General features: G+C 33.3%; 8 protein-coding genes and 2 long non-coding RNA genes across 19 annotated transcripts; 4 read left to right on the top strand and 6 right to left on the bottom strand.

Moving 5' to 3' along the window:
* Positions 1 to 4528: 4528 nt before the first annotated feature.
* On the top strand, positions 4529 to 11765 carry LOC108336033 (aluminum-activated malate transporter 4). Of its 2 annotated transcripts, none has more exons than XM_017572327.2 (6): positions 4529 to 5033; positions 5986 to 6123; positions 7937 to 8206; positions 8332 to 8468; positions 8563 to 8709; positions 11093 to 11765. In XM_017572327.2, exons 1-6 carry the CDS (start codon positions 4676 to 4678, stop codon positions 11696 to 11698), a joined length of 1656 nt encoding a protein of 551 aa, XP_017427816.1. In that variant the 5' UTR covers positions 4529 to 4675; the 3' UTR covers positions 11699 to 11765. The 2 variants fall into 2 exon arrangements, with proteins under 2 accessions (XP_017427816.1, XP_052725171.1); XM_052869211.1 differs by having other exon boundaries at positions 4901 to 5029.
* A 909-nt stretch (positions 11766 to 12674) lies between these two features.
* LOC108335824 (heat shock protein 90-5, chloroplastic) lies at positions 12675 to 19686 on the bottom strand. The gene is made up of 19 exons (XM_017571996.2): positions 19311 to 19686; positions 18652 to 18725; positions 18330 to 18455; positions 18148 to 18241; positions 17974 to 18057; positions 17729 to 17872; positions 17265 to 17381; positions 16158 to 16205; positions 15958 to 16038; positions 15728 to 15832; positions 15506 to 15646; positions 15133 to 15225; positions 14929 to 15006; positions 14588 to 14842; positions 14288 to 14390; positions 14013 to 14187; positions 13805 to 13910; positions 13500 to 13589; positions 12675 to 13201 (listed from the first exon to the last, which is right to left on the bottom strand). Exons 1-19 carry the CDS (start codon positions 19560 to 19562, stop codon positions 13004 to 13006), a joined length of 2364 nt encoding a protein of 787 aa, XP_017427485.1. The 5' UTR covers positions 19563 to 19686; the 3' UTR covers positions 12675 to 13003.
* Positions 19687 to 26436: 6750 nt separating this feature from the next.
* Positions 26437 to 30651, top strand: LOC108335935 (transcription factor bHLH49). Of its 6 annotated transcripts, XM_052869209.1 has the most exons (11): positions 26437 to 26687; positions 26786 to 26909; positions 27088 to 27211; positions 27524 to 28483; positions 28579 to 28806; positions 28882 to 28947; positions 29050 to 29118; positions 29236 to 29307; positions 29400 to 29600; positions 29910 to 29997; positions 30079 to 30651. In XM_052869209.1, the coding sequence occupies exons 4-11, from the start codon at positions 27590 to 27592 to the stop codon at positions 30114 to 30116; spliced, it is 1656 nt and encodes a 551-aa protein (XP_052725169.1). In that variant the 5' UTR covers positions 26437 to 26687; positions 26786 to 26909; positions 27088 to 27211; positions 27524 to 27589; the 3' UTR covers positions 30117 to 30651. The 6 variants fall into 6 exon arrangements, with proteins under 6 accessions (XP_052725169.1, XP_017427653.1, XP_052725164.1 ...); XM_017572164.2 differs by having other exon boundaries at positions 26438 to 26622; positions 26987 to 28483; XM_052869204.1 differs by having other exon boundaries at positions 26438 to 26687; positions 26987 to 28483.
* A 5127-nt stretch (positions 30652 to 35778) lies between these two features.
* LOC128194219 (uncharacterized) lies at positions 35779 to 38109 on the bottom strand. The gene is made up of 3 exons (XR_008245554.1): positions 37991 to 38109; positions 37791 to 37887; positions 35779 to 36038 (listed from the first exon to the last, which is right to left on the bottom strand). It is a non-coding gene; the product is annotated as an uncharacterized LOC128194219 (long non-coding RNA).
* Positions 38110 to 40440: 2331 nt separating this feature from the next.
* On the bottom strand, positions 40441 to 41480 carry LOC108335347 (basic leucine zipper 43). The gene has a single exon (XM_017571348.2). It carries the CDS (start codon positions 41178 to 41180, stop codon positions 40596 to 40598), a length of 585 nt encoding a protein of 194 aa, XP_017426837.1. The 5' UTR covers positions 41181 to 41480; the 3' UTR covers positions 40441 to 40595.
* A 7306-nt stretch (positions 41481 to 48786) lies between these two features.
* On the bottom strand, positions 48787 to 51356 carry LOC108335094 (probable indole-3-acetic acid-amido synthetase GH3.1). The gene is made up of 3 exons (XM_017571031.2): positions 50923 to 51356; positions 50574 to 50675; positions 48787 to 50374 (listed from the first exon to the last, which is right to left on the bottom strand). Exons 1-3 carry the CDS (start codon positions 51240 to 51242, stop codon positions 49015 to 49017), a joined length of 1782 nt encoding a protein of 593 aa, XP_017426520.1. The 5' UTR covers positions 51243 to 51356; the 3' UTR covers positions 48787 to 49014.
* An 11469-nt stretch (positions 51357 to 62825) lies between these two features.
* Positions 62826 to 67591, top strand: LOC108334704 (uncharacterized). Its single transcript, XR_001832702.2, has 3 exons — positions 62826 to 63158; positions 63332 to 63415; positions 67048 to 67591. It is a non-coding gene; the product is annotated as an uncharacterized LOC108334704 (long non-coding RNA).
* A 6496-nt stretch (positions 67592 to 74087) lies between these two features.
* Positions 74088 to 86240, top strand: LOC108336030 (WPP domain-interacting tail-anchored protein 2). Of its 2 annotated transcripts, none has more exons than XM_017572320.1 (5): positions 74088 to 74574; positions 77663 to 78230; positions 78345 to 79477; positions 79779 to 79976; positions 85921 to 86240. In XM_017572320.1, the coding sequence occupies exons 2-5, from the start codon at positions 77690 to 77692 to the stop codon at positions 86095 to 86097; spliced, it is 2049 nt and encodes a 682-aa protein (XP_017427809.1). In that variant the 5' UTR covers positions 74088 to 74574; positions 77663 to 77689; the 3' UTR covers positions 86098 to 86240. The 2 variants fall into 2 exon arrangements, with proteins under 2 accessions (XP_017427809.1, XP_017427811.1); XM_017572322.2 differs by having other exon boundaries at positions 79779 to 79980.
* A 3677-nt stretch (positions 86241 to 89917) lies between these two features.
* Positions 89918 to 101306, bottom strand: LOC108335883 (inorganic pyrophosphatase TTM2). Of its 2 annotated transcripts, none has more exons than XM_017572075.2 (12): positions 101045 to 101306; positions 99812 to 100165; positions 99390 to 99504; positions 98635 to 98830; positions 98436 to 98549; positions 98179 to 98352; positions 95393 to 95587; positions 94036 to 94158; positions 93844 to 93965; positions 93321 to 93444; positions 92914 to 93186; positions 89918 to 90457 (listed from the first exon to the last, which is right to left on the bottom strand). In XM_017572075.2, the coding sequence occupies exons 1-12, from the start codon at positions 101106 to 101108 to the stop codon at positions 90239 to 90241; spliced, it is 2073 nt and encodes a 690-aa protein (XP_017427564.1). In that variant the 5' UTR covers positions 101109 to 101306; the 3' UTR covers positions 89918 to 90238. The 2 variants fall into 2 exon arrangements, with proteins under 2 accessions (XP_017427564.1, XP_017427565.1); XM_017572076.2 differs by lacking the exon at positions 101045 to 101306 and adding an exon at positions 99605 to 99705 and having other exon boundaries at positions 99812 to 99951.
* Positions 101307 to 109457: 8151 nt separating this feature from the next.
* LOC108335070 (F-box/FBD/LRR-repeat protein At1g13570) lies at positions 109458 to 111528 on the bottom strand. 2 transcript variants are annotated; one of them, XM_017571004.2, is made up of 4 exons: positions 111176 to 111528; positions 110192 to 111020; positions 109926 to 110084; positions 109458 to 109788 (listed from the first exon to the last, which is right to left on the bottom strand). In XM_017571004.2, exons 2-4 carry the CDS (start codon positions 111005 to 111007, stop codon positions 109495 to 109497), a joined length of 1269 nt encoding a protein of 422 aa, XP_017426493.1. In that variant the 5' UTR covers positions 111008 to 111020; positions 111176 to 111528; the 3' UTR covers positions 109458 to 109494. The 2 variants fall into 2 exon arrangements, with proteins under 2 accessions (XP_017426493.1, XP_017426492.1); XM_017571003.2 differs by having other exon boundaries at positions 110192 to 111528.
* Between the last annotated feature and the right edge of the window lie 271 nt (positions 111529 to 111799).

Genomic DNA, 111799 nt, shown 5'->3' with positions numbered 1-111799 from the left:
TTGATTATGCTGTAATTTCTCAATTGGATTATGAGGTTAGATAAAATACATTTGTTTGTTCTTTTGATTATTGTTGTGATTTATGCTTATCTATATATTTGTCCCCGAATCAAGTAAAAGTAATGATTTTTATATTGTAGCTAGTTAGCATGATGTGTAATCTACATGCATATTAATAATATGATTCAAAAAGTTTTTAATTTTAATTGAGACTATACTTTGATTGAAGTTAAAAACTTCAATATGATTGAATAAGAATGTGCCAATAATTGAGACTATACTTCGATTAAAAGTAAAAACTTTATCAAAAATTAATCAAGATTATATTTTTGTTAATTAGTTTTTTACTTGATAAAGAGATAAAAAAATAAACATGATTAGGCATAGTAAAATATAATTGAGATCATACATTGGTTGAACTTACTATGAATAATAAGAAAAGTTCTTACTTTTAATTGAGCTTCTACTTTGGCTACTAGAGAGAATGCTAAAAAACTAATGGAAACTTTATAATGATTAATTTGAAAATCTAAGACAATAATTAATTGAATAATAATATTTAGGTAACTAATAATATCCTATGATGATGAAAAAACAATGAAATCAACATATTTTCACCATTATTTCTTTTATTTCTTTTATCTTTTTCAAATTTAATTTATTTCCTTGATTTATTATTTTATTATTTAATCTTTTATTTTTTTTTACTTTTTTATCTTCTATTATATTTTTTAATTTAATTGACTAACCATTTTTGTATAGTTATTATGAGAACTAATTTGTTAAAAATCAGTTTTGTATCATTGGGAGACGAAGGTTGATTTTACTCTTTCTAATTTGTTAACTATAAGCTTGATAATACTGAAGTTGCTATAAGTTAGTAGTATTAATTTGAACACTTTAACAACAAAGTTATCACTCACCTAATGATTTAATGACCCTCAGTTCTCTGAATTTTAATAAAATGAATTTTGGTCATCGAGTTTTTCACTCGCACAACGACCTAATCCCTATGAACCTTGTTTACAAGGCTCACCAACTAGTTTTGGCCTACTTAGTGAGTAAAGCGACCTAAGCTCTCTAGATTTTTAATTTTTGAATTTTGCTTAGTAACTAGTTGACTTTGCATAATTTTAGAAACTTCATAGATATATCAAATTATCCACTTAGTCCATTTGAACAATCCTACTCCTTTCGCATATCAAAATACTACAAATTAGTTCAAGAAAAATCCTTTAGATAGAATAAATTGAGCAAAATTATATATCAAAATATTTCAATAACTTACTCAATTAAAAACCAATTGATCAACTCTTTTCATTCAACATTTAAAATTCTTCATTCAAAACAATTTCACAAGTTCAACAATCCACAACAACTATTCAACAATTCATTTTCAATAATCTCATCAAGGCTAACTACAGAACACATATCTAAAGTATATTCATCAACTTTAACAAGTTTGGTGACCACTTCACCCTTGAAAAACAAATTATAAAATTTGAAATAAAAATGACTACCTTCCCTTACTTGATGTGAACTTTTAAACCAACTAAGGTCTAAGAGTTAGCTCTCTCAAAATGCTCTATCTGTACGTAGAAAAATCATATCAATGATATGAATATATCCTAACAATCCTAGTCAAACAAAGATTCATTTTGAACCCCTATGAGTAACACGAAAGACTATATAGCACATACATACAAAATTTCTATAAATGGTCTCAAGAAAAAGGTTAAAGATGAACTTACTTAAAAGAAAATTTTGATTGATTAAGATTACTTTGTTTATTAAGTCAAGAACATCAAATAAGACAAAATCGTCTAATAACTCGTGTTTTGAAGTTTAAAAAATAGTGTCTAACAAAATAACATCTATGATAAACATGCTAAATGCTGAAATCATATTAACTTTATTCTAAATGATCAATGTTACTCTAAAACCAAAAACTGTTTAAACATTAAGTACTCGTACCCTGCCTAAACGCTTAACGTATTAAATGCATGTACGAATAATACGTGTTTGTCGGTTGTGTTGTGTTCTCTTTATTTGTGAAGATCACAAAAGTACAAATCTTTTTCAAATATTTTGTATTGGATTAGAAGAACTTTAAGAGATAGGAAGACATTCTGGGAATGTCTCATCAAGTGCTTTACACTATGCTCATTCGCACAAGCTATCTCTAAAAAAACACATAACATTTAACTTCATACCAAAATGCTACCTATCTATGAGAAAGTCAATGCTTCTAAGTAACAAATATTTTTTGAAGAAGGATAAATAAAGAGGATTGTATGAAGAGAAGAATCAAGAATTATCATTGCTATTATGTTGTAACATTTTCTTTCACTTACATCGTCTAATGCATTCTTTGAAAAGAAAATCTTTGTTACAAGTTTTCAAATATTCATTTTATTGAAAATTTATCTTCTTTGTACGAGAGTTATTATTTGTATTTGTTTTTCATAAAAAACACTCTGTTGTTTTTTGTAGAATCAAAAGTTATTTAAAATGCTTGTTTTTGAACTCAATGGAGTTAAACGATATAATCAATTCGACTATTTGTAAACCAAAAATGGTGCAACTCATTTAGTCAGTTAGAGTAGTGTAAAATATGAAGTGGTTAGACTCGTTCTAATAATTTTAAAGATAAATAAAACTCCTTAAGAATGCTTAAGGAAGAACTGGACACAACTTAATTTGGAGTGAACCAATGTAAAACAAGTATTCTTTCCTCTTATCGTTTTTAAAAGCCTTCTAAACCCGTCTTAAAATCTTGAAGTGTTCAATATTATGTGTAGATCGTCTAATTCCTATAAATAACATCTAACACTCTATTGCAGAAAAAATTTTAAACATTGTTCAAACTTTCTCTTTTAGAATTTATTTTGTATTTCATTATTTTATGTCAAGATCTCTCTAAAAAGATCATACATCTTATAAAAAAAGAATGAAAAGGTGATAGTTTCTAAAAAGATGAGATACTTCATAAAACAAAAAAATATTAATTGATTTTTCTATTTATGAATTTTGTATTTTAATAATAAAATATTCAAATTAAATTTATACAATATCACTAATACTTTTACAAATCCTTATATATTTAATAAAATAGAATAAAATAACTGAAATCATCTTTTAAATAATAATAAAAATATTAAAAATTTATTAATTGAGTAACTACATTTAATTTTTATTTAATAGTAATTATTACTCATAAATATATTTAATATTAATTTTTAATAATAATTATAATTTAAAATAAGTATTAATAATTTTTAATAAAACTACTTTAAATCGAAGCATTCAATATCAATGCTCATTAAACTCATTGTTATTAATTATTAAATTTAAATTTGATTTGTTTAATTGTATTAATAGAAGAATTATTAATTACATTAAATAGATTAACTACTAATTATATTAAATACATGAATAATTAACTTATTTGGAAATAGATTAATAATTATTTATATCAAATATATTAATTGTTAATTATATTAAATAGATTAAATATTTATATATTTAAAAATTAAAAATAAATAATTTAAAAAATTCTTCCAAATGTTAACAAAAAAAAGGAAAAATCGTACATAGAAACTGGAGCAGATTTTTAGGAGGTTAAAATTGAAACACCGATGATGCTATTTAGATGGCCGGAAAACAAATATGGTAAAATACGTTTATTTGGGTTAATATTTATTCAATAATTTTATCAGTGAAAATTTTCTTTTATCCGGTTTTACTGTGAAAAACAAAATATATATCCAGACTTATTTTAGTTTTCTAGATATCCCGCTTCTAATAAATGATATTCATTTTTCATTTTATTTAAAACCTTTTTTTATTAAAATTAAAATTTTAAAATATTAAATTAATTCTTCATAAAAAAAAGTTGATTCGTTTAAATATAATAAAGGAATTGAGTCTAACTTTCTTAAAACAATAAAAATTAAGTATTTATTTTAAACTAAAATGATGCAAATGCTTTTTATCTTCCTTAGAAAGATGAAAGTGTAATTTTCTGTAAAATGAATCAGTTCTTAGTATGCTTTAATATTAAATAATTCCATAAAACTGTTAGAAATTGAGACATGAAGATAGCCATTCATCTACCTAAATTTGGTACAAATGAAAGTAAAAAATACTTATATATATATATATATATAATTAATAAAAGAATTCTTATTAATGTATTAAAATTTTCTAATTTTATCATGGTAAAAAGATGTTTTTAAATTAAAATAATTATTTATCTTTTTAATTTTAAAAGTTATTTATTTAAATTTAACTGGTTTTAAAAGCTAACTTATTTATAATATAAAAAAATTCACTCGTACATTTTCATCTGAACTGGTAGATGAAAGACTTTGTTCATGTCTCAACTGTTTTTCTTTTGAATTCAATTATTTTTCTTTTCCTTTCCTTTTTTATGATAATTGAGTTCTTGAATGGTGGGTACCCAACAATTTGAAATTCCTTCAAAAAATAATAATAATACAATATTATTATTATAATGCGTCAGGCTTCCTGCACGGTAAACAAAAGAAAAGTGCCCATTTGCTGCTCTATGTCATTCTCTTCCTCTTATCTTCTTTCTACACTCTGCAGTTACAAAAACGACGCTCTGTTTTCTCAAACGATGTCGTAACGGAGAAAAAGAAGAACTGTGCTGATGGCCGCGAGAAACGTTTCTCTGAGGCAGATATTTGCGGAGAGGAGCAAGGAGAGGCTTCTCTCGCGGAAGGATTTTTCAGAGCTGAGACTGAACGGCAACAGTAGCAGCAGCAACAGCGGCGTTGCTCGTCACGCGCTCTCGGATCGCGTGGTTAGGTTCTGCAATGGGTTTGTGGAGTTCTTTGGGCAGCTTCGGGATATGGCGCGATCGGATCGAAGGAAAGTGGTGTTTGCGGCGAAGGCGGGGCTGTCGTTGGCGGTGGTTTCGCTGTTCATTTACATAAAGGAGGAACAGCTGAGCAAGTATTCCATCTGGGCCATTCTCACCGTCGTTGTCGTTTTCGAATTCAGCGTAGGTAGTCACAATTCGCATTCACCTTCCTCTTTTCTTCACTTTTACTTTCCTTCCACAAGAAGTTTTTTTTTATTAATATTATTTTATTTATTATTATTATTATTGCAACATTCTTTTACACAGAAATACAAGATTTAATATAATTAAAACAAATGGTTATTAGAGTATTAAAAAAAATGGAAAAAAGTTAGACACCAAAAGATAATTATAAAAGTGTACTGTTTTTTTAACTGTTATACACGAAAAAGTTCCACTTTAGTTTCTAATTATCCTTAATCTTTACAAGTTTATTTTTTTTTAGTTTTTAAAGAAATTATAAAAAATAGTAATGTTATGCATAAATAATATAAATTAGTTTTATTTTGTATTTAATTACAAAATTCGTGCTAAATGAATTTTTTATACTAATGTTTCCTATAATTTATTTTAAGAACTGAAATAAAATACGAACATTTTACCGAAAATTATTTTAAGGTAATTTAGTGTAATATTTATTTTTTAAAATTAAATAAATAATTAGACTTTTCAACCTTTGGCCTCTGTTTTAGAAAAAAAAAATCATCATAATTTGTATCTCAATATATTTCTCATGTAATTTAACAAGTTTTTATAAACCGTAAAAGATCAGAGCCAATGCATATTTAAATTACTCTATTATTAATACTATTCGTAGTAGACTATGTTTTTTTTTTTCAATTTAATAGAAATTTACTACAGATCTATACTATAAATTTGTTAATTTTTGTAACAATAAGATTAAAGTTATTGAAAAGGATTGATTAAGAAAAAGGCTTTTTACATTAAATTAAACTTTTGTTACTTCATTAATCTAATTCTCATATAATTTTAGTGTATATGTATAAAAAACTTATGATGGTTTTTCATACAGAAAACACATTTTAATGAATTTTATAACTAATTTTGGTTTTATGTTTTTACGATTTTTGGTTTAGGTGCAACTTTGAACAAAGGGTTCAATCGTTCATTGGGAACGATTTCCGCCGGAGGACTTGCCCTCGGTATCGCTGAGTTGGCTGTACTGTCCGGAAAGTTCGAGGAACTTATTATAGTACTCTCTATATTTATTGCAGGTGAAGTATTTTGTGTTTAAATGTTCTTTCCTCTTAATTTTACCATTTTTGGCACTGAAAGCATTCTGTCATACACTTTTTTTTTTTCACAAATTGGTGGGTCCTAGCAAATAATATGGGTTGTCCTCCCAGTTTAATCAGAATCCTTTAACATTTAAAGTAAATAGTTAGTCACTTTAAGAATCCAGATATTGACATCTTTGGTTGAATACTGTGAAAAATAAAATAGCCTTATTATAAATTTTTTTATTATCTCATTTTTTTAAAATTGCTTTAATAATTGATGTGATGTTTATTTAGTAATTTTCATATATATTTATCAAAAGAAAAATTATTTTCAATATTAATAAAATTATTATAGTTAAAAATTTGTATTAAAATTGTTGATTTTTTTCTTTTTAATTATTATATTAAAAATAAAATATATCAATACTTCTTATACAAAAACCAATCATCTACTTAATATTTGAAAGGATCATTTGGTCCATACTTTTAGGGCTTTGGTTCACTAAAATTTTATATTTCGTTAAAAAATGTTCAATATGTTCCTTTTCGCGCCGTTAAAAACATAACGGTGCAAATGTCAGCGTGACATCTCATAAGCACGTGGCACACGTTAATAGGTGGACTTAAATGATTTTTTAATTTTAAAAAAAAAGTCTCTGCCACGTCATCATCACCATTTCCAAACAAACCCTAATCTCTCTTCAAGAAACCGTAGCTGCCGCACCATCCAGCGCCGTCACCGTCATCCTCGTCGGTAGCCGTCCTCTCCAATGCATCACACGCCACCACCAAAGTTATGCGACGAGAACGCGAAAAACCCTAGGTCTCCACGGTTTGCTTACAGGTCTGATTGTGGTTGCAGGTGGAGGCAAGCAGCGGCGCGATTAGTGATGGAGAAGAGTGGCGATTCGCGATCTGCAGCAGCTGGCGATTTGGCTGGTGGTTAGTGGTGGACGATTCTGTGGTGGAGATTGGACAGCAGTGCTGTTGGCGCGACGACGATTTGGCTGGTGCGAGGATGAAAGTGATGAAGATTGGTGGTTGCGGCATAGCAAGGGATCGCGGTGGGTGGTGGCGCGAGAATGAAGGTGAGATGCGAAGGTGATGGAGGTGCAACAAAAGGGAGAAGACGCTTTGGTGGTGGCACGTGATGTGTTTGAGAGGATGGTTGCCGGCGAGAATGACGGCGACAGCGCTGGATGGTGCGGCGGCTAGGGTTTCTTAGATAGAAATTAGGGTTTGTCTGGAGATGGTGATGATGACGTGGCATTTGCACCGTTATGTTTTTAACGGCGCGAGCGGAAAGGACCTAATTGAACATTTTTTAACGAAATATGGGGTCTTACTGAACGATTTTAAAAGGTAGGATTACTTTGAACCAAACCCCTAAAGTAGGGACCAAATGATGTATTAAACCTATTTGAAACTACAAAAGTGCTGTACATTCCTCTTTGTGGATAACACAGGTATTACATGGGTTTATTTGGTTCCTCCGAGTCTCTCCTTGGACAAATTAGTCTGCTACTGTCTTTAACCTGCTAACAAGTACAATATGACTAGGCACCAAAACATCATCAATAACATCTTTTAAGTGTAAAAAGCTCCTTAAAAACTCTTCCAAATGCCTCTTATTTCATTAACCAATTTATGTGAATTATTAACTAATAATTAAGTCATGATTAGCTAATATAAAAAATAAGCAAATTTTGTGGCCAAATAATATTACTAACTTTTATGCTTATTTACAGTATTTTGCTTAAAAAAGAAAAATAATTTGGATTGATGATTATGCTTTACTGGTTTGCAGGATTTTGTGCAAGTTATGTGAAGTTACTGCCTGCAATGAAGACATACGAATATGGCTTTCGTGTGTTTTTGTTGACGTTTTGTATTGTATTGGTATCTGGGAGAACTAGCAGGGAATTTTTCTCCACAGCCTTTTACAGATTAATTCTTATTGCAATTGGTGCTGGCATATGTTTGTTTGTAAATATTTTCATATTCCCCATCTGGTCTGGAGAGGATCTGCATAAATTGGTGGTGAAAAATTTCAATGGAGTTGCTGCATCTTTAGAAGGTTTGCTTGAATTTTCTCATGTGGTTCGAACCTAGCAAAGATTTCTAGTCGTTGTTTTGCCTAGTTCCTTTGTTGAATTTGATGTTTTTGTCACTCTGAGCTGGTTCCTTTGTAACTATGTTTAGGCTGTGTTAATGGGTACCTACAATGTGTTGCATATGAGAGGGTACCTTCAAAAATTCTTGTTTATCAAGCCTCAGATGATCCACTCTACCGTGGCTATAGAGCAGCAGTTCAATCGTCAAGTCAAGAGGATGCTTTGGTATGCATATTCTTTACTTCTCATCTCTCTGTTCATCAAGTACCTAAATACCAAAACGAGTGCTACATTTTTTTATTTTATCTTATCCTCGCAGGTAGATTTTGCATTATGGGAGCCACCTCATGGTCCATACAAGACATTCAATTATCCTTGGAGAAGCTATGTGAAAGTCAGCGGAGCTTTGAGGCATTGTGCTTTCATGGTTATGGCAATGCATGGATGCATACTTTCAGAAATTCAGGTAAAAGGAACATTTCTTTCCGTGGTCTATGCTAGATATTGGCTTTGTTGTCATTTTCGTTGGTGAACTTTTGGCCAGTAATGGGCTCTGCACGCTGTAAATTTACCTGATTTAATGCTTTTTTTAACTGTATCTTCATAGAGTTATTGAAGGAAAGTTCTAATTAATAATTCTGTTTAACCATGTGCTTTTACCCATAGGGTATGGGTTGCTCTGGTACCAATTGAAAGAAAATCCTAAAAAGTAATAATTGTGCACAACTATATATTAATGGTTAATGAACCCATAATTCATGATGTAAAAGAATGCGAAAGTATATGAGTTTGTTATTAGGAATGATTTGGATGATGAGATTAATCACATATATGTAATCTTCCAAATAGAGCACCTTGTCGCATTTGTTATCTCTTACGATAGGAGGAAAACAAAACCCAAACACATAACATAAGTAATGTTCCATTCTCTATAAATGGAACCATAATCCATTTTATAACGGTTTCAGTCACATTTTAGATTTTAATAATTCTAATTTAGTCTCTCATCAAATTAGAATATTATTTTAGATATCCACCCAACAACCTTTGATGATAATTATGCCCTTAGTCATAAACGTAATGTTAACACACCACTTCATAATTTTAACTAACCAGATAATGACTCTAACACTTTTAAATAATATATATGTGACCCAAAAATTCTAATAATCTTTCACGGGTCACATATATACAAATGTGTTAAACTTTGAGTTCAAATTTGACATTATATTCCTTGAACATAATGAAACAATATTATCTATTAATTATATCAATATATATAACCAAAATAGTTTTTGTTATATTATTTATAACTAAACTCGTCAATGATCACTAATATTGACACAACCAAAAGACACAAACTCATCATGAAATGTGTAGTATAAAAATAACATGAAGTTGACATGTACATGTCAATTTCCAATTGGTCCTACTTTAGCTTAGTTAGATCAATCAACAATGTTATAACACAAAGTGTAATGATTGAATATCAAACTTTATATTTGATTAAAAGAAATTATGCAAATACAAGAGTATGCATGCATAATAACAAACATAGATCATAAATCACATAAATGACTAACTTTCATTGAACTAAAAATTCCTCCCACAGATCAATTATCATGGAGTGTATCCCTGTATGTTATATGGAAATCTGTCCACTTTGTACTCTTTTCTTGACAACTAGGAACCTAATGTCAATGCATTTTGACTTGATCAAACTCTTATTATTGTTGGAATACAAACGATTGATTTGTTGTTACAGTATAACTTAAGTGGTCTTTCAATTCCTTTAACAATTTGCAACCCAGTAGTAAAGTTCCTCAGCCAAATCCCATGATTGCAATCCGGCCAAACATTAATATTCTTTTGGGAAGATCAATACTCGTATAGATACATAAACACAAATATTTAATATTTCTCACGAACAATCTATTCAAGAGAGATCACTTTGGTAACTTCTTGATTCAATTAGCTCATTTAAAATGTTAAACTACCAAAATTTGAACCTTTATGTGCCAAATCCAAAGAAAACAATAATAATAAAATAAAATAAATCATAAAATGAGTTTTATCACGAATTTGGAAACCACCAATTTTAAACCGTGCTTTATGCATATTCATATATGGGACCCAAATTTCAAAATTTTCAATGACCTTGCTGAGCTCACTGTTTTGATTAATTTTGACCATGCATCAACTGCTGACCAATGAAAATATGGGTACTTAATTTATCAGGCTGAAAAGCAGTCAAACACAATAAGTCTGCAGAGAAAGGAAATTGTGTGATGATCAATCGAATCTATATATTAAGGAGTGTGCAAATGTTGCATTATTAATTATTTCCAAGGAACCAATGCATTTACATTAGGGCAATGAAAACATATCTGTATTAGAGGAAGATCTTGGTATTTTTAAGCAAGGCAGATTGGTTTATTCCAAAGTGTTTGAGGTAGAGTTCTGCTGAGCCGTTAGATTTCAGAAGATACTTGAGTTGAGTAATGACTAAAATACAAAACAATATTAATTTCACGATTTATATTTCCTGTTTGATGGCTCAAGTGTCATTCTCTCAACATCTTCTCAAATGCTTGTATTTTCTCTCAAGACTCCAATTAAAGTCCAAGAATAGCATCAATTACTAGTCTCTGGTATCATCCTACTACTACTAAGATACAATAATTCTGTTCTTTTCCTTTCTTTCACCCCATATTTAAGATAAGATAAACGAACCTGTTACATTTTGTTCCTTTTGATCTACATCCCCTCGTTTTATTTATTTATTGTTTTGGTCGTGTGTAGGTTTTACTATTATACATTGTTGGTTTTCAAATTTCATATATATACAGGCACCCCCGGAAAAAAGGCTGGTTTTCAGTAACGAACTTCAGAGGGTTGGCACTGAAGGAGCTAAAGTATTGCGTCAACTTGGAAGCAAAGTGGAAAAGATGGAAAAGCTGAGCCATATTGATATACTCTTGAACGTGCATGATGCAGCTGAGCAATTGCAGATGAAGATTGACCAACAGTCATTCCTCTTAGTCAATTCAGAAAGCTGGCAAGCTTCAAAAAAGCCTAAAGAAGTTGAGAGTCATGACAATTTGATTGATCTTAAAGACCATGAAAACAAACAGTCACTCATCTCTTCCCTCAGTGAAACAGGGGCTGACTCAAGACTTAACATAGGTATAGAGTCTTCCGTTCCTGAATTGCACGTTTCACAAAGCATGATGTGCAAGAAAATATCTTGGCCACGCCTCTCATTTTTAGGAGATAACATGTTACTTGAGCAAGATTCCAAAGTATATGAAAGTGCAAGCTCTTTGTCTTTGGCAACCTTTGCTTCCCTTTTAATAGAGTTTGTTGCGAGGCTTCAGAATCTCGTGGATGAATTCCAAGATCTCAGTGAGAAGGCCAATTTCAAGGACCCGTTTGACCAAACAATATTAAAGTAGGTGACAATGACACCATATGGACCACATTTGCAACATTATTTCAGTATTCGAGGTATCTATAATATTATATCTGTGTATCTAACTATAATGTATAATGATATATCATAGTCCATCCATAATATATATATATATATATATATATATATATATATATATATATATATATATATTTCTATAATGATATAACAGTTATTCCGCATTTTTCTTAAATTTTCATTTTTATTTCTTGCAAATTGTAGTTCTAATCTATTTTACTTTTCTTTATTTCATTTTTCTACCTCATGTTTTTCATTCCTGTTTTTTTTTGTGTTATCTAAATATAACTTAATTTTTCTGTAGTTATTTTTCAATTTTCTTAAGCAAATAAATACGAAAGAACATGAACTTTTGTTACTTGTTTTGGTTTTTAAGTATTATTTATTTATTTGTTCATACATTTAATTATCTTATAATGTTACTCTTGGAACTTATTATAAAAAGTATTTGAATGATATATATTTAATTTGAATTTTATGTTTTATTAATCATACATTTTAATTTTATTTATTCTAATAGTATTAGTATAGAATGTTAAAATAAAAGAGAAAGAGGCATAGAATGAATTTCTAATGTTTGTTGTGCACACAGGATTATGCTTTTATAAATAGAAAAATACAAATAAATGAGACTAAGTTTGTTACATTCAAAACTAAAACATAATATAGTAACTAATATACATTTGGCACTATCTTCCAATTAAACTCCATGCATAAAGTGTTGTCAATTGAATTATTTAACTTACTCTCAATTTAATTATTCAGAAGCCCAAATTTTACTTGCCATCTGGGTGTTGCATTGGAAAATCATACTTAATGCGTATGGATCTATAGTTTAAACTTAATCGAACTTAAACACAGCCGTCTAAAGTATTTATAAAATGTTTCAATTAAGCATCGAACTAGTGTTGTCCGGTTAAACTACGCATCCATGACAGAAATGAGGGAACAAGAATCAACGATAATTTCATTTCAGCTTCCAGACTTGCTCCCAACCCCGTGAAAGATCTTCACACTGAAAAAGAATAATACAGTGACACGAGACCATGAAGCATCAAAATTGGCCCACCAACAAAACTAGTTCTTAAATTCCAAAAGGTCCAAAATGATTTGACCCTTGAGACATTCTTCACAGTTCTACATTTCAATGCTCCTTCAACACCATGAAAATCATAGGGGAAAAAAAAAACTAGTCTCTCTAATTCCTTTCCAACCTTTAAATTCATTATTTCCTATAATGCCAAAATTTTAAAATTCTGAGACAGTATGCCTAATCTGTTGTCCATGGATCAGTCTCTGCAATGACCTCAGAGGGCTCATAAACATTTGGCTCTGAACTTTCCTCATTCGAGCTTGACTCAGCTTCACCAGATGCTTCTCCCTCCTCATCTGATCTACCCCATCTTCCTCCTACGGCCATGGCCATCATTTCATAAATCTTATTACCCAACTCAGCTGGACTATCAGGCTGCATTATTGAGAAACTATGTTAATCAAAACTGCAGTTAACCCATATTTGTCACAACAGAATAAGCATTATCCCACTATATATCGTATTACCCAACTCAGCCGGGCTATCAGGCTGCTCTACTGAGAAACTATGTTTAGTCAAAACTGCTGATAACCTATATTCGTTACGGGAAAATAAGTCTTATCCTACTAGATGAGCTTAGCAATATCAATTACGTAACATCATTTCAGGGAGTTATAGACCAAATGTAGTCTATACATGTTATATATAAAATCAAATTTTATATTGCACTTACAGAAAATCCACTAGAAATTAGAGCTGTGTCGTATAAGAGATCGACTGCTCTCTTAGCTTCACTACTGTCAGGTGCATTCTTGCAGGCAGCCTGAAAGAAAGATAAAACGAATTAAAACAATAAGTCAGACAAGTTCAGTTCAGAGTATGGCTATGTATCAGTTTCTACATTCAATAATTGTGTGCTTTTAATCTCAAAAGTGTGTTTATGCTAAGTGTGTATGTTGTGTGCAAACTATAAGAAAACTTATTAATATTGTAACAACGTTTATAAATCAATAAACTCCAAAGTCAATGTCAACTCACACTCAAGTCTTTGATAATGGGGTGATCTGTATTAATCTCCAATATTCTCCTCCCCCTCATGAACTCCAAACTTGAAGTGTCCCCAAGAGCCTGTGCCTTCATTAGTCTGAAGAAATGAGAATTGAAATTTGTTTAAGCCTTATGTCATGAGAATGATCAACTGCTTGTAAGAGAATGGCTTGAAACGCTAAATGAGTTACTGACTAACCTCTCCATGTTTGCAGACCAACCAAACTTCCCTGATACAAGCACACAAGGAGATGAACTCAAGCGCTTAGAGATCTGAACTTTGGCAACCTTATCACCAAGCTGTTGTTTTATCCAATCACAGAGTAGGTTGTATTCTTGTTTGTTTTCCCTCTCTGTGACCTCGTCCTCATCACCTGATTCAATAATTTTTTTGAGAACAGTATTCAAAGCCAAATTTCCCGGAAACAAATTAGTATTTGAGCAATTGAAAGCAAGGTAGGAAATAATACAAACCTAATTCCAAATCCTCCTTACTGATATCAACAAATTTTTTTTCTTTATATGTCTGTAAGTTCTGAATGGCAACTTCATCAATGGGTTCAACCAAATAAAGAACCTATAACAATAGACACAATTAACTTCAGTTATATCAAGCATTTCAATCATACACAAAACCAGAAAGCCTAACCCTTCCACGAGATAGCAGGTTGGTACTGCAGAGGGAAGCTGGACACAACCCCCTCTTGACAACCTTGGCTACCATCTCCCCGACCAATTCCCTGTCTACAAGCACAAATTAACATGTAGAGATACCTCAATATCTTTCTGAATCAATCTCTCCACAAATGGAGCAGTCTTTGCACTCTTCAAGCTGTCAGTTGCTAGGTAAAAGATAGCCTTTTGGTTTTCTCCCATGTTTTCAACATAATCATCCAAGCTTTTAAGTTCCTCTTCACTTTTGGAAGTGTAAAACCTTAATAACGGTGTTATGCGCTTATGATTTCCAGTGTCTTCAATACAACCTAATTTTATAAACCTACCAAAGTTCTCCCAGAATTTCCTGTAGTCCTGGAATCACACAAAACTATTCATTAAATCAATAGACTCTAAATTCATATTCAAAATATAAAGAAGCTAGGTTTGCCGCTACGAACCTCTTTATTTTCACTTTCAGAAAGATCTTGAATCATATCAAATGCCTTCCGGACAAGTCTCTTTCTCATTATTCTTACCTGATTACAATATTATCAGAATAAAGTAACATCATTAGAAAAACAAAAATAATTATCAAACATCATTCATGTTTATCATATGAAATGAGTTATTTATATAAGCACGAAAAGTGGTAGTCCTCTTACAATTCTGCTTTCTTGAAGGATCTCTCGAGAAACATTGAGAGGAAGGTCATCTGAGTCAACCACACCCTTCACAAAGCTCAGGTAACGTGGAAACTGAAAAATAAAACGACAAGTAAAACATCAATTGTGCTCTTTAATGCTCCAAGCTCTTCCCTTTTAGGTAGCTGAGAACAGTCGATAAAATAAAGAGTAAGAAACAACAAAAGCACAGATATGACACATAAGAGCTTGAAGTTATACACCAGAGTAGGAACCAAACATTTTCCTTCTTTCATTATTCGTAATAACAATATAATGAAAGAGGGGCATTGACACAAATTTCAAATATACAAGACAAATCTCAGTTAAAAGCTTATGGTAAATTAGTACTCACCAGCTCCCCATCAAAATCATCTGAAATGAATACACGCTTGACATACAAGCGTATGTTCTTTGTTTTAGGATTCACTACTTCTTCGTTGTTAAGAGGTCCCATTCCTGGAACATATAGAATGCTTCTGAACTCGACCTCACCCTGCAGAGTTTAAAGCCTAGCCAAATTGATAACTACGTAAAGGAAATGACCTTCTGCTGATACAATAAATTTTCAAAATACCTCAGTGGTGAAGTGAGTATGTGCAAGTGGCTCTAAGAATTCATTAAAAGTCTTCTTGTAAAATTCACTGTACTCCTCCTTTTCCACTTCTTTTGGGTTCCGCATCTACCAAAAATTAAAAAAGAACTGCAAAGTTAGACCAGTAAGAGAGGCACTACAACAGAATGAATAAAAATACTGCACGGAAATAATGTCCTCGCACCATAAAAGTAGATATATCTCAAACTCACCCATATTGGCTTTGTTTCATTGGCTAATTCCCAATCCCAATACTTCTCGGTTTTAGTCTTTTTCACCATCTTTTTCTCACCCTTATAACACAAGCAGATACAGAGTCACTTCGTATTGGTAACAAATTAGAACACTTGGTACTGGTAACAAATTAGAAAAACAGTACAACACCAACATTAAGAAAGACTTAAGTCATTACCTCTACTTTTGGTTCTTCCCCTTCTTTGGGTTCTTCCTCCTCTTCCACCTGCCAATATTAAAATTAATTAATTAATTGATAATTAAATTAATGGCCAAAAAACCTAGAGCTAATTCATTTGCCACTCCATGAAAATCATTTCCATAAGCTTCAAAAGTATTTAAGAAAATAGAGAATGAGAATTAAAAGTAAATAAATTTAACATAGATAAAATGAGTCATTCGACAAGTATTATTATGCTTTTTTAATAAATAAACTAAAATTATTTTTTATACTTCAATTGTTTGACATTATTCATCCACAATATTTTCTATTCAATTGAAAAGAAAATGGTTGCTCCCTTTCCAGATGGAATCAATTTTCTAAAAGAACCCACGTTTTCAAGCATCACTTTAACACTTGTTTATAACCATCTCCTATTCACCACTAATCCCTCATTACAACCAACATCAATCCTCTCTGGCCTGAATATGCTAGCAAATATAGCCAAGTATCAACCCATTCACAGAAACCCAACGGTTATGTAAAACTTAAAATAAGCCAGTCATCCTAATGGTAGAATAAATTCACCTCAAACACAAACACCAAATAACAAGGAACCATTTCAAGTTTCCTTTCTACCTAACAGTTGTCTCACACTAACAATAACCCAGTCGTCCAAAAGGTGACAGAAACCATAGCTAATGTAGAACAAATTTTCCAACACAAACACAAAACAACAAGGAACCATTTCACGTTCCCTTTCTACCCTGGTTGATAAGTAAATATTTATAATTTACCATCAAGTGAAGACAAAATCCCATTATTCACTGACAGAAATCAATACCAAAAATCTTGACATCAACCTTGAACAATAGTAGAATCCAATGAGTGGGGTCTTAAATTACATAAGTAACTGTCATGTTTCCCCAACAAAAGAAATTAAAATAAAGCATTACATAGACAACAGAAAAGGCATGAGAAAATTATTGATAATAGATCAGTATAAAAACTACTGAACATATGTGCAAAGTAGAAAACTGCCACGTGTACACATATAATTGGTTTGGCACACTTCTGCCACCCAACATCAACACAGGAATCTGTAACAGGAGAAGGCCTGCTTACCTCCACAGTTTTCGACTTTTCTTGCCATGTGTAGATGGGGAAGGAAACAAACTGTGAGTAATTCTTCACCAAACCCTGAATCCTGGTTGGCTCAGAGAATTCATATTTGTCATCCTCCTGGCCAGTAGAGAAGAATTTGAGTGTTTTAACCACATAAAACATGTCGGCACTAAATTAATGTTCCAAATATTATACTATATTTAACCTTTTATTGAAAGAGGACAAATAAATTTCAAAAGCAGATTTCCAACTGAAATTTAAAATATTATACTATTTAATTAATATCAATTATCTGGCTAGACAAGAAACAAGAATTATTTGGGAGCATCAACCACATGTCTGTAATAAATTAGTTTTACAGTTTCCAAACAATATTATCCTGAGTTCAACCCTTCATCAATACATACTTCTTAGTTCTTACATTCGATGTAACCTTTCTAAAATTCGAAAGTAACATCACTCACTCTTAGATACAGTGTAATTTGTGTACCACGCCGCAAAAGGTTTTCCGGATCAGTTTCTTCCTTTATCACATAAGAGCTACTGTCAGCTTCTGCTTCCCACACATACTGCTTATCTGATCTTGGGCTCTTCGTAGAAACAACAACCTGATTGCCATGCAGAAATAGCCAATTAATGGCAAAATTCAGAAACAGTTAAAATCAGAAAAATCAACCAGCAGGATATGCTTAAGAAAGCCACTGTGTACCTTCTCAGCAACAAGAAAAGCAGAGTAGAATCCAACACCAAATTGTCCGATCAAACCATTATCTGCTCCTAGATCCTTGTTTTCCTATAACACAAGGGGGATATGAAAACATGATTGAAGAATTAAAGCATCAATTATCAATGAAAGCCACATTTCAGCTCAATGGAAAATCACCTTAAGTGCCTTCAAAAATTTTGAAGTACCACTCTGAGCTATAGTTCCAAGACAATCAATGAGCTCTTCTTTAGTCATTCCAATACCAGTATCTCTACAGGGTCAAGAGTTAACAGTTTAATACTCCTATTCAAAGGTACCCATGAAAAGTGAAATAAAACCAAAACAATACAGATACACACGTTATAGTAATAGTTCCCTTTTCTGGATCAGACTTTATACGTATCTCAAGATCTCCAGCATCTCCGAGCAAAGAAGGCTCAGTCACACTTAAGAATCTCAATTTGTCCAAAGCGTCACTAGCATTACTGGAAGAATAGAACAATCAACAAAATACATCACAGTCTAGAGATAGCATACTCATATCATATAACCCGTCTAGATATAGGTGCAAAAATCCAAAAGTGAAAAAAACCATGGCATCTACTAAAGCAACCTCTATTAGTATGCACTACTCAACAATAATAGCACAATCATGCAACATGGAAACATTAGTCAGATTACCTCACAAGTTCACGAAGGAAAACTTCCTTGTGGCTGTACAGACTGTGAACAATCAAATCCAACAATCGACTCACCTGCACAAAAGAAAAATGGAATAGACGTACTTCAGCAAAACTAATACACTTCATAACAGGAAATCTCCCTTCATTCCAAGCGAAATGCAAAAAGAAATTAATATATCCCTTCTTTCAGTAAAAATCATGCGCACTGACACTCCTTTATGCATTAAGTCTATCACTTACATATCAAAATTCCAAATTAAATGCAACAGATCTGTACGTGTTAGTAAAAGGATTTGCTAATATACACTTACTTGTTTTTCCTTAATCCTCCAAAATGAGAAACTAGATGATCGTAACTAGATGATGGTAGTATCACACACACACACACATAAAAATACCTGTCGAAATTCCAAACCAAGTACAACACACACACATAAAAATACCTGTCGAAATTCCAAACCAAGTACAAGAGTAAATTGACATTGAATTCATTTCCTAAGTAAATCTTTCTCTCGCACACACGCACACACTTCACGATGTCAGCTTATTTACTTGCAATTACAAGCCACACGTAATAGCAAAAAGGTTGAACCCTATCTAAAGACGACCAAAAACTACAAAAAGGTTAACAAACCTACAAACTCACTAAAAACACACCTCAGCCTGGTATTCAAACTTCTCCCCGGTGGTCTCCTCCTTCTCGGCCACGGCGGCCTCACATCGAACAGCGAGCTTCCTCTCGCGCCTCTGCGCCCATCTAAGCCCCGCGGCGGAGAAGAAACTCCTCCGGCGAGCGAGCTGCGGCGGCAGAAAAGCGCTTCTGAGAGGGGAAGCCCTTGAAAAGGAGGAAGAAGGAAGAAAAGAGGTAAGAGAGGCCGTGGCCATGGTTCTGCTCAGTACGGGAGCCATACTTTGAACTCTCCACACACAAGAGAGTGAGTAAGAGAGTGTTCCTTGTGATGTATTATCCCTAACTGTGACTTGGTGTGAGCTAGAATAACGAAAACCCCTTACAGAGAAATGAAGAAAGGGTTTAGTGAAGATATAATGCCAGAGATTGTTCTAGAATCATAGGAAGGGTTTTGGCCGTTTTACCGTCGGAATTGTAAGGCCTAGATTCTGCCACGACATGCCATATCCAGTCTTACATTGTATTTATTTTGTATTTTTTTTAATTAAAGTTTGTTGCAATAAAGGATAAATTGTCCGTGCAATTTGGTGCTAAGAGAAATGTTGTTACCTTTTACCACGGAAGTAAAAGGTTTAATTATATGGTTAATTTTTATTTCTCGTTATTTTTCTTAAATAGATTTTTTAGTTATTTTTTATTTTAATTGGATAAATTTTATTTTATTTGTAGAAGAAAAGTTGACATTTTAAGAATTACAAGAAACAAACATTTTTATTGAAAAAGGGTATTCGTGCCAAAGGGACTTTGCTGCAAGGCCCAAATTAAGAAAAACAGTGGATTTTTTTATATATTTTGTTATTTTTAATGATAATAAAAAGGGTGCCCAACTGTTCATTTGATCCATAAGATTGGGCCATGCCAATGAATCCAACATGAAGAAAATGGTTCACTAAGTGCGAGATAAAACAGTGACAGGCCCATCAGCTGCAAGATGAAACAAGTATGCACTGTAAACCATAAAAGTAAAAAACGTAATGGAGTCAAAATGAAGCTATCAGGAACTGGGCTATTCGAGTATGCCTAAATCAGACACTACTGTCTTACCAAACATGCGAAGACAAACCTAACCAGACAAACATGCAAAATATGAAACAAACAGTACTAGGCCCCAAATAAAACGCTAAGGCAGATGATATAACTTCATGCACAAATAAACACACCAAACATAATTATCCAGACAGATTCGATGCTTCCTCTCTTGCAATAATACTGGGCTAACATGTAACCACACAGCTTTAATATACACGCACCAATCAGGAAAACGAAACCCAGAATCACGCCGGCTCAAACACGCATACTTGCACACAGAAAATAAACCAGAAGACTCACGCCGTCGTTATATATTTGTTCTTCTTTATATTGTCCATTGCTTGCAAACTCCCTTTACTGTTATTTTATCCTTTAAACAATTTTTTAGATTTTGATAAGTTTCGATTTAAGTAAAATTCTTATTGAATTCATTGGGAGATAACTTGGGATGGCTAATCCTCTATGTGCTCATATCTTGAATAGAATAAAAGTTATATCTAATCAATATTTAATTAATTCAATTAGTTATCGAGATGTTGTTTGAAGAAGAAAACTACATTTAATGCATGCATGCAATGTCAAAGCTATCCAGACACAAGGAAGTCATTTAAGTGAGTATGAAGTTTGACAAAATGACTATAAAAGGATTTGTATTGGCATTTTTCTTCCCCTCTTATATAAATCCATTTTCTAGTTGTTGTGAATAAAATTAAATTGTAACGGCTTTAACTTTCAGATGACAGTCTATTCATCCTATTATATGTTATATGTTGTACATATATACGTTGTTGTTAATGAGAAAATATAACACTCGTTTTTTCTCTTTATCTGCATTACACTCCCTGTTGTATTATCTCTCAAACACCTACCTAGCGCTAACACCAGTAAGGAAAAAGTAAGAAGAAGAAGAGTTAGATTTGCAAAAAGTGTTGAAAAACTGCCAAAATGTTTTGTGTGTCCAAATTAAGCTTTATAAAGAACATTCTTTATGTTTAATCTTTAACAAACTAATAATGTGCTTAACCTTATAAATGTCCAAAGATGTAAATTCTCTCCAGTGAGGGAAACCTGTGATACGTTGATCACATAAATATATTTTCTTTATCATGAGTCATGATTGGTTTGCTATTTAAAGAATACTCATGTTAAGTTAGGAGTGACTTGTTGTTTAAATAGTACTCAAATGGGATTAGTAAGGACTGACTATGATTTGAAGAATACCCAGGGTTTTAAACTAAAATTGGCTAAGTGTCAAAGATTACTTGTGGAGTAAGCCAAGACTTGCTACTATTTGAAAAATACTCATTTGTACTACGCTACAATAGTTTTTATAGTGAAACTTAGTTGGCTAAGAACTGGACGTAGTTTGCACTATCATTCAAACTAGAATAAAAATACTAAGTAATAATATCTTCTTCCTAAATTTTTCCATTGTTTGTTATTTTGTGTGTTAACTAAAGAAAGAGAGCCTACAAGAAAAAAGGATTTAAAAAATTCACTAACATATTATTTGTTATGTAAATCATTGTTTGACTACTCAGTATATATGATACTTCGCTAAAAACATTTTTAAAAAATTAGAAAGAAATTCAACTTTCTTTCTTTTTGTATTTTATAACTTAGCAATGTAAACATGTTGGTCGCTTCATTCTATTAAAATTGTACTATAATAAATATATGAAACAAGTAAGGAAACAAAACATGCTTAAGTGAGTTAACTTACATAACCCAGTAATGCAATATATCAAGTCATTTTATAAAATCTTTGACCTATTGAAAGTGATTCGAGTTGAGTTAAACTTTTTTAACTCAATCTATAAGGAATTAACCTATTTAAACAAGATTGAATGAGCTTGACACACTAATTAAACTTTGTTATTTCTTAACTTCATGTTCTTTAACACATTTTGTTCATTTTAAAGCGTACAAAAAGTATCTAAACAAAAAGAAGAAAGGATAAGTTGTTTTTGAAATTTGTTATGACACCTCGTTTGAAAAGAATAAATAAAAAATAAATGAGCATGATCTTTATAGAAAAAAAAAGATGAGTCTACCATGTTTCACGAGAATGAGAGGAAAAAAATATTTTTCATCGTGTTTCTAATATTACAATGAATGAAAGCTAGATTTTTAAAAATGAGTTAAAACTTGTGGTCAACTCGATCCATCATGCGTTTGAGCTAAGTTAGGTTAAAAAAGATTTGCAAATTTCAATACAAGCCAAAAATGAACCTGACCCATCTATGAACACTGAATTGAACTCGTGGTGAACCAACCTAGACCTAAAAGAAAAACTCACCTCATTCTTAACTTAATAGTCTAGCCCAAAGCACAAGCAATTTTTTAAAAAAAAAAATTTGGGAGAGAGAGGCCCACACCCATGACACTTCATTCACTCATTACCTTTGTCTTTTATTAATCATTTTCTTTTCATAAGGCAATAAGGTATGCTATAAGGTTTTTGAGTTTCTATTCCAACTTTGTGCAACTTGTAATTATCGCGTCACGCACCATAGCCATGCATAACGTACGATGGGCCACTGCTACACAAACCACCTCCCATCGCAATGCCACATTGTGACTTCATTCACACCTTCAAACTCTCTACTATCACTTCTTTTGATTTCTACCATTAAACACTAACTTCCTTTAATTATTTATTACTCAGTCTTTTAATATTATTAGTTAACATATTTTTTATTGTAGATAAGGATAAAGAAGATGCTTCAAGAGATGAAAATGTTTTAGATTTATCCATGCTTTAATTTTATAGTCTTGATAAATAACAACAAAGATTTTATGTTAGGAATAATTTGTATTTTTGTAATTTTGAATTTTATTTAAAGTTTAATATGATTTTAAGTTCTATTGAAGTTTAAGCTTTAAAATGAATATGTTGCTTTGACTTTTGAGATTATTTAGATTTTATTTAAAATTATAATTTAATTTTTAAGATAAATGATCTATTTATCTCATAAAATAAGAAAAAAAATTTAAAATAGGTTAGGACTTTTTGAATTTTGTTACATATTTAAAAAATGTTAAATTTAAAAAGTTGTATATTTTTTAATTAAGTGAATTAATTCATTTAATCTATTAATTCGTAGTGAAACTCAAATTTTTTAACTAATATGTAAGTCTAATTAAGTTGTTTCATTAAGTGATAACATAACAAAGACACCAATTTTTTACAACTTTAACAAAATCCATATTCCCTGTTTTTCAAGAATAAAGCAGTAATATATCCATTATTAAAATCGTTACTAAAATCTTATGGCATATTCTTTTTACCTTTTTCTTATCTAAAGTCTATTCCTTTTGTTAACTTCATGTTGTTTAGTGTTCGGCTTGAAATGAGAAATGCGTGAATAAAAATAGAAATGAAAAAAGTTTTTGGAATATGTTATGACAACTCATTTGAAATGAAGGAACAAAACTGAAATGAACGTCAATTTCATACAAAGAAAAGAGTCTCACTATACAAAATTTCTTCACCAGAATGGTCAAAAATAGAGGAAAAAAAATACATCAATTATTATCAACATCCCTTTTTTTCTAATAACTATTTCACAAATTGTTTTAATAATAAAAATAATATATAAACAAGTTTTTTGAAATAAAATCATATACATATATTTACTAATTTAAGTAATATCTTAAAGTATATCAAAATTTAATTGATAAAAATACTCTCGTATATTATAAATTCTAAGAGTTAAGATTAAAGTTATTTGAATAATTTTTTATTTTAAATTGAAAATAAAAATTATTAAAATATTTTTATGCTCAAAGTAAGTTTTCTTTTGTGAATAGGATATTTTTATCAATTAAAATTTGGTAAATTTTAAGTGGTTATATAAATTAACATGTCTATATATATATATATATATATATATATATATATATATATTATAGGTTTAATACTTATTTTGGTCCCTCTTTTCGTAGGGTCTGTTCAAAGTGGTCCTCATTTTTTTCAAAAGTTCACTAACATTCTACTTCTCGCAAAAACGATGCACGTTAGTCCTTTTTGGTTACGGCGTTAAAAAGACTAACGGCACAGTTGTCCAACTGGCACAAAACTGATGAGTTGTACAGTTTTGGTTGAGGTGGCACTGTGACTTCATTATGTGTTAAAATAAAATAATTTAAAATGATTTAATATAATTTAAAATGATTTAAATTAATTTAAAAGATAGTGTTAAAAATAATTTTAGGATTAACTAAAGCGATTGGGGTAAAATCAACTCGCGATTTCGGGACGATTTAGGGTTCAACAATCAGCTTTCCAAGAGTGCAGATTTTGATTATTGGTGAAATCAAATTCGTGGTTCGTCGAAGAGCGGGGATTGTTCTCAAATCAGACCACACATCTACCTTTCTGTCATCAAAAATTTCAGAACCTGACAAAACAAGGGTCTTCAACCATGCTTGGTGACTCGATTCAAGAAAGATTGATTCTATGTCAGGAAAGTGGATATGTGTATACTGAAGTACAAAAGCAACACCTACTGGCTTTATTCCCTGATACAATGTGGAACAAACCTCATCTGCTAGACGCTGAGGCTCCTGCAGTCGTTTGGCAAATACATCAGCCACACGAGAGAGCTTGCTTAAACCCACAACTCTTTGGCCAGAAGGGACATATCCCACATGACACTTGATTTGGAATGGCAGCAAGCAAGAATCACAATAGGAATAAAGGTCAAGGTTTCAGACAATCACGAGTCCACCTTCATAAATCCTTCAGAACAACAGTAGCACGAATCTCCAACAACCCTAACCTTTGCTTTTAGATTTGAGAACAAATGTAGCACGACTCACCAACAACCCTAACTTTGCTTTTTAATTTGGGAAAAACAACCATGAATCCCTTTACTTTCAGGATGAATCAGCAATTCACAGTGCCACCTCAACTAAAACTGTACAACTCATCAGTTTTGTGCCAGCTGGGCATGTGTGCCGTTAGTCTTTTTAACGTCGTAACCAAAAAGGACTAACGTGCATCGTTTTTGCGAGAAGTAGGATGTTAGTGAACTTTTGAAAAAAAGAAGAACCACTTTGAACATATCCTACAAAAAGAGAGACCAAAATAAGTATTAAACCATATATTATATTATATTATATTATATTATATTGTGTAAACTTTAAAAACTATCAACCATGATCATTTCCTGTACTCCTTTTCTTGTCACTTGTTTTGTAACTATAATTAAACCATAACCACAATTATGTTTGATAAAGAACTGATTATGATATTCAATGGTGCTATATTGCAAACATATTCTACATACCATAAAAAAAATTGTTTATATTTTTGGACATGAAAAATCTTTCATTGTCTAAGTGAAAAGATAATTAATACAATAAATAGATAAAAGACGACAGTATAAATTACTTAGAAGGCCATTCAATTAAATGACTACGTACAAATTTATTCATTTATACAGTAAATGTCTCAGAACAAATATAAATAATACTTTCAATTGGTTATCCCTATATAAGTGTTAAATAGTTCTGGAATGATATAAAATAATTTATTTTGGTAATGCTATTTATTTGAAGTTACTCTGCGTGACCGTTAAATTGATGAAATAGTATGGTTGCAATTATTTATGTTGGGCATTAATTCTTGAAAGCAATGCTTTTCTCTTTTGTTTTGATTATTTGATAGGCACTACAAACAAACAATAGAGTATGATGCATAAGACGTTGCAAAGGTGCATTGGCACAGACAATGTATCTTCTTTTAATGTTCCCTTCTCTCTCTCTAAGAACCCTAAGAACCTAGACAATGCATCTAACAATAATAATAATAATAATCCTTAGTGCAAGATCCATATGGCTTGTTTTTGGTTTATAAGAGATTATTTATATTGCAGGCAAAAAAAGAAATGAATGGATGACCCCAGCTAGATTTGGGGGCCTTGACCAAAACTAGAGGAAAAGGGTTATTAAAGATCCTCCATGCACTTCTTTCAAGGCGTAATAAAGGACAATTCAATAAGATAAGAGAAAAACAGCCCAGGTAAGAGTTGGCAATGTCAGTTGCTAGCTCAAACTGATATGATTATCACATAGAAGTTCCCCAAAAATATGAAAAAGTAGGATAAACAATCATTATTAATTTCTCAAAATTGAGGAAGAGGACCTTAAGGGGCAGGTCTTTTTATTAGTGTTATTTATTATTTTACAGTACCTGTGGCGGTGGTTAATCATCAAAAGCTCTCTTTTTGATGCGAGCGTGAGGTATATAAATGGAGCTTCTATGCCATTACCTTTTTCTTTCTACACTCTCCTTCATGAACACATTGGTCTGTTAGCTGTATTTTCCCCTCTTTCTACTACCGTTATTGTTTTTTTCTCCTCTTCTCTCTCTAAATATGATTTTTTCTCTCTCCATGTGCCACAGTAAAAGGCACGTTTGTCATCAAGGAGCAAGTTTGAAGAAATCCCAAATTGAATAAAGTGGTTTTGATTTGAGGAAAAAGCTTGAATGGAAGGCAGAGTTCCGAAAGTTGGAGGATCAGAAATGGGTATCTTTGTCTTCCCACTTTTAAAGTTGGGTCCTTTTGTAATTTTATAATCTTCTTTTCTCTCTCTGTCTTTGCAGGTTGGGTTCTGTAACACTGACTAGGGCTTGAATGGGGGTATTTATTATGCTGAAATCAATGTTGTTTGCATAATTGACTGTTTCCATGGACTTCTTTTCAGCCCTTTCTTTGAACAGTCAGTTTTAGCTTCTCTCTCTCCTGGGGGGGCCTTCTTTATGATTTTTGGTACTTCAAGTTCAGTGTTGGCTTTGGAAATGGTAGCTGCCATGCTCGTGTGAACTTTGGTACATCTTTTGGGTACTTGGATTTTGTTTGAACCTCTTGCAAATTTTGCCATCATTTACTCAAGCTGCGTTTTCTCTTCCCGCATCTAGCCTTTTTTTGTGCTTCAAGCACTTAGCCAAGTTTCTAGTTCCTTCAGTTCTAAAGGTTTTCCTGGATTCTGGTTGATGCTTGTGATGGAATCATGTTTGTTGAATTTGTATTGAGGCTTAGGAGGCTCCATCTGTTATTTTGTTTATTTGAAATTTGACCATTTTTTATATTTGGCCACTGTTGAAGGTACTTACTGTTAATTTCCTCTGATTACCAATTAGTTAGGAAAAAAGATCATAGAAAAGAATCTGCTAGTGGAGTGGTTTGGTATATGTTGTTGAGGAGGGATGGATATGAGTGACAAAGAGAAGTTCGAGGTGGATAGAAACGAGGATCCTATGGGTTATTCTAGTGGTATGCACTCGGATTGGAGATTCGGGGGTGCAAATCTTGCAAATTCTTCTGCAGGTTTGGTTGCCATGGGAAATTCTGTGAATGCCAGCAGAGGGGATTTGATTGGTTCGTCTTCATGTTCCTCTGCTTCAATGGTGGACTCTTTTGGTGCAAGCTACTGGGACAACACCACCGGCTCCCGAAACCTGGGATTTTGTGACTTTAATGTCCACAACAATGGGGGTTCTTCAAATACTGCTGGAATTAGAAAAGATGGCTTTGGCTTTGGAAGAGTAGCTCAGGTTCATCATGGAACACTTGAAATGGCTTGGAGCCCTGCTAATTCTATGTTACAGAATGGCCCGGGGTTGTTTCCGCACAGTTTATCTCAGTTTCCAACTGATTCTGGATTCATTGAGAGAGCTGCAAGATTCTCATGCTTCAGTGGGGGGAATTTTACTGATATGGTGAACTCTTATGGTATTGCTCAATCAACAGGGGTTTATGGGGCAAGAGATGCAATTGCAGGCCATGGGTTGAAATCTGTAACTGAAGGGCAATCTCAAGGAGGTGATATGAATGTAATTGAAGCTACGAAAGATTTGTCTCCATCTGTTGAGCATCTGGCTTCTAAAGGAAGCCCTCTCAAGAGTGATAAAAGAAGTGAAGGTCATATTACGTCTCAAGATGATGGGAAGCTATCTCTTGTTAGGCCTGCTAATGAGTCTGATAGAGCTGAATCTAGTGATGATGGTGCTGGCCAGGATGATTCTCCATTGATGGAAGGTGCTAGTGGAGAGCCTTCAATCAAAGGGCTAAACTCAAAGAAAAGGAAAAGAAGTGGGCTGGTATGGTTGTGGCTAATGATTCAGATGTATCTACTGTATGTGTGACGCTGTGATGCTATATCCTCTTACCCATTTGATTATTTTCATTGTGGTAGGACGCTGATAATGGGAAAGGCAATGGAGCTCCAGAAATTCCTAATGATGCTGCTCAGGACAACTCTGACAATCAACAGATGGTAGGCCATCAACCAATTCCAGCAACCAAGTCATCTGGGAAGAATGCCAAACTAGGGTCTCAAGCTTCTGATCCACCTAAGGAGGAATACATACATGTTAGGGCTCGCCGGGGTCAAGCAACAAATAGCCATAGCCTTGCTGAGAGAGTAAGATTTTGTGAGAACTCTGTCATGAAAATGAAGCTTTTGGATGAAGAATTTTAAATTAGATTTTCACTGCAGGTTAGGAGGGAAAAGATAAGTGAAAGGATGAAGTTTCTTCAAGACCTTGTACCGGGATGCAGCAAGGTGGCTTCTGAGTTTGAAATTTGAAGAATTCACTGTCATAGTATTATCTGTTCTGGTATCACATTCTTTTAACACTTTTCTTATTACTTTCTATGCTTTTAGGTCACTGGCAAGGCAGTAATGCTAGATGAAATAATCAACTATGTACAATCACTTCAGAGACAGGTTGAGGTATGGGTGGGAAACTTCTCTCTCTATTGCCACTTGTTGCAATGTATATTCTGGTTCTGCTTAAGCATACATTTTTTTTTTCAAGTTAAATTGACACCCATCTTTTTCATTTGGCAGTTTTTGTCTATGAAACTTGCAACAGTAAATCCGCGGCTGGATTTTAATATTGAAGGACTTCTTTCAAAAGATGTAAGTTATCAGTTTATTTACATACCAGTGGGTAAAGATTTATATTCTGTTCAAGTGTCTGATCGTGTTACATCGTGAACATTATATGTCAGATTCTTCAACATCGGCCTGGTCCTTCTTCTGGTCTAGGGTTTCCTCTAGATATATCCATGGCTTTTCCTCCATTACATCCATCTCAACCAGGGCTGATTCATCCAATTATTCCCAACATGGCAAACTCGGCTGACATTCTTCAAAGAAACATCCATCAACAGTTAGCTCCCTTGAATGGTGAATTGAAGGAGCCAAATCAGGTATTCATCCATTGGAATGTCAAGCATTTCTCATTCACCATGCACATAATTTCTCTGCTTATGTGAGTAAACACTTCAAGTTTGGGTGCTACATTAATGATAGATTTGTGAATGGATAATATTTGGTATGGATTGTGGCACATAAGCAATGTTGAAAATCCTCCATCAACCAAACTTACATTTAGTTTCCGTGGCCATCCTTTGCTGTTATACAACAAATTACCTATGCTTATGTTAAATTGTTGTTTATCCAATATTTGGCTGACTACATTCTTCAATCATTTTATTTTCATACACAATTTGTAATAGCTATCTGATGTATGGGATGATGAGCTTCACAACGTCGTACAGATGAGTTTTGCAACAACTGCTCCCCTGAGTAATGAAAATGTTGATGGTATGCATTCCCCAACAAACAACCCCTTTAAGTTAAGTTACATTTTTTCAACCAAATTACCTTTGCCACATGCTGTTGTAGGTACTGTGTCAGCAAGTCAGATGAAAGTTGAACTTTGATGTATACTCTACGTACATTCATCTTCACTACAGCACGTATTTGGCTTTCATTCTTGTCAGGTCCAAATAACTAAAGCTCAGAGTTCTACACAAGGCTCACCAAACATGGAGGCCATAATCACAATTCCCTGCAATATATTTTAGATGAGATACTACTGAGTAATGTTCTGGTGTCTAGGCCTTTTGAGGGCAGTGACATACTCTACTAGGTTAGAGGATGTAGAGCAGCATTTAAGGATGTTTCCGTTTTCAAGCGTGAATATATGTATCATATGCTTAGAAGTGGAATTCTATTTTATCAAAATAGGTTTGCTCACTGGATATATTAAAGAATGTAAAGACAGGATCTCACTGAGTCTGATGAACCTGGAGAAATGCTAAAGCAAATTTTTTTGGGCTGAGCATAGCTTACAAAGTGCTATGAGAACCTGTTAATGCTTTTTCATTTTGATTCTTGCTAGTTGCTTGCTTGCACATAATGTAATGATGCTTTTTCTGCCCAACAATTAACTATGTTACATTCTTTCATGGACCACTTTCAGATGTAGATGACACTTTAGTGAGCTTTTTGTTTAGACTCTTTCCTTGCAATGGAACTGATAACGTGTTCCTGAGTATCACAGTCAGCATTATATCGTGCCTATTGAGCTTAAATTCATGGACATTGGTCAATACTCTGCATTGTGTAAACAGAGGAAGGAATAAATTTTAGAGGATCCGCCGTTGGTATACAAAAAGTTCTTAAAGTAGTTAAGGTACTGGTAAGCAAAATATAATGGTTAAATAATACAAAAAGTTCTTAAAGTAGTTAAGGTACTGGTAAACAAAAAGTTCTTAATATAGTCTTTTGAGTTCTAGCTTTACTTTTGTTGTTCGAATTATTCTACACCGTCTCTCAATTTATTTTTTAGCAATTATTTAATAAAGGTTTCTAATTTTTCTTTGCACTAGAAATATTCAATTGGGTATTATTTTTCCAGTTTCAATGTATTTTTCACTTCTGTTCTATTAAAAGAGTTAATATAGTTTCTTCGTGTTAGAATTGGTTAAGGATTATTCGTTAAGGATAATGATATTTTGAAAATATTTTTTTAATAACATTTTAACACTTTCTCTTATTTTGTGATTGATCTATATTAGTGTTTATGATTATTATTATTGATTGTGGAGTAATTTTAGTCTAATAGTAGAATGACAAGTAATGTTAGAATAGTAAAAAAATGTTATCATGTTAAATATTAATTGAGAACGTGGTACTATAAATGATACTTGTTAAATGACGTAATTGCATTAAATATTTATTATTGTTTACTCTTTAGACGGTGTCGGTATTAATTTAGTGAAAAGAATCACATTAAAAAAATTTCATAAAAAGTAAGGACTATATTAAGAAGATAAAAGTTGAAAGATTGCATTGAATAATTTCGACAGAAATTGGGATAAAAAAGCTTTTAAACAAAAAAGATAATATTTTTGAAGGAACTAGAATAATACTTTGTTTCATGTATTGGTAAATCCAATACTCATTATTTCTATCACATATCTAGTTAAACATTAACCAAACATTCTTCAGTAGAACATCTAACTAGCAGAAATAAAGTGTATTATCTAACTAGGCCATCACCTACTGTTCCACAATCAAAGAAGATTTTTCGTGCACATAAATGTTTCTATTCCTCATTAATAACCAGGTGTCCAAAATAAATTTACAAATATTACAAAAAGATGTTATCTAAAGGAATATAAACTTCAATATATATATATAAATATCTGTATGACTAGGATAACTTCACCTCTCACATTTATTATACAACGCATGATCATAGGCCAAATATCACAACACTAAAATAAAGGGTAATCTAACTTTAAAAAAGAAACATACATATACCACAGAAATATATATAAAAGATATTATTAAATGATATTTGTTACCATATTATTTTTCAATTCTTCAATTGGTTGAAAAATGAGTTTACTTTATGCCAATATAACATTTAGTTTTAAAATTTCTCTTTAAAAAGTTGATTTCTTACTTTTGACTCAAGTTGCAATTTTGCCATTTGCTTTTTCAATTGTTCCATTTTTGGATAAATGAGTTTACTTTTTGTTAATATAGCATCTACGTTCTTAGTTCCAACATTGTTGATTTCTTTCATATTGTGCTTGATGATCACTAGTTGTTAGTGATTCAATGATTGTGGTAGTCTCCTCAACACTCTTCATCATCATAGTTCCTTCTTGCTAAAACATCCAACAACATTCTTGTTTGCAGTCTAAGTCCACCATATAACATGTTGAGTTATACTATTTCCTTAAATTCATGGTTAGAACACTTTTTAAGTTAGAATTTGTACCTCTTTCATGCTTCGTTGAAGTGTTCATCTACTCCTTGGGAGAAGGTTGCAATAACAACGTTAACACTAATGTATTTATATTGTGGCCAAGTGATTAACAGGATCTTCTTGGTCAAAATTGATTTGTTGTTATTAGATAAAGTAACATTGGCTTCATCTCAACTCCTTTTGTAGGTCTAACAATGCTTGAAAAATGATGTGACCCCTGTTGTTGAGTGTAATCTACTAATAATCTCCTCTGATTGTTCTATGTAGCCATTTGATTAAGATAGTTTACTTCCAACTCAAGTATGTTTCTACGACTTTAATTTGCAACTACAGTAGTGAAGTCAAAATTTGTCTCTATTTTTTGTTCTTACTATTGTGTTTTGTGATTGTGAGTTCAACCTCTAGATCAAACAATAAAAATTGTTTTTTTCCTCTCATTTGCATACACAACAACTCAAACAATGGCGAGTAACGTTGAAGCACAAAAACTTATGCAGAAAAGAGTACACAATCATTGTAATAGTAACTTAAAAAACAATAACACAAAAATAAATGTATTGGTTGGCTTATCAACACTTAAATACAACTTTGTACAATGATCAATCTAGTTTAAACAAAGATTTTCTTGACGTAAATCTCTAACAATAATACCAAAAACTTGTTTATTTCGTAGTGTACAACTCGAAATATATCAACAAGTATATTGGGTTGTTGTAGCATAACAAGTGCTGTATCCACAAGGATTTGGTAGAAAATAAAATGTTTTAACTATCTTAATCTTTATAAAACAGAAACTGTGTTTATAGTGTGTTGAAAACATATTTTTTTTTGTATGAAAATGTTGTAAAATATGTTGAGAAACAGTTTGGATTATTAGATGAGTGACTTTTGGATTACTAGATGAGTGACTTTTGGATGATTGAACTGTGTTGGAGTTCGAATTCACAACTTTTTCGTCTCTTGCATCAAATCTATTAACATAATTAAAGTTATAAATGATCAAGTCCTAGGAGTTCGCTTTAAGTTTAACTTTAGGTCCATTCCTGACACCTAGAGCATAGGATCACCACCCTTTAGTATGATTCCTCAATGGCTACTTGAACGGATCACCTGCATTAAGAATAAGACTCTATCTCCAACTACAATCCTAGATCCATTTCTAACATCTAGAAGCCCACATGATAATTGATTGGATCACAACTTAATACTAGTTCTCACTGAATCTTAAGCTAGTGAAGTAAACTAGTGAAGTAAGACGAGTGATCAGTTCATCCAACATAAGATAAAATTAATTAAAAAACTTCATATCAAAAGCAAACATCAATGAATGAAAGATAATATCGAATACAAAAGAGTTCAAAGTTGTTACATCTCACTCCAACATATGGGATATTTAGCTCTTCATGAATGATAAAAATAAGTAATATAAGGGAGGAAACTTCATCTCCTAATCCTCTAAAGATATTCTAATAAATACAACAAAAGTGATAAAGGACTATCTTCTGAAATATATATGAGAAGAACTTGAAGAAGAACATTTGCAATTCAAAAGATTTATGACAAGGTCAAAGATCAAAACAAGTCTCCTTAAATCTTGAATCTTATAATCTTCCATGAAGAGAGAAATTTATAGAACATGAATATCATAAACATAATTGAAGAATAATTACGAAAATTAAATAAGTTATATTTTTTATTTTAATTGCAAACAATTTGTTTCTGACCCAATGTCTTTGGGCTTTCTTTTAGGGTTTCTTAGGTGCCTTAAACATTTGTACCTATATATAGGAGCACCAAATACATATATAGACACTTTTGAGTTATAATATATGCATTTGCATTTTTGAGAGATGATTCTTTTGGTTCTTGATTTTAGAACTGTGATTCTTATTAAAGATTAACATTTTTGTGACGAATCTTCCTTGACTTATCAATCTTTCTGAGCTGGAGCCTTCTTGAGATTACTTTATGATGAAGGATTTTCCATGGCTTGAGCCTCAGCTTGGGGCTTGAGGAAACCTTCCATGTTGAGTTTTTTCTTTGTGGCTCAAGCCCTTGTTTAGCGCTACAATTGTGTTGTATAAGATAGCTTGAAAAATTCTTTAATTTTTTTTTCTTCAAATTTCAACTTTGACTCTTTAATTTCTTTTGTTCTTGAAAAAAAAATAATTATAGTGATTAACAGATTTTATATAAAATTATAAAATATATAAGTGTAAATCAACATTGAAATGAACTAATACTATACACTTATGTTGAAATAAACATTTTAAATGAAAGGATTTCACTTGTTTCTCATTTTAATGGAATAGAAAAGCTTATTTATTCCAATGTCACTATTATCTCATGGAAGTCATCATTTAAATAGATATTATTGAATCTGATAAAGGTAACAAACATATTTAAATATTTGTTAAAGTTCAAAATTACTTTTATGACTATTGCATAATAAAATAATGTTTAAGATGCTTAATGATCAAATATCCATTGTCTAAAGAAGACATCCTACAAATAAGAACAACCTTTCTTTTCCAACACAAATAGTAATTAGTTTAATTTTATTGAATAACTATATTTTAGGTTAAAGTAGATCATTTTTAGTTAATTTGCTTCCAAATTGATTTCCTTATATAGTAAGTAAATTAAAATTGGTGTTTCTTTTTTTTTTTAATTTTAAGTTTTGGTTATAAGGCAAAACCAACTCAACTGAATTCCTGAATTTATCTAAAAAAGTATTTAAAATTTATGTTGGACCATAACTTATGTAAATTTACGTCAAAATTTATTGACAAATTTTAGCTTATATTTTCTCCTTACATTAAATTTATGATAAATTCTAAATTACATAGATAACTTCACAGCAAAACACATAATTTCACGCTTTGTTTGAATATTTATAAAGTTGTGTTTTTAATTTAATTGCTTATTTGCATCTATCATCTGGTAGAGTATTTAAAGTGCAGTGAGTATTTAATATCATAACATAAGGTTTAAATTTAAGGAAGTTTGATGATAAAAGTGAAAATAAAATAATATTGGGTAAAATCTGAACTGAGACATAACTGAATGATAAAATATACATTTAAGGTTCACACAAAGAACCCAAATTTCCTAGCACCATCATATTCCGGTGGATCATATATTTGCTTGTATTGATTTCCATCGAACTCTATAGTTTTAGTGCTCATCAGTGCTGTAGAAAGAAAATTTATCTTCTAAGCCTATTGTAACATCCCAAAATTATACAGTCATCAACCATATACTTAGAATAATTACACATATCAATAACCCAAAACAGTTTTAATATTAAAGGGAACAGATTAAACAAATGGCCGAACGGCCTTTCATATATTAGAATTAACGAGCGTTTACAAAAAGGTAAGGACGAACGGTTTACAAAAATAGTGACCGAACGTCCAACTATCTACAGTCAAAAGAGCGCTCGCTCACAGCCGCTCGCTACTCTAAATACACTAACTAGAACCGAACGTTCACTGTTCGGCCTTCACTTCAGCTTCGACGAGGTTGGCGTCCTCCAAATTTTCTTCTTCCAGCGTTTCTTCAAGTAACGCCTCACCATCTGCTCACATCCACACGGATGATCATTGCATTCGACAAGACGGGTATACATAGACGAGACAACACAATGGAAAACGCAAGGGTAAGCTTATTGAATTTAATTCAAGTCAAACATACAGTTCATACATAACAAACATATCAATTTATTCGTAACACATGCATTCAAATCATACATTAACTCAACCAAAATCCTGATACTAGACCGACCGTCCAGACTGTATGAAACCTGTGTAGCTAAGGCGTCCGTGCACCCAGGTGAGTGACTGGAATACTCATCAGTAGCCACCTGAGGTTAGTCTTTTATGTCCAAGTTACAGTTATGGACTAGACCTCCTGCCATTCCCACGCATGACATACTCCTCTCTACTTGAGAACGAGCACTCACGGAATATCAGGATGAACCACCATCTAAGCTTACCACGTTCATACTTACAAATCTCAATTTCCATCCAAGAGTCGTTCCTCCCTGGAACGCTCGTTCAAAACCAACAATCACAATTCCATTTCTCATGGTGTTCGCACATCTTAATATTTCATCTTATTAACACTTTCCTTATTAGTTTCACTTCCATAAAAGAACGAACGTCCAGCCCTCTTTGTAATAGAGGACGAACGTTAATGCAATACCAAGAAGGCCTGTTCACGAACTTGAATCAGTTAGATGAACTGAATCTAGAATGATCTGAAATTTACTTAGAATAATTTAAATTCAATAACTCTGGAACGAATCAAATGGATAGATATATCACAACTTATTTAGATAAAGAATACGAACATGATTTAATTCAAGAGACAGCCGCCAGTCAATGACCGAGCACTAAATGAAACTTTTGGACGAACGTCACTGAAATATTGGACGAACGTTACTAGGATTATTGGACGAACGCTATTTAGATTTTAAGGACGAACGTTATTTCAAATTTGGAACGAACGCTATTACCATTCGTTGATAATTTAGGAAGGAATGAACGTTCGGTATAGGACCGAGCGTTCTTTATCGCATACGCATTTTGGACGAGCGTTCGGTATCAGACCGAGCGCTACTTATCATTCACTCTTTTTAGGACGAGCGTTCGGTCTAAGACCGAACGCCACTTCAGGACGTACGTTTTTAGGTAGGGAACTTTCACTGATTCAAGATCAAAAGAAGTTTGGGATTTCTATAAGATAAGATACTTCAAATTTTTGTCTTACAAATTGACTAAGAGTTCAAAAGGATGTTATCAAGTTTCTCAATTCTCACGCAACACTCATGAAGTGTACGTCTGGCCAAATGCTCAAACGTAAAGCTATTTAAGAGGGCGTTCGTCCTCAAAGGGAGTCCTTTCCAAATGAAAGGGTCCGACTACTACAAGAATTTACTGATAATACCGAACGGTCAATGACCGTATCGATACGAACGTTCATTTTCATAGGATTTTCATATTTACATTCCACATACAGTAACCATATTTTCCAGTATACACTTTCATGCATTAAATCAATCATACCATAGTATTTTTCCATGCTTCTCATGCTTTTAATCAACATCATATACTAACATTCAAATATCAAAATCATCCACATACAACGTTACAGAACATTCATACACTCAGCATAAAATTTCCAGTACATACATGCATCGTTTTCTCATATCATCTCAGAATCATATTCATAAACTCCAAAGTCCAATATCATAAATCATATTTCAAGCATCACATAACGCACATGCAGTACAAAAATTTCATGAATTAAACCAATAAGCTTCCCTTACCCGGATTAAGCAACGTGCGTTCGTTCTTCAGAGAGAGAGAAACAGATTCCAGTATACTCCTCTACCCTTAACGTTTAAAACCCCAAAACTCCTCAAACTAAAATTACAGAAAAACCAATACTGGTTCAGAGAAGGTGCATGCAGATTAAAACGAAGCTTGCATGTTGAAAATGAAGAGTAGTTGAGGACGTGAAACTTACCCGTTTCAGAATCCAAAACCAATCGGTTTGATGGAAAGCTCACGGTGCAGGGACGCTTCTCACGGTGCTGAAACGTGAACGGAGCAAAGGAGGGTGAGTTGCAGAAGAGAGAAGAAAAAAAAAGTCTCTAGAGAGATGAAGGAGAAAAATGGAGGTTTGGTTTTCTGAGGAAGATGAAGGAGCACGCAGAGAAGGGAAGAGTGTTTCAGAAAATTAATTTTTTCTTCCCAAGTCAAACGGACACTCTCTCCTGCGCTGCCACTTGGCTTCCACTATCAAACTCAGAACCTTCCAATTTGACACCTGGCGGTGGCATGCAGAGTGAGGGTGTGTGCTTCTTTAATGGCACGGAACACGTGTCACACGTATTAATGGAAGCAGGGAGGTGACTAAGCAGAATAATTAATGGGGCGTGACACCTATAATAGAGAAGAGAGCGTAAGCGAAAATAATCAAAACAACCTTTGATTGATATACAGATGAAATTAGAAAAGAAAAATGTTTTTTTAACAAAATTTTTACAATAGTTTATGTGGTAGGTTGTAATTAGGGATGGCAAAAAAATTTACGTCCCCTGATAAAATCTGTAACGGATAGTTTGTACCCGCGGATATTTACTATACGTGGGTTACAAGTAGTGAGTTTTCTAATACCCGCTTATAAACGGGTCGGGTGCGGGTATTATACTATCCGTACCCGTGGATGTCCGCTACCCGCAAAAAATAAAAATAAAAATTTAATTTATATTTTATTAAGTTAAATTTAATTAAAATTAACATTAATTTATATTTTTTTATAAGGTTAAATATAATTAAAATTAAATTTTAATTTATATTTAATTTAATATATATTATATTTTATATATTTTTTGTAATTTTATTTAAGTTATTATAATATTTTATAAAAATATATTTTTTTAAATATTTGCGGGTATTCGCGGGTATACACAGACATTCGCGGGTTTTAAAATATATGCAGATATTTTTTAAGCAGATATTCATGCGGGTAGCGGGTGAATTTCTTTTTGTCGGGTCAGATTGCGTATAGACACTATCCGTACCCGACCCGTTGTCATCCCTAGTTGTGATAGGTCTATTTCAAATATAGCGATCAATAAAATAATGACACATAATTTGTTGTCAAATTTTTTAAAATAAAATTGTTAATATATCATATAATTCTATGATACATCTAATTTTTTTTATATTCATTTGACATTACTTTTATTTATTTTTTATTCTCTTTTTTTTAAAAAAAATATAAAATTGATATTTTTATAATTATTTTATCCTTATATTCTATATCAAGATAAAAGTGTGTATGATATGATTATTAACGAAATTAACAATTTTTAGATCAAATTAAGCATAGTATATAATATAACCATGAATAACTGAGTTCATAAAACCATCACAACTTTCATTATAAGGTTTTGGCCTTTGACCTTTCTCCAAAATTTGGCAAGCATTTTAACAACAACGTGACCTGATTTGACGATTGTCAAAAGCTGCACGATCTGCACATAATGCTATCAAGATTCTCTTGTCAATAATACAATCATGAAGCTGCCACACGCCTCCCTCAATCCATCAAAGTTTATCCCATGTCTGCTTTAATTTTCCAAAATTTCTAAGATACGAGCAAATCCCCAACCTTAAGCAGAACCTGTCTTCATGTGCTGTTCAGTGTTTAGATCACACTCCTGCAAAAGGAAAGACAAAATTTCACAATTTTGTAGATAGACATGCTGCTGAACCTTGATGATGTATGAACTTCCTTGTCGCTTTGTTACGAGTACTGTTCGAAGCAACACCTGAAACCCTCTTGGTTATAAAATCCACGTTCGTGACACAAGAATTAAAGATGCAATAAAACCCTCAGAATAGTTGTTTTCTTTGTTTTTAGTGGATACCCTTTTTGATTACATGTTTTGCTTCTTGTGGTAGCATTGTTTGTGATGATCCACTACCACCAGCACCTCCACCACCGTTTGTCGTATTGACCCTGTTACACTCTGTACAACAACTGACACCCTTTTCGGTGTTCTTTCAGATTTATGATACCTTGTTTTACTTTTGCACGTGCGTACCTTCTTACCCCCCGTTGCCTCTACAAAACATAAAACTCTATATAGCTACCTGTTGCAGCTAGTTCTAAACGCAAAAGATCAATTCTTTTTTATTCCCAGTAGCTTTTTCTGTGATAACTGTTCCTTTTTTCGTTACGGGGTTTTAGTTTAGTGTGAAAATGATGTTGGAACCATTTTGTTTTGTTAGTTTATATGATGGGTACAGAGAATTGACAATATGATATTCTGGCTAGGTACACTGCTTCATCGACATGAAGATAAGGACGCGGCGATATGATAGATGATAAACTGTAATTTGTTTTGTACTATGGACGTAAATATAATTCGCATGGTATTGTAATGATTCAAAGATAAGAACATGTAAAGCTGTTAATTATTTGATAACTGATACATATGATATGCTGCTAAACTCATAGATCTCCGATGGAGAGCCAAAGATCATAGAAATCTAAAGTAAAAAGAAGGCAGATATATAGAGTGAGCAATAGGCTTGTGTGTAAACAGTGGAGAATAGCCTCATTCGTGAATCATATCTGCAGGAGTGATCGATTGGTTTGAGGGATCAGGTTTGTTGCATGGAAGGTCCTCCAATTCTTCCATGGCGCAAGCAAAGGAGGTTCCAATTTGCATGTCTGCTAGCATTTGGCGGAGATCAGAAGCTTCTTCTTTGAGGCGTGTGTTCTCTTGGAGGACTCTGTCATGGGACTCGGACATATGGTTGAGTTTGTCAATCAAGTTGTGGTTCTCAGTTCTGAGCCGAACAACCTGCGACCAGAGTTCATCCAAGTGCTTTTGCTTCCTCATCCTTGATCTGCGGGCGGATTCTCGGTTGGATATCATTCTCCTGTGTTTCCTTTCGTCGATGATGTTGAAGTGGATTTCATCAGCTTCATCAGAGGTTGAGTTGCTGCTGAGGTATGAGGAGGGAGGAGCAAGAAAGTCAAGGCCTGAATGAGGGAAGTGGCAGTTTGGAAAGTTGCTTAAGAGGGTGTTCATATGAAGGTTTGGAATGTCACTTTGCACAAGGCCAAAGTTGGGTGGAACTAGGAATGGATTTTCAGGTGCTAGATAGTGGACTCCTCTTACCTCACTAGGAACCATGGTTGGAAGTTTGGAACTAATTTTCAAGATTATTCCTTATGGGTGTGGTTGTGAGGTGTATTGAGAGACTGAGATGATATTAGAACTGGGGAAGGTTGTGTTGGAATTGGGGTGAATTTATAGAAGATGATGGCCAGAAAAGTGGGGTCAGTTTTGGAAGAGGGCTTACATGAGCAGAAATTCAACAATAATTGGGAAGTGCTCCTAATGTATGCATGTGGTATGAGATATACATTCAGGGTAAGACCACTTTTTATCATATAAGTGGCTGTCCAGAGTCCATGTCATAAAGTTTTTGGGTTATATGTATGTGGCTATGTGTAATAATGTTACTTCTATCTAATCTATATGTTATCTATGGCTCTTTATATGTTCACTTTACTCATTTTTAATGGAAATTTAAGAATTGAAACATTGGGCAAATATAATCTGCATTCAAGTTATTAAATTGCATTTCTGGCCATGGTTGCAGTCTCGATTCCTTGTGAAGTGATGAAATTGCAATTAGGATCATAACGTCAATAATTTATTACGGTCCATTGAACTCTTTCATAAAACCCTGTTTATAATTACTGTTTGATGTGTTTGTAGTGGTCATCATCATAATGCAAATGTTGCAGCCGCATCATGTAATGTGATTGCCCATTTAAAAATCCTTTTAGCACATTACAACAATGCATAAATCAATTCCAAGAGAGCTTTTCTTGAGGTCTCTATCCAATTTTGAAGCAATATTATTGAAACCCGTAAACTCTTACACCCAATAATTTCTTTTCACGCATGACGCAGTATAGGTTAGTTTGAAAGATATTTGATGGTCATTATTTATTATAATTATGATGACTCACGAGCTACTAAAATATATAGATTAAATGATAAAGTCTTATAATGTTCTGCTAATGTGATTTTAAATTAAGTTCCTTTAGTGTTTGTTTACCTTGGTGCAGTTCTAATCAAAATGATAAACTATAAATAATTAGGGTCATAGCTTTTGGAATCCATTACTGAAATAATCAAATGACTTGTGTTCAGTATGCTTTTTCTTTTCTATCTCACTTTTGAATTTTGATCCTTTACGTTATGTTTTCTCCAAATTGATTGGATGGGAACTGAATAGCACTATGTGCATGAGATTATAGAAGCAGTTTATGAGATTACAGATGTCTCAAAAACACTGTAGAAACCATCACATTTGAAGAAGGTCTTCATCGCTTCATGTTCACTCAACACCTTGTTTGTGATCACAACGTATCAGAGGCTGCCATATCTATTTTCTTCTCTAAAATAGTACTTCATAACTTTTTATGCTTCTCTGTAGTTGCCTAAAATACCTTATTAATCCTATCTCGTTCAAGGCAACAAAAAGTGGAAGCCACTTTTTAACATTTGCAAAATGAATATAATAAACATTGTTCGTGATAACAGTTTTAGTTATTTTGCTAATCTGTCTCTGTATTATGGCCCACATGCATGATATACGATAAAGAGAAGAAAAATGGTATCATGATACGATAAAGAGAACAGAAATGGTATCGATAAAGAGAACTGGTATTATGATACACTTTTATCTTCATTTGACACAAGATTCAAGGATAAAATGATTTAAAAAATGTAAAATTTTATATTTTCAAAAAAGAAGAAAGTAAAAAGTAAGTAACATAATATTAAATGAATATAAAAAGTTTAGATGTGTCAAATAACCATCTTTCCAAAAGAAAATAAAATATGCCCAAAAGATTAGATCGAAAAAGTTTAGGCAAATATAAGAGGCTTGGCTGCAACTTGCAGAGGCAAATGTCATTGTTTTATGCTTTAAATGTTGTTAATTTTCTTGGATAGAAATGGTTATATTACTGCATTTTACATATATAAACATATTAGGCGATTCCGCACTATTGAACGTTTCCCTTCATTCTATACTAATCTGATAAGGGTGAAGTACAAGATGGTTGGTATGAGGAAAAGAAAAACAAAAAGTCAGATAGTGGTGAAGTACAATTAAAGAACATTCGAAATAAACCATCTGTGAAAGGGTAGTAGTAGTAGTATGTGTTGGAATTTATGTGGAAGATCCTTGTAAGTCCGTTGTACTTTATAAATTCCTTGTAAAGGGCATGTCATAGTGCTTTGCCATTATATATGTAAATTAAGGGGCAGTTTTCTATCTGGGTGGCACCACTTTTAAGAATTCAAAACCAAAAACCGAATCTGATCATACACTGTTTCTTCTAGTTAGGGTTGGATTTCATGGTTAGTTAAGAAATTTTGTTCCTTCTATTTGGAGAAGAAAAAAATAATATCGAAGAATCTAGTTAGGTGCACCACAAAAAACACTGTTTGTTGGATGTAAATTAACAGTTAAGATACGTCAAATATTCTATTAACTATAATTTGATATTATTATAATTTGTATAAGTGTCATTTTTTTAATAAATAAAGAATCATATGACATATATATATATATATATATATATATTTAAACTTTTTAATATGTTATCAGAACAAATTAGAATCTATCCTAACAAGATATGTGTGGACATGTGGTTTCAGTTGCTATTAAGCTATTGTTGGATCACCCATTAGTGTCTAGCTTCACGCTCTTCGACGGGGTGTGTTGAAAATTTCACGTCAATTAAAGATAAAGTCAATTTATAGTATATGAGATATAAACTTTATCTTATAAGCTGATTTTGTGAGTTTGAATTAAACTTAAAATTTACTTTTTAACTCTAATAAAATTATGGACATATCTAACAATAATTGAGAGAAATTATCAAGAAAAAGAATCATGAGTAAAAAAGCATTAATTTAGTACTTGCAAGCTCTGGTCCATTATGATGCAGGATATGGATTAAAATATATAGAGAGAGAATAAATTAGAATAATCCGAAGAGTTAGGTAAGAATTTTGATTATTCCTTCCACTCTATTGCGAAAGCTTCAAAGAGCTATAACCAAACGACAAGTAACTAGATTTATTTCAAGGTGGCACTCTAATAGTTATGAGGATAAATGAATCCTATTGAAAAGTGAACTCATCATAAACAATTGTTATATATATACAAATGAAGTTTGATTTAAGAATATGAAGAGAAGCTAAAAAAAAGATATAGAATTGCGTAAAACGTTGAATCTAAATGGTCATCATTTTGCGTAGTTGAAAAAGAATAACCCAAAAGCTTGGAGAGCAATAGCTATAGCATGAAATAAAAGATTGAGTACATTATTGACCTCTTTTATATGGGTTATGTCCTTGTGAGGCACGGGGGGTGTTAAGGTTTAGCTAAACACAGTGCACACCATTTCCATGAAAATTAGTGGCCTACAAATGCTCATCTCATCGGCAAAAAAAAGATAAATAAAAAATCAGGAAAGAAAAAGTTGAAGCAAAACATGATGGCACTATTAAGATGTGTACACATTTGTCCAATTTCTGTGGTGCTTCTTATTCTAGCAGGGAGTACGGAATTGTCTTGTCTCCCTTTATAATACCAATTCTATAATATATTTTTTAACAATAAATAACATATAAATAAAAGAACGAGGAATTAGATGTTCCATCGCATGTACAAAAGTATCCATAATAAATAAGAGATGTAAATATGTAAACTTTCACTAATGAAAATAAATCACATTTTACTACGTATAATATGCTATGATTTTAAGAAAAAATATAGCTTATGAAAACGTGTAACATTTTCACATCAAAATATAAGTTATTGTTCAAATAAAATCGTAGCTTATGCTTTGGAAACTAGAATACAAGCTATAGTTCTTCAAAGAATCGAAACCTATACTTTGACTATCGCAATATAGGCTAAGGTTTTACAAAAAATTGTATCTTATATTTCCCTTAATAGGATAAATTTTGTGAAATTTTTACTTGCTTATGAGTGTCCTATTGCATCCCGTATCGTTGTGGTTTTTCTCCTCCAACACTGTGAACACATTATTCTCCATTCTTCCTTCAATTTGAACACCTCTAACGCTTGTTAAGATTTGTGTTAAGTGACCAATTAAACACATTTTTAGTGTTTTAGAGAACTTCTTTTGAGAGTTTTATCTTCTTTATTTTCCCTTTTTAGAGTTTTTTTGGTATTTTCTTCTAAAACTCTTAGTTTTAGTAAAAATGTTTTAAAAAATGACGTTTTAAGAATGAAATTTTGTTTGGTGTGCTTTGAGTTCTTAAGGACTAAACTAATATAGAGTTTTCTTAACTTTATCTTTGAACTAACCTCACTTAAACTTTCCTAACTTGAGCTTTATTATGTCTTTCCAACATGTTTAGAATTAAAAGAAGAAGATATGATGGATCCTAGAAGTGGATAAGTCAAAAGAATAAAAAGAACAAAGTCAAAGTTCATCCTAAGTGGCATATTGTGTAGAAAAAGCATCTTGAAGCCAATTGGACATATTGGAAGATTCATTGAATAAATAAGGTTACAGTTGGAAGTTAGAAGTCAAGGAAGTTAGAAGTCAAGGAAGTTAGAAGATTAGCCTAAGTAGTTAAGGAAATTCATCCTATCTAGAAAATAAAAAGCCTCGTTCATATACTTTCTTTTCTTCTAAACATTCATCCCTTCCCACATAACACTTTCTTTTAGTTTTTGTTTGATGTTTTTCCTAGAAATTGAGAGTTGTTGATTGTTGGAAAATGATTGGATAATCAAGTCTACAATGTGGGCAAGAGTTCCTTCATTCTTAGTCTAGTGATTGTAATTCTTGAACTCTTTCTTGTACTTACTTTCAATTCAATGAAGAATTTCAAATTTCATATATTTCCTTTTATTTAGTCTTTGATTTCAATTTCATGCAATTTTTAGTTTTAATACTTGTTTTAGATTTCTATTTTACATTTTTCTACACTTCTATATCCTTTTTTTTTGGCTTTTATCTAGACACACTTTCTTGGATGATGATTATTGTCTTTTATATAGGATCAGGTTTAGACTCAATTCTGATTTCTAAGAGTACAATGTGACCAATTCATTCAATATTTCTGACTAGAAATATTGGAACTAAGATGAGACCACTACAATAATTAATAAAATTATAGACAGATACTGGATTGGGGAGCACATCTGAAACTCTTTGTTGGCACATTGAAATTCACCATATTATCATAATAAATGTGTTATTGTCAAGAGGAATAGAGTTTCAGAAAAAGGTGGGACTCTGTGTACAAGTGGATCAATCACCATTCATGAGCATGTCATTCATATGATAAACCTTCATTCCTTTTGTATCCATTACATATAACATGTATTTCAACTTTAGTGTACATATATAACTCCATATTCTGTTACAGGCACAAGTCGGGATTGGTTGTCCACATTGATGAGGTTTTTCAACAAACTCATCTTTAAAAGGGATCTGACCAGTTTGTTGGTGAAAGGTCTCGGAGGACCCATTTAAGCAAACACTTTTAATATTATTTGCTTACTTTAAACTTATTCACCTATATCCTTTACTTACACTATGCATAATGCTGAACAATAAAAAATTTCAAGTAGACTTTCACATGTCATATTTGAGCATGAGTTATGTTTTAATGCATCAAAAGAGCATAATAATGACGATGACATGTTTAGGACACAATGTTGGGTCAATGTCACTGGTGGGAAGAAAAAGGATGAGTCTACGAGACATGACAACTTGCTAAAAATTACACTTTGGGAAAAGGTAGTATTAAGCACCAACCATCTTCTTCCACTAGTGTTGACGACACCATTGTCCAACTCACATAGCGAATATAAAGACGTCACCGGGAATACAATGATTTGGCACAAGAGTTTGTCAGTTTCAAAGAACTGATCATGAGATTGCTACCTGAGTCTTCACAACCTTTTTCCACCATCCTTCTTGCCTAATTACGACCCTTTCCACCACACTCCATTCAAGACCACCCCATATCAATCTAGTCCACACTAGTCCAGTCACCTTCAGAGTAGTATAGCGATGAATAAGAACAGGATCATGAAAATGATTATTTGTCCCTATGATGTTTATGTACATAGTATTTATGTTTTAAAAACATATACTTTGTTTATGTATATCAACATCTTTTGTTGCATATTGTTCATTGAACTTAGATTTTGTGGTATATTGTTTATTGATCATTATCTGATTTTGGGGTATAAACACAATATCACATTGCATTTGAATCTACTACGCCCTTATGGACATACTTACTCAAGGATATATTTGCTAGTAATTATTAACAGAAAAAGTTGTTGATAATTACCGAAAGATTTTGTTCATTGATAATTACCGGTAGATATATCATTCGGTAATTACCGACGAATTTGTCCATCGGTAATTACCTATTCCTAATATCCGTCGATAATGATTACTGATAGTGAAATTATATATATATGTTGAAAAATATATCTTTTTGTTGAAATACATTGAAAAATATATCAACGAATTCTTGGTTCTCGTTAATCCATTGAAATATATATATTTCTGTTGAAAAATATATCTTACTGACAAAATTTAATTGTTTTGGATGGATTGCCTTTATCAATAATTCCTGTTTTTTTTTGTAGTGAACCCATTCAAACAACATTCAAGTTCTTAGTTTTTGGGTTTAAACCCATTTTCCAGATTTTTCTGCCTATGTTTTTATGTTTATGTTTTTCCATTTTTTTATGCATTATTCATTATATTTTCATGGCATGATGTCCGTTTTTTTATGAGCAATTTTATTTTATATATTTATACTATTTATCTTTTGTTGTCAAAATTTAATTCATGGTTCATAAATTTAGATTTTTTCTTTTGCTTGATTTAGGATCATATCAAAGGAATGTAATATCTTTACTTCCTCGTGAACTAAAGTGGTGAAGTACCTGAAAACACTAAAAGATGGGTTGAATAATGTTAATGAAATTTTTTTATAACCAGATATAACACTTTTTTCGAGTATAAAGATTTGCGTGTAAGTTGTCAAATATTTGACTTTGAGATTAGTTTAAACGATAAATTCTTTTCACGTGTTATTCAAAATATTTGCCACACTTTTTTAATGAAACTTTCTTTTTAATGAATAATTGTTTAATATAAAAAGCTCTTGTATTTGGAACGAAAATACAGTTGCATGATTTTATATAAGAAAAGTGTTGAGTTTTACTATTGGATGTCATTCCAATAAAAAGTTAGGTATCATAAACTCAAAAACAAATATAGAATAAATAATCCGATTAAAAGATTAATTAATTACAAGACAAAAAAAATCCAAGTATGGCACTATTGGATGTGTTTTTCTATTTATAAACAAAGTGGTTACTACTATCTGGTTACAAATCACAAATCTCCCCAAAGATTGAGATATAAACTATACAAGATAATATAAATTGCTTAAGGATTCCCTAGAATCATTCCTAAATATGAGCTATAAGTATAAAACAAGAAATTACAAACCCTACTACCAGCTCGGTATTGGGCCGCTAGCTTATAACCCAATGACTCAATCCAACTTATGACCCAATGACTCAATCCAATAATATTAATCATAATCAACTTACACTATTCACATATTTTATTTTAATTTACGCGATCAATTTTTAAGAATTTAACAATGACATAAATAAGTTGAACAATTTTACTTGCCAAAAAGAAAAATATGTTGTTTATTACATTCGTTCACTCTTACATGAAAACACCAATACATTCATTATACACTTTTCATACTAATTGAAAAAGACAGACATTCTAGTTCAACTATCCTTAAGTCCTATACATTAATCCAAAAAGAAAAAACCTAGCAAAGAAAAGAACAAAATCTACCTCCCCATGTTTGACTCAAACTCAATAAGGCCACACTACCAAGAACCTCACCTTCTTTCAGGGGTCCAATGTGGCAATTCTTGGCTAAAATGCACGGACACAACCCTAGAATCCAATAACTCCATTATGGGTGTGAAATTCACACACCTTGGTACCTTATATTGATTTATTGAAGCACCTCTTGAGATTGCATAATCCATAAGCTCCTCAAAGGTTCCATTTTTCACAACTCGTATTTCCAATGGCCCAATCGAATGATCCGCAACACGACACTGCCTGTACACCGAGTTCAACGACTCCTCCATCTCCAAACAACACCGATTCAACACCTCCTCACTCGGTGCGTTTGCCGAGTCCTTGCTCAACAACTCCCAGTAAATAACATAGTGACCAGGAATCGTTGTCGTGTCTGCATAACTCGTGTATTCCACCACACTCGTCTTGAAATCAGCCAATAGCTTCGAGGCATTCTCAATCCCATTCTGCAACTCCGACTCGTCCGTTTTGTCGGAGTCAATGCTCAGCAACACGTTCTTCCGCCGCACGAAGTGGAACTGCGGCGCCGAGTTGTGGAATCCGGTGACTCGGAGTATGTCCCCCACACGATACCGGTAGAGTCCCGCATATGTGGTGATTACCAACTCGTATTCCTTTCCGACCTCCACATCGACCAAATCCACCAGTTTTGAACTGACAGACCCAGAATTAGGATCGTGGAGAAGGAATTCAAAATATGCCATGTTTGGCATGATTGTGTACGACACCTCAGAGGGCTTGCACATTGGATTAAGGTTTAATCCGAAGTAGCACTCCGACGAAGCGTACATGGTGCACGCAAGGGGTAATCCTCCGCTGTAGTAGTTAAGCGTCGGAATGTATTGGGCCATGGCCCCCGTTACGATCACGTCCAAGTATTTTGTGTTGGGCCAAATTCTTGTGATCATTCCTTCCCAATTATACTTCGAACATTCTTCTGTCATAAACTGGGCCAATTCCGGGTCGGGTTTTAGCACCTTGTCCATGTATTCTCTTATTGCAGGATCCGTGATTTGGGAAGTTAGCGTTCCAGATCGGATATCACGGACGAGTTCGGGCCAATGGAGTTGGAGGAATCGGATGGCGCGAAGGAGGCCGGAGGCAAAGACGGCACCAAGGCGGAGGACGTGGTTGCGCTCTATGAGGCCACAGAGCATTTGAGTGTACATGCTTTGGAATGAGTCGGGGCAGAGAATTGCTTCATTTGGACTCGTGTACACATTATACGGGTCGAAAGGTCGGGTCTTGAAATGATCACTTTTGTAGTAGCTTGTGAGAACCGGGCGGGCCATTAACCCACCCGGTGTCCTTGTTTCGGCCTTCACGAATAAAAAGTATAGGCCCTTTCCCTTGTCCAAACCCGGCACACAACTGTTACATTAAAAAAAATAAATAAATAATACGATCAGGAAATAGAAATACTAATTTCTGAAATCGTTTTTTTTTATATTTTAAGTATAAATTCATTTTCGAGCAATTGATATATATATAAAGTTATTAAAAGAATATTAATAGAATTATACGATAGCACGCCTACATTTCAGGTAAATTATTTGGTGATGAAACTTACAGGTTCATGACTGGCATTAGGAGGCTGTATAGAAGTTGGCGACGATCCAGTTCTTCCTTAATTGTTGGCATCAATTTTCTTTCCCCAGCTGAAGTACCAGAACTGCATATTCAGATTCCAGAACACAAATATTCAGATATGAAAGTTTTATTTATTTCCTTAATTCTCTAACCTTTTTTTAAATTTTATTATAAAAAAATTAGATAAATTAGGAAAAAAAATATTGGTTAGTTAAAATTTATTTATGTATAAAAAGTGTATTTTTCTTAAAGTGATATATGAAATGAATTATATTTAAAATAATTGGAATTGTAAAAAAAAAAAGCTTGAAAGGATAAATGTTTATGACCTGGTGAGAAATTCAGAGATAGGATGAGCGGACAAGATAGGGGAGCAATCACCGTTCGCAATACGTTGAATTTCAGGCTTCACATCCTCGTAAGAGATAACGGGAACCTTAGACTTGAAGGTTTGACGATCGGAGGCGCCTCCAAGTTCGAAGCGTTGAAGGTACTCTGTGTGACCGTTGCGTGTGAGAATCTCCGACAGCACCCTCTCTTGGACGGCGGCGGCGTTTCGGGTCATTTCCTCAATGAACCGCAGCGCCTTCGCGTCCTTGTCGCACGCCGGTGGACCCAATGGGGACGAAATCGGGGAATCCACAGCCATAGATAGAATTATAAAATTGAGGATTTAACTAGAGAAGAAGCGAAAATGTTCTGATCGAAATGAGAATTTGAGTTACTCTGTATTAAAAGAAGAGATAGAAAAGTGGTGGTGCAGTGAGAGAGACAAGTGCACGTTGCAGAGTTTATATAGAGAACTGAGACGGACCTGTGCGTATGTGTCTACACGCTGAATCAGGCCATGTCATCTAGGTGGGACCCACGTGGTGAGATTTAGATAAAGATTATTTATCCTTTTAATTTAAAAATAAAGTTAAAAGATTGTATTATGTACATGCTGCCGTGTGCCGTCCATTTCATATAACATATTGTTTTTACTAGATAGTAGTTTTTAATTGAGGAAATACACGTTTTATTTTTTTATTTATTATGAGTATTATTATTATGTGGTAATTCAAAAGGTTGCATTAAAATATTAATTAATCAGTGTCATTAGAATATTAATTTTCTATGGTCGGTAGTGTAATTTTCGTACATGAGAAGTACGGTTATTATGATTCGTGTAATTTGTTCTTTTTTTTTTCTTTTTCTTGAGGCAGATAATAATAACTTCCTGCAAGCTTGGTATGTTATAATATAAAAAGATACTTTTGTCCTTTTTCTCTGGTCATTGTTAAATTAAATGTACGTATAGAAAAAGACATGAGAAAGAAACATCATATTCAGATTAAGATCTTTTGAAAAGTTCTTACACGAAAATTTCTCTTCTAGCATTATTCTCTTTATATAGAAAATATTCTTTTATTATATGGTTGTCTGATCGGTAAATAATTGGTCAGTCTAGCGGATAATCAGACAGCCAGATGACAGTTGATTGAAGGAAACAACCGTTAAAATAATTAAGAGATAATTAATAATAATAAATGGTTATTGATAGATAATTAATAATTAATTTATTTGATTTAACTTTGTTACGAGGTTTATAAATACAGATTTTACGTTGAGATAAAAGAGACTATTTTATGATCTAACTTTTATTAAATCTTTTGGAAAATATATCTAACTTGAACTTTTTATGCAAGTGAATCCACCAATAAACTCTGAAACAATAATTGACCGGTTGGAATACCGAGAAATAAAGTACCATAGCAGAATAAGGAAGACCATTCCTCGACGACCTAGAAACAATTCTCTATTTGAATTGTGAATTATACTAAATAAAATTTTAAATGTTAATTTAAAGCAGAATATATATATTAACAGTAAGCAATTCACTTTTGCATAGGAAACCAGTAGGAAATGTGAATGGTTGAATTCGACGACAACTTGGTGACAACACACGATAGTTTAGGTTGCCTTTCAAACATGTTGACTGAAACGAGTAACTTTAGAATTGACGAGTCGTGTTGCACAGTGGCACACGCAAGCTAAAGCAAACACTTATTCAAAAGTTACTTTCCCTTATGCATACTCCTTTTAAAACAATTTACATAAATTAAACGTGTAACGAACTGAATTAGATTCTTTGACAATCCGTGATCATATATATATATATATATAAACATTAACTTTTTAATTATAATTTATGATTTTATTTATTTTATAAATCTTAATAAAAAAATATTTGTGTTAGTGTATGGCACTAAAGTAATTTGATTCGTTAATATGGCACTAAAGTCTCACTTACTAAACAATTCTTTTTGGGAAGATTCTTCGATGCTTAGGGACTAGTGAAGTCAATAATTTATATAATTACAATCAAATAACGTTGTTAGAATTTTATATATGTGAAGTAAGATTATTTCCGTTGACAATCTTTACATTAAGTGTGTCTTTGTTACGATATTTGAAGTTTTAAATTCACATTTTAAATGTAAAAAACGAAAATTAGTAAAATTAACTTGACATGCATAATATATGTTTGATAATATTGAAAGGTTTTTATTCCGTTTTACGATGAGAAAGAAAAGCATTGTTAATTAAGAAAAGTGAGAAGAAAAAGGTTGAGCAGGTGGTGTAGGGTTAAGAGGGGACAAAGTGGGGTCCAGGTCACGTATACATAGGCAGAAAAAGGGGCAAGGAAACGTGGGTGAGGGACCACGCATGTTAACCAAGGAAGCACAGTGGTAGTTTTCGTTTTGGAACATTATACGCGTCGACCAACCGCGGAACCCATTTCTGGTACCGTTGTTGGGCCTCGACAACGATGCCTAAGCCATTTCTATCCTTCGCCGAAAACTGTTTTTTCCACGTGAGGCAGATGCTCATGCCATTTTTCTATATCCTTTCCTTGCACAGAGGAAAAAAATTGGAGACATCTTCTCAAGGCAATTTAAACATGCCTTTTTAGTTAAAGGAAATAAGTATGCAACTTAAATGACAATATTTATACCTACCCGGCCTAACTCGGTCCTATATCATCTATAAAATCAGTCCAATATCATTTATAGGTCCCAAAATAACGATAGGTATAGTATTCTTCAGTTCAAGTGCATGAGATTGTTTTCGAAATATTGGAAGATAATGCTTTTTTTATTAATAACAAGATACATGTATACATTCAATTTTATTTATTATTCTTATAGTGCTCATATCTTTCACAAATTCTTAGTAATGACATATCTCTAATCATGACTAACTACGTTCATGAAGAGTTAGAATTATTTATGAAGAGTGGATTCAAATTTTTGTTATCATGAACCATTAACAAGTTCTTAGTAAATTATGTTTATTTTGGGCCTTCTATAATAGGCCGAATAGTCTAAGTTTTAATTGAGCCTTATATAATTGACCATGTAGTGTAGGATTTTGAGAAAGAAAAATGATACAAGTGACACATAAAAGAAGGTTTGCTCCCCAAGATTGAGGGCTTTTTAGTCTTTCATCCTTGATAAAGTAGTGGCCACGTGCATACTCCTAATGAAAATGATTAGTGATTATGTGTCATGCTTCTAGAGGAGATTATTTATCAGTGGTCATGTCTCCTTCTCCCAATGAAGAAGATTTTGCCTTGATCTCCAATATAGTAGAATAAGGGATTTTGCTCTCCATTTTGTGAGACACCATTAGGGTTAGCTTGGTTATAAATAGAGGTGTTTCCCTAATGTAAAAAACACCTTTGAATTTGACTAAAGTTATGCTACCAATTTTGTGCCACACTACTCAACTTAGGTCACTAAAGACTGGATCACCCCTTCTAGGTTTCCTCTTACCATCCTTCCTCTTGTGTTGACCCAACCTTTCTTGAAAGCACCCAAACAACACTATAGTCTCTCCCTCTTGCTTCAGTCATATAGCTTGTGATTACTTGCTCCTAAATGCTTGGATAGCCATTCTCCACGGTACAATGAAACAAAAACTGGAACTCACAAACAATGATGCAAAGGTGCAGCGAAAATGAAGATTCTATGGTGAAATGGAAGAGTAATGGTGTGTGTCATGCGACTAGTCTAGGCAACCATTCCCAATGGAGGAAGGGGCCTAGAGGAGTGGGAGAAGAACTCAAAGGAGGTGAGTCTCAGTGCAAGCGAAGGCTGAAGTGATCTCAACAACATAACATTACTTGACATTCAAAAGTGTGAATTACAAAAGGGGGAGGTGCTAAATTTATAGGTGTTCATCGCCCTTGCATGGTGTAAGTATTGGTTGATCATCAGCCAAATAATATGGATCAAGAGCCATGTGTCCTACACGTTTTACAGGTGCATAACCACATGTACAAAACAAGAAAAACGTGCATCTTCGAGAATCCTCTACTGGTGTTGAGCACATGCCCCCCTTCGCTGGGCGCTAGCTGATCCGCAAGACAAATATGAAGGCTTCATGTCCCTTGTGTTGAGTAGGTTTCTCCTTGCATTGAGAAGTCCCAGAACTGCCACTTTAGCTTGATGTACAATGCTTCTTTGTCCTTTAATGCTTCTTCTTCTAGTTCTTCTTGCATCCTCTTGAGCATTCCTCTAGTAAGAGGTCCCTTAGCTGGCCCTATTCCATCAGCTTGGAAGAGAAACCATCATCTCATCACATTAAAACTATTATGTGGGCACCATATTTCCACCACCAACAAGCTTTCGCAAACCATTGTTAGTTAACCTTAAGACAAGACAGTTGTCACACAGGCAGCACTACATCTGTTACTTTGTTTCTTATAAAACCACACCTGTACAGATACAATATTCAGTTTTTTAATAAGAAGTTCTATTCAGATATACCTATTCTCTTTCTGTACTTTTCTCTGTTGTTTTTGTTCCAACAGAGTGGTATCCAGAGCCAGGTTGATCAGTGGTTGGAGCAAAGGAGAAAGTTGGTATCAAGACTTGGATTCTTGATAAGAAGTTTGCGAGTCTGCGAAATGGTGGGAAGTGATATGTCAACGACCAATCTTCCAATAATCACAGAGAAGAATTGGACTAGGTGGAGCACACACATGAGAGTGCTGTTCAAATTTCAAGATGTGAGTGATGTTGTTGAAGGCAGCAGACTGGAGCTTGATCTTGGCGCCTCAGAAGACCAGAAAGCTGCAGTCAGGAAGAGAGACAACAAGGCGTTGTTTATCATTCATCAATGTGTTTATGACAGTCATTTCGAAAAAATCCAGAATGCGGTTACTGTAAGGGATGCCTGGAATATCCTGGTTCGATGTCATGCGGGAGGGGAGAAGATCAAGAAGGTTAAACTCCAAACTCTTAGGAGGCAATACGAGTTACTGCAGATGGAAGAAAATGATAAGGTTGGTGAGTAATTTAACAGAATCTTGACCATCACAAATCAGATGAAAGGATGCGGAGAAATTATCAATGACCTTATGATTATTGAGAAAATCATGAGGTCGTTACCACAAAAGTTTGATTATATTATGGTCGCGATAGAAGAATCGAGAGATCTTTCAAAGATGAAGATTGAAGAGTTGCAGAACTCGTTAGAAGCGCATGAAATGAGGTTATTGGATAGAAATCATTTCAAGAATGAGGAACAGGCATTGAAAGCACATTATTCCAAGAATGATGAGAAAAAGAAGCACAAGAAGTGGAAAGGAAAGCGTGCAAAAGGAGGTTGGAAGGCTGATAAAGGCAAGGATGATCAAGACGACAAACCTGTGTCAGTCGAGAGGAGTGGAAGGTCAGAGAAGGGATATCAAAAGAAGGACAAAAGAAGTATTGAATGCTTTAATTGTCACAAATACGGTCATTTCGCTTATGAATGTTATGCTGATAAAAGTACACAGAAGAAATATCAAGGGAAAGAGGTGTACATTGCACAAGAAGATTCGAATTTAGAACTACTAACTTTGATGGTAACCACTTCTACAGAACACTCTTCATGTCAGACTGACTTGTGGTACCTAGATTCCTGTTGTTCAAACCACATGATGTGCCGTAGAGAGTGGTTGGTCAACTTTGATACAACGAAGAAAAGCAAGGTCAAATTTGCTGATGATAGCACATTGAAGGTGGAAGGAATGAGAGATGTAGTTATTCGGAGAAAGAATGGCTCACATGCAACTATCACCAATGTGTTATTTGTGCCTGCCATGAAATGTAATTTGTTGAGCATTAGCCAGTTGATACAAAGGGGCTTTACAGCAGTAATGGGAGATTACAGTAAAGTTGAGTTGTATGATATAAACAAGAAACTGATTCTTAGATGCAAGATCTCTAAGAACATGACGTTCCAGATCAATATGGAAGCAGTAGAAAATTCTTAATGTTTATCATCAATGAAAGTAAATGATGAAAGCTGGTTGTGACATTTGAGGTATGGACACTTGAATTTTAAAAGTCTACAACAACTTGACACGAAGGGAAGGGTTCTTGGATTACCCAACATCACACTACCAGAAAGAGTATGCAAAAATTGCTTGGCTGGAAAGCAAACAAGAAAATTGTTTAAGACACATCTGAACATGAGAGCGAAGGAGCGTTTGGAGGTAGTACATTCAGACATATGCAGGCCAATTGAAGTTCCTTCATCAGGTGGAAACAAGTATTTCATTACCTTTGTTGATGAATTTAGCAAAATGATCTAGTTGTATGTGATCAGGATGAAGAGCGATGCACTTGAAATCTTTGTAAGATTCAAGGCTCAGGCTGAAAGGGAGAGTGGAAGACAGCTAAAGACCCTGAGAACAGACGGGGAAGGAGAATATACATCTACCGCCTTTGGAAGCCACTGCCAAGCGTGTGGAATCACTCATGAAATCACAACACCGTATACCCCTCAACACAACGGGCTTGTAGAAAGAAGAAACATAGTTATCCTTGATATGGCTAGGAGCATGTTGAACGAGAAAGAAGTGCCACGAAAACTGTGGGGCGAGGCGGTGTCCACATCTGTCTACCTCCTTAACAGGTGTCCAACAAAGAGGTTAGATGGGAAAGTGCCCTTTGAAGCGTGGACATGCAGGAAGCCGACAGTTGGCCACTTGAAGGTATTTGGATCACTGTCCTTTGTGCATGTGCCTAACCAGAGAAGATCAAAGATGCAAGATAAGAGCGAGTCAATGATATTCATTGGCTATCATCCTACTAGAGCTTATAAGCTCTTCAATCCAATCAATGAGAAAGTTGTCCTGAGTAGAGATGTGATGATTCTGGAGAATGAAAGTTGGGACTGAAAGCAGAAGAAACCTGATTTGGTAGAGGCCAGAATAGGTGGAAATGCTGAGATCATTTCAGTCAAACCTGAGGTGAATTCTGATTGTAGTGGAATTATGCAGAATGGTGAAATTGGTAGATCAAGAAGACAACGTGTGTTGCCAGAGAGGTTTAGTGAATGCGAAGTATATCCTGATACACAGATTGATGATGAAGGAGACTTGGTTCATATGCATTGTATGCTGGAGCGGAACCAATAGATGATGTTGAAGAATTAAAGGAACCTGTGTGGAGAAATGCAATGAGGGAGGAGATTAATGCAATCGAAAGGAACAAAACTTGGCAGCTTGTTGATCTGCCAGAAGGGAAGAAAAGTATTGGAGTAAAGTGGTGTTTAAGCAAAAGTTGAAGCCTCATGGATCAATCTCCAAGTATAAAGCTAGGTTGGTTGCGAAGGGGTTCCTTCAACGACAAGGCTTTGATTTTTCTGAGGTGTTTGCACCAGTAGCACGTATGGAGACTATTCGGCTGGTGATTGCTGTTGCATGTTCAAGAAGTTGGCCGTGTTACCAGCTTGATGTGAAGTCAGCGTTCCTCCATGGACCATTGGAAGAGGAGGTATATGTACAACAGCCTCCTGGATTTGTTGAAGAAGGCAAAGAGCACCAAGTTTACAAGCTGCGGAAGGCTTTATACGGGCTGAGATAAGCTCCTAGGCTTAAAATAAGCGTATTGATTCCTTCCTGCTTGAACTAAACTTCACCAGATGCATTGCTGAACATGGAGTCTATGTGAGGAGAAGCGCAGAAGAAAAGTGCAGAAGAGGATTTGTTGGTCATCTATTTATACGTGGATGATTTGCTCATCACAGGATCCAACCCAGCTAACATAGAAGAATTCAAGAAAGTGATGCAGACAGAATTCGAGATGACAGACTTGGGTAAGATAAGCTACTTCCTAGGAATGGAATTTGCTTATACTGATGCAGGATTGGTAATGCATCAAAAGAAGTATACTAGAGATTTGTTGAAAAGATTTAATATGTCATTGTGCAATGCCACAATAAGCCCGATGGAAGTCAACCAGAAGTTGGTGAAAGATGAATCAGAGGAAGGGGTAGACGAGACAATATTCAAACAAATAATTGGATCATTGAGGTTTCTTTGTAACAGCAGACCATATCTCTCATTTTGTGTTGGTCTGATGAGCGGGTTCATGGGTGAACCGAAGAAAACTCACATGAATGCTGTCAAACGAGTGTTGAGGTATGTTCAAGGCACTTCCGATCATGGGTTACTATTTTCTATTGGGAGACAAAACTCTGGATTAGAATTGGTTGGCTACACCGATTCTGATCATGGTGGTGATCCTGTGGAGAGAAAGAGCACGTCTGGATATATTTTTCTGCTGAACAAAGCCCCTATTTCGTGGTGTTCTAAAAAGCAACCTGTAGTTGCTTTATCTAGTTGTGAAACCGAATACATTGTTGGGTGCTTTGCTTCCTGCCAAGGAGTGTGGTTAGAAGAATTGATGAAGGAGATGATGATGCCTGTGAAGACCCCGTTGCAGTTAAGGATAAACAACGTCTCTGCCATAAATCTATCTAAGAATCCGGTGAGCCATGGTAGAAGTAAACACATTGAAGTGAAATTCCACTTCCTGAGAGATTTGGTAAGCAAAGGAAGAATAGGTCTACTGCAGAACTGAGGAGTAATTGGCAGACATCTTTACCAAGGCTTTGAAGGCTGATCGTTTTGATTTTCTAAAGAAGAAGATTGGTGTTATATCACTCGATGCTTGTCTTAGGGGGAAATGTTAGTTAACCTTAAGACAAGACAGCTATCACACATGCAACACTACATATATTACTTTGTTTCTTATAAAACCACACCTGTACAGATACAATATTCAATTTTTTTAATAAGATATACCTATTCTCTTTCTGTATTTTTCTCTGTTGTTTTCGTTCCAACAACCATCACCCATTTAGGAGTCTCCCTTGGCTTGAGTCATATAGTTTGGAGGATCTTATTTCAACATTTTCTAATCAGAGCAAATTGTCGATGAACTTTTATCAACGGAATAAGATTTGTTGCTAAATGGTAATTATTGAAGGAATTATGAACAAATATTTTTGTTTGATTTATCGACAGAAATATCCATAGCTATAATAGTGCTTGGTGTAGGTTTAGGTCGACCTCGACATGGTGTATGTTCAATTTTTTGTCATGCATTTCACTAAACAGTTTGTGTTTTACCGTCTATGTTTGGTGTAATGGAATCTTGATCAGTAAAACAATAATAAAAGTAGTTTTAGTCAAACCTGAGTGGATGTAAGTAGAGTGGCTATCGTGTTTAGAACTGCATATGCAATGTTGGGCTTAAGTTTTGCATAAAGCCTGTAAACCTGAGCTCGGTAGCATAACAGACCGAGCTTGCTAGCATACCAGGCCGACCTTGACAGCTCGATAGGATAAGCTCGATAGCTTTAGAGAATGAGCTCAATAGCTATAGAGAATGAGCTCAACACTATAGAGGATGAGCTCGGCAACTCAACAGGATGAGCTCGACAACATTACAGGATGAACTCGAGCAGTGGAATAAATGAACTCGACACCTCTAGCTCTACGGTCGGGTTGTTAATAGTAAAAATTCATTAGATGCACATACCTTAACTTCAAAAGTCAATGTTGGGGTGAACTATGCATCTTTAGTAATTTTGAGTACTGATTCAAATATGATAACTTGTTGCATTTTTTCCTTGATCAACCTATAATGTTGGGATTTTAAAAAAATTTGGAGGTGTAGGAAGAAATGGATGGAGGTGTAGGGAGAAGCTTCCTGTGTTTGTTTGATTAATGGGTATTTATATGTTCTTGCATTCAAATGCTTGGATTGTTAAAGTGTACCTGTTGTAAAATAACTATTTATGGATATTGTGCGGCTATACCATTATGTGAATGTGCATTTATGTGTATTTCTGAAATAACTATGACCTCTTATTTGTTAGATATACTACTTTATTAATTCTCTACTAGGAAAAAAGAATGCAAATTTCATCTTGTATGTGTAAATGAATTCATAAGAGACTAGTTGTATATGTAAGCACCTATCTAAACGTAAGGGGAGCTGACTTGTGTGTGGATGAATATATGTGGCTGTAGTGATTCTAAATTTATCTATGGTTCTTAATGGTATTTTTGCTGTTTTGTGGTTGCTGTTAGGTCAGACCAGAAGTGGTTTGACGGGAAATTCTTTGAGTGTGTTAGTATTGGTGCTTATATTTTTCCATCATTGTGACATTGACTGCAGGACCGCAAGTGCAGACAGGTAATTTGCTCTTCTAGAATACGAATTTGATTATGTTGTCAGACAATGTATTTTATAAGATTCGGGGATTTAATTGTAAGACTTGTTGGTCTGCTGTTTGGTGTTCCTTTTTAAATGAAATGTGTTGGTCGAAGGGCTGTCTAATTGGGATTTTACTGCAGCAGTTATAGGTGAATTTTGTAGCATATACTTTGTTCAGGGTGGAAGTAAAAAGGTCCAATGTAGGAAGCAGTTCAGTGGCTGGTCTGCATTATTAAATCACCCATTTTAGAGATTTTTAGTGGCCAAATGATTTGAGCTTTATAATCCGGTGGTGTCAGTATTAGGGATGGCCAGAGAAGCATTTTATGGACCAATTAGATTAGCTTCCAGTGGCTGTTTCCAGTGTTTATTGCCTAGTTTAAGATCCCAAAAGTAGCCAAGATTGGTCCAGCAGGATAGCATTTTTAAGATATGAACTATGCAGTAGTGATTGTCCATTTAACACCAATCAAAGGTTCAAAATGGACAGGTTCTAGCTAACTGTTTGGATGAAATGTGAGTGTTGTTGTGGCATATAATTGGCTGTCAATTATACTGGGAACCACTCGGTCCTGTTATGCATGTGTTAGACGCTGGTTTCTTTTTTTTTTTCTTTTTTTTCTTTCAGCTAGATTGCTGCACCTAATGCCTGTGTTACGTGCTTCTTCTTGGCCACTAGCGTTGGGTGACTTCCAAGCAGTTGGGAGGAAGTACGTTGTGCTGTTTTAGTGGGTTATGCAGTCAAATTGTTGCGGCTGGACGAGATTTGGAGGCATGTGTTTGACAGACAGTTTCTAATGTTTTTTAATAGACCATGATATTTTAGCAATTTTTTTTAACAATTTTTTGACAACTAGTATTACTATTTTATTGGTTTGTATTTTAATACGGATTAATCACAGACTATTGGGTAGGTTGCTGTAAAAATGTTCTCAAAAAAATTTTACTTTTCTACTTTGTTAGACTTATATAAGTGTTGTTTTGAGGTGTCCTTAAGTGCAACAGCGGCAGTAGTTGCCTTGTAAATTGTGCAAAATTTTTTTGGGGGTATGTTATTTAGAGTTTTGTTCATTATTCTTTTCAATAGGTTTCGATTTCACAAATTGAGATTAGAGTTTTGATTTAAGTTTTTTTAGTTGGGGTTTCTATTCTTCATTTTGATTTTGGGTGATTTGGGATTAAGATTTTGATATGAGATTCTAAACTTTTTTTTTGGTTTGGAGAATGATAGTTATGATTTGTGATTTTTTTAGTGATGATTTGGTTTGTTTGGAGTTTCTAATGGTGGTTTAAGTGTAAGTAATGACTTACAATGTGTTTAGCAATAAGAAATGATAATCTATTAAAAATAAAATAAAATAAAAAATTATAAAAAGTGAAAGAAAAGTTTTAACATTTAATGTGTGGAATATATTACGTCGTCATCATAAAATAATAATAAATTAAACTATTTTTATAAAAGATAAAACTAATTTCAACAACTCAAAAAATATGAAAATTTAAACAAAACTAATAAACAAATGACAAAAAAAAAATAACTATGTAAAAACATGTGAAAAAGAGTTACTACTGTCAAATAACTAAAAGAACTAACCTTTAAAACATTTATCAACAAAATAAATATTCAGATAAAAGATAAATATTTATTTATTTATTTATTTTATAATAGATTTTCACAGGTGAATTCCATTCTTCAGATGAGGTTAGACCAAAAGAACGCAATTGATGAACTGCGATGTCTGTTTTTTGCGTTTCAATTCTGTCACCGTTTAGACACATCCATCCACGTTCTCTCCTCTCTTTTCTAATCCCTCTCATGGTTATGTGGATCTTATTCTGATCTCAACGGCAACATGGCTATTCTGATGATGGTGGGATTGAGCCTATTGGACTTCTTCGTTGCGGGCCTTTCCTTGTTCATCGGCTTGGCCTTCATCGCCTTCATCGCCTCCATTCTCTGCGCCGCAGCTTTGTTCAACAACGCCAAAGACATTTCCTCCTGAATCCTACATTCAACGGTTCTATCTTCACTTTCAGTCTTTCAATTTCTTGTATTTCTTTTTACAATGGTTAGAAATCAGGAACTTGTGTAAACTATTCAAATCTATGGAGTTTAATTTCGTGTATTAATCTATACTTTTTTCATGATTTGCTACGGGTACTTAAAAATTGTCCGTAATTTTGGATGCAGCGTCAATGTGGCTGCAGTGTCCGCAATTCCTTACAGTAGCAAGGTTACAACGAAATTGGAACTTGTCTGGGATTTAAATTCATGGTTTGTTCTTATTCACTTCCTGGTGTTTGTTTAGAGTATATTGTGATTGTGGCCTGATTTTTATTTAGGACAACATTTTTATTTTGCAGTTAGAATTAACGTTTTATCTAGATAATTTGTCTATTAAATGTTTAAATTCAAGGTTAGTGTAGGTTTGAGGAATATGATGGATTTGCGTAGGCTGTTGTAGTTACATGTTGTAGCAATGATCTATTTGAAGTAATTTCGTTGGAATTTTGCATCCTTCAGATTACCATAAGCACAATTAGTTTTTGACTTAGTTGTGGTGGACTGAGATACATATTTTAGAGGACAGAAAAAAAAGTATAGGTTTAAAGGCAAACTATAATTACGATTGAAGAATGAAATGTTGTTATCAGTTTTTGTATCCTAGATGTTGATAATGGAGATGTAAGCTTTAGCTATTACATTGCTACCGATTTGTTGCTAATCAGGATTTTGTTTTTGTTTTCCAGCACCGATAAGTCGCTTGTTTGTCATTTAGTTGGTTGTGGTGGCTTAGGGGTTCTAATGAGTTTGTGTTGGTGGCTAGGGTTTTCTGTTTATGAGTGAAGCTAATTGTAACACCTCAAAACCAGTGTCACATAACCCCGGTTAACACATCCAAAAGGTAATCTGATGAGGCCTGAACAATACAATCGTCTATTGGTGCCAAGGCCATCAGACGAATCGAATGGAGCGAAACTGGGTGCATCATCTCACCAATTATATTTTACGCACGGCATAAGAAATTTAGCATACATTTAAACCATTTCATTCATAGTTCATCAATTCTAAAGAGTTTTACAAAACGTTGTTCTTATCAAATACATTTAACTGTCTTGAGGAATAAAACACGTATACAAAATTCTCCTATATTATACAGCTTCCTCATGCCTTTACTATTGGGAAGTATCCACCGCACTTGCTACACCATCTGCACCTTTGTAATAATCAGTTTGGATCTTTGGGCCCATCTTCAAACACCCGCCCAATTTTTGGGCCACTATCTTTGGTATTCCTTTCTTCTTCTTTTGTTCTCTCTTGGCTTCCCCTCTCTTTTCTTCTCATGCATGCCCTCTGTTTCGCTTGTAGGGGCTGAGTCGTCCAATGCCTCCACGTCCTCCTCTTTTCGTCTCTCGGCCATCCGATTCTCGCTCCTTACTCCTCGATTTCCTTCTCTGCGTGCGGGTAGGAGACCTGCGAAAGATTCTCCGATGCCAAAGTCAGTTTGAGAGCAATGACTTTTTCGATAGAACAGTAATAAATGTGCAGTAAATGCAACCTATCTACCACTCACCCTGGATCTGTATTTATAGTTTTTGCTATGGGCTTGGGATTAGTGAAAAGTTAATCACGGCCCAAATTCAGTCCAATAGCTTTTAACAACTACTTACCTTAAACCTGGTTAATTAGCGATGTGGCCGGCCAGTCTCTCGAAGTTTGGTCTTACGACCGGCCGGCCCATATAGGCAATCTGGTTAGTTGGCGGTATGACCGGCCGGCCTCATATGAGTTGTTGTTCATCCGGATGGCAAGCGGCAAGGTTGCGTAATCATGGACATACGAACGTCCGGCCTATCACGCCCGACCCCTCCCGATGATGAGCGGCAAGGTAGCGTGATTGGACCATTATGGTTATGCGGACGTCCGGTCTGTTTGATGCCCGGTCCCTACTGGTACACCCTCTGTTCACACCAATCTTTAATTAGAGATTTTCTTCCACTTTCAACACTATATTGCCTTTGGCTCCACCACTCACATGCATGTCCTACAAACCTAGAAGTGCACAAACTAACTATATTGTCTTTTTTGTTCCTTAAAGTCACCACAAGAGTATAGCTTCAACAATTCTCACTTCAACACCTAAAATACTAACTTAGAAGAGAGGTGGGTTGCAAGAAACAAGTGAAGCATTAATCAATATCTTTTCCGCTTTGAGTAAGAAGAAAAAGTCAAGAAAAGCTAGTTTGAAACTGATAAGACTTTTAAAGTGTATGTTAGGAAAAAAGTTAAAATTAGAAGTTATAGAACGGTTGTCAGGGGTTGGACGGTTTATGGGTGGTTAGAGGGAGTGATTTCGTTTAGTATGGTTGTCTTTTAAAGGGGAAACGGTTCCTCCTACAGGTGTGTGGTTTTATTGTTGTTTCAGAACAGGTGCTAACCTGTGGGAAGGGAAACTCTTCCCTTTGACGCTGTTGAATGTTTTTAGACTTATAATCCAGTAAAACTGTCTATGTAATTGTTGGATGTTTAATTTGAGTGTTACCGCATATTAATCTTATAATTTGAATTCTTGATCTCAAGAATTCCTAACAGAAACTGGACAACTTTAAAATGAAAGAATATAGATGTCAAAACTCAAAGGAACTCACAAGAAAAGACATGCAAAAAAAAAGGTAAATTTTGAGTGAAGGCATTCAAAAGGAACCTAATGAATATCTATATTATGAGTACTAAAACAAAACCAAAAAAATGCAAGTTGAATCAAGAACACATACAGCTGCTGTTTTCAAGTAGAATTAGAAACAAAATTACATTCAAAGATGCTTCACAATATAATTCAAGTCATAAGACAACTAGAAAAGTAAGCATATGCATCTAGGAGTGTAACATGTAGCGTGAATTGTCCTCTTGTTTTTCTTTTGTAATTGTTCGACCTCTTCATTTTTCTTTTTCATTCCAGATTTTCTTTTCTGTTTTGAATTCATAAGGTCATGCATTTAATATTTCTTCACTCAATTTTTGCAAACAACTCACAACTTAGGTTCAATTCTACTCTGAATTCTACTCCAAATCACTAGTAAGTACATGTACCTGTTCAAGCAAATGATTCAACTTAAAAATATGGAAGAAATGACTTGGCGAATGGATGCAGTTGAGTTGGTACTTCAAACGTCATTAAACTCATTTAACAGTTCTTTTACTTCCTCTGCTACTGCTGGTTGAGTGGCGTGTGTGGTTAGCGACAGTAGTAAACCTCCGTCATCCCCACGAAGCTAAAGCATGGATACATGAACACCTTCCACCAAAGCTTTATCAAGTTGTTGCTTCATAACTGTTTTCACCCCTAGTAGAAGAAGAGCCTTTCAACACATGTTTTTTACCATGAATCTTGAAATCTATTGTCAATTTGTTAAAATTTCAAGTAATGTCTCCCAAAGTAACTAACTACTCAATTCCTAGGACGACATCACAACTGCTGTTTTGAATGTGAGCGGAATTACAATTCTTCAAATCGGTAAGTTAATATCAATTAAAATATATCTATAGAAAACTAGTTCAGATTAATCTTGATGATTGTTCGTCACATGATGACTACATTATAGAAGATGAACATGCGTAGAATTAAGGATTGGGTTTGGGTGTACGCAATTTGGATTTCGATGAAAACATGGTTTCAATTCAAGGTTAGGATAGGAGGATGAAACTACATCTCGTGATGATTTAGACATTACAATCAAGACTAAGCTTTGTACTCTTTTGTAACTAGAACGCGGGTGTTTATTATATTATTACTTCTATTGGCTTCCTGTTCTGTGTGTTTTTCTATCATTTTGAATTGAAGTTAATTGTGCGTTTCAAGTGTGATATAATAATTCTCTATGATCTTGATTTTGACGACCTTGTAGCTAAGTATACGTGTTGCTCCGGAGTTATAAATTGCCCAAGATATTAACTCCCCAAGCTACGGTGGTCAATGGTGAAGAATTACCAAGCACATATTGCCGCTGTCTTTTAACAACCGAAGTGATAGCGTGGAGCTCACGAAATGTAAGTGGACAAGTGAAGCAATTAGAAAGCAATCGGATGATTTGATTGCATCATTACATTGCCCAAACCCATGCCGAAAGCGTCGGTCTCGACAATCACAATCAATGGTAAGGTGAAATTCTGCAAATCAAAGACTTGAACTTTGGGTCCCCTTTCAAGAGCATCTTTATACAACAACGCAGTAAGGGGAGAAGCAATCTTTGCATAATCGCGGATGAAGCGACAGCAGAATGTACCAGTTCAGTCGGCTAAGTTTTTGGTATATTAATTTTTTTAATACATGTTAAAACATCAGTGTCTATTGATATATTTTGAAGACTTACGAAGGACAACATCTAAAACTCAACAAAAATCTAAATTCAGAATTTACTAAGGCCAAAAAATAAAATCAACATTTTGAGGGAACCTATCGTAACATCTTTTTTTCTTTCTTTTTTTACATCATTTAAAAACTAATATTAGTTATTACTTATTATGTTTGACTTGAAAATTTAGTATACATATGTCAATAGTGATTTTAAGTGTTTTATGTTAATTTCAAAAATATTTTTCATTATTGTATATAATTGTCTAATATTTCTTAAAATTATAAATTAATGCATAAATAGTTCTCAATGAATTATGTTGATTTGGTAAATCCAACAATCGTTGATCAGAACCTGAATCTTAAAAGTTTGAAATAAGTAATTATTCTGTCTCAATGGAATTATAAATTATGTCTAGGTTGACCTATGCTAATCTAAGAAAAAGATTCACATCGATTCTAGAAAAAATATTCTACGAGATTTAGCATCAGGAGTTTGTTTTCTAGTACTCCAAGTTTTTAGTTTCAAGAGTTTGTTTTCTAATACTATAAATTTTTAGGCTCATGAGTTTGTTTTGTAGTACTCCAAATCTTTAGTATCAAGTGTTTTTAAGGAGAATGACCCTGTAAGTAGAAGATAGCTCAAATCTAGAAGAGGGACTAAAACTTGAATACTCTGGTATGAGGCCACTTAAACCATGAACTAGAACACTATCGCACACCCATCCTTTGATTGGAAAAACTTGTAATTGTTACAGTGCATGGGAATCGCCACCGATGTTATTCTATCATATCATCCCATGCATGTTTCCCCTTACTGCAACCCTCACAACACAAAAAGCTTCACCTCAAAATAGATTTTGACTAATCCGTTAATATTATATTGATGTAGAGTAAAAGATGGGATTTTTCTTCTAAAAGGAAAACCTTTTTAGTTTTATAGAAATTTGAAATTGAAATATGATTTTCAATATTTTGTTTATTTTTAAAATAGTAATATTTTCAAGCAATGATGTTTATAGGTAGAAGTGTTTTAAAATAATTAATTTTAACTGAAGTGTGTCTCATATTTAAATTATAATATTTTCCTAGTATTATTATTCAAATCTTCACTTTGTAATAAAATTTTTGTTTGGTTTAGAAATAATATCACGCGTTTCAAAAAAAAATCAAAAATTTCAAATTGAGATATAATATTTTTTTTAAAAAAGATTTCTTTAAAAATAATATCGTATATTTAACAAAAAAGTTAATTTTTCAGAAATTTAAAAGGTAGAATATAAAATGTGTAAAAATATTTTGTTTGTTTTATATAATATTAACAAGTAATTATCTTTAACGAAAGACTACTTTAGCATAAGTTTTAAATTAATATTTGTTATTTTTAAATAATGATTTAGAAAAGCTAATGTAATATGAAGCTATTTATAAATCAATATTTTAAAAATAGGATATTTTATGTGTAAACTCCAAAAGAATAGTATTTTAGTAGTGGTGGTAGTCTAAAAATAGTGAGACTAAGTTATTTTAATATTAAATGGTTTTATTAGAAATAGTTTTGTTATAAACGAGTTTCATTATTTTAAAACGTATTATGTCTCTACAAACTACTTTTCTAGAGTTCTCTACCTTCTCTTTAAAAGTTCTTATTCTTGAGTAATATATTTGACGATCAGGTGTATAATCGATCACGGTATCAAGGTTTACAATTTTAGCTGATCAATTTCTATCATAGAGCAAGTAACTTTTTACTCCTTTTCCTCCTTCATTCTTAATTAGATTTTAAAAGAATCTAGTGTCTTTGCATGTGTAATCATGTTTGTCCTAATCATTCTTGGTTTATCTAGAGTTCTAAGGACTCTATCCATTTTTAATTTGGTATTTCATAGGTTCGTCTATAGATTCCTTACGTTTCAAGTATCAATGGAACGTTCTTTGAGATGAGAGTTTTCTTGTGAGGTAAGAGAAACTAGAAATTGCTTAGATTATGTTTGTTGTGCTAAAATAGTATCTATGAGTGTAATATGATGAATCGATCTAGGTTAAAGGATACATGTTAAAGGATACATGTTATAGAATACATGTTATAGGATACATGTTACAGGATACATGTTACACAATACATGTTACAATGCAGGTTGCAGGCTACAAGCTACAGGTTGCAGGCTATAAGCTACAGGTTGCAGGCTACAAGCTACAGGTTGCAGGTTACAGGTTCAAGTTACAGGTTACAGGTTGCAGGTTACAGGTTGCAGGTTGCAGGTTGCAGGTTGCAGGCTACATGTTGCATGTTGCATCAAGTTACAAGTTGCAATTTTCAGGTTCCAAGTTTCAGGTTCCAGGTTCCAAGTTCCAGGTTGCAGGTTGCAACTTGCAGGTTTTAGGTTCTAAGTTGCAAGTTGAGGGTTGCAGGTTCTAGGTTCCTGTTTCAGGTTTCAGGTTATAGGTTACTAGTTACAGGTTATAAGTTACATGTTACAAGTTACAGGTTATAAGTTACATGTTACAAGTTATAGGTTACAGATTACAGGGTACAGGGTACAGGATACAGGGTACAAGGTACAGGCTACAAGGTACAGGCTACAAGCAACAAGCTATAGGCTATAGGCTACAAGCTATAGGCTATCGGCTACAGGTTATAGGTTACAGGTTACCAGTTACAGGTTACCGGTTACCGGTTACATGATACCGGTTACAAGTTATCGGTTACAGGTTATAGGTTACTAGTTACAGGTTATAAGTTATAGGTTACAAGTTATATATTACAGGTTACACGTTACACGTCATAGGGTACATGTTATAAGTTACAAGTTACAAAGTTAAGGTTAAATATTATAGGTTACAGGTTACAGGTTACAGGTTACAGATTACAGGTTACAGATTACAGGTTACAGGTTACAGATTACAAGTTACAGGTTACAGGTTAGAGTTTATAGGTTACAAGTTACAGGCTACAAGCTACATGCTACAGGTTATAGGTTACAGGTTAGAGGGTACAAGGTACAAACGACAGACTATAGGGTATAGGGTACAAGATACATGGTACATGCTACAAGCTACATGCTACAGGCTACAGGCTACAGGCTACAGGCTACAGGCTACAGGCTACAGGCTACAGGCTACAGGCTACAGGCTACAGGCTACAGGCTATAGGCTATAGGCTACAGGCTACAGGCTACAGGCTACAGGTTACAAGTTACAAGTTACAGGTTAGAGGTTAGAGGTTATAGGTTAAAGGTTACAGGTTACCGATTACAGGTTACCTGTTATAGGTTACAAGTTATATGTTACAGGTTACACATTACACGTCATAGGGTACAGGTTATAATTTACACGTTACAAAGTTAAGGTTAAATGTTATAGGTTACATGTTACACGTTATAGGTTACATGATACAAGTTACAGGTTGAAGGTAGCAAGTTATAGGTTACAGGTTACAGGTTACATGTTAGACTTTACTGGTTACAAGTTACACGATACATGATACAGGTTACAGGTTACAGGTTAGAATTTACAAGTAACAGGTTACATGTTACATGTTACATCTTACAGGTTACAGGTTACAGGTTACAGGTTACAGGTTACAGGTTACAGGTTACAGGTTACCGATTACAGGTTACCAGTTATAGGTTACAAGTTATATGTTACAGGTCGCATGTTACCAGTTACAATTTACAGTTTACAAGTTACATGTTACATGTTATATGTTACAGGTCATAGGTTCAGGTTAGAGGTTATAGGTTACAGTACATGTTACAGGTTACATGTTATAGGTTACAGGTTAACGATTATAGGTTACAGGTTATAGGTTACAGGTTATAGGTTACAGGTTATAGGTTACAGGTTACCAGTTGTAGGTTACAAGTTAGAAGTTGCAAGTTACATGTTATAGGTTAAAAGTTATAGGGTACAGGTTATAAGTTACAAGTTACAAAGTTAAAGGTTAAATGTTACAAGTTATAGGTTACAGGATACAGGTTACAGATAACAGATTACAGGGTATAGGTTAGAGGTAGGTTACAGGTTAGGGTAGGTTAGAGGTTAAAGGTTACAAGTTACTGATTACATGTTACTGGTTACAGGTTACAAATTATAGGTTACATGTTACATGTTACAGGTTACAGGTTACAAGTTACAGGTTACAGGTTACAGGTTACAGGTTACAGGTTACAGGTTACAGGTTACAGGTTACAGGTTACAGGTTACAGGTTACAGGTTACAGGTTATAGGATATAGGTTAGAGGTTAGAGGTTATAAGTTAGAGGTTATAGATTACAGGTTCTGGTTGTAGGTTCGAGTTGTAGGTTACAGGTTACCGGTTGTAGGTTATAGGTTACATGTTACCAATTATAGGTTACATGTTACAGGTTTCGGGTTATAGGTTACAAGTTACAGTGTATAGGTTACATGTTCCAAGTTATAGGTTACATGTTACAGGTTACAGGTTATAATTTAGAAATTATAAATTATAGGTTACATGTTATAGGTTACAGGTTGTATGTTACAGGTTACAAGTCGCAGGTCACAGGTCATAACTTAGAGGTTATATGTTACAAGTTACAAGTGACAAGTCATAGGTTATAGGTTACAGGTTATGGGTTGTAGTTTACAGGTTACAGGTTAAAGATTACAGGTTAAAGGTTACAAGTTACATGTTACCGGTTACAAGTTACAAGTTACAGGTTATATGTTACAGGGTACATGTTAAAGGTTACAGGTTACATGTTATATGTTACATATTACAAGTTACAAGTTAAATGTTACAGGTTAAATTTAAAGGTTACAGGTTAAATGTTACAGGTTACAGGTTACAGGTTAAACGTTACATGTTATAGGTTACAGGTTATAGGTTATAGGTTACAAATACATGATACAACATATATGTTATAGGTTATAGGTTACATGTTATAGATTACATTTATTGGATACATGTTATAGCATACAGGTTACAAGATACATGTTACATGCTACATGCTACATGATACAGGATACAGGATACATGTTACATGATACAAGTTACTTGTTATAGGCCACAGGTTATAGGTCACATGTTACAAGTCAAAGGTCACAGGTCACATGTTACATGTTACAGGTTACAAGTTATAGGTTACTGGTCACAAGTCACATGTTAGAAGTTAGAAATTAGAAGTTAGAAGTTACAAGTTACAAGTTATATGTTACAAGTTATAAGTTACAAGTTACATGTGAGATTACGAGTTACAAGGTTACATTATTGTAGCTTATTTTCCACATATGAAGGAATCTCAATAACCCAACCTCATCTCCACTAAAAGATATTGACTAACGTAGAGTTATATATATTCTAAAGATGAGACTAGAGAATTGGTTACCAAAAACTATACATTAATAAATACTTTAGTAGAGATTTGATTACTGATAATAAAATAAATTTAAAAATAATAAATTTCAATAAACTTTATTAAAACAAGTTTAAATGATTTTAAATTTAATTTAATTTAAAAAATAATAAGATCAAATATATACTTAATTATATTATAAATTTATTTTATTTGTAAAATTATGAGTTATTTTCTAATAATTATGAGTTATTCAATAATCTATCAAATTTGGAAAAAACTACATGAAAAGAAACAAAAGTGTATGAAGTAACATTTTCGAATATGATTTCAATTCATCCTCCTTTGGAAAATGTCAGAACAAACAAATGGAATACTAAAGTTACAATAACTCATTAAATATGTTATGTTGGAGCATGCATTTGTACATCATGGTGTCTTTGAAACAATAGAAAACCTGGTATTTGATCCTAACATCTCTCAAATTAAGCGATGAAATTAAGTGATTTGAAAGAAGAGTTTCTTTCTTTTATTTTAACTTTACAAAATTTTTTAATAAGTACAATTTGCTAGTTTTTAACTTAGAAGCATACTAAGACTTAAATTTATCTCATAAGCTTCTCCCATGTGTCTCAATAACAATAAAATTATAAACATTATCATCAACAAATTGTTCATGTTCCAAAGAATAAAAGATGTAAATTGGATAAAATCATAACCTTATAATTATAAAATTATCAATAAATAAAAAAATTTAATAGGAACTCTTCTTTTTTCTATAAACTTTATAATTTTATAACTTTAAAATTTTATAATCTTATAATTTTATAGATTATATTTTTATAATTTTAATTTTATAATTTAATAATTTTGTGATTTTAAATTTTGTAATTTTATAAGTTTAGTTAAATTTAAAAGTAATTTTCTTTAAATATAACAAATTCTCAAACAATAATTGTAATGTTCATATTTTCTTATAACAAAATACTATATGACCATATTTAGAGAAAATAACTGTGCAAGAAACTATTATATCACATATTTAAGAAAAATTTAAGAGATTTAATTAAAATATTTTAAAATTTTGAGGATCTGAAAAATTTAATAGAAACTAAATAGAGAATTTCAAAAATGATCATGTACTCAAAACTTAATTAAGTTTTTATTTATTTAATTAATCACACATTACACTTTTTACAAATATACCCAATATGAAATTGAAACATCTTATATATAGCATTAAAAACAACAATGATGAAAACAAACCAAAGTTGTCTGAATCCAGCCTGAACCCTGATAGACCCACAAAGACAAAAACACTTAACCTTTGGTCTTAGCCATTGGTTTGTGTCTTATCTATCTAGTTGTGAGTACAGCTTTGTTTTGTGTTGTTTCTCAAACCCAATTATTCGAAGTCAATATTAATGTACACCCCAATTCAGGTCTTTGATTTGTCAGATCGCAACAAACAGCGCTCCCCCGCACTAGGTTGACCACTTTGCTTTTTGCACTTTTGGTTCTTCCTCTTACACCTCATCGATCAACACAGGTTGGAACAGAAGAAATACCTTCATTTATTTAGTTTTGCTTTGAGGAATGGGAAAAGTGACCCTTATATAACAGTAATTTCAAAATGAGTGGTAGTTAGGAGGCTCAGAAACACTATCTAGCAGAATTTTCATGTGGGCTTTTGTTAAGTCAAGTTTCTTCAATATTATCATCAGAGCGAACTAATACGAAGACCCCGAAGCATTTTGACAAAGGTATGACTCAATTTCTTAGTTCCCACTTTATAATTTAGTGCGACTTTTGGGCCTTATGTGCTCCATTGTTGGAAATGGAGCGGTTCATTCTTTTCTTAGCATTTCATGTTTTGGAATGATCAAGTTAGGAGCTTTGTTGAGGATAGTCACTGGGGTGGGGGTTTGTTTCTTTAAATTTTACATTCTTATTGATGTAAACTGAATGTGCAATTTTATTGTGGCGATTTTGGGGTTATCATGAAGGATTTGTGTTGTGTGTTGATTTTGTTAGGAAACTCAGGTTATCCTATGGTTTATGTTCTTAAGATAGGAAGGAATTCGGAATAGGTGTTTCAGTTGTGAAATTGGCTCTGTTTGAAACGAAATGAAATGTATTTTTAGTTGAACTACTGTTGTGTTTCAACTTTTCTTGTCTTGTGCTATGGATGTTTAAAGAGCTTGAAGAGGTGAAGAGGAAATATTGCATACGACTCAATTTTTATAATTTTGGTTGTGAAGAGGAAATATTGCATAAGCTCAATTTTTATAATTTTGGTTGTGGTGTTTCTGTTGGTAATTATTTTTTAATTAATTAGAAGAGGGGAAGAAGATGACAACTAGTAGTGAGTTGTAGAAAAAGAAACCAGGCAACCAAATTCCTTAGATGTTTCTACTTTTATCTTTTTACCATATATCTCGAGTCCCGTGATACCAGGAAAAGGAAAAAGGCGAGGTTAGTATAGGATGAAATGCTACATGTTTTGGGTTCTTGAAATTCATATGAAACCTAGAGGTGAATAAAAGCAACTTGTAAAGAAACAAACAAGTTTAATTGATTCTTAAAATTACTACCATTCTAATTAAAAGAAATTCTTCTGCTACCAAGCATCTTGCACTTCACTTTTTCTCTTTTTGTGCATTTCTTTGATATCTTACAGGCTTGTTAACAACATCAATTTATATGTTTTTCTCATTGGGAAATAGAAGGGAATCATGATGATACCGATACTTTCTCTTTATGTTTTCAGTGAATAAGAGCATACAAATTCCTCATGATATCAAATTCTTCTTACCAAGACTTTCTTTATATGTTTTCAGTGAATACTGAAAATAAATGAGAGCATACAAATTCCTCACTGCACCTTCATCAAATTCTTCTTTCTGAGCCTTTTATAAATGATCAAATTAGTTTAGATTTATGAGGAATAATGTGAACTTTAGAATGAAGAAGTGGAAGAGGCTACATGTAAAAAGGAGAAATGTGTGATTGTAAAAGTGGATTAAGAAAAAGTTTACAACTCTATGAGTTGAGATTTCCTTTAGTACATGTTAGAAAGAAAGACTAGACTTTTGTAGTAAATTGTTTACATGGATGGAGGGATGTACGGAATCATCCACCATATCGATTCTAGTGAACAGAAAATCATCTAAAGAGTCTAAACCAAGTAGAGGATTAACACAAGGGGACCCGTTAGCACCTCTTTTGTTCTTAATTGTTATGGAAAGGTTGGCTGGGTTGGATAGACAGGCTACTGAGAAAATTATGCTAGAAGGTTTGAAGGTGGGGAAAAATGAATTAGAAGTGAATATGTTGCAATTTGCAGATGACATGTTTTGAATTTGCATTAGGCCTATGGTTAACTTCCGTAAGAGTAAGGTTGGGGAGTTGGGTATAGACAAAGGGGAACTAGATAGGTACTCCAAAATATTAAACTGCAGGATAATAAATGTACCCTTCACATACCTGGGAATTATTGTTGGGAAAAATCCTACGAAGCAAATCTTTTGGTGCCGGTTGAGAATAAAATCAAGAAAAGATTGTCTTGGTGGAAAGGAAGATTTGTCTTTTGCGGACCGGTGTGCCTAATAAAAATGTTAGTACAACAATTTCCTTGTACTATCTGTCCTTTTTAAAGGCTCCAGTGGAACTTTCTTTGAGGCTGGGGATCACAAGGTAGGAATACAACGTGAATTGAAAGGGAGAACACATATAAACCAAAGGAGGAAAGAGGACCAGGAATTATAAACAAATTTAAAAGTGCCCTGCTCGCAGAGTGGAAGTGAAGACTAGGAGTGAAAAACCAAGGTTAGTGGAAGGAAATACTAGGCTGCAAGTATGGATAATGGACATGGTTGAATGAGAGACCTAGATCAAATAATGAATTTTGTGATGTGTGTGGAAAGGTGAGGAACCACTTCAGTTGAGATTCCCTTGATTATATGCAAACTTGAATAACAAAATGAAAAGTTGGGGAGGTTGGAAGATGGAATGAGAGTACATGGGAGTGGTGTATGAAGTGGAGATGGGAATGGTTTGAGTGGGAAAAAGATCAAGTTGATGTGTTCATGCAAGAGATTCAAAGAATTTTATTACATAAAGAAAGGAAGGACTTATGGATGTGGAACAATGAAGACTTAATCATAGGTTGTATATAAGTTGTATATGGTTTGGAGCACTTTAGGTACTTCTATATCAAATATATCCTTTTTGTTGATAGAAAATATCTGAACTATTGCATGCTAATTACCAAATGCTAACTATTGTTGCTTTACTTTATTAGTGTTAGTACTTTTGAGACATTGGCTTACACTTCGTTTGTATTGGATGATCGAGCATTAAGTAAAATAACATAAAGAAAAAGTAATATTATTTAGAATAAAAAAATATAACTACTTATTTTTAAATATTTTACTTTTACTGATTATTCTAATAATATTATTTTATGATAACAAAAAAACATAAATATTATTAATTCTTTAATATATATAATTGATTATATTAAAAACTTACCTTTTAATATACATTAATAATAATAAAATATTTACTATATAATTAATTACGTTGAAGGGATAATATATGCTTTAAATATTTTACTTGTTATTCAACACGTAATTATGTATTTGAAAATGATGAAAATTGGTTTTTTTATTAATTTATCTTATTCCTCATTTCTCGTGCTTTGCCTTTGTTCTTTTACTTTATGGTCTTGAAAGAAACAAGTCGTGAATTAACTAGACAATTGTGCTATCTCTTTTGTGTGTTAAATTAGTACATAGGTATGGTGGCTTTGTTCTTCTACCAAAGGTCTCATTTCTACCTTATTTTCAGGAGAGGCTGAAAAACTACAGACCACCAATGGATGAATTTGGTAAAAAAGATGAAGGTCACTTTTACGCTGTAGATTCAGCTTTTGGAAAACCCTACGAACTTCAGGGTTTCTCAACAAAAGAAAACGATGAGCAAGAAGAGTTATCCCTGCAAGCTTTAACGGAAATAGATTATCGACTAGCCTATTTTACTGAGAAGCTGATGAATTTGCATGTGCTTTATATTTATTTATTAAGCGAGGAAAGTGATCTTGAAGCAATGGATTCAAAGAATAACAGCATCTTGGCACAATTATTTGAGAAGGCAATGTCATTTGATTTATTGGCTGGTATTTTGGATTCTGAGGTAAGAGAGCTTGACAGTTTCATGGACGCTCTCCAGGAAGAAATTGTTATTGCTCGTCAAAAAATATTTTCGTGCAGACATTTGACCGAGGTTTTCCTTATGATGGACAAAAAATTGCATGACTCCGAAGAGTCTGTGAAACAGTTTCAACAGCAGTTAATGGAGTTGAAAATGCAATCATCCCAGTTACAGAAAACCATGGATGCTTATAGAAATGAGAATTGTAAGTTGGAATTCTTACTAAAATATTTTTTTTTTCTGACATTTATACTGAGCGTGCAGTTCTTTTCCAAGTTTGGGATGACTGTTTACCTTTCTTAGTCATCCATGTAAACAGGCGAAACGGGGAAGGCCTTGAATTTATCAGGAAATGGTCAACTTTCAGATGTGAAAGCAAAATCCAATTATCAGATGGTTGAACAACGAAGATATATTCTGCAAATGCTTGAGAAATCTTTTGCGAGGGAGGTAGCTCTTGAAAGGAAGTTAGCAGAGTCAAAAGACAATGAGGACCTAAAGTTGAAACTCCGTTACACAGAACAAGTGGCATTTTATATGGAAGAAGCAGCAGAAGTAGTTTGGGGAAGATTTCTTGAGGCAGACAATGCTGCAGAGGTGTTAATGGGGATTTCTAAAGGTATAATGGGACGTCTTCAAGTAACTGAGTTCAATCTCAGTAGTTCTATGCAACGAGAAAATGAGTTGAGATCAACAGTTCAAAATTTGATGGAGCAAATCAAGGCTAAAGATGCTGCTTTAGATAAGCTTGAGACATGTAATGTCGAGAGTACTAAGGAAAAATCTGATGTGTTGGCTTTGAGGGAAAAAGTGAAATTTCTTGAGAAGGAGAGAAAGGATTTTGAGCTTCAGATTAATAATGCGATTGCAGAGAATGAAGCATACCATGAACATCAAATTGAAATGGAAAATTTTGTTGAGTCTCTAAGAGAAAACATTGACATTGCATTAAATAGGGCTGAGAGTGCAGAAGCCAAGGTTACACAGCTAACTGAGACCAACGTGGAACTTACTGAAGAGATGAATTTTCTTAAAGGGAGTGCTAGCACTGCAGAAAAAAAGGTTGGTTCACTTGAGAAGCAACTAAGGGAATTAGATATCCAACTACAGACTGCAAAGGCATCTTCTGAAGCAAGTCAAGAACAGCAGAACATGTTATACACAGCTATATGGGATATGGAAATATTAATTGAAGAGCTGAAGTCAAAGGTTTCAAAAGCCGAAAGTAATAATGAAAGTGCTGCTGAGAAATGTTTTGTGCTATCTCAAACAAACTTAGAACTTAATAAAGAATTGGATCTCCTTAGGTCCAGAACAATATGCTTGAAAACATCTTTGGATCAAGCTAGCCATACAAGTTTTTCAAGGGCAAAAGAAATTGATACTAAAACCAAACTTATCATGGATATGGTAATGCAATTAGCTGCTGAAAGGGAGCACATCAATAACCAGGTAATGACTCAAGAAATTTGTGGGTTTTGAACTCTAGTTTCAATGGTTTCTTTAAGAGAAAACTAATATTTAGGTCCTTTAAAGATATGTGTACTCAATTGGATTTGTTTGGCTAATAAATCAGTATTTTTCCTTGGAACAGAATAAGAAATCGAAAAAATGTAACATGATAATTTTGAAGTTATGATTATGTTTGTCGATTTATTATTTCTTTTCAAATAACTCTGGAGTTATTATTCAACTTTTTATGAATTATACACTAACAGGGACATTGGATTTCCTATCATTGTTCTTCTTGCAGTTACTTGCTTTAAAACAGGAAAATAAACATTTGGTACAAAAGTTAAAGAATACTAAAATTGATGGATCTTTACATACGTGCAACTATGGACTGAACAACAGAAACGAAGATCAAGCTTCCAACATTGACTCAAGCAATGATAGCTGTGCTAAGTCCTCGGATGAGGAAGTAATAGATCACTTTAATGCCGCCTTTCAGGCAGGTACTTATTTGTCAGCCTTTTCTTTTTAATTTGTAGGTATGCTTATTACGTAAAATGTAGGTGTTACATTCAGGGTCTACTTAGGAAATTTTCTCCAAAACCACTTGTAGAGAAAGAAAATAAGAAGAAAAATAAAATAAGCTTCTCTATATGCTCTATTGTGCACTAAGTGTTAAATTTTGCCCCAGAACAATGAAAGAGCAACAAATTTAGTAAAGCAATCTGTTTTTAGTTAGATTAAATGCAATATTGAGAGTTGTAGGTAGTATATTAAATGTATTACTAGAAGTTGTTAGAAGATTCTAGAGGTTGTTTCAAATAAATTAACAAAAATAAGAATCTTGAACTAAGATGTCTCCAAATCATCCATAGGTGCAACAACACCACCTCTACTAGCATATTCATTCTCTCCAACTTGAACTTAGATGTCTTCATATGAAGCATCTAGAACTTGCTTCATTTTCCTCCACAGTCCATTCATCGCCAGAAGCAAAGATCATCAATGTTGCAGTCCTTTATCTTCCTAACACCCTTCTTCGTCAATCTTGAATTAGCCATTACAAATCATTCATGTTCTTTTGTTGTAGACGATTTCTTTTCTTGGTGTGGACCAAAATAATTACTAAATTAATTAACACCTTATACTAGCCTCTAAAAGATAATTATAAAATCAATTTCATAGATAGGAATTCTTACCCTTTCAAAAGCACTTCAGTGACGTTCACATCTGGATGAACTACAAGTCAAACTCAATACTCTAATTGCAAATCTTTGTAATTTTGGATGTTCATCACCATATGATTCCCACCATAGTGATGGAGTTTTGGTTTTGAATTCACATTGAGCTATTGGAATACCATAAAATCTAGATTTTCTCTTGAAACTTTCAATTTGAGAGTCAATCTTAGTGATCTGATCAATGTCTCCCACCAACCTATCCAAACAATCATACATTCCACGTTTCACCTCATAATCAGCTTTGAACTTAGCATCATAGTGCAACATGGGTTAGATAATAGCCTGCAACATGTAATGGCCTATGCAATTGGTTGTCCCATCTATGATCGATGATTTCCCAAAGAGGAGTATAGCTATGCAAGATAAAAATAAGTAAATTAATCTCCAAAACCAAAGTCTATTATTAGAAAATGAAATATTAGTGTATGGAATTAGTTATTATTACTTCTTGCTAACTATTGGAAAGATTTTGTATCTTCTCTTTGGCAATATACATTTCCAGACTTAAGATTGAAACTGTAAAATAATTCTAGAGGGCTTGATTGATCCCTCTCACAATCTTCTATTTATATGAATAAATTGATACACAAGTACATGATAAATAGGGTAACCCTAGACACAATATAATCATGATAAATAGGGTAATCTTAAACACAATATAATCATGATAAATAGGGTAACCCTTGACACACTATAATGATGATAAAATAGGATAAATATCCTAACACTCTCCCTCAAGCTGGAGCATACAAATTGTATGTACCAAGCTTGGAACAAATAAACTCAATCCGAGGACCCCTTAATGACTTGGTCAATACATTTGCGAGTTGATCGTTTGACCCAATAAACTCAGTACATATTTCTTTGGTCAACAACTTTTCACGAACAAAATGACAATCAATTTCTATATGTTTAGTCCTCTCGTGAAACACTGGATTTGATGCAATGTGGAGAGCAGCTTGATTGTCGCAATACATCTTCATAGCATGGATGTCACAAAATTTAACCTCTTGAAGGAATTGTTTCACCCATATAAGTTCACATGTTAGTGATGCCATTGCCCTATACTCGGCTTCCGCGGTTGATCGAGCTACTACATTCTGTTTCTTACTTTTCCATGAAATAATGTTTCCTCCCAGAAAAACACAATATCCTGTAGTAGACCGTCTATCAATAGGTGAACCTGCCCAATCTGCATCACAATACCCAGAGACCTGAATGCTTCCTTTATCTTCATATAACAATCCTTGCCCGGGAGCCTTCTTTACATACCTTAGAATGCGAATGAGAGCATTCCAATGGTCAACACATGGAGCCTGCATGAACTGACTAACCACTCCAACTGCAAAGGATAGATCTGGCCTTGTAATAGTGAGATAAATCAGTTTTCCAACCAGCCTCCTATACCTCTCTGGATCGGAGAATAATTCACCTTCTTCTGTCCTTAATTTCTGGTTTGGGTCCATGGGACTGTCTACCGGTCTACAATCAATCATGCCTGTTTCTTGTAATATATCAAGAGCATACTTCCTTTGGGAGATTACAACTCCATCTTTTGATTGCGCTACTTCAATGCCTAAGAAGTATTTGAGACTTCCAAGATCCTTGGTTTGAAAATGTCTACACAAGTACTCTTTTAGTTGAGATATTCCAACAACATCATTTCCTGTAATGACAATATCATCAACATATACTATTAAGTAAACACATTTCCCGAGAGAAGAATGACAATAAAAAACTGAATGATCTGCTTCACTGCGTTTTAGCCCAAATTTTTGAACAATGGAGCTAAACTTTCCAAACCAAGCACGTGGGGATTGCTTGAGGCCATATAGAGATCGATGCAATTTGCATACCATACCAGACTCCCCCTGAGCAACAAACCCAGGAGGTTGCTCCATATAAACTTCTTCCTCAAGATCACCATGTAGGAAGGCATTTTTGATATCCAATTGATGAAGTGGCCAGTGACGAATGGCTGCCATGGCAAAGAAGAGACGAATAGTAGTCATCTTGGCTACAGGAGAGAAAGTGTCACAATAATCAAGACCATAAACCTGAGTGTAACCTTTTGCAACAAGCCGAGCTTTGAGCCGATCAATTTCACCATCAGGGCCAACTTTAACTGCATACACCCATCGACAACCAACCGCCTTTTTTCCTGGGGGAAGAGGCACCAGCTCCCAAGTATTACTGTGATCAAGAGCCTGCATTTCTGCAATCATAGCTTGTCGTCATCCAGGATGATCAAGTGCTTCTTTCACATTCTTTGGTATAACAACAGAGGACACTGAGGATAAAAGAGAAAAATAGGAGGGCGACAATCGATGATAGCTTAGAAAATTATAAATGGGATGAGGGTTTCGAGTGGAACGAGTACCTTTTCTGAGGGCAATAGGCCATGCTGAATCATTTGCACCAGGAGGCATGGGAGGAGGTGACGAGGGAGAAGAATCTGAAGTAGGAGATTCACCATTGTTTTGGGGAGGTGGACTATCCATTGGGGCCCTGTGTAGGATGATCTCAGTATGTGGAGAAACAGGTGTAGAAGGATTGTGATCAAGACTTGGAATGACAGAGACAGTGGAGCTATTTGACTCAGCCATTGGAATAGGAAGGACCTGCTGGAGGATAGAAACATCCTGAACAGATGGAGAGAAGTAAGGAGTCTGTTCAAAGAATGTGACATTGGCAGACATGTAATACTTCTTAGTTTCAGGAGAGTAACACCGATATCCTTTTTGAAGTCGAGAATAGCCTAAGAAGACACATTTGAGAGCGCGAGCGGAGAGTTTGTCTAGTCCTGGAGACATGTCATGAACAAAACATACACAGCCAAACACTCGGGGAGATGTATGAAAGAGAGGATCATTAGGAAACAAAATGGAGAAAGGGACTTTATTATTAAGAGAGGAGGAGGGCATCCTATTAATAAGATAACATGCAGTTAAGATGGCATCCCCCCAATGATGGACAGGAATATGGGCACCAAGCAAAAGGGTACGAGCAGTTTCAACCAAGTGTCTATTTTTTCGTTCTGCTATACCATTTTGCTGTGGTGTATGAGGACAAGTAGACTGATGTAAGATACCATGGGAACTCAAGATGGTAGAAAAGGAGGATGAGAAATACTCTTTTGCATTATCACTTCTTAATATTTTGATTACTTGACCAAATTGATTCTTGATTTCATTCAAAAAGGATGTAAAGATAGCTAACAATTCAAAACGATTTTTCATAAGATAAACCCAAGTACATCTTGAATATTCATCAATAAAGGTAACAAAATATCTAAAACCAAAGGAGGAGATACGACTAGGTCCCCATATATCAGAATGGATGATGGAAAAACTAGAATTACATATTGATTGAGACCTTTTAGGAAAGGAAGATCTAACATGTTTTCCTAATTGACATGACTCACATTCTAAGGTTTGGAGACCACTAAGTTCAGGACACATCTTTTTTAATTTGGACAAATGAGGATGGCCAAGTCGATCATGTAGCACTTTAGGATTAGGAGCAGCAACACAGGACACCCTTGGACGAGATCCAAAATGGTATAATCCGCCAGCTTCATATCCTTCTCCAATCTGTCTCCCCGAACCACGCTCCTGTATAACAAAAGATTCATGATCAAAGGTTATTGAACAATTTAACATTTTAGTCAACTGACTTAAGGAAATTAAATTAAAAGGACAATTAGGGACAAAAAGGACTGAGTTGAGATTGAGGGATGGAGATAAAGAAACATGACCGACTCCTTTGGAAGAAGTTTTAGATCCATTTGCAAGGGTTATGAAATGAGGTTTTTCTCGAAAGGAAATAGATGAGAACAAAGAGGTATCACCAGAAATGTGATCAGAAGCACCTGAGTCAATTACCCATGAATTTTGACCTTCCATAGATTGAGAAATGCAGGCGGTTGATGTATTGGGAGATTGAGATGGTTGTGCCAAGCTGTTAGACTTTAACCTTAAATACTCTTGATATTCATCCTCAGAAAACATAGAAGTGGAAGTGGAGGTAATTGATGAACTTCCAGAGAAGGAAAGAGTACTGCCAGACGCCATTTCTGAAGAAGACGAATAGTACCAGCGAGGAACAAGAAAACCCTAAGGGTTTAGACGAAGGAAACTGTGACAGTGATGGACGACGGTGGCCGGCAACGGCGGGCGGCGGCGGTGGCCGGAAGGTGGCTGGCGGCGACGGTGGCCGGAAGGTGGTCGGCGGCGGGCAACGGCGGACGGTGGCGGGCGACGAAGAACTGTGGCGCCGGACAAATATATATTACGAGACAGAAACCAGAGCGGGATCGACCCGCTCTGATAGCAACTTAAGATTGAAACTGTAAAATAATTCTAGACACAATATAATCATGATAAATAGGGTAACCCTTGACACACTATAATGATGATAAAATAGGATAAATATCCTAACATCCAAAAAGAGAGGTTAGGTCAGGAAAAGGGGACAGAGAGAAATGTAAGAGAAAAAGATTGCAGAGAAAAGAGTCATACCACACATGTCCTCACTGAATAAATCCCCGCAATTTTATGCTCTTTCTCCTCATACGTGAACTTTTGTGCAATTCATTATTCTTTGCATTGCTTGCCACGTGGCTATCACCTTTAACCAATTCTCCCACGTGTGTTACGTAAACATAACACTCTGATCTTCCCGCTCATATCTGTAGATTTTATCTCATTTACTGTTTCATTAGTGTATGTAATAACAATGTACCTTGTCTATATCTTGTAATTCATCTTCCCTTTCCCTCCATAACATGATTACGTTCTTCCTGAATACTACCATGAAAAGAGTCTACAGAACTCTGCTTTCCCTTCTCAAGCCTTTTTATGTTTGCCATGCTATAATCAGAATATAAACATAAGACAACTTATTTTAGAATTTGAAATTACATGTCTAGAATGTAAAAACTCTTATCTAACCAAGGATGCTTACAATGGTAACTGACAAAGTTGACCAAAATGCCCAACATGTATCCAGAACCAATTGGTTTCTTTCAATGTTATACTTTCTACCATCATTTTACTGGATGGATTTTTACATACTGCTTTGGAAACATTACAATGTGAAGAAGTTCACCTTGCATTGATAGAGTAAAAAGCTAATTTACAGGTACAAACTTAATTTTCCTCAGATCCTAAAGTCTTTTCCTTTTTTTGTTTCAACTATTAGGTGGGTGAAGAAATTGCAAGCTCAAAATCTCAAGCCGCATCATCTATTTCGGCAGATAAGCTTGCAAGTTGCAGAAAATTGACATTTCTTTCAGTAGCATTTTTTGTCCCTCTGGTTTCTGTGTTAGCCATCTGGTTGTTGGACAAAGGAAACATTTTCATTTCCGAAAGCTTATGATTGCCAAGTTATGAACGCTATAGAAAATTTGTGCTTGTGTAGTTGGGCTTCCCTCAAGTCCTAGAGCGTCTTTATGTTATCTTAGTTGCTGTAACAGATTTCGGGTAATTTATCAATTAATTAATTACTATAATTATAATTTACTACTGAGTTGTGTTTTGTTGTGTCTTGATTTTAAGAAACTAGCAAATGCCCTCCCTTTGTGGTTATGTTTCTCATTGTTGTGTTGCAAAAGATGGGATGCAGTGGCCACTAGCGAGGATTGGAGATGGAGTGAAATGATCATGGAGACGGGAGAGGGGGAAAGAAGAAAGAGAAGATTTATATGGACACAAAACACGTGTCAACACTCCACAACACTATTTGCAACATTAAAAAATTAACGTTATTAAGTGATGATGACTCTAACGGTAGTTTATTTTTAAAATATACATGGAGATTTTAAAATTTATACTTACAACTAAAAACTAGTAATTTTATTATTATGTTTTGAAATTCGTGTTTATGTAATATTAGTTATTTTAAAGTATCAATTGCAATGATAAAATTCAATATTTAAAAGTTTTAGAGAGAATATTAGCGATTCAATGATAACAAAAAAGTTCTTTTTTTTCTCTTGTGTGAGTCCTTTTTATATAATTTTCTTCGAAAGATGATAGTTATTAAGAAAGAATTGATCTTCTTGAGGGTAAGTGATTTCTTGTACGAAGATTTGTACTTTTCTACATCTTAGGAAAAACAACATTGTTTTAGTAGTGAGAGCTTGTACAACATAGGAAGAACATAAATCTTTAAAGAAACATTCAAGAAATGTCTTCCTATTTTACGAGGTCTTTCTTATCCATGTGTAATACTTTTGAGTAAAATTTGGTGTTGTCATTGTCTACACAGATAAAGAGATTAAAAACAAAGCAGATAAAGATATAGTATGTTCATGCACTTAATGGTCTTACATTAAGAGATTGTTTAAACATGATTTGTAATATGAGCGTTTAGCGTGAGTTTGTGTTTCTCAAAATAGTGTCTCAATTGATAAAATGTTCAACGTTTACTACTTTCTTTAAAAATGTTTTTGTCAAGTATTGTTTATCTTTTATTATTCCATGTGATTGTTTATTTTCCTATTGTTTAATAAGAATGTTCTAATATGCGTTTAGCTTAGACGCTATATTTCACTAAAGGATATTTCGTAAGTGTTGTATGTTAAACTTCAAAACTCGAGATATTAAACAATCTAATCTCTCTAAACATCTTAATATGAGCACTTAGTCCATATGTTTAACCAATCAATTCAAGACACATGCAACTTGAGCTAAACCACTTGATTGGCATATTTAAGCATTGGAATTAACAAAAAAAAAACTACAACTGGAAAACATGTGACATATGACTTAAGTAAAAACATAAACTCAACATGTAGCTATCATGTAATTTTCTTTAAGATAACATTGTCCTATATGACTAAGCATGAAAAAAAAATATGTCAAGACAAAGCATTTAAGCAAAACCAAAGATACAAAACATAACCAACCAAAGTTGTTTGACAGAACTTATACGTGCATGATACACATTATTCAGCACCTTCAAATTTGCATTTGCACTAACTCAACCAAGGGCGTTAACTTTTGGACCATTCCAAAATAGTTATAATAAGACAAGGTTATGAAAACACAAATAACACCTTAACAATTAAGCTCTTAATGTCAAATGATAAGAAATCATCTTATTGATTTTAGAAGCAAGGTGTTAGTTCAAGTTTCTTAAAAAAGTTTAATGAAGATCTCCACTAGACATTAAGATAACTAAGTTATCTTTATGTGAAGGTTTACTTCATTGTCAAAAGAAGAAGATGATGGAGATCATTCTTCAAAGAGCAAATTTTGATGATGATAAAAGCAAGTTCAAGAACTTAGAGTGATGATAAAAGATATTAGAAAACTTGTATTTTATTTATGTATATAATTAAGTCTATGTAATAAGTCATATATTAGTGAATAAATTATGTATAAAACTTTGCTTAAAGAGTCCTAAAGAAGCATGCAGAAAAATCATGGAAGAAAATGTTTTATTTATCCAAAAAGTTTTGTGACAATTGATTATTATTAATAATAATCGATTATCTAATTAAAATCAAATTTTTCATAATAATCTTTATGTCAATCAATTATCACTACTCGTAATAGGTTATCACAGTGAAAATACAATATTTTTAGAGAAGTTTTGTGATGATTAATTGTCACTACTTGCAATAGGTTATCGTAGTGGAAATAAAATGTTTTCAAGTAAGTTGTTAGGATAATTGATTATCTATTTTCCTACACTCTTTATTTATCCGTTATTATTTTAAAGAAATCATTTTTATTGCTAAGTCAAATTTTAAAAGCAGAAATTTAAAAAAACTTAATTTTACTAACAAACCAATTCACCCCTCTTGATTTTGTCAAAAATAATTATTTCATTGTATGATTCTAACAAAAAAGACTCAAGGATAAAGAGAAGATGGATTCAAGTTAATGAAAAAAAAATCAACACAAAAAGGAAGCAAGATATGATATAGTAAAGAACATAAATTAAAAATTGAAACGTGATTCGAGTTAATGAAAAAAACAATCAACACAAAAAGGAAGCAATACATCATATAGTAAAGAACTTAAGTTAAAAAAAATTGAAACAAAGAATTACAGAAAGGTAAGGAGATAAAAAGGTAGTCACACCACTTAGGGTATTAAATCATCCAAGATAAGTGATCTGCCACTTGAACCTTAATTAGACTAAAGATAACTCAAGAACACCTAAGAGAGACTCTCTCAACTCCGTCGAACATAATAACATTATTTTTCAAAATATTTAACCATTTACAAGTAATGAAGAGGTCCTCTTAACAAATATTTTAAAACACAAATAACAAAGATTTTAAATACTCGTTGACATACATGCCTCGTTGTTCAAGCATTTTGAACTTCAAAAGGATATTCATCCAATGGTAGAAAGGAACAAATCTAGCATGCATCGAAATTTTAATGTACATCCAATAATTCGTGTGTCCTATAATAATTATTCATACAAACCTTATGCCACCATGGGATATCCCTTGTGGGTTTACATTGAACAAATTTCAACTTTAGCCTCCCACTCTCGATACACATTTGGATCATTATCGCCATAAAACTTAAGGATTCTAATGTCTGGATTTTGCTTTCTTGGTGGGGTAATGCGCCAGAGCCCCTCTTTCATTGGTACGTCCTCTCTTTCTCATTTTGGAAGCTTTGTAGTGAAAGTGACCTTCTTCTCCTTTCTCTCGACTTTCTTCATATTTAATCTTTAAATGATCTCCCTTGGAATATGATCTAAATTTTTAAAATAATTTTTTTAAAAGAAAAGTTAAATTACTTTATCCAAACCAGCAATTAAAATGCAAAATACTTTAATTAAAACAAAATATTTAAAAAGTGAAAAGAATAAATATTGAAAAAAAATTATAGACAATTCAAATATTACATATTTCAATTTATTTAAGTTGTAGATATTTCATGTAAGCCAATCGGGACACCAAGACACAACTTATCCTTGATATTTGCTGTAACATTAATTGACATAAATAAAACGAACCTAATTGTAATGGAATCAACATTGCCAACACACACTCGCACATACACACGTGTATATGAATATATAAATATATAATACACTATGTAAAGACACACTGGCGAAAGGAAATTAATAAACCCTAGAAATTAACAGGATAACTAGCACCGCGGCATTCAATTGCTAACAGCATGCTTTGCTTTTGTTACAATTGTAATAAAAACATCTCCGTAAATTGACCTCCTCACTATTACCAACTTATTTAAATTTTGAAATGAGGAAAGAAATATACATGGTATACCACCTGAAAATTCCAAAACATAGATATCCTTTGTTGTGTTTAAAATGGCATAAAAATGTAATGAAAAAGTAAGCCCACGAAGTCACAAAATTTCAAGTGGGCATGCATCATTCTCTCTCCGACCCTCAAATAATCTTAAAAGACTGCCTCCTGAATTCTTCAACTGTTAATTGCCTCAACACCTTTCTTATCAGAAGGGTTGTCATAGTGAAGAAAAATTTCTTGAATCTAAATCAGTGACTATATCTAGAGAAATCAATTACGGTTCAACAAACCCTTCATCAAGAAGATCCCCAAACAACCAACTGCCACCACTGCCATAACAGAGGTTCCCATGGAATCTGCTGTCGTATCCATGCTTCTCCGGTTAGTTCTTGTTTGTTGAGACTTCTCCCCTGAGCTACCCCTGAGAAGATTATTGAGATTGTCCAATTGATGCATGATCTGACGCTGACTGCGTGCAATGCTTGATATCTGATGACAAGTAGTCAAGAATATTAACAAGAGCCTATACAACATAAGTCATACACACCTTGGTGAATCAGATAGTTTATTTTTTATATTTTTACATAATTTCTAAATGTTGTTTCACTTTTGCACACCAGAAATATTTAATGCTTGTTACCGTATTTTTCACATCTGCCTTTTTAGTCACACAAAAGAACTCTATGCCAAGAAATAGGAAATTTTGATAATCATATGTTTTAAAGCTAGACACCACTAGCAACTTGAATCCATTAAAAGAACATTGGGCACACGGTGTTGAAGATCCATTATATATGTACACACAGATTTTCCGCCACTAGGTACACCAAAATTTACACCATAGCAAGAAACATGCAGAACAGTTATTTTGTAAATCATGAAGTTCAATACCATCCACCATGAAACATTCAACGGATCCAAATAAAAGTAAATTACATTTCCATTTTGACACACCTATCTTTAATCTATCATAAGTTTCCAACATCAGAATAAGATCAGGATAAAATAATAAGTTAACAACATGAAAGAGAAGCTTCTTCCGTCATTGTTAAAATACATCATGCAGTTTTTATTACATATATTGCTGGAACTGTTTCGATTGCTTGTAAACATGGAAAGATTCTGCTATTACCATGGATTTCATTGATTCCTCGTCTGACTATAAATAAACGGCATAGTGTAGGAATTAGACAATGTTAGGATTCGACCTCCTATTACAAAGGTCTATGAAAGAAGAAATAAAGGAGAGAGAAAATACAGCTAATTGTTTTAATGCAAATAGCTGAGGAATCTATTAGTAGTAGTTATGTTGTTGGGAAGCTTGTATATATAGGTATGTTTTGGCGTATTGCGGGTGATTGAAAAATTAGTGAATAGTAGCAGGATTTCGGACTGTCAAAGTGCTAGTGTGTATATGTTAGGAACCAAGAACTGAAACGAGAAAAAATAGAATGATTTTTTATTGAATAGTCTAAAAAGATCAAAAAATAGGATAGCACTCTCTCCTTCAACCAGATCAGTAGCAGCGAAAAATTCTATTTCCCAATCCAGTACCAGCAAGGGCAATAATAAGATAAAGACTAACAATGAAGGACGTGGCAGAAGCAATTTTAAGGGGGCTTTTGCAAGATGAAGGAGAAGGGTATATTTTGGAAAGATACCAAAGTGGTAGAGTGGTTGCAAAGTTGATGAATATTCATGGGTTTTTTGAGCTACGGGTATTCTTCCTCCTTCGAGGAGGCACAGTCATGCAATTGTTCTAAAAGTTGATTCTCAAATACCGAATGGCCATACAACCCCACTACCAAAAAACAGAGATTGAAAAGTTGGTGGTTGAGACGTTGGGGGCAGGCATCATTTGCCCAAGCGTAAGTTCTTATGCTAGCTCTATTATTTTAGTCAAGAAAAAAGACAGGAGATGGGATTTTGTGTTGATTATAGAGGAATGAATAAACATACAATACCCAATAATTTCCCCTTCCAATTAGAGTTATTAGATGATATTGGGGGAGCCAAAAAATTTGTCAACTTTAACGAAAAATTTGGAATCTAGAGACATCACAACAAAATTTGTCAACTTTAACAAAAAATTGGTCAACATATGCCCCATGTCTCTAAAATAACAAAGGATTGACCATATTTGAAGCGAGCTAAGCAAAAATGACTTATAGACGCCAACTTGAGGGTGTGAAATAAGACAAAAACCTTTTATAATCAATAGAATCTAGATTATATATGTATTATGAGAGGATATCAAATCTCTATTTTATTTATTTATTTATTGAATTTTGTCAATATAATTAAAGTACCCTTGTTGGCTCAATGTCTCTCCATTTCTCATAGTTTAGCAAGATAGTTACTCTCATTTATGATAGAAACTTCCTTATATGTTAATCTTGCTTACGATAGTTTCTCCACTACAATAGTGAGCCCCCTAATCATATCCTCCAGGCATTTGAACCTCCCATACCCTGTTTTCTTTCCTCACAGAATCAAGATTGGGCTCTGAATACCAATTGATAGGCACAATTAGTGTTACAAAAAATCACAAAGTCAACTTCTTGGTAAACTCAACATTGTTTCTACCAATGTGGTAGAAACATGGTAGAAATAGGAAGAACAACACACTTGAGGGACTTTAGAGAGGTCCTCTCTCTCCACCATTATGTTTCCCCCATTGAATATGTTTAGTGAATCCCATATTATATTTGTCTAATTCTTAAAAGCATTCATATAAATCAAACTTAAAAAACATAGTAAAATTTATCTAGAGGGTTAGTAAAATATGTCTCTTATTCTTCTCTCACTCCGAGCCACCCTCCTCTATTCAAAAGTTATATCCAAAGCATCGTCGGACATTACTTCCCAAAGAAGCACCTCTTAAGAATCAACTTAAAGTGTTAAAACAATAAAATACTCTGAAAGTGACATAAGACTCATAATACCTCTTCCATTAAAGGAGAATCCTTATTTAACTGTGATGATGAAGAGGAATTTGCCATTTTAGATCCAGTTAGGGAACCATTGCCCAAACTAGTGATGAAGTATGAGGTGGGAGCTGATCCATTGCATGTCTCAGTTTGAAGTGACATATTCTGTTGGCTTGGAGAATTTCTCTTGGTGTTTAATTTGGAATTCAGCTCTTCAATGCGATTTGTAAACTCATCCATTCTATCATTGAGGGCAGAAATTTGGTCCGAAAGTTGATTGATTGCTCCCTAAGATATATTAGGTAAATAAAACAAAAATTAGATAGTTAATGGGTAAATGGACGAATACCAAAGGGATTAAATGAACTCTATCTTTACATGAAATTAAAAAAAAAAAGAAACTGCTACAAGACTTAATGTACCTGATTCACTGACATTGTGCTGGACTCTGAATTTCTTTCACCAAACCTTCTATTGTTGGAATCATATCCAGTAACCTTAGCAAGGTTTTTGTCTCTTTGATTGGTATATGACTGTGATATTCCACTGTTGAAGATAATCATTAGTCATATTATTAGGTAATTGTAAAGCAGTTTTCCTAGAGGTATAGAATGTTTCCTTTAGTAAACATTGTCAAATAATGTTCCTGAAAAACAGACCCATAACTAATTGAGTAATATAATACCTCAACAGCATTCATGTTGTCAAATAAGTACATTGATTTTCTCTCAATATAGCACTGGATAATTTAACCTATTTCAATTTCATTAATGGGTGATTATGATATGTGACCAACAATCTTCGATTCAATTAGGCCTTGTCTCAACAGGTAGGGTTGGCTAAGGATTAATCAACACTATTAAAGGTTTTCAAAAAAAAAAATCAAAACCATCCAGACAAGGTTTTAGTGGTTTCTTCTAATGCAGTTAGATGGAAAATTTTCACCTCCTCAGATGTTTATTTCTCATGGCAACTCTGTCAGCAGAGGCTCTAGAAAGTGCTTCTTTGGGGCTTGACACCAAATCCTCATCTAGGCTGAGTTTTGTCTTCAAATCCTCTGGTAGGGCCTGGAGAAGTAGAACAATTAGACAGAAAATGCTGAAACAGAAAACATTAGCATATGGTAAGCTCTCATACCATAACCTCGTCCACAAGCTTTTCAATTTGAATTTGCTCAATGTAGGTACGAGGAATGTAGGAACCATCTAGACCTAGCTGCTGTCCTATGTATTGTAAAACCAAGCGATCTCTTCCTTGTACCTGTTTATCAATTAGTTCCAAATTGCAAATAAATCAGCAAAAGAAAAAATAGTAAGTAAACAACGGTTGAAAGGATCAATGACAACAAGTCATATGGAGGATGGTACCACTCTAGTGTCATGTTGAGATGAGAGAAACTGAAAAGGAATATAATGAATTTGTGTGTTGTATACACACATGAGCATTTTTATTTATAATAAAGAGGAGATATAACAATAAGAAAGAAAAAAAATATCTAATAATGGGATTATAATAAAGAAGAGAAAGTTTGCTATATGGTCACACTAACCATACTAAATGACCTCCAGGAAAAGGTTTGCTATATGGTCACAATAACCATACTAAAATTGTCTACTACTCAATTGTTACTCAATTGTTGATTGGCAGGATCTCCTTTTGATAGAAAATCTACTTTTGTATACTATGCTTTCATAGGAGGTAACTTGATTTCTTGGAAGACCAAGAAACAAAGTATTGTGACAAGATCTAGTGCTTAAGCATAATATAGAGCTATGACCTCATCTACTTGTGAACTTGTTTGGCTTTAACAATTACTTAAAGAGTTACAATTTGGAGATGTCACTCAAATGACAATTATACGTGACAATTAGGTTGCTCTTCATATTAGCTCTACTACTGTCTTTCATGAAAGGACCAAGCACATTGAGATTGATTATTATTTTATTCGAGAAAAGATTGTATCTAGAAACATTAAGACAGATTTTGTTAACTTAAGTGATCAATTAGCATATTTTTTTCACTGCTTTTCACAAGAATTTAAAATTGATTATATCTGTAACAAGCTTGATACATATGATTTATTGCATCAACTTCAAGAGGAATGTTAGATATTGTTAAGATATTATGAGTTAGAATATCTTATGTTAGTTACAATATTATGTGTGTTTGGGTTTAGCTCATTGTTTCCATTATTATTCATTATAAATATATATTCTTCATTGTAAATATATTACCCTATGTTTATTCTCTACACAAGGGGAATTAACTTTATACCTAGTTCTCACTATTTTCATAAATATAATAAAGTCGTATCTCTAACAACAATAATATAAACAGCAATATAAAAAATATGCACAAAAATTAAACAAAATATAAAAAATTATTGATTATTCTAAAAATGAGGTTAGTAATGACTACAATTGAAATTTATGATGGATTTCAATAAATATATTCCACCATAACATGTAATAGTAGCATGATAGTCTAATATTACCTGAACATAATGTCTATTGAGTTGCTCAAGCCAATCCAGTTTCACACAAACCCTATCATCAGAGAAAACATGGCTGTTTCTCTTAAGGATAGTGGCTATTGTGTACCCCAAGGCCATTAGTCCACCGAGAAGGCGCACACTAACCTCAAAAGTAATTCTTGGTGATATGACAAATGGATTATCAGTCACCCATTCCTGAACATTAATAAGACATCAACTAATTAACACAGTTGAAAGTTCATTCTCCATAAATCAAGGAGTTGTAAAAACACCAAATATATGAGATCTTAATAGCATACCAAGGCAACAAAAATGTGTTGTTGTGGTCCAAAAGAATCAAAAGAAGTCACAAACCAACAAACTATGAACCTTTAAAATTCTAAATAATAAAGTATTTCGGCTACAAAGTTGGAGACAATGTTAACAACAAACCTAGCAGTTTAGGAGAGAGAATAAATTATATAATGGCAATCAATTTTGTACACAATAATCTAGTGCATCATTCCCAAGTGTAATGGGTAAATTTCAAAGCATAATTTGAAGCATATGTGCACTCATTTTCTATAAAATATACTTTTTTGGCTTCTTCTAGAGATCAAATATACAGCTCATCCTCCACTCCAGCAATCTTAGACTTTCTAGTTTCAACATTTTTTAAAAAAGTATTAGCATCATATGCTATAAAAAATAAAAATGAGATATTTCAGAAAGGGCTGACTTCAAACTTAAAAAATGTTTGGGTTCATATAGTTCCTTATGCTATTAGTTCCAACACCTAAAACATGAAGAAGAAAATTTATCCTAGCATCCAAAAGTCATTGGTGTCATTGCTAGATATATTGTGTTTCATGTTAGTTAGGCAAACATAGTCCCTATGTTAATTATGTTATTTTTTCCTTATTCCTTTGTATATCGGTTTAGCCCACATTTTCCTTGTCATAAATATAATATCCTACGTGTATTTTCTACACAAGAGAGATTAATCATATATTTAGTTTTATTATATTCAACATGGTATTTAGAGCCTAAAGCTTTTTTCACATTTTCGTCACTCCTCTCTCTGCAACCGCCACCACTACCACTCAATATTTTGAATTTTGAAGTCACATAAAAAGAATTCTCTTGGTTCTTGTCATAGAACACACGATCTTATCAAAAATTGAAATCTTTGTGGCGAATCTTCATTAACTTCTCAATCTGCTAGATTGTGGTGCTCCATTCCTGTCTTTCTTTCTGCGTTCTTCTTCGATTATCTTTGTTTATGCTACAAAGGAATCAAATTCAGAAACGATTGTACTCTTTTCAGGATAGAATCATATAATCTAAATTGGATTTTTAGGGTTTTTCTCTATCCATGGCTTCTTCTGCTACCTCTTTTGATAACGCGGTCAATCTACTCCTTTCAATGAATTTCTCAAATGGTATGAGGATTGTCAAAACTCTAGTTCCACATCTTCTGCTGCATGTAGAGGTATATCTTTTGTTGGCCTAACTCAACCTTCTTCTCTTGGACCTTGGGTTCTTGACTCAACATAAGGGAGATTAATCCCTTCTATTATTTCTTATTTGTATTTTGGGCTTAGCCCATATTTCTTCTATTATAAATAGAGGACTGTGTATACTTAACACAAGGGAGATTAATCCCATATATAATTTTTCACTATATTCAACACAAATCAAAAACACCTTGTGGTAAGAGTGTGGTGTGGGAGGAAATTTGGATGGTGAGCCAAAATTTAGGGAGAAATTTGCAATGGGAGTGAGTAAGGTGGAAAACCTAATTGATGATAGAGGAGAAACAACCTAATGTAAACCTAATAAAAACTCTCGTAAAATTTGTAATTTTAACTTTTAGCAACGGGTCGACCCCCACAAATACGAATAGTATGACACCCCGTCCCCGATATGTTAATGAGCAAGTACTAATTTATCCTTTACCACTACCCTCGAATACCAGTTTAATGTATCCACTTACTACCTGGGGCGGATTTTACACATGAATATCCACGGATATAGATAATTTTGTCATCCTTAGCAGTGATGGGTAGCAACAGTGACAATAGTGGTGACGTAGCAACAACGACGATAGTAGTGGCATAGCAGTGAAAGCTCCGACAAAAGCTCCAATGATAGCTTTGACAACGATCCTATAGAAGTGTGAATCTGGCAATAGCAATGAATGGGGATAGTAGCAATGACAGAACCACAGGTTAGCGCACTTCAGGCAACCCAAATAATAAAAGGAAGTGGTTGCACTTCAAGTGACCTAATAAGAATCATAACTAAGATGGCAAAGAAGAAACGCGGAAGCAGAAATCCCAAGATGAAGAGCTCTGATACGAACTTAAAAGGATTGAAGATTGTTATTCAATTGATTAATTTGAAACAATACTAGACTCTATATTTAGAGAACTTTAACCCTAAAGTAATAATTACAAAGAGATGTCTAAAATCTTCTAACAACTTCTAATAACTTCTAGTAATACATTTACTATCCTACCAAAAACTATCAATAATGTAAATTGATACTTTATAGAGATGGAAAACTTGAGTTATGAGTTAGTATTTTAAAGTAAAAAAAAAAATAACCACAGGTAGAGGAATCTAGTAACTTTTCAATTCATGGAACATCGGGAGAAATTTAATTTTTAATTGAATTTCCAAACAACACCCTATTCGTACCTGTGAAAAATCTTTGAATTTATAGCGCAAGCTCACATTAGGCATCATGTGATACATAATATACTATTACAGTACAGAATATGAAATATAGTAAGGAACCAAACCTCAAACATGAGGCTGTATTTCCCATCCTTATTTCGCATTCGCAAATATGATTGGCAAGTCTCTGGATCTTCACCAGGTGGTAGAAGATATATGTCATAAGTTTGCTCTGTTGTTTCCTTAAAATCCTCAGACAGAACAGCTTTAATTTGATCCACTGCGAGATTCTTTGCTGACTAGAACAATTATACAATGGAGTTTCTATTTAGGCATAATCTCATCAAGTGGAATTAAAAAAATGACTTATTATTGCACTAACCTTTAATATGTAAGTTGGGCTCTGGAATCCAGTAAATGGATTGAATTTGTTGATGATTTTTATATGTGCTGTTTGGAGATCTGGCTCAATAAAGGCCTTGTACATTGGATACACCTGAAAATTTTTAAACATTGGCACTCCTAGAAAATGTTACTTTCTAAATCTGTATAAAAAGAAGAAAGAGATTAAAAGTATGAACCGTCTCAGATATTTGATGAATAATTTCTTCAGGTTCTTGACCAGCGCGTTGAATATCACGTATAACTCGTTTTACAAGGTCAAGGTGAACTCCTCCTGTAACAGAGACTCGAAGGTCCAGTAGAGGTCGTAACTTTTCACTCAAGGCATAGATGCCCTCTATAAACACGATATGAGAAGTTGGAGCTTCTACTGTCCTGTAACCAGGGTACACATTTAATATGAAAATGAAGGCAAACATAAAATTGGAGTACTCCAAACCAATTGAAACCATCTTTGAATTACATTAAGTATAAATTTCAGATATGCATTGTAATTACTGCAGATCACAGAATATCAAACTGAAATTAAATGCCAATAAGATACAACTGCAGGAAACTACATCCCTGAACCTTATAGGGGTGTTCTACAGTTTTGCAAAATTTTATATGAATCAAATTTGAGAGATTTTTCCATCATTCCATCAACTAAGCATATTAGCAGTTGTAGAGTTAGAACTAATCCAACTCCCTAACTGAGAGTACCATAGAGGAAATACACATTAAACAACTGAATGTTAATACAGAAGCTGATACAAAATATTCTCATATACATAGTCATTGCTTGAAAATTATTACCCAAATATACAAATTTTCTATTTTTCATCTTTATTTTCCTAAAAACAGTGTTCTCTAATCAATGTCTCAAGAGAGTAATTTTTCAACAAGAAAAAATATGCCAAATTGTACAGTTAATCAACATGGTCCAAAATTCAACCTGTATCCTGTTCGTGAACTGGACTTGAAATCATATATGGGAACTTGAACAGGCTTTCCTTCCTTTAAATCATGTAAATTCTGAAGTAACGTGTCGTAGTCTGTTAAGCGTGGATCTGGACAAAGGAATAACAGAGTTCAACAAGATTGGTGTCAAACTTTTAGCCAGTGTTTTAAATGTCACAATAATCAAAGCATGACTATGATACCACATACATTTTATTTCTGTGGATCTATGTATCAGATGCACACTAATAGACATACATACTACCTCATCACTCAACAAAAATATTTTATTCCCAAATGAGCTGTCATTCCTACAATCACGAAAGTTGTGTTTCATTATGCTATACAGCCAGTATTCCAAAAATGCAGCATGGTAAGAATAATAAAAGCATTGCATAACGTCAGATCATGATTTACCATCAAAGTTGCCGTCAACAATTCGACTGGAATCATTGTAATTATCCATTGAAATGACAGCAATGCTGGGCATGAAGTTCAGTATCTTTTCAGTAAATACAGTCTTGCCTGCTCCGGAAGGACCTGCCACCCCTACCAATACTATTCCATCATTCTTTTGTGCTAACAATTGGCATGCACGAATTACAATGAAAAAACCCTTCTCAAAGGATAGTTGGTCTTGGATTGGAGCAATTTCATGGCGATCACAGTCTTTCCTTTTAACCAAGTGAACTTGATCTTTTAAAAGACCAAGACGTTTGTGATGGGAATCAGAATCAGAAATCTCTTTTCCCATTGAACAATTCCCAGTTTCTCTAAGACGAAAAAAATCAGTGTTAAATAATGCTTAAAAAAATATGTAACATTCATGTTAAACTCATATATCCTTGCATCACATCACACACATACAATGATGGATTATGGCTTGCTTACTACACTTTTAATTTTTCTAACATAAATCCAGAAAGAAGCCTTGGCATTCATACTATCATTTTATCCGTGGACATGTAATCTTGCACCCAACTGTATTTTACATTTAGCTAATCCTAATGCACATATGTAACAATCCATACAGTTATTTAAATTCTTTATTGGAAATGAACAAGTCCAAAAGCTCTGTCTCTCTAAAGTGCAAATCTCACTTTAAAGATGCAAAATTCAGCGAGAATACAAGTTGGAACATCCTACAGGCCCAAAGAGTAAAATTCAAAATCTAGCTTAGAAACACTGATACAACAGGACTAAGACGACAGATACACGGTTTTTTTCTGACTGCGAGCAGATAGTTTTCTGGTATTACCATCAGATTATCACAATTCCAACATCACACGCAACGCCGTCTCTATATCCAACCCAAAAATTTAAAATTGCACATCAAAAACAAAAAATAAAACACAAAACCCTGAACTAACAACTTTTTAAGAGCGGGGATCAACCATATAACAAATTATTAGAGTGACAAATATTAAGAAGAAAAGAAATAACCCAACCAGGAAACAGAAACCAACAGAAGCTGTTTGGAAACATAGCAAAACCAAAAAAGGGCCTGGAAAAATTCAGTTCTTGAAAGCACTTTGGATCCAAAATCAAAAAGAAAATTCCCAAGCTTTGGTACAAAAACAATAATACCCATAAGAGAATGCACATCAAAATTGATCCAATGTACACCCTTGTGATTATCAGAGGACTCACCGAGCCTCCTCCCTGAACGAGCAGTTACAGTGAGTTCAGCAACAACACAAACAACCGCAACCATAACCCAGAAGAGAACCCATCATTTCACGGTCGGTTCTGATATATGCCCATATATCAATATTAATATTAGTTCTAATATTAATATTATTTCTTTCTTGATGTTACCCTTCTCCCCGAAATGAAAGGAATGGGAATTTTCTCCATTCCAGGATATTTTCTGATGAAGGGTTAATTTCTAGAGGATCCCCCAACGGTCTAAAGAGAGAACATAATAATATTCTATAACTACATATAAACAGATACACGGTTTTGATTCTGTTTTTATTTTTTCAGTTTTAGCTTTTTAATAATTTTCTAAAATTTAAATCATTATTTACCATAAAAATATATTTTAAATTTTATTATTTAGTAATAAATTTTCTAAATTCAAATAATTATTCATTTTTAAAATTATTGTTTACTATTTTATTATTTTAATAACTATTTTTTAAAATTTAAATAATTAATCATAATAAAAAATCATTTATTCAAATATTCCTTACAACTAAAATTTCTTTTATATCTTTATATAACTATATCTATAATTATATATATATTTTTAAAATTGTTATCTTTTTAATTACTACTTTTAAATTTTTTAAAATTTATAAATATTTAAAAATACTTATGAGCATGTATTTACGCTATAATAATAAAAATTCATATTTTACCTATATGTAAATATATCTGTAATTATACATATTTTTTGTTTTTCTAATTTTAAAAATTCATATTTAATTCTTATTTTTAAAATTTATAAACCATGCATATATTTACACTATTATAAATATAAAAAAAGAGAGAAACTTTCTTTTATATATATATATATAAAGAAATGGTGAAGCAAATAAAATAATTAAATATTACATTTTCTTATAAATATTACGTTTTATTAAATATCATATTATACTATAATATAAAACAGTGCATTGTATTATATTATTTATAACTTGTATAACTATTAGTAATTTTAGTAATATGTTTTAATTTCAATAAATATTACAAAATTTAACTTTTAATTTATTTTCTTATTTTTTATTTTACACAAAAGTTTAAATATTGTCTCCATTAGTATTATACTAATCCATTAGTATATTTAATTTTATATATATATATATATATATATATATATATATATATATATATATATAAATAAGGATAATTTTTGTAATGTTTCATTTTTATTGTGTTCTTATTTATTAGAGAAAGTAACGACCTAAAAAAAAAAATTCACAAAACAAAAGTTATAACTATATAATAGATGTTTATGCACTTATGTAAATGATACTTTAAATTTCCATCAATTCACTGATACAATTTTGTCAATGTTATTATAAAATGGATATAAATGTTTTCTAGCATTATAAAATTTATTTAAGTTCTTTTTATCTGTTTTTACGTATTCAAATAAAATATTTAATTAATTATTTTTAAAGCATATCTGATAAACATTATTTAATTTAAATCTAACTTTTGATTCTTTACTTTAGTTAATTAAATTATAAAATATTATTTAAAATAGTTATATGAAATATATTTTATTAAAAAACATATAAACCCTAAAATATAATTTATTATTAAAATAATTAAATATTATGATTTTGTTTTTATAAAAGGAAATATTTATATTAAATTATAATTATTTTTTAAAAATTTAAATTAATATAATAAATATATTACAATTTTCTAAAACTACTTAAAAAATATATTAATTATTGGTTTGAATATTGGAGTTCCTTTTTAACTGATATATCTAAACTGATTTAGAGTAAAGTTTGAAGAAGTGTTTTGTTAGATATTTAATCATATCCCCGAAAGAACTCGAAAAAGATCTATCTTTATCAAGTCACCTCCAAACAAACCTTAAAGGTGACGAATATTGTAATGTAAAATATTACTTTTTAACGTAAAAAGATAATAATATTTAACAATTAATTTTAGATCAATCACATACTAACATATAAATGATGTTAAAATATTTTACAGTCATTCTTGTAGCTCACAATGTGAACATTTCCTTTGCTGTCTGCCAGATACCATTCTGGTTCAACTTCTGAAGCATATGCAATCGCAAAACGCCATGCCAGATACCATTCTGGTTCAACTTCTGAAGCATATGCAATCGCAAAACGCCATGCCAGATACCATTCTGGTTCAACTTCTGAAGCATATGCAATCGCAAAACGCCATGCCAGATACCATTCTGGTTCAACTTCTGAAGCATATGCAATCGCAAAACGCCATGCCAGATACCATTCTGGTTCAACTTCTGAAGCATATGCAATCGCAAAACGCCATGCCAGATACCATTCTGGTTCAACTTCTGAAGCATATGCAATCGCAAAACGCCATTCCACGTGCCCAAAAGCCTGCTTGTTAAAAAAAATTGAAACTTTCATTTGGTAGAAAAATAGAAACTTTCACTTGTTTTAAAAATTGAAACTTTCCTTTAAAACAACAATGATCAAATTCCTTCAAACCCAAATTAATATAAAAATGGAAAGTTTAACTACGCACAAATAATATTCATCCACAAAACCAATTTCAGAAAAGAAGTGCAAAAGAAAGAGGGGATATGGTGTTTGTTGGTGAACACTAAAAACCAAGAAATACTATTACATAGCTGGTATTCATTGAAGATGCATGTGGTTGTTCTCCCTTCCCTACAATGATTTTTGGATTCTCCATTGATGCAATACTTTCAAGAAATTGACCTCTAAGTAACTCGGCCTCTTTGAGAGGATTTGAAAATAAATTTTGTTGTTGTTTATTTAAGTGGATTTGGAGGTAGGTGAGAGTGGATTTGGAAGTAAATTTTTTTAATCCGTCAAATGAATCAAATCCTACACTAATTCTTACAAACCTTGCTTCGAAATTCACTCTCACTTACCTTCAAATTCACTCAAATAAACGACAAAAAAATTTATCTTCAAATTCACTCAATCACTCTCACCCAAATCCATTCAAGTGAACAAAGAGTTAATATTGACTCACAACAACATAATGAAAAAGTCATCACTAACCTTTTTGCATATTTTGAATTAAAAAATTAATTAATTAAATATATTCGAACATCTAATATTTTCATAAAAAACTTTTCACTTTTCAATAAAATGTTAACCCAAAATAGTAACTAATTTATATAATAATAGAAATATTAATTATAATTTAGTAGAAAGTAATAACAAAGTAATAATAATAATATATAAAATAACTATAGATAATATGATTAAGTAATACAAGAAATTAATAGTTAATTAATTCATAAGTCATAACATTAATAATTAATAATATTAATAGAAACCAAATAAAGAATTAGATGAATATTACTAAAGTTTAGAAAATTTAACACTAAATGCCAAATTATATAATTATATAATAATACACGGTTTCAAAAATATTTTTCTTCCTATTAATTCAAATATTAAAAATAAAACTATAGTATTAATAGAAACAAAATAAGAAATTAAATAAATGTATTGTACGCGTTCAGTAATATATGGGCAATTTGAGTACAAGTACCTTTTATATCTAATTATGTTTCAGTCACCTGAGTCAATGTGTATTCAGAGCAAACATATTCGGTGAGGGTGAGGAAAGAAATATGTTGGCCACTTTACTAGATAATGTTGAATTTTACAACAAAATTACCAATGAAACCAGTAACAATTAGTAATTTTAGTTTAAATTCCCACTGAAAATTAAATAAGAAACAAGGATTATTACAAATTTAATAGTTGTATATTGAATGAATAATTTTCATTGAAATTTTAAAGTATTTGCAAAAATCAACCTAATTAGTTAATCAGGTGACTTAATTGCAAATATAAAAAATTGGAGAGAGGCTAAATACAATTATTAAAAATACTCAAGATCTAAGTTTCAAATACTAAAAAAATAATTAAGGACCAATTTGCAACCATTAGAAAATATATAGAGGATAATTTGTAATTTAAGAAAGTTCAGGGGCTTATATGTAATTATGAAAAATATTTTTGGAGTTAATAAAAAACACTCAATTTTGTCCTTGAAGGATGTAAACTACGAACATGACTTTAATCATGCCACGCAAATGTAGTATGATTAGTGTTGTCATACAAAGAGAACTTTGATCTTGTTAAGTAAATGTAGTACAACTAATAATGTCATATGAAAGAAACTTTTTGATCATTCCAAGTAAATGTAGTATGATCGACGTTGTCATATGAAGAGGACTTTGTTCTTGCCAAGTATATTCAGTATGACCAATGTCCTACGAAGATGATTTTGATCTTATCAAGTAAATGTAGTATTCCTAGTAATGTCATATGAAGAGGACTTTGATCCTCCAAAGTAAATGTAGTATGACGAGAAATCTCATATGAAGAAGACTTTGTTCCTTTTATAGAGGTTGTATATAATAGATGTAGTGCATTAACCGACCAAAGATCAAGCGTTGCCTACGAAGGCTGAATGCAAAACAGTGAGTTTTATTTGTTATCTACTAGAACATGGTGTTGTCTATCAATACCTTGTTATCGTGAAGATATTGATGAACCATGTACAACATAACTATATTTGACTAACCATTGCTTAGGTAAATGGGTCATTGGACTTTGTTTTAAATACAACAATAATCACGTTTTTATTTTTACTTTTTGTATTAAATGTTATTTTGACTATTCTCTTATTCTAAAAGCGGACTTGTATATCGAAGAATATTTCGAAAACACAACACCCATTCATCTAGTGTAGGACAAGTACTGAGAAGAAGAGGAAGAACAGTTGGCAAATGAAAGGTTGAAAGAGATTGTGGAGTTGAAATATGTTTACAAGATACTTCTTCGACTTTGTAAGTACATAAAAGTTGCTACAAATCGAGGTTAGAAAGGAAGAAAATTGATTTGCTAGTAGATATGGACCTGCAAAACATTTGAGATTATATTAACCTTGTTGAAATCTTCCAAGTACGTATTTTATGTGTACTCAAAGTTTCCAGCCAGAACCAAGATGTCGGAACTAGTTCAAATACTTAAAGGAAATAAAATTGGCAGTGAACAAGGTGGACTCGGGCAAAGGTGATGAACTCTACCTCAATATAATATTATGTCATCTTACTCAAGTAACAGAATTTCCACAGTACCCAACAAAGAACTATTTTGGTGAGAGCAAGGATCGATTTACTAAAACATTATACTATAAAAAAGGTAAATAATGTTACCAAGGAGGTACACTTAATACGCCAAAGGCAAATAGCACATACAAATTATGGCACATTGAATGGCTGAATTTGTGTCGGTATACCATTCTTATATTTTGGGCCAAGATAGTGACTGCAAATACTGCCAGCAAGTAATTGAGTGGTAATTAATTTCTACAAAATATGCTATAATACAATCCAGTGTTGTATAAAAGATGACAAAATCACGAGCAGTATTTCTTGAGGCGTGTAGATTCACTGTCCTTAAGGACTTATCCACGTTGTATTGCGCAAGTCCTCCAAGATACAACAGGAACTTCCCAGAATATCTCTGAGGATCTCAGAACTAGCGAGGATCTCTAAAAATAGTATAAAATAAACCCAGAATAATTTTAGGAGAGGAAAAGAAGACAGGAGAATCAGAAAAGACTGACTTGGGATGTGTTTTGGAATGGAGAAAGAGCTCTCTATTTATAGAGTTAGGGAAGAATAAAAGTAATAAAAGACAATAAAAACCATTAAATATTTACCGTTGGAACATTTAAGAAAATGAATTTGAACGTTGTTGGCAATTAAAGTTTTGACCGTTGCAATCCAACGTTTTCTTTTGCAATAATCTAACATTATTACAACAATACCCCACTTATTGCAAAAGAAAAAAGATAAGAAACTTTTATTCTGGGTCTCAAAGGATGTAATGTATCAGAGTTGGTATAGCAAGCTATATGAACCAGTCTTAGATTGAGATACTAAACACACAGTGTAGTTGGTATAACAAGCTATATCAACCAAAGACACTTGACGTGTGTTAGAGGTTTCTCAATCACAATACACCCCCACAATCCTTATTGTTATCGTTGTGTTGCGCTTACTAGGCCATGCGCGTGCCCGATATTCATGAGTGCTCTAGAGATCATGCCAAGATCTCATGCAAGTGGCCCCACTCGACACTCATATAGGTGATTTCATCAAGTGTTTGTTGCAAATCATACACCACCCATAAGGGATATGAAAATCATTAAAAACTTTGTTTAAGCTAAAATTCTTTCACCACGTAGAATTTTAATAACAATGTTTAGCCTCTCAATAATGCAGTCTCTAGCACTTTCACACACACACCATAGGAATGGACATAATTGATTAAAATCAATTTAGTGCTATCAGAACTAACAAGTGACTTGTTTTTACCCATATGAACCTTATTCATGGGATCTCCAATCACAAAGGTTGGGTTACCATCACTTGTTTGTTTGCAAGTGGCTTAAGTCTCATTTTCCTCGATGTTTCTAATATTATTTGTCTTCTCAGGGGGTTTTGTCAGAGGATTTGCTAGATTATGTTCTGACTTCACATAATCAATGGAAATAGTTCCACTCTTTAGCAGCTGCTTCACAAAATTGTGTCTCAATTGAATATGTCTATTCTTTCCATTGTAATTTTTGTTTTTAGCTATAGCTATTGCTGATTGGCAATCACAGTGTATTCATACTGAAGGGTTGGTTTCATTCCTAGTGGAATGTTCGCTAAGAAGTTTTTCAACTACTCAGCCTCATTATCAGCCATCTCAAGGGCAACAAACTCAGATTCCATTGTTGATCTTGCAATAATTGTTTGCCTGGCTTATCTCCATGTAATCGCACCACCTCCAAGTGTGAATACATAACCACTAGTAGATTTTGTCTCATCTAAATCAGAGATCCAGTTAGCATCATTGTACCCTTCTAGTACAGTGGGAAATCCACTATATTCAATGACATAATCCATTGAACCTCTTAAGTATCTCATAAGCTTAGAAAATGCATCCCAATGTTCTTGATTTGGACATTGAGTGTACCTACTTAGTCTACCTACTGCATAAGCAATATCAAGTCTAGAAAAAACTCATCAAGTGCAGTAAGCTCCCAATTATCTGGGCATAGTGAGGCTGAGATAATGATTCTCCTTTATTTTTCATTAATTTAGAATTAATACCATAAGGGGTACTCACTGGTTTGAGGTCATAAAACCTAAACTTCTTAAGAAGTTTCTCAATATATTGTTCTTGGGATAGTAATATATTATCTCCCTTCCTTATGATTCTAATACCTAAAAACACATTGGCTTCACCCATGTCTTTCATGTCAAAGTTTAATCCTAGAAACAATTTAGTTCTAGCGACAATCTCATTGCGTGTACCAAAATTTAGCATGTCATCCACATACAAACATATAATTACACAATCACCATTTTCAAATTTAGAATACTATCAATATAATTAAGTGAAAAGCCAAAATTTATTTTTTCGAGTCATACCTGGTTGTGTTTTTTCCTTTGTAGGTAAAGTATACGAAAATTTACTCAAGTACCTCATCTTCTTCGTCCTCATCCACAGTCCTTACAAATGCGATTAGAAGTCATCGTTGTTACGAGCACCTTGGCAGCCTCCGAAAGTTATGGGTTTCACAAACATTGTCTGAGTTCTGAAAACAAAGTTTTGATCCTTCGGGATTGAGTTGTTGATGTCAATCATAAGTCCTTAAGATTGTTGTATTAAAGCTGACAAAATCACAAGCAGTATTTCTTGAGGCATGTAGATTCACTGTCCTTAAAGACTTATTTGCGGTGTATTGCGCAAGTCCCCCGGAATACAATAGGAACTTCCCAGAATATCTCTGAAGATCTCAGAACTGACAAGAATCTCTAAAACGAGTATAAAATAAACCCAGAATAATTTTAGGAGAAGAAAAGAAGAAAGGAGAATCAGAAAAGACTGACTTGAGATGTGTTTTGGAATGGAGAAAGAGCTCTCTATTTATAGAGCTAGGAAAGAATAAAAGTAATAAAAGACAATAAAAACCATTAAATATTTACCGTTTGAACATTTACGAAAATGAATTTGAACATTGTTGACAATTAAAGTTTTGACCGTTACAATTCAACGTTTTCTTTTGCAATAATCTAACATTATTACAACATCCAGCATATCAAAGTTCAGATGAGTAAATACGTAGGAAAAATATCCATGTTTTTACTTTCCAGATGCTTAGTTGAGTTTTTAGTCAGTAAAAACGGCTCTAACTTGTATGCCACACGTCTTCAATCAATCTATATAAAATTCCTACTTTAGCTTGAGAATTTACAGGTTTTCGCAATGGTAATATTTGTATTTTAAAAGAAAGTTATGCATGAACACAGTGGAAGTAGCAATCGAAATGGTATAGAACAATGCATTTTATAACACTCCACCATTTCACTCGTGGATGAAAATAACTTCTCCTCTAGAAGAAGCTCTTCGACATTTCACCAATTCGATCAACATTTTCAAATTATTCCCCATGTCAAATACACAGGGAATGATACTCAATGTCTCAAGCACAGGAGAACGGCAAAGCAAATATTTGATAAATTCTATCTCATGTGGCCAACCACCCATTTCTGACAACTTCACGGTTTTAAGCTTGTTAAGTGCAGAATCTGAAAGACATCCTTTTTCCCAAAAATCCAAGTCCGGGGCATCTGCAGCAATGGGTATGTTCGATGAACCCTGCCAAAGTCAAATGCATAAAATAATGCAGCAGTTAATCTTACATACACAGGTCTGATTTGTAGAAGTTAATAAAATCACTCATTATTAGTTGTAAAAGCCACCACTTCTGCAAGGAGTAAAGACCGAGGACTTACTGAAATATGTAGCTCTTTTAGATTGGGAGAACTTGTAATCATGCGAAGGATGACAAGTATCTCTTTTGTATCCTCAAAATTTACTTGATATAATTCAATAGTCTCTAAATTGTGGTACATTATTGGAAGATGCACCGAATCAATACCTATGCTCAAATACTTCAAGAAAGAGCAGAAATGAATAAAATAAAATTGGTCATACATAATTTCATAAACAACTTTTGGGGATGATCTAACACAATAAACACATGAGAACACGATGTTACCTTTGTGAAGTAGATAAGCCCGACAAGCTTCTCAAGATTAGGCACACCACCAAGAAACTTGAGAAAATTGCAGTTTGAGCTTTGCTCAAAGTGCTCAGCAATATCATCAGTCATATACATAGCAATAGATATTTCCACCAAAAGTGGAGTATCTTCAAGACATATATCCTTGAATTCACCTTCAAGATACAAGTATTTAAGATTTGGGGCAGAGATAGTAAGAGCCAAATTATCAAAATATGACAGTGATAAACTCTCCAAGAGAGGGCATCTGGAAATTAGGCTCTCAACTGCATCAGGGGATATCAAAACTTGGTGAAGGTTGAGGCTCCTCAAGCACACAAACCCCTTAAAACTATGCGGCGGGTCCAACTCGCACCGCGACAGCTCCAACCTAGTCAACTTCCTACAATTGAAAAGGCTTGAAGGTATTCTAAAAAATTCCCCTTCTCCTAACTCCATAACCAACACCTTGATATCATTCCTCGATAGGAAAAGAATCCACTGATCAATTTCAGGACAGCTTTGCAACATCGAATTCGAAATTTGAAACTTATGAATTGGCCCTTGGTGAAGAAACAACGCCCTGGTGATGAACTTGACAACACTCCTCTCAACAACCTCCCTATCATTACTAAAGGGCGGCACACATTTGTCATCAAACACAAGTTGAGTAATTGAAGCCCATTTGTATCTCCATTTACTAGATAAAATGCTAGTTCTCACAGCATCTCTAATTGGAAGCTGCACCAGAATACTCTCTATAATGCTTTGAGGAAGGTCACTAATCAAGTCAGGACCCATCACATCAACCATTCTTATCACCCGCCTAATTCACAACACAACAACAACTCAAGGAGCCAGAATAAAAAACAATAGAAAAGCTCAATTTGCCCGCAATTCTTCTGAAATCAAATCACCCATTAAAGAAAAAGAAAAGGAAAGCACACCCATTTACTTTGTATAAGTATATATATCACTAACCCTGGTTTTTTATTCTGGTATTGTGAACCCACGTACTGAAATCTACGATCCAATACAAACACAGTCTTGAGGGTTAAATTGTTTGCATTGAGAAAGAACCCAATAGAATGTACCAAGAAAAAAGGCACCCATTAGCGAGATTGGAAGCGAATTGTAGCTGAAGGGGCTGGATCACGGATTCCAAGCGAGCATGGGATTGGATTTCAGAAAAAGGGGCATTGGGGAAGAGAAGAAAGGGAAGAGAATTGTGGGCACTTAAATGAAACTCTAGAGCAAAAATTCTGTCTTTTTTTGTTTCGGAGCGATGAGTATTGAGAGTGAAAAACTAAAATGTTGCGTGCAAGGTACTGTGTTACCTAAGAAGTGAATCTTGAATAACATAAGAAGTTACCCTCGTAGTTTTTATTATGGGCCGACCATACGGTCCAACAATACGGTCCAACCTGTCCAATCGTTGTTTTTCATCCTATAATTGATTTTTGCGCCTCTCCATCAGAGTGAAATAGCAAAAATAACCTTCCCAAATTGTGTGCACCTTTCGAAAAATGTAATATAAGATGTATTATAAAAAATTCTGATTATATATTTAGAAAATATTCCATACAAATTTTCTACGACGATGTA

Source organism: Vigna angularis, chromosome 10 (genome assembly GCF_016808095.1).
Source record: "Vigna angularis cultivar LongXiaoDou No.4 chromosome 10, ASM1680809v1, whole genome shotgun sequence".
Classification (NCBI taxonomy): Eukaryota; Viridiplantae; Streptophyta; class Magnoliopsida; order Fabales; family Fabaceae; genus Vigna; species Vigna angularis.
Note: the sequence above shows the minus strand (reverse complement) of the source record. Positions and strands in the feature narration are given on the sequence as shown.

Coding starts and splice junctions, on each gene's coding strand:
- LOC108336030 (XM_017572320.1), top strand. CDS start 77,690: ATGGATGAATTTGGTAAAAAAGATGAAGGTCACTTTTACGCTGTAGAT. Junction 79,478..79,778: donor GGGAGCACATCAATAACCAG/GTAATGACTCAA, acceptor TTCTTCTTGCAG/TTACTTGCTTTAAAACAGGA. Junction 79,977..85,920: donor ACTTTAATGCCGCCTTTCAG/GCAGGTACTTAT, acceptor TTCAACTATTAG/GTGGGTGAAGAAATTGCAAG.
- LOC108335094 (XM_017571031.2), bottom strand. CDS start 51,242: ATGGCTGTGGATTCCCCGATTTCGTCCCCATTGGGTCCACCGGCGTGC. Junction 50,676..50,922: donor ATCTCTGAATTTCTCACCAG/GTCATAAACATT, acceptor CTGAATATGCAG/TTCTGGTACTTCAGCTGGGG. Junction 50,375..50,573: donor CTAATGCCAGTCATGAACCT/GTAAGTTTCATC, acceptor TTAATGTAACAG/TTGTGTGCCGGGTTTGGACA.
- LOC108335347 (XM_017571348.2), bottom strand. CDS start 41,180: ATGGTTCCTAGTGAGGTAAGAGGAGTCCACTATCTAGCACCTGAAAAT.
- LOC108336033 (XM_017572327.2), top strand. CDS start 4,676: ATGGCCGCGAGAAACGTTTCTCTGAGGCAGATATTTGCGGAGAGGAGC. Junction 8,207..8,331: donor AGTTGCTGCATCTTTAGAAG/GTTTGCTTGAAT, acceptor AACTATGTTTAG/GCTGTGTTAATGGGTACCTA. Junction 8,469..8,562: donor CAAGTCAAGAGGATGCTTTG/GTATGCATATTC, acceptor TTATCCTCGCAG/GTAGATTTTGCATTATGGGA.
- LOC108335824 (XM_017571996.2), bottom strand. CDS start 19,562: ATGGCTCCCGTACTGAGCAGAACCATGGCCACGGCCTCTCTTACCTCT. Junction 18,456..18,651: donor TTCCTTCGTGAACTTGTGAG/GTAATCTGACTA, acceptor CTATTCTTCCAG/TAATGCTAGTGACGCTTTGG. Junction 14,843..14,928: donor CTGAAAGTGAAAATAAAGAG/GTTCGTAGCGGC, acceptor GTGTGATTCCAG/GACTACAGGAAATTCTGGGA.
- LOC108335070 (XM_017571003.2), bottom strand. CDS start 111,007: ATGGTTGATGTGATGGGTCCTGACTTGATTAGTGACCTTCCTCAAAGC. Junction 110,085..110,191: donor GGCTTATCTACTTCACAAAG/GTAACATCGTGT, acceptor TCTTTCTTGAAG/TATTTGAGCATAGGTATTGA. Junction 109,789..109,925: donor TAAAAGAGCTACATATTTCA/GTAAGTCCTCGG, acceptor TGACTTTGGCAG/GGTTCATCGAACATACCCAT.
- LOC108335883 (XM_017572075.2), bottom strand. CDS start 101,108: ATGGTTGCGGTTGTTTGTGTTGTTGCTGAACTCACTGTAACTGCTCGT. Junction 100,166..101,044: donor TCGTTCAGGGAGGAGGCTCG/GTGAGTCCTCTG, acceptor TTCGTCTTAGAG/AAACTGGGAATTGTTCAATG. Junction 90,458..92,913: donor ATTCTCCTTTAATGGAAGAG/GTATTATGAGTC, acceptor ACTTGTCATCAG/ATATCAAGCATTGCACGCAG.
- LOC108335935 (XM_052869209.1), top strand. CDS start 27,590: ATGGATATGAGTGACAAAGAGAAGTTCGAGGTGGATAGAAACGAGGAT. Junction 29,119..29,235: donor CACTTCAGAGACAGGTTGAG/GTATGGGTGGGA, acceptor TTCATTTGGCAG/TTTTTGTCTATGAAACTTGC. Junction 29,308..29,399: donor AAGGACTTCTTTCAAAAGAT/GTAAGTTATCAG, acceptor ATTATATGTCAG/ATTCTTCAACATCGGCCTGG.